Below are 141,676 nucleotides of genomic sequence, written 5' to 3'. Positions count from 1 at the left end.
TCAAATATCAAATACATGTAACTTGCTGGTTTAGTGGAGGAATAGTGCTCTGATAATTATGGATATTTTTACCTGGTCTTCAGTACTTGGATCCAGTACTTCTCTTTCTTCAAATGAGCAACGCTGGTAACGCTCAAGAATGCCTTCCATACTACAGAAAAAGCGTCACATAGCAATGTTATGCATCCAGGAAAAAACGATTTTCATGCATCCAGGAAAAAACGATTTTCATGCATCCAGGAGAAAACGATTTTCGTACTTGTTATTGTACTTAATATTTGGTGCAGTATTGAAATGCTAAGTGAAGTATTAGATGTCCCCTATGACAAAACTACGACAAAATCAGTGATTCAGACGTCCAGGCTTAATTTTCTCCTTATTAGAAGTGCAAAATACATTGTATTATTTTCTCCTGATTCCAAATTTGCAAAAAAAAAAAAAAACATAGCTTGAATAACATGTATAACAGGATGCAAACATGATTCTAATATTATCTGTCATCACATGCACAGTCTAACTTACAGAGAACTGGGGTACTCAATGCACTGAGGTTGCTTCACACGTGAATTCAGAAAGGGTGTTTTAGAATCAGGGCATGTCATGGGCATATGCTGATGTGATAATAAGTCTAAAATGCAGCTATAGCTACTTATTCCTTCTTAATTTGTACACTCAACAAAAATTTCCCCGTTACTTTGATAATAATCAGGTGGCACCAATCTTTAGTCATAGAGACTTAACATCAACCTTTTTTGTAGCAATAGAACAGTAATGTTTGTTACAATTGTTTGTTATCGTAACTTAGTAGTATGATAATGTATGGATTGCTACAAGCTAACGATGCAATTAATACAAATTCGGAACTGTAACAATTTAAATATATTATCATTATAGCATAGTTTTGTCTAACTGATAAAATATAAAGATGCCTCTAGCTTAAACCATATCATACCATTGCGATTAAAATTCATTTTAAAAAAAAGGACCCCGTAGTGCTTTCTCATTACCTCTGGTAACCAGAAACTCCAGAAAATTTTCATCCAAAAATTTTCAAAATAATTTTTTTGAAGAAAAGGAAAGGAAAATATGAAAAAGGTTGGCACGGTTCAAACCCCACAACCTCTTTCAGCCAAAGTTTGCATATTACCACCAGCTCACGTCACATATGTGCAAACGCTAAGGGTGTAAATTGGTTGTCCGTATGGACCATATATAAAAGCTGAGAGAAAGCAGGCTGAACAGAATTATATTTGTTGGGAAAAAAACTTAACCTTAAGGAAGAGACGTCCCGAAGGATTTTGCAACTAGGTCGAAAAAAGGCCCCAAAGGCCGGCCCGCCCAGAACCGCCCAGAAACACGCTGAAAGGGGTTTAACTTGACGAGAGACCTTTTTTTGTAAGAAACAGGGTTCGATTCCTAGCTGGCAGCCTTGCAACTGGAGGTCTTACCACCGCGCTATGAGCATGTTCTCATATTTATTGAAAAGAAAAGTATTTAGTTAGTTGTATCTATCTAAATAGATAGAGTTGTGTATCTATTTAGTTGATTGAATCTTAAGCCACATGAGCATATGCAAGTATTGATATTGTGATTGGTTGCTCGTATGAGGATGATTTTGTAGTACTAACAAATGGGCCTGTCTGCATGAGGGTGTGATCCGGGTTAGACTGAAGGCGTATATTTGTATCCGTTAGAACTATAACAATGGAGATAACCAAACACGCTTCTTTATAAGATTATACGTATCCGCCAGACCAGTATCTCCAAATACGAGCAACCAATCACACTCTATAGGTCTATTTCTTTTTTAACGTTCAAATTTTCTCCAGCAGTAGAGAGTACAGACAATACTGTCAGTAACGTTTTTCCTGAGTGGATCACTTATATATGAATATGGCATACAACAAGATATGTAAGAATAAAAGAATAAATAATACCAGTTCTCCTGATCTCTCTTCTACAGGATGACAGAACGTTATTACTATAGAATTTCAGATGTTTTGTTTGGGTTCACAGTTACCATGTGAAAATCGCAAACATGCATGTACCACATATACAAGGAACAACGAAGCAAAGAACGGCATCCTAACAGTGATAAACAATTCCCATTATGCATTTCAGAAGACAAAAAAACTGGCTACTTTCGCAGAAGACATGCTGAAATGCTCCTATTTGATACAGAAGAGTTTAATCATACGATGAAAATATAAACTAATCAGAGTGCTTTCACCGACCCATCTCAGCAAAATTTTGCACCTGGTCTTCTTTTTCCCAGTATTAATGAATCCAGTACTTCTGAATTCTTGCTCCAATATTTAGTTGAGCTTTCATACTAACCAATCACCTCAAGGCTCAAGACCTCCTTTGCATGTGCTAATCACCATTCACCACCACTACTACTACCACTCATACTTCACTATGCACCTGCAGCATCGTTCAATCATAATCCAGGTCAAGGGAATACAGAAATACTAATAGCAACTACCAGCAACCGATCACCAGCGGCTATACGTACGAAATAATCAGCAAGCGACTTCCACGAACAAAGCAAGCTAAGTGATCGCCGATCTAGCTCGGCTCGTTCATGCCACCAGAATCCACACAAAACTAGCACGAAATAACAACCACACATGCATGCATCCACAACTACCTCTCACAACGCAATCCCCATCCGAAGTACGACCAACGCAGCGGATTCCGTACGAAAATTAACATCCCAAATCAAGCGTCCAAGCGCACCCAACTCCCCAAACCCCAAGCGGGCGATCATAGCAACCAGCAGGAAGCCAGGAAGACGAGGGGATCGAGCCAGTGGGAGCAGCGGCTGCGCGCGTACGTACCTGGCATGGCTGGAGTACTCGTAGAGCTTTCCCTTGGTGGAGAAGACGATGAGAGCAACCTCAGCGTCGCAGAGCACGGAGATCTCGTTCGCCTTCTTCAGCAACCCGTTCCGGCGCTTGGAGAAGGTCACCTGCCGGTTGATCTTGTTCTCGATCCGCCGAAGCTGCACGGGCCCGCGCCCCATCTCCGCACCTCCGCCCTCCCGCTCGATCGCGGCGCAGCAATGGCTACGGCGACGGCGACGCCGTGTGTCGGTGTGGAGGAAGAGGAAGAAGGATCAGGTGGCTCTCGACTCGAGTGTGGTGCGCAGGAAACTAGGAGGGGAGGTGAGGGAGGGGTGGTTTTAGATGGGGCGAGGAGCGGTATGGCAAAACCAGGGTGGTTTTCTCCGTCGCGTTGTCGTGTTTTGATTGGACGGGGAGGCTTCGAGGCGACGTGGACGGATCGGAGCCGTTGGATGAGGAGAGGGATCGCTATTGCTGACCACGTGAGGTGGGCCCGTGGGACCGGCGAGCAAGTGCGCCCGTGTTCGTGCGCTCGTGGGAGCGCGCAGGGCAGTTATTGGTCGAGCGGTGCGTGGGGCCGAAAGGTGCGGCTTGGTAGCGTTGCTTCGCGGTGAGAAATGGTTTTCCTTTGCCCAGGGGTCGGGTCTGTGACTGTCGGGTACAAGGGAGCGAGGTGGCATGTGACACGTGGCGTAGCAGGTGGGGACCAACTGATGGGCCCACACGTCTGTGAGCGTCCTTATCCATTTTAGACTGCCCGATGGGAATGCATAATTTTTGCTCAAATACATATGAAATGGTTCGGTTTATGTAGGAATTAGGAAAATTTTGGCATATCAAATAGCTCTGAAGCTTGAACTGTTTGGTGCCAAAATGGGGTAAGTATGAACACTTGAATAGTTGAGAAAAGGGGATGTTGGTGATATGAGACGTGTGTCAAATGTCATGGAGAAGTATGAGGCCGGATGTAGAGAAAAAACATAATAATCCACAATGAAATAAATATTTATAACTTTACTCATATATACTTTACCAGCTGTGGTAGATTCGAATTGATCAGACAATCGCCGTGCAAAGTTGGATCACATTTTTTTTGCTTTTTTTTGCATTGCACACCATTTTCTTTATCATGTACACTTTATACCTTTCAAATATTGGCCGAGTATAAATTTCACCCATCAACTCCAAAACTGATCACTTTGCATACTCGAACTATCAAAACTGTGTAAATCACTTCCCAAACTTTTGTCTTCTATGCGTGTAAAATGATGAAAACGATGAATCACCTGTCTTTGGCAACCATATATGTGAATGAGAAAGAAAAACTAGCAAGTGTACCGTGCAATTCCAGATGTTAACGAAAATCTATCATGAGTGTGGAGGGTACCGAGGATTTTAAGTGTCTAGAGGGTTAAAAGTTCTTTCTCAAAAAAAATCTTTCTCAAATTTTCTTGCGGATGCCAAATCATCTGAAACTGAGGTGGCTTAGGGCGAGGAGGTGTGATTTGATAGTCGATGGGTGTAAAGTAGGCTTTAGAGCTAGCGCATGAAATTCATATTCGACCATATTCGTATTCGACCGTATTTGTAACCAGGGACGAAAAGGTTTAAAGATTCGAGCGTATACTTTAATATATTTAAGGTCTAGATGGTGTATACGAGATAAAATTGAATTATTAATAATTGAGATTTTTTTCTTGACACTAGTGCACTTGGGTGGGCTAAGGTAGCTTCGCCCATGAGTTCAACTGTGTAAGATGTAGTTAGGGTGTGTTTGGTTGCCTGTATAATATTTTGGTAGTATGAATCGTATATGTAGGTTGAGGAAAAAATACTGAGTGAAGTTATATTTGTTAAAAAAGAGAGTGTTTGATTAGTTGTATGTATTCAAATAGACTGAGCTAAGTTTTCGTTTGGTTGATCAAATCTTAGACCGCATGAGTGGATGTAAGAGTTGAGATTATGATTAGTACTCGCATGAAGATGATTTTATGACACTGACAAGTGGTTTTGCTCATATGAGCAGATTCAGAAGCCTGCATTTATCGGATCAGGCTACGAGTAAAACTAGAACAGTAAATACGGATAAATAAACATATTTCTCTCTGAAATTATACATATCTATCAAACTAGACAAACAAATTTGAGCAACTGAACACACTCTTGATTCTATGTTGTTGAACTAAGCAATCATGTATGTATTGTAGAGCATTGCAGAGGGAGTCGCGTCCTTGGTGACGTCAAGCTATGTCATGCAATGCTATACATTCATGCTTCCGCGGTTCCGCCTCTGGTTTTACAGTGTCGGTATGGGTTTGGCAAAAAAAAAAGGAAAGAAAGGAAAACAGTGTGAGTATGTCCCAGCAACGGAGACAGGGGGACGCCTGCACTGCACCTCAAATATTTGGTTGTTTGCTATATGGGTGTGGCCTCTTTGGATAAAGATTTTCTACCTCCGTGTGTCCTCCAATTCTGCTCTGCCCCATGCACTTCCAATCAGTCAGCCTAGCAAACATCAGCAGTTCCTCACTGAGGTGTCACGTTGTTGGGTTCCATCATTCTATGCATGCCCGCATCCCTAAGGGCCACACAGAAACTCAGAAAGGAAACGACCAATCCCGGGGCGCCGACAGCCTCCACCCTGGCCATCAGGTCGCGGCCGGCAGCCCGTCCCTGGGTCCCTGTCGCCACCATCCATGGCCGGACCAATCAATCACTCGTACGTCCTCTCCTGCAACCAGCCGCAGGTGCAGTGGAAGCAAGCACACTGCATGCCGTCCAGAGTCCAGCGACCCCCGGGAGTGTCTGTGCGAGTGACATAAAGCGCCCATGATGAGGACGACGACGACAGGAACAGTGACTGCAAGTAAGCTGCAGCTGGCGATGAGAGCTACTGCATACCGTGCCGAAAGCAAGGCGGCATAAGCTGAAAGCTGTGCCATTTTGGGGCCAAGAAACTCGAAAGGTCTACCTTCGATCGCTAGGCGTTTTTTCTCCATCGCTTTCTCGCTCTGCTTCTTTCTCAAAAAGATGTGCATATCGTCTGGTTCTGTGGCAGCTGAAGCTAGCTGCCAACGCGGGGGGGACCAAGGCTTGTCCCTGTAACCTGATGGCAGGATGTATTATCTTGCTCTTGTCATTCCAGTTCACGCATTTGTGTGCACGGAACAGAGACAACTCGTGGTTCTCGGCAACAATTATTCAGTGAAGAGCGCGAGATTTTCTGAGTTCAAGCCAGCGCGCAGCAAGAAGGCCGATGTCCAGCAAATTCAAGGATGAACAGGGTTTATCTGAACAGTACTGTAGCGCTGAATCTTGAACAGTTCCGGAGCAAAATCATGGATACTATTCACACCCTTGACTAAGTCAGAGAATCCGTTTTCGATTGGCTTGTACTTCACAGTGTCGGACCAATATACTTCGAAGTTTGAGTAGTAGTCCTTTTATCTAAAAAGATAAGGCCTGAAATACATGTGACCGTCCCATTGTACTCTGAGGGAAATTCCGGCGGCATTTCATATGGGCTCCGCTTCGTGATTAAACTACATACGAGCATGGAGATTTATCGGCCGTACTGCGAACAGTGTAAATGTTTTATAATACTTATCAAATTTTTGTTTAATACTGTCAATCAAGTCGTTGTAGTATAGTGGTGAGTATTCCCGCCTGTCACGCGGGTGACCCGGGTTCGATCCCCGGCAACGGCGTTTTTATTTTTTAAATTCTGACTCCTTTCCCCCCCTTTTTTTCGAGCTGCAGCGTCTCTGTCGCATCGCTTGCTTTTACAAATACAAATTACAGTAACGTCAAGGAGAGCTTGACCTTTTATATTATTAAACTTCCAAGTTTATCTTTTATTTTCTGTCTTGTTCGGAAGCAAAGGTATCCTACGACCACTAAAACGATAAGAAAAGGAAAAGGTGGGACACAAATTTAGTATGAAATCAGACATTGCGCATTCGTAGGCTCATAGCTGAAGATAACATTTGTTTTACAACCAACGTCGATCGTATTATTTGTGCTCTCAGGAAACGTAACTATACATTTTTTTAAAGTAGACTTCTCATCGAACCACTAGGCAAGGAACACAAGAATTTTATGCATTGTCAACTGTTATATACATACATATATATATATATATATACATACATATATATATATATATATATATATATATATATATTTGTGTAATATTCTCGGTCTATAAGAGATTTCTTATATATTATCACATATATATATTGGCTTAGGGTCTTAAAAAATATAAATTACTACTCCTAGCATCGTACTAGAGCTAGTTTTCTTTTAGTACGCTGTAACTCGTCCAATCTAGATCCAATCCACCTACACATTGGTTTCTATCCAACTCATTGGCTTCGTCGGCGGCGTTCTTCCCCCATCCGCCCCATCATTGTGTTGTCTCCACCGGTGGCTGCCTCGCCTCAGTGCGCTCTGCCTCACTCCTTCCGTCGCTTCCCGACGAGCGTGTCGCCTCCCAGTGCTCTCTCGTCCCGCTCTGCCGCTGGCTCCTCGCGTCGTGCGCTCTGCCACTTGGCCGGCGCCGCTCCTCCCACCTGGATAGAGCTCGCCCCGGACGGATCCGGCCTCCACAAGGAGACAGGCCTCAATTGGCTATCGTGTGTGCCAGATCCAGTCTATTGACCGCCTCACGGGTCGCCGCTCCTATTCGGTCCGACTCTGCTCAGTCATTCTGTTCAATAGCTGAGTCTCACTAGTAGATAAGAAAAAAGAAAAAAAATCATAGCAGCTCGTCGCTTTCTTTACGCTCTTGCCGTTGTTCGTTGCTGCTTACTATTGCTCGCCACTACCTTTGTGCTCTCACTGTCGACCGTCGCTTCTCCTTTGCGCTCTCGTCGTCGTTCGTCATCTCTTCAAGATATCGTCGAGCACCGTTTCAGTTCCTCGGTGCTCGGTGATCTTTGATGGTGCCAACTACCGGAACTTCGCGCAGCATATGCTTGTCCACATGCGCGGCCTTCGCTTTTGGGGTGTTCTCTATAGCGATTGTAACATCCCAAAATTTTAGAAAAAATTAAATTCAAAATCATTTTCCCTTTCCCTCCCTCATTGGGCTTATTCTGGTCTCTTGGCCCATTTTCCCTGGCCCACTCTCTCCTTCTCTGTTTCTTTTTCTTTCCCGCAGCCCAACTCTCCCCTTCGACCCACTCGCACAAGCCGGCTCATCCCCTCTCTCCTTCTTCCTCGAGCTCCCGCCGCTCGCGCTGAGCTCACCAGCCGCTGGACCCCACCGCCTAACCATGACAACGTCGCCCACCATCATCGCTACACCGTACCGCCAAAAAAGACGTCGTCCACACCGCCCCTTCTTCGCTGCTCCTCTCTCATGATCGTCGCGCACCACGTCCCACACCCTGGAACCTCGACGACACGAGAACGCACGAAGAAAAGGCGGCATTGCCTCAACTGTTGAGCCCGACCTTTCCTGCCTCGTGCTGCGTAAACTCTGCAGCGCTACACTACTGGCATTGTCATCCTTTGACAAATTTTCATGCCGTACCGCACATGAATGTCATCACCGGACCCCATCGCTGGCACTGCCGCTTTCCCGTCCATCTATAAAAACCAGCCACATGCTCCCTCGCATCTCACCGCCGCTCGCCGAGCTCGCTTAGGCAAGCTTCGCCCTCTCTCTCCCTCTCTCTCTCTCACTCCCACCATGTTCTCCTTCCGACGACCACCACCATCTATCCACCGTCTAGGGCCGACGTTGGCTGATTGGATCCCACGGCGAGCTCTAACTGGCCACCCTCCACCTCCCTCACCCCTCCGCTCAGCCCTTTTCCCTCTCCTCCGAGCTACCACCGAGCCGCCATGACCATCGGCCACCGTCTCCGTCACCGACCGCCGTTGACACCTCACTGGCCAAGCCGAGTGCTAAAAACATTTCCCCGCCCCCCCCCCCCCCAGCACGCTTCCAACGCCCAAAAACCTGACCCAAACCATATCTTCGTGTGTTTTCCCTGTCGACCACCGTCACTCTCGACTCCAGTGAGCGATTGGCTCTATTCCGACCGCCAACAAAATGCCTGCCACCATCTCTGTCATGCCGAGCCGATCACCCTGGACCCCATCACGGGCCAATCCGAGGTCAGGAGCCACCGGCGGTGAGTTCTCTGAGAAGCCCCTGCCTCGGAATCCTCAGCGTTGCCCTGGCCGCCAAATCACCACGTGCGGATGCTTGTCCCTTCACGTCAGCTGCCACCTCAGTGCCACATCAGCACCGACCTCACCTCGTAATCCAATCAGTCGCGATGTCACCCGGTCCACGTCCTCGGTCCACCATAGATCATAGGCTAAAGTTCCTTCGGTCCACAGGCCCATGGACCTAGTCTACAGAACAATAACCTTTTTCTATTATTTTGAAAATCCTTTTTCTAGAGAATATTCCAGGGAATATTGTCCTCTTTTCTTTTTCCTGAATTTATTTTGTCGGTCAACTTCCAAAGCTCATATCTCCCCCGTTTCAACTCCGATTTTGATGATTTTTTCACTGATATTCATCTAAATTCAAATTCTATCCATTCACATCAGTTTCATAAAATTTAGAATTTAATTAGTATTTTGTTTGTGTGCCGCGTTTTAGAGACCGGAGAATTCGAGGAGGAGAAGGAGCCGGGAACGCAAGACTTCGAGTATGACCCTTTCGACGACTTCAGAGTAGGAAAGTATCAATCCGTTTCCCTCGTTGATCGTATTGAACCTAATTTTGTCACCACAATCCGTAGCAGTCGTTTTTCACCAAACACTTGCATGAAGTATTAGTTATCAGCATAATTTGTATGGTTGAACTAGTTATGTCCTATTGTAAATTAACTAGCATAATTATTATCATTCATATATAACCTTGATAACCTTAGGATTTCTGTCGCGGCAATATCAAATACGCTAAGACGAATCCCTTGATACTTGTATTCTTAGAACGGTATACCTTACTGTTATTTCATGCTTAATCATAATTAGCTTTGTGAAATGTGTGAAACTCGATACTTTGGTGTTGATTGAGTTGTTGGGATGGGAAGACATACCAGATAATGATAATAGCTGAGGACCTGTTAGAGCTGAGGCAAATTAGGGTTCCCATCAGGAATGCCTTGGGAGTTTAAGTGCTACATGTGTGACAAGCTTAATACGGAGATGTTTTTCCTTGGCTCGATTAAGGACCGAGTTGATGTGACATCCTACCTAGTCTTCACAGTACAACCACTCGATCTTGTATGCGGTAGGACTTAGTCTAAACCCCATCAGCTAGTCTATTGGCCGTTCGAAGGCAGGAATGCAACAGGAGGCCATGGAGCAGGTGCAAGCAAGTGCGGGCTTGTCGATCCGGTTAGAGACCTAGTTGAAGGTCAGGAACCCCTGGTTATCTCCCGTAGGCGACTAGTGTGATGATGCTTGGGTTGGCAATAGCTTTGTTGAGTCACATTGTCAAGACGGTGGTTTGTTGCCTAACTCAGTTTGTGAGTAAAGTGCACCACTCTGCAGAGGTAAAACTATTCGAATAGTCATGTCCACAGTCACAGACGAACTATGGTTCGAGCACAACAACTAGCATGGGTTGCGTATATTTCCTTGGAGTGTGAGTGGGCAAGGTGTGCTCATTTTTGGGAAATAAGTCCAGCAGTTTACCGTGGAGTGTCCGACAACATTAAAACTTAGGCCCTGGTTACTTCCACCACCTCCAAAACTCTCCTTCATTTAATAATGATAATATGGTTTTTCACAAAACCCGCCTTATGAAAAGAAACCTTTGCAATGTGTAAACTTGACTTTTTCGCAAATGTTAAACATACATCCTTATCCTTGCCAATACTGTATGCATGTATTTATATCCCCTTGGTGTATGGTAAGGATTGGGACTTGCTGAATATGTTTGTATTCACCCTTGTTTATGATTTCAGAGGAAGATCCAGACTTCACTAATGCCGACGGTGAGGTTGACGAATAGTTTTGGTCGCATCCGCACTTGAGTTGATTGTGGAGTGGTGTGTCACCATGGTGTTTCTACTGTGCTCTCTGATAATGTGGATTCTATTGATCGCAAGAATCCTTTATGTATTATTAGGATGGTGAATTTATTTCACCACTCTCCTTGTTGTACTAGGAACTGGTATAATAAGATTTTAAGTACAAGGGATGATATGGGGCGCTTTAGCGACATTCCTTGTCTGTCTTCTCTTGAACTTCCAATGGAGCCCGTGCAGCCAATTATTAACACAGGAGATAAAATAGCTATTGACATTGCCACATGTGCTTATGAGAAGGTTGTCTCCTCCTATTAGGAAGCTTCATAACAGTATCATGATCGGTTGTCTAACTGTGCTTAGTGGATAGATAATGATGCTCGTGCAGCGTCTATTCTGATTGCTAGCATGGAGCATAGGTTTTCTTCTGAGATTGTTGGTTTCTCTACTGCCTTTCAGATGTAGATTCATCTTCGTCAGACCTATAAGCTATCTGGAGATGCTCTCTATCTGTCTGTTATTTATCAGGAGCAGTCTCTTCAGTAGGGTGATGCCACAGTTGATGCGTTCTATGCTTAGATGTTAGATGTGTGACGTCAGTTGGACTCTCTTTCTGTTGCTAGTTTCATGTCAGTGCTTCATGGATCTACATGCTGAACGTGACTTTCGACGCCTCTACGAGTTCTTGGCTCACCTTTGTCCAGAGTTCAAGTAGCGTAGGGTTAAGCTGCTTGCCTGACATCCTCGTGTCACGCTTGTGGGGGCTCTTACGGAACTGTGCTCAGAGGACAGTCGTCTGCATGGTTTTGGACTGCTGCCACTTCTTTCAGTGTTGGCTGCTCGTTCACCTGTTGCGCCTACGTCTTTGACTACACTATCATCCGCTCGTTGTGTGACTCCTTCACCACCTACGGCCTCTTCAGGTGGTGGTCCCCCTCGCTGTGCCTACTGCAGCAAGGAGGGCCATGTTGAGGCGAAGTACCACTGGAAGAAGAAGCATCTTCGATGTTCCTTTGGTGCTTCTACCTCAGTTACCTCCTCGATTACCTCTTTGACTGATACTCAACAGGAGATTGTGATGCTACTTCATCACTTGGTTGCTACCTCTAGCTTTACACCAACAGGTTCTGCTGGTTCTGCTGCTCCCTCTTCTGTCACTGAGAGACCACCTTACATGTAGTCATGTACTTGTCCTTGGATTCTTGATTCAGGAGCATCTTTTCATATGACTTCTGGTTCTTTCAGACTGTCTTCGCTTTATCCTCTTGCTTCTCCTATTTATGGCATTACCGCTAATGGTACTTCTCTTTCTGTTGCTGATCGGGACACTCTTAGCACTTCTTCTTTTAATGTTCCTTTTGTTGCTCATGTTTCACAACTCACCATGCAACTCATGTCAGCTGGTCAACTCACTGACCATGGTTTTCATGTTATCCTAGAATCTGGCTCTTGCTGTATTCAAGATCATCGCACGAGTGCTCTAATTAGTACCGGCCCCTGATACAATGATTCTCAGCATTTACGAGAGCTTGACTAGGTTCGTCTTCCTTCTGCTGCTGCCGCCGGTCTATCTGCTTCCTCAACTATTGGCTCCTTCCAGTAGTGGCACCATCATCTTGGCCATGTTTGTGGGTCGCGTCTGTCTTCTTTAGTTTGTCGTGGTCTTTTAGGGTCTGTTTCAGGAGGTACATCCTTAGATTGTCAAGGTTGTAAGCTTGGTAAACAGATTCAGCTTTTTTATCCTCATAGTGAGTCAGTGTCCCACCGTCCTTTTGATATTGTTCACTCAGATGCATAGGGTCCAGCTCCCTTCGTTTCAAAAAGGGTCGTAGATATTATATTATCTTTATAGATGATTTCTCTCGCCACACTTGGATTTATTTCATGTCTTCTTGTAGTGAGGTGTTATCTATATATAAGTGCTTTGCCATTATGATTCGCACTTAGTTTGATCTCCTATTCGTGTTTTTTCATATTGACTCTGCTGGCAAATTACTTTGTAGGTAGCTTTGTTCCTTTCTTGCTTTAACAGGGTATGTTGTCTCTGTTCTCTTGTCCTAGAGCTCATACTCAGAATGATGTTTCTAAGTGCAAGCATCGTCATCTCCTTGAAACCGCTCGTGCACTTATGATTGCCTCTTTTGTTCCACCTCATTTTTAGGCTGAGGCAGTCTCCATTGCCACTCACTTAGTCAATATTCAATCCTCTTCTACTCTCAATGATGGGATTCCTTTTGAGCGTCTATGTGGACGCCTTCTTGACTACACCTCTCTTCATATTTTTATGTGTGTTTGTTATGTTCTTCTCGCCTCCCGTGAACGTACCAAACTGACCGCTCAATTTGTTGAGTGTGTTTTTCTTGGTTACAATGCTAAGTATAAGGGATATAGGTGTTGGGACCCTACTTCTCACCGGATGCGCATTTATCAGGATGTTATTTTTGATGAGTCTCGTCCCTTCTACCCTTGTGCCACACCTTCCACTCTTTCAACATCCTTACTCAAGCCTTTGTCCTTTATCACTTTTCCCGCCACATATGTTTTTGTTTCTTCTTATCTTCCCCAGGCACCGTTGGCGCCCTCTCCTATTGTACCTGCTTTGGTGCCTTCCACGTCTTTGGCCTTCTCGTCTCATGCCCCTCCTCTTTCTGGTCTTGTTGAGCCTTTTACATTCTACTACACTCGTCGTTCCCGTGTTATTCTACATCCTGTTGAGCCGCTTTCTGATGAGCCATCTCATTTTGTTGATTCAGTTCCTTCTTCTCTTCGATATTCTCTTCCTGATCGCCGTTCGATTCGACCTCCTGTTCGTTTTGGCATTGCTGGTGCCGTTCCTATTGATCTGTCTTCTTACCATGATGTTGTTGTTCATCAGGAATGGCAGCATGCAATAGCTGAGGAGTTTGCTGCTCTTGAGCGCCCCGACATATGGGATCTTGTTCCTCTCCCCCCACATGTTCTTCATATCACGTGCAAGTGGGTTATGTAAGGTTAAGACCTAATCTGATGGTGCTCTTGAGTGTTATAAGACTCGTCTTGTCGCCCGTGGTTTCCAACAGGAGCATAGTCACGACTATGATGAGACTTTTGCTCTGGTAGCCTACATGATCACAGTGCGCACTCTTCTTACCGTTGCTTCTGTGCGTCAGCGGTCTATCTCCCAACTTGATATCAAGAATGCTTTTCTTAATGGTGAGTTGCGTGAGGAGGTCTACATGCACCCACCACAAGGGTATTCTGTTCCTGAGGGCATGGTTTGTCGTCTCCGTCGCTCTCTCTATGGCCTTAAGCAAACCTCTCGAGCCTAGTTTGAGTGTTTTTCTTCTGTGATCATTGTCGATGGTTTTTCTGCTAGTGCTCATGATCTTGTCCTCTTTGTTCACACTTCCTCTCGTTGTTGGACTCTTCTTCTCTTGTATGTTGATGACATGGTCATTACAGGAGATGATTCTGAGTATATTGCCTTTGTGAAGGCTTGTCTCAATGAGCACTTTATTATGTCCGATGTTGGTCATATTTGCTATTTTCTTGGGATTGAGATTTCTTCTACCTTTGATGGTTTCTTTCCGTCCCAAGAGAAGTATATTCAGAATCTTCTTCATTGTGCTTCTCTCACTGATGAGTGCACTGTTGAGACTCTCATGGAGCTTAATCCTCAATTTCGGTCCACTGATGGTGAACCTCTTGCTGATCCCACTCGCTACCGTCATCTAGTTGAAAGTCTTGTTTATCTTGGTGTCACTCGTCCTGACATTTCTCATGCAGTGCACATTATCAGTCAGTTCGTTTATGCTTCTACTCAGCTCCACTATAGTCATCTTCTGTGTGTTTTGCGCTATCTTCGTGGGACTATCTCTCGTCGTCTCTTTTTTCCACGCTCCAGCTCTTTACAACTTCGTGTTTATTCTTATGCTACTTGGGCTAGTGATCCTTTTGAACACCGGTCTATTTCTGTCTACTATGTTTTCTTTGGTAGTTCTCTCAGTGCTTGAAAGACTAAAAAACAGACTATGGTTTCTCGTTCTAGTGCAGATGCTGAATTGCGAGCTATGTCATTGTTGATAGTGGAGCTCAGTTGGTTACGGTGGTTACATGAGGATTTTGGTGTTTCTTCTCCTGCACATACTCCTCTTTACCCAAACAGTACATGTGCTATCAGTATTGCTTATGATCTAGTAAAGCATGAGCTCACCAAGCATATTGATGTTGATGCTTCTTACACACGAACACATGTATATGATAAAGGTGATTGCTCTTTAGTATGTTCCTTCTAAGCTTCAGTTAGCTGATTTCTTCACGAAAGCACAGATTACTACTCAGTATATGTTCTATCTATCTAAACTCAGTGTGATTGATCCCCCACGAGTTTGAGGAGGCGTTAGATATATATATCTCTATGTAATATCCCTACTCTATAAAGGGTTCCTTGCATACTAGTCTAAGACCTCTAAGAATACAAGTTGCTATTCCTAACACAAAAAGATTAAAAACAACATGATCAAATCAAGATAGAGCTTTTTGCAACTCCCAAGCAAAGATCGAGAACATAACCAGTAATTTTTATTCTAATTTGAAAGTAATACAAATCCAACATTACAACTGTTGCACCACGTGAAAAAATTATGACGCCCTAAAACCGCCAAGCCGGTTGTCCAGGGAAATCACAATTTTAAGTTACAACGAAGTGATCTCAGTCCATCAGTACTAACCAAAACAGCAATATTTTAGTATAGCAGTTCACATGAACAAAACAAGTTTATACTATATCGCCTCTCACTTGCTCTTGGGAGCGCCATTAGCGGTAGCAACTCCACCCTTCGGCGGGTTAAGGTCATCCCAGGCCTCGATCCATGTGACCATGGAGTCAGCAAGCTTGTTGAAGTAGCCATCCACCTTGCCAAGCTTCGCCCTTACCTGCTTGGCCAGCTCAAGGTAACACTTCTGGACAGTGGTGGCCTCCTTTGGAAGGGAAACTGACTGGAAGAAGGGGATCAGTTCCTCTTGCCAGAAGATGCCGTTGTATTCCTTCTTCAGGTTCACTAACGGGTTGCTTGCTTTGCTGTGCCAGATGTAGGGCAGACCAGTCTTCACACCCAAGCCCAAATGATCCGTAATCACCTGCATTCCAGCATAGAAGGCAAAGGCATGGTTTACTCAGTACAAATATACTGCACAATACAACTAATCACCAAGCGATGCACTGCATAGAACCAAATTGCGCATGGCCGTCAAATTGTTCATTTGCATTTGCAGACATAACAGCAATGCAATTCTGAAGGAAATAATAGAATATACCTTCGTGCACCATCCAGCCCACATATCATCGTAGCGACCAATAGGCTGGCCATCACCCATAAGACCGAAATACATCGCAGGACCAATGAGCTCACGGTCAAATGCAAGGTTCATTCCACACATTGGGAAGAGGGTGCCATTTGGGATTGTAAGAATAGCATCCACATACCTGATTGCAGGAAAGAAATATCACATTAGCAAAAGTAGATCGGAGATCGCCTAAGTGATGAAAGCTGCTGGAATGTAACATCTGTACCTGGTATTCCTCTCAAGGGGCTTAACAAGCTGAGTAGGGGCATCATAGTCCGGAATGTTGAGCCAAAGCCCATGCGAAACAGCAGTTGGAACACCCTCACGAAGGCTAAAGGGGTACCCACGAACAAAATCGGCGCCATCACGGTAAGGGTCATACAAAGTATTAAAGAAAAACGGAGTAGAAGGGCTCAGAAGGTTCTTGATGTGCTGCTCAAGTGCATTGATGTCCTTTCCTGATGGATCCTTAGCAACCTGCGAGTTTGCAAAAGGAATAGGTCAGTAAGAAGTCAATGACAAACAGTAGAGCAAAATGTGGCATGAATTAGCAGCCTAAATGTATTTAACAAGTACAGAGTAGACAACTAAAATAATGGCATCACATTCCAAGGCTCTAAATTTTATACTGCAAGGCATGTGCATGTGCTAGTGTCAGCTGCCAAGTAAAAATAGAAAACTATTCTGCAGGCCATCCTTTCATGCAAGTAATGCCATGAAAGCGAACATCAGTATACTGTTTTTTAAACAAATATCTATTTAAAAAAAGGCCAACTCTTAAAGTTAGAAGTTTTGCTTCTATATTAATGCTAAAAGAAGTTCGCTTCTGCAGGGAAGATCCCTACATCATAAGACCATCCTTAACTATATTTATTTCATTTCGTTTTTTTCTTGATTCTCTTTACGTTCTTATTCTATTTATTTTCTCCTATCTTCAACAATTTCTCTTTGAAGTATTTGTGAAGTAAAATGAGAGAATCTCGTCTAGGAGGGAATGATGTTAGAAATACTTTCGTAACGAGAACTATAAAAGAAAACCGTTAGAACGTTGAAGGAAAAGAAAAATCCTTTTGCGAAGAGATTCTCGCTTGGGAAGGTCTAAGCCAGCCCAATGATTCAATAAAAAAATAAATTATTTGGCAACCAGTTGGGACCCTGGAGTGAATGCACTAGGAAGTTGGAACATTGCACAGATTTTAGCCCTATAAGAATTTTCTTAATATCCCTATGTTAATCCCTACAGATTTTTTCCAATGTAACAGATTTCTTATGTTTCCTTTGTTTTTGACAAGGCATGCTATTCATCAGTTTTTATCCTTCAGCCTCCAGGAGCTCCAGTTTGTCGGAGTCCAAACAATGCAAGGACAAAACAAAAAGTGAAGTACAATGCAAGGCTTGATGATGACATGGTCCACTAGGTGGTGGTGATTTCAGGGCAGTGGTAGCTCCAACCTAGATTTACATTACATTTCTAGTGCAAAGGAATAATATATGGTCATAATAAACTCCTATGGAAATAAAAAAAACATAGGATGGTCCAAGGCGGATAAACTGTTCATTTCAAACACATTATATGTTTAGGCTTCGGAATAAACCATGCAAGGTGCAATCAAGATAACTCTCTATTGTTGTTTTCATATTGTTAAATAAGCATTTTTGTCCCCTAGTTACTCAGTCTACTGATCATGACCGTCAAGCATAAACAAATTAATGCGTATGCATCGACAAAACCGACAAAATATGGCGGCAAGGCGACATATACAAGTTACATTGTTGCATCGTCATATCTGAATCCAATAGCCATTGTGAATTACTGCACACCAAAGATCAAACGCATATTCCAGTTCACATCCCATCCAACTCGAAAAAATACACGGCCAAAGCAGTGAGGCTAGATCCAATGCTTGATACTTTTTAGCAGTGGAACAAGTCAAAAGTTCAGTCCAAGTAACATGATTAGATCTGACAGCTGCGACCATACGCATGACTCGGCTCCAAGTAATGGGGTGACGCTATCCAACTCGATAGATCAATCAATCATCTCAAACACGTGAAATTTGCAGTCTACCTACCCAGATCACAGTACAACGAACCAAGACAGACTTGACCATAACTAAGAGGAGTAACAGCAAAGACTCCAACTTTGCATCCAGTCCACCCGCGACAAATCAGACTAAAAACAGGAACAGAACCCAGATCACAAGGAAAGGAGCGAAGGAAGGACACTCACGAAGCAGTCGTCGTCGATGGTGTAGATATACTTCTTCTTGGAGACAATGTAGCCGAAGCAACGGCACGCCGAATCCTTGAAGGAGATGCAGGAGGCCTTAGGCCCGAGGATGCGGTTGATGTCGTTGCGGTTGTAGAGCTCGTAGTCGAAGCCCTCGGGGACGCGGATGGTCTTGGTGGGGTCGCCGTCCTGGACGATGATCAGGTGGTAGGGCTGGAAGAAGGGGCGCCACATCTCGAGGAAGTCGAGGTTGCGGATCGTCGGGATGACGATGTCCAGCTCGTCCTTGAGCAGCGGCGTCGGCGCGTGGGAGGCGGAAGCCATTGCGGGCGGCGAGTGTGGGGGGAGAAGCGAGGCAGGAGTGGGCTGGTGGAGCCGGTTGTCGTTTGCTTGTGTAGGAAGGGCACGGGGCGCTTGTCATGGTTATACACATTCAAACGTCCGGCCGTGACCGGGCCCGTCTGAAACTACAGGACCAGAAGTACGGGCCTAGGTCCGGCCCGGGCTGGCAAGGGAATAGGGCCGTGTTTGGTTGTGACCCCGAGAAGCCACGCCAAAATTTGGCATTGCCAAAAGCCGGGCATGGCCAAACCATGAGGGAAAAAAAGTGTTTGGATGGTGGCAAGTTAATTCATAGCCATTGCCAAAATCTGGAGATAAAACATGATGTTTGGATTGCTGTCAAGCTAAACCTTGCCAAAACTGAGAGTGTGATATGTGAGGTCCACATGCAATTATTTTTGTGTCAAAATATATTTAATATTGATCTTGTTTTATTGATAAAATCGTAAGGAATATAATGATGTGAACAAATTGTAAATCGGATACGCGTTTAAAAGATATTGTTGTTTGAAGTTTGTTAACAACAAAATGTTGGACTACGTGTAGCCAGTAGTGTATTGCCACCTCATCGCTTGAGTTAGTTGGCCCCAAAATCGGGGCGAGCAAAACGGTCGCCCGCACGCTGCGCTGGCTCGGCTGTTTACTGCAGCGGGCCACTACCAAATTTTCCTAGGCAAGCCAAACTTTGTCAGCAAACCAAGAGGATGCCAAATTAGTTGGGCGTGCCAAAAATTGGTCAGGCTTTCTGGGGCCTATGGGCCTGTTTGGTTTCTGGCTGAAGCGAGCCAGGAAAAAATTTAGCTACGGTCAAAATCAGGGCATAATCAAATTTTGGCCTTAAACATGGCGTTTGGATTGTAGTAACATGACAAATTTTGGTACGTCAAAGTTTGTGAGCATTACATGTGGGATCCACATGTTATTATTCTTTTCCTGATGAAACATACTCAAGTGAGATCTTGTTTTGTAGATTTAATTATAAGGAATCTAACTCAAGTGAGATCTTCATATTCAATGGGCAGGTGAATGTGCTCCCACTCGGATAGTGCTGGTGTCTCGTCCGCACACGCCGCGTGGGGTAACACGAGAGGGTTAATAGCGGCTGCGGCGGTAGTGTGGGCAATGAAGCGGCGACGATCAATGGTGGACGGTGTAGAGTCAGCTTGTGAATGGGAGTCGCGAGGGGGTGAGACCGCGACAAGAGGTGGGGAGAGGAGGTGGAGGGAGGCGGCGACGATGGAGTTAGTGGCCATGGGAATGAAGACATGGCTACGTCGAGGCGGGGTGGCCTCTTTGGCTCATGTTGCTGCTCTGCTTGTGGCTGGGCAAAGCCTGGAGGACCGATGCCCAGTGGGCAGCAAGGGCATGGCAGCGCGGGCTGGAGTGAATAGAGGGAAGCTTACAGTGACCCCTTGGATGGCCGCGGTTGGTAGCGTGGAGGATGTTGGCACGGTCCAGATTAGATGGAGGGGAGGCAATGGCATCACCTTGGATGGTCGCGACGCACAGGGCACCTAATGGTGGCGGCGAAGATCCCATTTACGGTGGCGAGGATGACGGTGTCGACGCTCAGGCTGGCTCCTCCCGCCCACTCGGAGGCGGCGCCCCTCTGGTCGGTGGCAGTGGATCTCATCGGTGCGACCAACGACGCATCTCTGGTGGAGAGATGAAGTGCGGCTGGCTTCTGGATTTGGATCGATTGTTGTGTTGGACTGTTGTTGGTCGAACGGTTGGCTGGGGCGGCATGCGTGTGCTGGGGCGGACCAGGCATTCTAACGAACGGCAGCGGTGTGATTGTCTAGCCAGGCCAATCTCCTGGTCGAGCGACAATCTCCTTCAGGTTGCGTGCCTCTGCCCACCGAATCCTAAGGGTGACGGTGATGCGGAGGAGGTCACCGGAAGAGTGGTGGAGGTGAACCTCAGCGGCGGTGGCAGTGGTGGCGTGGCAAGTCGAGGAGGAAATCGATGGGGCGGAGATGCGGTGGATCGAGTATGGGTCTATGCTGGCCTTCACGCTGCTACATAGCAGGAAGAATGCCCTTGTATATAGGCCTAGGCTCTAGTGGGTTGGATCGGCTCGCGAGCCAGCTCGAGCTCAGCTCGATTTGACGTCAAGCTGGGGAGGTGGCTTAGGCTCGGCTTGTTTGGCCTTCGAGCCGAGCTGAGCCTAGCCTTTTCAAGCCCAAGCTGGCTTGCGAGCCTCGAGCTTTATTTTCAACCTTATTCATCAGCAACTCCTCCCTGGAGGCTCACGAGTAGCGGGACCAGAAGTCCCTCGCCTCTGTCGCCCTCGTCCTCACCCTCCCACTCCTCCGCACCTCCTCTCTCACTCTGCAGCATCCACCAACGTGCTGGCGGATGTCCTCACCATGTTGCCCGCCACCTTCCAATCAGCCCACCTGCCACCCCACTCCCCCCCCCCCACATCCTCAGTTTGCTCGAGCCAATGTTTTCCGGAAGCGCATACCCACCGATGGGGACGAGATCCAAATCCCGAGCCCGCACTTCCCCGTTGCCCGAGCACGCGCGATACGCTCGCTCGGCGGTGGCCAACTCGGCGACGGAAGAGGCCGCCGCCCGCTCGTCGGAAGAGGACATAGGGCTTGTGCCACAATCACGCCGTGGGAGGGCGATCTCATGCTGCAACGTGGAGGAGCAACCACCATGGAGGCCAAGGCGTAGTGCGACGCAGCGCAGTGGACGCCGGGGCGCAGGAGCGAGGTGGTCTAGACCTGGCATGACGTGTGGCAGGTGACGTGAAGTCCATTTCCAGGCCAGGCGGCGCGTGATCAGCAGAGCGGGCACGGTCTGGCTGGCGTTCTCATCAATTAGCGCGCTGCCACTTGGTCACAGGCCAAGAACAAAAAGACGCAACCGATGAACACCACCGATCTATGCGTGTTGAGTGCAGGCGCGGTCACTTGAAGATCACAACAGGGAACGCGCCTTTCCGCGGTGCACGTCACTGCATGCCAATGCATGGAGAGGAACTCTCAAGGCAAGTTGTGGCACGGTACCAATTCTTGGACTACATTAATCACGTTGGCCGGTGATCTGATCATCTGTCACGTATATATATGTATCAACATGACTATTTTGATTTTTTTCTTCCCTTCGTTTTTTCTTTGCGAGGAAAGGGCTTCTCGCTTTTTGCTTCAAGTGAGCTCTACGCAACAAAATCGATCTGTGGTGCGTGCGTGCGTAGCACACTATTGACGCGTGCATAACGAATCAAATCAGGACATGGCTAAATTCATGCATGCTATAGTAATATAGCGCACACAATTTTTTTAGTAAAATATTGTTTGATAATCTCCACACATTCTATTTTTGTTAATTAGCTTTTCACCAGACCAGAGAAGGGAAGCAACACAGAGAAGCAAGGCAAGGAGCAAGACGTGCTCATGCGGATGGGAAGATCATCTGTTCTTTTCTTATTCACCTATATTAAATATGTAGTTAAATTAGACTAGATTGTGAAAGTAAAATAGAAAACATGTTAAGACAAATCGGATGCATCTATTCCTTGAACAAAAATTAGAGCAATTTGTATTGCTCCTTTCAACAAAATCGGTTTGTTTCTAGTTTTGGATGAGCAAATCAAGGTGGAATAGACACTCTATTGTGTAAAATCAAATTTGAGAGAAAAAATATCATAAGAAAATTAGTAATAATTAGAGACAAATATTTGCATATCCGCAAGCAAAATCATATAAAATTAAAAGCAACTTCCGCAAATCAACGTGGAATAGGCGCTCTGTTGTGTAAAATCAAATCTGAGAGAAAAAATATCACAAGTAAATTAGTAACAATTAGAGGCAAATATTTGTATATCCTCAAGCAAAATCATACAAACTTAAAAACAAATATTTGTATGATTTTGATGGGTCGCCTTAGGACTCTCCACGCGAGACTCTAACGCTGCGACGGGGGCGGAGCTGGCAGCACCCAAGCGGAGGCAAAGCATCGGTGGGTCAACCGACTGGAGGCCCGGGCTGCTCCTGCCGACAACCACCACTACCTTTGATCCCAACAGGGAGGTGCTTGGATCCGACGATGAGGAGCTAGATCCTACGACGGGTGCTCAGATCCATGAATCAGAGAGCCTTGTGGGAGGGGTGACAGGGAGAGAGATGTCTGGTGGGTGGTGGTGTGTGGTGAGAGAGTGCTGGTGGTGTGTATTACAAGTAATTGTAGAGAGACAAAGAAAGTGGAGAATAGAGAGTGAAAATCTTGTATTTATTGATGAGAATGTTTATATATTTATACATGTTGAATGCACATGATGAGAGGATGTCTATTGGGAAGACATCCATTCCCAATAGACACAACTCTTGTAGTTGACACCTAATTGATCACATGGTGTTTATTCTCAACACTCCCCCTTGATCAATTATTCCAATTGTAAATTTCTTGTTGAAAACTCCTCTAAAACCCTATAAGAAAATATGAGAAGAAAATAAAATGTTAATATGCCATTAAAACTCCTTTAAAACCCAATAAAAAAATGTAAGGAGAAAATGATATGACATATATTGATTATTGTCCATTGTACGCTCATATGAGAAGCTTAGGAAGGAAAAACTTAAGCTTAGAGAATAATAATTATGATCTATAGATCATATTAAAACTTCTGAAAATCTCTTGAAAAAATAAGAGAAATAAGGTAGATATTGCCGCATTAAAAATGTTATATGAGAAACCGTATAGGAGGAACTTATAAAAGAAAAGAGTGCAATATAATATGAATATGTTATTATTCATGGATCAACTCCCCTAGACCTTACAAATCTTGTAGTCGCCGTATACCAATTTCATTAATATATTTTAGAATGTGAAAGTTGATAAGGACTTAGTGAATAAATCAATGAGGTTATCACATGATTTAGTAAGTTATGAGTTGAATCAGTGAGAAATTCCTCTTTGTTTCCATCATGGGTTTTAATATGGAAACCATTCTGACAGACATCTCTATAATTTAGTAAGTTATGAGTTAAATCGGGATACAATAGAGCATCATTGATTATGACTTGAGTACCCATAGGGAGAGTAATTATGGCATGACTAGAGCTAACAATCACTGCATCGCGTCTAGCGATTATTAAAATATTTTCTTGTTTCTTAGTAAGAGTTTGAAGATATTTTGGTTCTCTGTAGTATAGAGTTTGTGGTACAACTGTCCACAAATATTTCCACGGATTGACTTCCGTAAAAATCTATGTATATAATTGAAGAATTTGATATGAAATTCTTTATCATATATATAGAATACATACAAATATTATTTAGTATCATAAGTACTGATACAATATTGTATTACAACACTTAATGAGATGTAGATAACATGATATTAAAGAATTAGGAGACTAGTTAAGATCTTCAAACATGTCGTGCGTAGCAAATTTGACAAACATGTTTTTCGTGCTCATTGAATCTTCTAGCTGTAGAAGAGTCTGGTTGTTATTGGTTCTTGTAGAACTTGTTGTGAACAACTAGCCTCCTTGGTGGAATTAGTTTGAAGATTGAAGTGTACTTCATATCTTTGTCCTTAAGCAGGTCGGTTACGTCCTACGGATTGTAAATATAGATTAACTAAATGTCTTGGGGTGCGGCATTTCTTAGTGCAGTGCTTGTAGCATTCATACTTGCGACGAACAATAGATTTGTCAAGTTTGGGTTAGAAATGCCTTTTTCATGATCTGGTATATAGGGCTTCTGCTTTTTGTTGCGTTTGCGCTTACCATTGAAGTTCTTTGGATGACATCTAAAAAGGGCCATTGAACTTGTTGTTATTCTAGACATTAACATGTACTTCGGGTAAAGGAGCAGAGACGATTTGATGCTGATGATGATTCCTTAGAAGGAGTCCATTATGCTTTTCGACCTGAAGTAATATGTGTATTAAGTCAGAATAAACTTGGTATTCTCTTGCACGGTATTGTTGTTGTAAGATTCTATATGCGAGAAGTATAGTAGATAAAGTGTTCTCTATCTTTTCCGCATATGTAGGTTCTTTTTCTCAAAAACGCAATTTTGAACATATTTTATAAACAATATGGTTGTAATCTCGGATGGATTTGAAATACTAGAGTCAGAGATGTGACCATTCATAACTTACATCAGGCATAATGACTATCTTATGCTGTTCATATCTTGTTTTGAGAGCTAGACATAAAGTGCTCGGATTATCTTCCATCAGATACTTAGATTTGAGATATGGATGGATATGATATCTTGTTATATATAATGCTCCATATTTAACTTGATCTAGTAGTGGTGTATCTACCTCTTGGGGAGGTTGATATGTCGCTACTATTCCGCGGGACATAAGACTGACCTTGACATACATTGCCCATGTTGGATAATTGTGACCATCAAGCGTGAGTTCATCAAACTCTTGACCGGTCATTGTATCATACATGAATTTGATCATAGATTTGGTTAATTTACTGTAGGTAAATTAAAAATTATCATGGTAACGTTATAATAATGATGTATTGTAAAATCAAGTTGAATCTTGAAGTACATAGTGTAGACCTCAAATTATGTAGTTAACACGTTGAATATAATCACCAAATGTGGTGTAGATCTCATAGTAGTAGGAGGTATAATCTGATATTTGTCAATAGATATTTGGAAGAACACGTTAAAGCTAATCATTAAGTCAATGTGACAAAATGTAGACCTCACAATAATAGTGGATAATATGTAAATATGCAGTAGATGTCATTATTCTATTACCTTGTGTTTCACAAATATTAAATAAAGGCAATCACTTAATTTGATTTTGTATTTTAATTCTACTTGAATTAAGCACTTTTGAGCATAAAAGCTCTTTGGGTTTAACTAAGATGAATTAATATGTAATTCTGCAAGAAAATAATCTAATCATAATAACATGTTATAGGGATTGCATGAAGCAAACACATTAAACATTACACAATATTCCAGAAAAAACGGTGTCTGGAATGTTAAATTACAATAGTAAATAGTACTGAATGTAATTACAGTAAACACTGAGGTCTAAACATGAAAAGTACTTAATATAAAGTACTTGTAGTTTAACCATCTTGTAATTTTTCGTAAACCTAGGGGTTTATCTGCAAAATAGCCTTAGGCATGGGTGATTGGCCTGTACAACTTGGGCTTGGGCCTTGTTGGCCTTTCGGCCGGTCCAGTTGGAGAGGAGGCGGGCACACATATATAAGGGGTGGGGAGGGGCGGTTCGGGCTCCCCACACCCCTGGTCCCTCCAACCGTCATCGCTATCGCCTGGAGGAAGCCGCGAGAGGGGACGAGGAGCCGATCGAGGGCCGCCTGTTTGGCAGGCCACCGTCGGTTGGTTTGTGCCGACTGGATCCAGGGTGAAGGAGTGACGCCGATTAGGCAGGCGTCGTCGGGCGGAGGAGCAGGCACCATTTGGGTGGCAGTAGCGGGAGGGTGGGCGGCAGTCGAGGGCTGTCGTCGCCTAAAGCCTTGCGGCTATCGCTCGGGGCGGTCCGCCATATGGGCGGAGTGTGGAGCGATGCCATGGGGACGAGTGCGTCGGCCAAGGGCCAACCGTGTGTTGCGCCATCAGGAGGATGGCGAGCGTCGACCGGTGTGTGTGCTGCTGGCCTTTGGCCACCACTGGATGACATGGCCTCTAGGTCAAATCGGGCCACAACCGTGATGGAGTACCGTCGAAGGACTGGTGGCGTTGTTGCAGCCACTGCCGGTGGGTCTCCAACCATGGGGTGATGGTCCCCCTCCCCCTCTTGCGCACTGTGGATGGCGATGGCACGCGCTGACGCGCATCATTTGTTGAAGTCGCGTGGTGCGGCTGTGCCTCGATCGCCACCATAGGGCGTTGAGCCGCTATCGGGCATCCTACGTCGAGTGTTGTCCTGGGAGGGAGCCGTCGGGCTTCTGCGCCGTTGGTGGCAGCACCGTGCGCCACTGTTGGTTGCCCCGCCTTGAGGGCGGGTGCCACCAGATCTAGCCGGTCTTTGGGTGCGCCGCCATGGAGTGGTGGTCGGTCGTTGTTGGTTGTTGCTGCCAAACGAAGGCCGTGCGGCTGGCTCGGGATGCTGCAAGATGCGGTCGGCCATGTCGCCACTGGTCGAAGGCCCGAGAGGAGCATGCCGGCCATGCGTCGAGCGCCGTCGACGCGGTGGGATCGACGGCCCACATGGTTCTGTGCTTACCGAGGTGGACGGCCTACGAGCGTAGCGTAGTCGTTGTCAGCCTTGTTGATGGCGTGGTCATTGTTGGAACCGTCAATTGCCTTTCGTTGATGTTCTAGCCGATTAGTGCCTTCTGTGTTGGAGGAACGTCATCGTGTAGAGCGAGATGCATCTGTGCTTCTCTGTTCTTTCTTGCTTGTTGCTCGAATGGAGATAATGTATTACAAGTAATTGTAGAGAGATAGAAAATAGAGAATAGAGAGTGAAAATATTTTATTCATTGATGAGAATGTTTACATATTTATACATATTGAATGTACATGATGAGAGGATATGTCTATTGGAGAGATACCCCTTCCCAATAGATACAACTATTGTAGGTGACATCTAACTGATCATATGTGTTTATTCTCAACAGTGTGTGTGGATAAGAACGGTGTGTGGGCATGGGTGCTGCTGGAGCAAGTTGTGCACGAGGGGAGTTAAAAACATGCACATTTAGAAATTAATCTTTACTATCAAATTACTAATAATTCAGGTAAAATCTAAAAATTACACGCGCATGCTTTAGTCTTATGACATGCACATATATTTTGCTTCTGAATATAAAAAAAAATTAGGAGTTCGAACCAATTTGTTTTTCTAAAATCTGCTTGTAGCAAAATTGTTCATAAATTGTTCTCTATTATTAAAAATATGTAACAATTAGATCTGATATTGCCTTTAAATTATTCTAATTTATTCATAAAATTTGTTGAACATCCAATCTAAATTGCTTTAGCTTGTTTCTTAAATTGCTTATAGATCTATTCTATTTTACTTACGATTTTTCACAAAACTGCTTACAGAACTGTAAAGAAGCAAACAAACAAATGAATTATTTATTAAATGCTTCCTTTTTTGCCACGCATGGAAGAGAGTCACGTATAAGTGTTGCAAGTTTAGATGTAAAAATATCCAAAAATAAAATAAATGCTCGTGTTCTGACATTTTTAAAAAAATATGTATATATATATGTTATAAGTCTAAAATATGCACGTTTAGTTTTTAGATGTGTCCGTTGGGGTAAATTGTGCTGGCTATTTGAGAAGTTGGGCATCCAGGTCGTCTGTATTCCCAAGGGCCATCGAATCCCTGCATGCCGCTTGTGGGCGTCGGATCCTCGGCTAAGCCATGGTACGGGCTCACGCTCGTGGCTCCGTCGAGCTGGGCGTCGTGGACGGGCGGCTCTAGGCATGGGGTGGCTTGGCTCCCGACCGCCACGCGGCTCCGTGTCGGGCTTCGTGTCAAGCCGCCGGGCACGACGTGTGACGTGTGGTGGTGGACGTGGCTCGGGACGTCCGACCCTACGTGGGCTCTAGCCTGCAGACGTGGCACCTCGTGGTTGGGTTGCGTGCATGTGCTCCGGGCGCACGGTGATTTCCCTGGATCGCAGCCAGCTGATGCTTGGAGCGGACATTTACGAGTGTACTCGCTACATACAACTACTACTATAACAATTCACTTATTTGACGCTAACAATTCACTCTCTCACCTATTATATAAACAACATAGGTGACTAGTCATATTTATAAAGAAAAAAGAAATTTGTGCACTTAGACACTAACAATTCTATCCGTTTCAGCATTCGTCGTAGAGCAAGTAAAGATACATAGTAAGCAGCTTAGCATGCTTGCAATTAAGGTCAGATTAACACCGCAATAGCAATATGAAGTGGCTAAAGTTATCTAAGAAAAAAGAGATTGAGCAATTTGTTAGATACCATCGTAAAAGTTGTAAAAGTTAAAAAATATCATTGGTATGAGGATGATATGTGGGTTCTGGCTCCATATATTATCCTCACAGCCGATGACATTTTCTAATATAAATATTTTTTGATAGTATCCACTTAATTTTGCCAAAAAAAAATTGATATCTTGATATCTGGCGATGATGCAATAATTAATCTAGGTTATAACTTGTAGATATGACCTCACAAGGGCGTGAGTTATTTCAAGATGTTGATGTCAAGATTTAGGAAAACAAAAAATTAAACCTACAGTGAGAAGTATCTACGACAATTTTAAAAGATGAAATATTTTGTACATGCATCCTTATAATCAAAGGTGGGCACAAGAAGGGGATTGGGTGTATATCTGTACATCCAAATTTTTGTGAAAAAATTTCATATATGTTATCTAGCCTAAGCAGTCTAACAATTCATAGTAAAATAGAGAAAAAAAAAGCTGGCCTGGACCAAAAAAAACAAGCCCACACCTTAAACTGCGGACTGACCATTTTGGAACCAAATCAATTATCCAAGCCGTCTAACTCATCCTAACGCAAGCAGCCAGCTAACAACACACGAGAGGAAATGGGGGAGGACGATGGTGCCAGGGCACGGCGGTGCGAGCCCTCAGGCGGGTGCAGGCGCGGTGCTGGCACGACGAGCCTAGGTGGCGCACCAGGCATCGGCACAGGTATCGCAGGCGCAAGCGAGGTTGAAGCACGGTATTATTCTCATTTGTTGTTGCCTCTATATGTTGTAGTGTTGCACATGTGCTATTGATTTGCTGTATCTTTCCTCATATGTGTGTGTCTATTTGTTTTCTTGCACTCCTACAATGAGTCTATAAGAACAGTATATGTATATTTATTTATTTATTTGCTCATTCTCTATCTACGTTGAGTGCCCCCTTCTTAGCTCCTCTCCGTTGTTCTCTCTGTGCTTTTTGTTTCAATTGTATCCGCATGGACTCAGTGAAATGAAAACTTTGAGGAGAAATACATATGAACCAGTTCAATTTGAACTATGTTTGTGATTCCATTCACGCTCAATATGATAATGGTGTTGGCCGTGCTTCGTCGTTCATTCCGTGTTCAGATTGCTGCTGCGGTGGTATTTATGAAGATAGAAAGTTTAGATAGATTTTGCTAGATCGGTGCACGAGCGTATAACGAGCAGCTACGGTGAGATTCTGAAGAAGAGAGAGAAAAATATTCATAAATACAGTGATGAAAATACGGTTCAACAGAAAAGAAAAGAGATCAGATCATGCAACAGCATAAAACTAAAAGATACTATCGATCCAGACTGCGACATAAGCGTAAGCGCGAGCGAGGTGGGGCGCGGCAGCGACGCGAGCAAGAGCTAGGTGGGGGCGTGATGGCGCTGATACGAGTGCGACGACGGAGATCTCACTAACCATACAAACATTAGACCTGCCACTTCTTATAATTCTGCATTTGCCACTGCCACAGACAGATCTCACTAACCATACAAACATGCACGTTGTCGCGCCCGCTGATCAAACATCCCGTTCAACATATCCGTGTCTTCGAACACTCACCCACCATCACTTTGGGTCTTGGATTCACATCTCTGCGAGCGAAACAATGGAGTGGCAAATCCTCGTACTGATCTCTGCAGTAAATTAAAAAGGACCTTGTAGAGTTGTAGTAATCGACGGCCAAGAAGTTGGCCCAGCAGTTGCCGGCGGCGGTGTGGCACATCGTCAGCCCGAGTGGGACCTTGTGGATGTAGTTCATGAGCACCAGCGACCTCGGGGTGTCGCTCCAATGGCAGCGTCGCACACCGCCAGTCCGAGTGGGACCGTGTGGAAGTAGTTCACGAACACCAGCGACCTCGTCGTGTCGCCGAGCGCTGCCGACTCGATCGGTTGCGGCACGCATCGAGGTCCATCCCTTCATCACCAGCTACAATTAGTACTAGCTCGTGATCAGCATAAAACGACCATGTTTCAGTGAGCACTACTTAGAACGAATTATTATAGACAGCTATTAATTTTATCAAAGACATTTGATTTTTATTCCTGTAAAATTATTTATGATATCAAATTTACCATAGATGGATAACATTTCGTCTATAACATATCTACATATATGATTTTTTGTTAATATTCGTTTGTATTTTATGATATATCTCAAATGATTTTTTTAATATCTGTTTGTATCTTCTGACACGTTACAGATTATTTTTTTTAATATCCGTTTATGATACTATTTTCAAAAAAATAGGATTTTGAACGTAGAAAAAATAAAAAATATGTTCGCACCTAATCATGTCATTACACAGTCACATAATTTTTCGTACGAAATACATATGAGTGTAGTTTATAGGTATCGAACCTACAATCTTCGTACTTGCGTGTAACTACCATCTCACTTATACATCATTGCCAATAGCAATAGAATATTTTTATCCTTTTGAACCTTACTGTCTGAAATTTTGGACAATTATTTATGTATATAAATGATTTCAAAAGAAAATATTATAAACTACAAAGTTGTAGACCTCGTCGAGAGCTACAGTTTTCATATAATTTTTTTCTTCATTTGAAGCCATTTGAAAATTCATAAAATATTTAACCTACAGATACATACGATTTTGCTTAATGTCTGACAGTTTTTATTAATGTCCGTATGTATCTTGAAAGGATCAGTGATGTCTTAAAAGGAGATGAATTAGGACACTTAAAATAATTTCAGTTCCAAAAATAATACAAGATAAACCTATATCAATTTCTATCTAAATATGTTCTAGGTTTATCTAGTGTGTCTACTCTACCGATCAAAGCGCTTGCAGTCTATCTAAGAAGGTAAATTGCAAGTAAGTAAATGCGGAAACGTAAATAAGGTAGAGAAAGCAAACTCGACACAAGAATTTTTTTTTCATGGTATCGATGGTATGAATGCCACCCCTAGTCCACGTTGGAGCTCCACAAAGGATATACTCCCGGTCGGCACCTAGTCACGACCTTTGAGCCACCAAGTCACAAAGACAAGGCCTTTACCCAGATGAGCCACTAAGGCAAGGTCTCACCACTAGCCTCTCTTTCAGTTTCTCGCCACCGTGATCACTTCGGAGCTTGAGCCACAAAGCTAAGGGTCTCCGCATCCCCGCACAATCATCTTGGCACCGTTCAACACCAAGTTGGAGGATCAACAAGCTTGCCGGCAAGTCACCAAGACTCCAAAGTACCGGCGTACCAAGTGGTACACTATTGGATCACTCCTTGATCCACTCTCTAGGCAGCAATCACCTAGCAATTCACTCTCTATGCCTATAAGCACTAATCACTCGCTAATCTTGTGCTTAATCGCCTTAGATGATCACTTTAAGCACTTTGGTGGCTTGGATGTCTTCTCAGGTGTATATAAACTTCTTTGGACTCCAGCACACACAAAAAACTGAGTGAAGGGGTATTTATAGCCCCAAACTCGCGCACTAGCCGTTAACCCAACAGCTCTAAAAAGTTGTTAACACCGGATGATCCGGTGAGAACATTAATACTAACACCGGATCATCCGGTGAGTACACTCTCACAAACTAGCCGTTGAAACCCCACTCAAATATCTGTGAACACCGTATACTCCGGTGTATACTACAACATCATCACCGGATATTTCGGTGAATATACCTTAACCATCTGAGCCAACTTCTTCTCTGTGTAAATTGCTCTGGTGTACTCCCAGTGCACATAACTTCATCACCGGACCATCCGGTGAGTTATCCTCGGCCAGCCGAGCCAATGGAACCCTTTCTGGAAAATATGCTCCGGTGTACACATCTTCAGAGCACCGGACCTTCCAGTGAGGTCACTGCATTCTCCCCTTTGTCAACAATACTCTGGTGTGTTCAAATCAATCACTGAACTATCCGGTGGGGTCTTCTGTTTCTTCTTCGTCTTTGCATTGTTCCTTGTCTGGTGTGTGCACTTCATTCACACCGGACTATCCGATGCCTTTAACTCCGGGCTTCCACGTCTGCAACCTCTCTGGTGGAATTACTCCGGTGTGCACAACACTGATCACCGGATTATCTGGTGAGGCAAACCTGCCTCTGTCTGTATGCACTGTGCATTGTCCGGTGTGTATAACACATTCATCACCAGACCATCCGGTGAGGCAAAACTCCCTATGACTTGTCCAATTCAACCAAATTTTATCTCGGCTTCGATGGTTTGTTCATGTTTTGCATCCATGAGACCTACTAACATATATTCTTGATCAACATATTAGTCCTATTGACTATGTTGTCATTAATCACTAAAATCACAATCATAGTCTAATAGGGCTATTTTCGCTACATATCTTCACATCACAGACAATTTTCTTAATGTCCATCAGTGTTTTACATCATAGACGGGTTTTTTTTAATATCTATCTGTATCTTATGACACAGCATAGTCGGTTTTTTTTAATGTTCATCGATGTCTTATGACACATCACAGATAATTTTTTTAATGTCCGTTTTATCACAGATAGTTTCTATCAAAAACCGTCTATGACTTCTGGCACATCGAGACGGCATGTCATATTACAGATATGTCTGTTTTAGCAACCGTCTTTGGATACTCTATCAGTGATAGATCTTAAGAAACCGTTTGTGACACTTCATCTTATTTCACTGTTTTTTAAGCAGCGGACATCCCTCTGGCCTTAGCTCTGAATCTTACACTAGTTCGCCATATAGTCCCACTGTTACGCTATTCATTCTGTTACCTGTTTCGACTAGGCGGCAGTTCCATGCGACATCCATGACACTGGGAACCAGTACTTTCAGGACCGACCTTGGAGGGGCCAAGCGGGGCGGTCACCCTAGGCCCTAAAATCTCAGGGCTCCACTCATATCATGTATCAGTGTATGGGCTTTAGTCTTTAGTCGGCCTAAAAGAAACATTTTTGTTGGATCGTGCATCAGTTCATGGCCTCTGGCTTTGCATTGTGAATGATATTGCCAAGACTTCACTGGCGATCTCGTCACAGGCCTCGGACACGACTACAGGAGAACCTCAGCTCCTCATCTCCTCAAGGTGGCAAGACTCCATTGCTCGCAAACTGCGTCGTCTCCAAGGCCGTGCTATCCTGCAGCAGCGAGGTTGTGCATCTCACCTCCGAGCACAGGGTAAAGCTTCTTCTTACTCCTGTAATTCATACGTTTATCCAAAGTCCAATGCATGTCACTTGTCCCAACAGGTTTCAGAATAGTTCAGAGGATAAGAGTTTTCTTAAGATGCAGAACATCAAAGTTGATTCCACTGCCCTTGTTGCGTTGAGGTCCAGGGTGCTTTGACTATTTTCTGAATACGACTCGCGCTTTTGGTATTCCAAGGACAAGAAGAGGAGTGCTAGAGTTGAACCGGTTCTGGTGGCCCATAGCTAGGGATGGAAACGGATTGAATACGCATGGAATCGAATTCGGATAGTACGATTTACCATATTTTAATCCGAATGCGAATACGGATCCGGATATCCTCGAATACGAATATGAATCAGATAGTTCGAATACGAATCCGCATTTGGATATCTACTCGATCTTCAAAATTCAGGTCGGAAATTTAAATTTTTGAAAAATTTTGACTGAAATTTGATAAAATTTGACTGAAATTTGTTCTAATTTGATTGGGCCGAAATTTTAGAAATTTTGTTCAAAATTTATGTTGGAAATTTAATTTTTTGATCAAATTTAACTGAAATTTGACTGAAATTTGTTCCAATTTGATTGGGTTGGAATTTCGTTCATATCTGAAATTTCTAAAACTTTAGCAAAATTTGGTTCCCTGGTTGGCGGATACGGATACGAATCGGATATATCTCGAATTCGGATATCCACATTTGAATCCGAATCTCGAAAACGAATTCGGATATATCCATTTCAGAAACGAATACGGATACGGATATCCATATTCGTATTTTAACGGATACGGAATCGGATAATTCAGATTTCCTGCCATCCATTTCCACCCCTACCCATAGCGCTGAGCTTCTTCTCCAGGTCGCGTTTCGCCGCGTAGAGGGCGGCGATCTCGTCTGTGTGTCGATCTAGTCGGTGACTCGTCATCTCGTGCAGTCCTACCTTAATCAGTAACTCAACGACTTGACGATCGATGTTCACCGTTTACAGTAAGGCATTAATTGACGGGTTAGAGATACAAATTTTTGCGAGTTCTACGTGACAATTGGTAAAAAAAAATTAAGTTGATTTGATGCTTTTACCGTTTTGCACCAGTTTTCAACCGCTAATGTATATTTTTATTTTTATTTTCAGCATGTTCTTGATATCATGTCTTCTAGAAATTGTTTAAGATAATTTCTAGAAAGTGTTTGAGGTCAGTGTTGTTTTTTTTATACTCTAAGTATTTATTAGAAAAAATAATATAATGAATATTATATTTATAATTTATATATTAATTAAACTTTTATGTTTCAATTCAATAGGTCATGTTTTTAGTTTGGGTTAATTAGATCGGTGCCATTATACTTTTGCCCGATTTGAAAAATACCATTATAATTCATAAAATCACTGCCATCACGATTTTGCGTCTATCCAAATCACGCCATTATGTACGCCTCCAATGGGTTTGGACCTACTGCCACGAGCCAGTATTTACATATTTCTCGTAATACCCCCACTGGTCTATATTGACGCTCGGTTTGATTCGGCCAGGTCACGCCCCATTCCCCACTCCTCATTCACGAGCAGCATGACGGCGGTGGAGGCGACAGGGCAAGGCGAGCTCTCACCGGTGATGGAGGCGGACCTCATCTGAGTTCCGTCGAGGCGAGATCCTTGGTGGTCTCTAACACAGTTTGCAGCGTAACCATGTCCCATTCTAGGGTTTAGGGTAGTCCGATGAAGGCGTCTTCAGGGTCTAGCGCAACCGGTAGCAACAGGAAGGAGCTCCCCCTTGTTCATTGCCCTGATTATGGGTTTCGTGTAATTAAGCTAAAGAGCAAGCAAACTGCGAGTTATGGGAGAGTGTTCTACAAGTGTGAGAACAATGTCCCAGTTAGTTGGATCGATTCGATGCAATTTGCTAATTTTGGCATTATATCCGAACAGTGTTCGTGTTTGATTTTGTTGCCCGTGGCAGGACGATACAATGACTTGCGGTTTTTACAAGTGGGAGAACGAGTAAAGGTCCTTTCTGCGCTGCAAGGGATTATTGGAAGAAGCTGGTGTGCCCTGCTATGTTAACAACAACCGCGCTTGTGAAATTGGAGGTGGGAATCAGCAAATTCTAGAGTTGAAGCATCATATTGGCCAGCTAATGAATGAAATCATGGAAATGAAGTAGCATATAGTGTCGTTGAGCACAATGGTGTGCGTGGGGAAAAAATGAGTTGTAGCAAAGAGTGTACGTGTTGTTACTGCTTGTTTTGGTTGTATGCTGGGAGTGCTCATTACAGTGTTGTGTGAATGATGTGTAGTGTATGTCATGTTGACTTTTGAATTGTGAAGTGTTGTGCAAGTGAACAATATTTCTGTCAAGTTTGATAGTGCGCAAGAGATAGTATATTGCTTTAGGTTTGTATCATTGCATAGAAGCATAGGTCTTGTTTCATGATGTACATTGGTTATCAGTATATTGCTTTAGGTTTGTATCACCACATAGAAGCATATGAGACAATTGGACATTAATGTAACTGGGAAGATCAAACTATGATGCTTCAGTGATCAGTACTAGTAGCAGTATTCATGCAAACTGAATTCTTCAAGCAAAATGCAAATTAGTTGCACAATAGATAAACATGATATTTCATAGTGTTGTGAATAACATAGCATCAGGTCCAGAACAACCATGATCAACTCCTAGCTATTACATGTCCAGAAGCACATAATTAGGCTCCATCTTATATATCCAGAAGAAGCACAAAATACACAGACCCAAGGCAAATGTTGGCATCATAGGCCTAGCCAGTCTGAGAGTTTTCTAACAACTATCACAGGTGTTACACTTGAGGTAGCCTGAGCCTTCTTCTTCTTTGGGGTCTTCTTCCTAGGGGTTTTCTTCTTCACGGGTGTCCACTTCTTCTGTGGTGTCTGCTCTCCACCAACATCAATGGTAGCTTGTCTCTTCTTGATTTAAAAATAATTTGGTCAAAATGACCTGTCAAGAAACAACAGGAACAAGAGTAGGCAAAGTTGAAAGTTTATTGTTACCTCTTCTTTGGTGTTGCTGTACTACCTGCATCCACCTCCTCATCAGGTGCCTTAGCAATCTTGCATGTCTTTTGAAAGTGACTGTCGGGGGATGATCCCTGACAATTAATCTAGGGTATACCGGATGATCGGTGCGTTGATCTACATTTCTTGTAGCTGTATATCGAACTGGACTTAAGAACACAAGAATTTATTTAGGTTCACGCCTCTCAGAGGATAATAGCCCTATGTACTGTGTATTGTTTTACGAATTGGGTAAACTTGTTACATAGTGTGTTCAGTATCTCTACAAGTTGGGTCTTCACCTCTTTATATACCAGGAAAAAAGATGTTCTAACGGGCTATGGCAAAACAGGTGACAGACTAACGCCTCACGAAGCCTAGCTATACCTAGCTCATCATGATGGCGGGTAAGCACGCCTACACTGCTCTAGTCGTCCTTCACGTCTTGTACCATCACTAAATGCCGTCACGCTCACCCGTCCAACCATCCCGCAATATTAAATGCTACAGGTTGGGTCACTACAACACCACGCCGCTCCATGACCATGCTTCACCGAAAGAGAGTTCCTGGGGAAGGAAAATACTCAAGTGTGCATCATTAAATGAGACTTGACTCATTAGGTGGGTACCTGCCCTGCGACCAGCAAGTGGTCACAGGATTTTGCTCTGCGACCAGGGGGCTGGTCGCGCGATGAGGCTGCGGTCTTGACATACCTACTGTCGGCTGACATTTGGAGGTGTGGGGCCCGCCTCGTGGGGGCACCCCCTTATCTATTACACTGACAGTGACCAAAACCTTTGCATCTCCTACACCTAAAAGTTCTTCTACCAGGTTCAAGAGCCCCCTTGATTCTATGAACTCTAGGTCTTCCTGGACCTCTTTTCTGCTTAGGTGGCCCCACTTCGAACCCAAGGCCCACCATAGGCCACTGAGACCTATCTGTCATCGGTGCAATCATGCTAGCATATGCTGCCCTGAACCTCTACACAGAGTAGTAATCATGCACAAAATCTTCTATCTCAACCTCTCTGTTTGCACAGACCCAAGCTAAGGCATGGTTGCATGGCTTTCCTATAATTTTCCACTGCCTACATGAGCATCTATGGTTCTGCAAGTTGACTGTGTGCCTTCTGGTCACATTATCACCATAAAACATGGTAACTTTTGCAAAATCATCATCACTCCTGGCAACCTTGACAACTCTTAGGCTATTGCTTGCTTTATGGAGCTCCTTCATCACATTTGGTAGGATTCCATGGACCATCTATGTCCCAACCTTCCTTCTTAGAGCTGACTTCTCCATGATCAACTCCCAAAGTCCATCAACTAGCTCGTGAAGAAGTAGACCCTTCAGTGCCTTGATCTGCCTATTGAAACTCTCAGAAACATTGTTTGTGAGGTAGGCACACTTGCTGGCTTCTGAGAACCCACATCTATACCAGATCCTTCCATAGTTTTTCTCAAGCCACTCTATATCATCAGGGTTTGATTGAAAAATCTACTGCATGTGCCACCTGAATCCGTCTTCTATATAACTCCTTGCAACTGGATACAGTTGTTGAGTAAAGATAGGTCCACGATATTTCTTCATGAAATTGGCATACAGATGCCTCATGCACTCTCTATGCTCAGCTTCAAAGAATACAACATTAACAATGGTTTCCAATCCTTTACAAGCATCAATTGAAATTACCAAATATGGAGGACTACCTATGGCTCTATGTAATTGCTGCATGAACCACACCCAGTTGTTTTCTATTTATAAATAAAAAATTGCATATGCTACATAGAATAACTAGTTATGACCATCTACTGAAGTGGCTGAAGCCAACTGTCCAGTGTATTTACCAGTAAGTACAGTGGAATCCACTCCTATGTAAGGTATACATCCTTCTAAAAATCCATCTATACAAGATTTCAATGCAACAAAGATTCTCTTGAAACACATTTTCTTACCTACTTTCTGTAGTTCAATTTCAATAAGTGGACCTGGTGACTTTTTCTCAATTTCTGCTAACAAGTTAAATAGCAATTGGAAGCTCTCCTCATACTTACCATGAATCTGATCAAGTGCCAGCCTCATCTCTGCCCAAGCCTTCGAGTACTTCAACTTAATCCCATACTGCTCTTCAATCTTCTCTTTTGCATCCTTTGCACCCTTCTGCGGGTTCTTCTTTAATCAATCCCCCAGCCTATCCGTAACCCACCCTTGAGTAGCCATCTTGCCTTCCTGCAACTTGGTTGTTGGATTATTGTGCTCAAATGGAAGAATATTTCTTTGCAGATGAAAACCATGATTGTTAAAAAAAAATAAAAAAACATTGACATGCTTAATTGCTAAATTATCTGGACTCACCTGTATTGTGCGGTTATCCTGTAGTCTTGAACCATGAATGCGCCAAGGACATCCCTTATGTGAACAACTGGCAATAAACCGTGTGGGATATGTCTTTAAGCCAGCAAATTCAAAACCTCTCTTAACTGCATAATGCCTAATTGCTTTTCTGAAAGTAATGATGTCAGGAAACAGTGCATCATTCCTAATAACTGGGTTCTCAGGATCATGCAGCACATGTCTGAGAGTCAGCATCATTTACTTCTACCTCAAAAGGCATAGCTCCTTCAGCAGCAGCAGGTTGTGCAGTGTCACCATTAGCAAGTTGAGCAGGCTGCTTTGGTTGTGCAGTGTCGGCAACAGCAAATTGAGCAGTCTGCTTTGCTTGTGCAGGTGGAGGACCATATATGTGTTCAACATCTATACCAACATACTCCTCACCACTGTCAAAGACATCAGGCTCAGCTTCATCTGCTTCTTCACCAACAGAATCTACTACTTTAGATGCAAATGTCGTGTGGCCTTTCTGAGAAGGAGGAGGGCGAGATTCACTAGGATTGCTAGTTGGTACTCCTGGTGACGCAACACACAAAGGCTGTAAAGCACTAGCCTCATATTGATCACATATCTCTTTCTCAAACACTGCTACCAGCAGCATGAAGTGCTTCCTGGTTTGTAGGTTTCAAGCACATCTACAATTTGAGTATCATAGACTAATTGAACATCCTCACCAATCCTTTTGTCAAAGAACCACTCCACAGGTTTCTAGTCATGCCCCCATTTGACCTCACCACTTAAGCTTCTCATAAGGAAATCCATTGAAAAACTATCAGAATCCACTACCCAATTCCGAGTGACACCTTTGGTATAGGATTTCTTACCATCTGACTCAACTGTGACAAAACCTTCAACCTTAATCTCTATTGTGCACCAGTGCCTAGTGAGAAAAGGGACAAAACCAAATCAAATCATGCTAATAAACAGAACATAAACTACGAATCTGTGTTATTTTCTAACGAGAACCAATGCATTGTGCCAGATTTAGAGGGATATGTGAGGTCTAGGATTACTCATGGTTTCAGAGATCCGGGCGCACTAGGACCCATGCAGTATATCTCCTCCATCCAATTTGTGGAACTGCTCGCCAAGGATCTAGCCTCGACAAAACTTAGATGAGCTCCGCCTCCATCGCTGGTGAGGCCTTGCCTTGCCCAGTCACCTTCACCGTCAGTAGGGTTTCACGAGGAGTGGGGAATGAAGGCGCGACCTGGTCGAGTCGAGCCGAGCGTCAGTATAGACCAACATGAAATATGCAAATACTGGGGCCTGGTAGTGGGTCCAAACTCGTTGGAGGCGTACATAATGGCGTGATTCCGATAGACGCAAAATCGCGATGGCAGCCACCAGATTTCATGAATTATAATGGCATTTTTCAAATTGGACAAAAGTATAATAGCACCAATCTAATTAACCCTTCTAGTTTTGTCTCGGACCACTAAAATCTCATGAGCGGTCATGAGTACTTTGTGCAGGCCGCGTCTCTGAACAGTGTTGACAGGCCACGGTCTGACTAGAGTACTGGACGTAGGTTCTCAGAAGTTAAAAGCTGAAATAAACATGCTGACATATTGCTGAATTTTGAAAAGCTAAAAAGCTGGTTTCTGATGAAATGAACTAACAACTGATAAGCTAGCTGAGAGTGATTTTTTTGATTTTTTGTGTATTGAGAACCTAAAAACTTCTCATAAAAATCAAAAACTATAAGTAGCTTTTAGCAAAACCAAATAAATTTTAATCGTACCAAATAGAACCGTAGTGCCACCAACATACCTGCATCACAAACTTCGACGGGCTCGACGACTACCGACAACGTCTGTGTTTTTGGCACTTTGACTTTGGTGGGTGGAGGAACAACAGGGGAAAGACCTATTCAAGGTCCTATCATCCTCGGGCGCCGTGAAGGTGGTGTTGTGGTGTTCACAGTCCCTATTCACTGTGACAGGACTCGCCTGCAGTAACTGCAGAGGGCAGTAGGGTCACTGCCGTCTGCCGCGACGGCAGTGACCCTACTGCCCTCTGCAGTTACTGCAGAGTTCCCATTCACTGAAGCCTTTAAGGCCAGTTATTCTCAATGTGATGTGACCGTGAGGCTCACGTTGGTGCATAGTTTGCAGACATTTTGTAGTTAGATGAATAACTTTGTTTACTAATTTGAAAATTCTTTTCCTTTTTTTTGACGTAGGGCAAGCATCCTTGTTCTTTTTTTCTCATAAAATTGTGCCTAAGCTTGTTATTACTCGAACGTGGAGTTATGTGAACACAAATTTTGACAGGCATGATGAACTTCACAGTCCCCATTATTTTGAAACGATTCAGGATCCGGCAGTAGAGGGGGACATGCGTGTTAGGGTAGAGGTGGTGGTGGGATAGATTCAGGGATAGAGTATGTATTCTCGGTCTGATTCAAGATGAACCTCGCCGCCGTTCGCCGGACAACGCCGGTCAGGTTCCCGCACGGAGGAGACGCAAGCCTAAACTACTTCGGAAGCCACTCTGGGCCATGAAACTTTGGATTGGGCTTGCGTAGGCGTACTTCCTTGGCCCAGTCTCGGTGGATTCGTCTTGAGGCCCAGCTTCACTTGAGTTCCCGCGCCCTTCTCCTCTTCCCGCGTTACTTCTCTTGTTCTTCATTACTTCAGATGGGGGAATATACCGATATGCTCGGCACAACGCATATAGCCCTTCGATCCAACCAATCAGAAATCCAAACGTACGCACGTACATCACGAACAGCATATCTAGTTCGATTTTATTCATTCGGCACACCACACCATGATTCCAGACACGTACGAACCGTAGCGTACATATTCACACGCGCGCGGCACGCGCACCGCCGAGAACGGACATGGTGTGCGCGTGGCCGGCCGCCGTCCGGTCACTTGCCGTTGCCGGACTCGGAGAAGAAGCGGTTGAGGGCCGGGAAGACCTCCGGGCGCTGCGTGCTGAGGAAGCGCCGGAACGCGTGCTGGCTGTACCGCTGGCCCTCCTCCGCGTTGTCCAGCACCGCGCTCTGCCGGTTGCTCTTGCTCACCCTCACGTCCGGGTTCATGAAGACGTTCCTGGTGAGCTGGAAGACGCACATCCCCGTCACGAACGACATGGCCGCGATCAGCGGGTAGACCTGCATGCACGTACGCGCAGAAAACACACGAGCGCCAAAAGTTAAACACACACGATGGAGAAGCTACGTTTCACTACGAACAACGGCACCAAGAGAAGTGATCAGATGCGTACATCTGGCTTCAACCAACGGCCCATATCGATCGAGTTGCTAGCTGCTGCCAAAGGTATCGTAGCCCTGTGTGTTTGGGGTCGCTAGCTGAATCTCTGAAAGTATCTGCCTGCGGCCCTGTGTGTTTGGGATCGCTAGCTGAATCTCTGGAAGTATCTGTCTGCTGCCCTATTTCCTCCCCTGTGCGCCGGCGTGCGTTTATATATATATATATACCCAGCGCTAGCTATAGATCTAGGAGCAAGCCAAGAACAGCAGATTGCTTGGCCATGTCGCGGTGTCGAGGCGAGCGATCGTTTCCTGTGGGCGAGCCGGGGTTTTCAGGCTGCTCGCCCTGCTCGTGCTCCTCGAGTCGAAACCACGGGCCGCCTGCTGTTTTTCGCGCGCGGCCTTGGCTAGCTTTGTCAAAGTCCCCGTGCATGCGTGCTCCTGGACCTGCTTCAGGTCAACCCGTTTCTCCCGACGCGACCGTTAAGCCCGGTCAACCCTTCGGCACCAAAGATGGTTCCAGGTCAGCCCGGGCGGTCCTGCCACGATCATATCTCGTGGACTCTGTCGACGTCGGTGTACGTGTGGGGCGCATTTGGATCATCACAACAGGACTGTTCTTTTCGGGCGTCGTCTGCGTTTTCTTTGGTTTTCTGAACCTGTGGGAGTGAACCTGGTTTTCTTCATCTTGTGACACGGCAACGTAGCCTGTCCAAGGATGGGAGCACGTACCGCGTACGTCGCAGCCAGCTTGCCACATCAGGACGATCCACTACGGCGCTGTCGATGCTTGAACGATATGCAATCTTCTACACGTTGGTCTGTCAGTGACAGCCTGAAAGGATAAAAATGGATGTGGATGAGTGAGTTTTTTTTAAAAAAATAATATTAATTGCAAAAATATTATGTATTTTTGGAAAATTGCAAAAATAATATACCGTCAGCAATTGATTTGCCGACTGATGGTGAGACTCATGTGAGGAGCATGTCGAGCATAAATCACTTATCGGCAAATCAATTTCTGATAGGTGACTGTCGGTAGGCCAATTGCTGACGTGTACTAATTGTGCAATTTTTTATTAAATTAATATTATTTAAAAAAATCTAGATGAATCATGGCAGGATGCCTCAAATAGCTCGGATTTCTTAATACCATGGGCATGCACTGTCGTTTTGATTTCTCCCTAGGAGTACGCAAGAGTGTCCCAGAAATCTCTTTCATACCGTTATGAATTTAAAGGTTTGCGAATACAGAACAAGAAATCTTTCGGGAAAAAATATAGAACAAGAAAATTAATGAGCCTCCTGACGGGCTGATGTAAAGAAGAAGAAGGATCCACAATGGGCTCTATTTGCTTGCGTACTGGGCTGGAATTCGCACTTTCATATTAGGCCTCTTGATGGGGTAAGAGCGTAAGATCATCCTGGAGCCCAGCATCTCGATGCAGTAATTAACCTCTTCCCGGCTCAAAATTCGAGGCTCCAGTGGGCCAAATTCCAGCGGGCTATTCGGACTTCCCGCGCACACCAAAGCACCGTACTTCCCCACGCCGGCCCACCGGCAACCCATGATGGCCGCCTCGCCGGCGCCGCCACAAATATCTCCACCGCCTGTCCGCCCATGAGACAGTCCCCACCCCTCTCTCTCTCTCAAAAAAAACGAGACAGTGCCGACGTCCACAACTTTAGGTCGGTAACCTCACGAGTTAACAGTAAGTGACACTGGACCCCACAACTTAGTGGGACCCACCTGCATCGAGAGAGGGCAGTAGTGCTAACCACTCTATCTCTACTTATATAAAACACAGTTGATTTCTATATTTATATATTTTCATATTCTCCTCGTATCTTCTCATACTCTCTACTATATGAGACCCGCTTTACTAATAAAAATAAATAAAAAAATTAAAAAAAAATTAGTAAATAATCTTCATCTCTTTCTTACCTCATTTAAAATCAAACTACGACATCGCTCCTCACGTATTCATTTCACATCTCATAATATATCTACATCTTCGTATCTTAACTTTATACTCAATATTATTACATTTAATATTTATATTTTCCTTACTAGCTACTAAGAGTAACTTTAATAAGCTCGGCTTCTTGCTCACTATTGTTAAATTTGACGACTCAAACAAAAACAACGGCTCCAATCGACTCCCTGAAGCACTCATCATGGCTATCTGCTCCGCCTCGCTCGTCACATCCAACAAGTGGGAGAGGCTCACCATCTCTCGTTCGCTACAAAGGAACGAGACGATGACATGTGAACCTATTATGAATAGTACTCGACTGCTCTAATTTTATTTTTTATCTTCTTTATTCAAAACAGTGTAGTCTTCTATTGCTCGAAAAATCCTAAAACTTTTTTACACATTTCATAATCCATGTGTAACATATTTTAATTAGATTCAGTCAAAAAGGTTGTGTAAAATTTAAACTAAAATTCTCTAAATAATGCTACTTTTGTAAATTCTAACAATTGGTCTTAAATAAATTTCTAAAAATCTGAAAAAAAATCACTAATATTTTTCTTATGTAATAAAATTATTTCCAGTCCTATTTATATGGTGAAAAAGTGAGTTTTTTTATAATAATCTATTATATATATATATTTCTTCTTTTAATTTAATTTGAATGCAAATAAAATTCAAACATTTATAAAATTTAGCAGTTATAAATATAATCATTACAAATATTTTTTATTTATAGGATACTAATAAAATATAAATAAATGAAATTTAAGAGTAAGATTTAAAGAGTGAGTTGTAACGTACAAAGAAATAGAAAGAATGTTTTAGAGAGATTTTTATATAAAGATATATAGAGAACGAAATTTAGGAGTCAGTTTGAGATGCTCGGTAACCAACCACATCGATGAGCTAAAGCAACCACGCACAAAGCGTTCACCCTTTGACGACGCTTCTCTTCTCCCCAGTTCTCACCTACTTCCTTTCCACGCCAGGGCCCGAGCTCCGAGCTAGGGTTTCCTCTCCCGCCGCCGCCGCCGCCGCCGCCGCCGGAGGGTGAGGAGCAGTAGGAGGAGGAGATGGGGACGCCGGAGACGTCGCGGGAGCCGTGCCCGGACCGCATCCTGGACGACGTGGGCGGCGCGTTCGGGATGGGCGCGGTGGGCGGCTCCGTCTTCCACTTCCTCAAGGGCACCTACAACTCCCCCAACGGGATGCGCCTGGCCGGCGGCGCCCAGGCCGTGCGCATGAACGCGCCGCGCGTAGGCGGGAGCTTCGCCGTCTGGGGCGGCCTCTTCTCCACCTTCGACTGCGCCATGGTCTACGCGCGCCAGAAGGAGGACCCCTGGAACTCCATCATCGCCGGCGCCGCCACGGGCGGGTTCCTCTCCATGCGACAGGGCGCCGGCGCGGCCGGACGCTCGGCGCTCATGGGCGGCATCCTCCTCGCACTCATCGAGGGCGCCGGGCTCATGCTCAACCGCGTCCTCGCCAACCCGCAGAACCTCCCACCGCTGCCCGCCGACGACCCCAGCCTGGCCGCCGCCGGCGGCTTCCCGGGCCTGCCTCAGGCGCCGGTGGTGGCTCCTCCGGAGGCCGTGAGCTCGAGTGGTGGGTGGTTTGGTGGTCTCTTCGGCAAGGAGGAGGAGGAGAAGCCCGCCGCGGGCGGGGGCAAATCGGAGATCTTGGAGAGCTTCGACACGCCCAGCACCCCGATACCGTCGTTCGAGTACAAGTGAGAAAAAGGTGCGATTTTTATTAGATTTACGTACTCTTCAACATGTGTCTATTTCGTTCGGACTTAGAAAAGGTGCGATCTTTAAATTCGATTCGGCCCCTGTTTCCTGTTTCGTCTGTTTTTGTTTGATGATGTGTCGAGGATCGGGACATAGTGTTCTTGCCGCACAAGTTAGAAAACACTTGGATTCGGCATCTGATTTTTTTCTTGGATTACATGTCGCGAAACTTCCGTCAGTAGTCCACACCGTATCCAACTGGGCGCTATTAGCTTCGTATTAGAGGACACGATTGGTCGCCTTATATATCTCTGCTCTGGTGATGCCTGGATCCGTAGCACCAAAACCAGAGATTTGGCGATCCTCTGCCGAGTTGTTCTATTGCTCCTTCCTCCACAACGAAGCATCAAAGCTTCAGATAGGGTCACTCAGCAACTACTATGAGGTCTCTTATGGAGAGGGAACCGTGCCCGGACCGCATCCTTGGTGCTGTGGGTGGGGCGTTCACCATGGGTGCCGTGGGAGGTTCTGCCTTCCACTTCATCAAGGGTCTCCGCAACTCACCCAATGGCGCACGGATTGCTGGTGGTCTGGAGGCTATGCGTTTGAATGTGCCACGTGTTGGTGGCAGCTTCGCTGTTTGGGGTGGGCTGTTCTCAGCCTGTGATTGTGCCCTGATGTATGTGCGTCAGAAGGAGGATCCCTGGAATTCCATCCTTTCTGGTGCAGCAGTTGGTGGCATCCTTTCTGCGCGTCAGGGCTTCCGATCAGTTGTTCGGTCATCCCTGCAGGGTGCGGTTCTCCTTGCCTTCATTAGTGGGGCAGGTATGATGGGGCAATGCTCTCCTCAACCTAATACTGTATCAATGCCAGTCGACGACCAAGTTATCATCCCTGTGGAAACATCCTCTTGGTGGTTTAGCGGATTATTTGGGAAAAGGAAGGTGGAAGAAGGAGTCACAAATAGCAGCAACAAGACTGATACTTTTGAGACTTATGATGTGCCCAGCGTGCCAACACCGTCGTTTGAGTATAAGTAGATTCATGGTGGATGGACATGGTAATTTCTCAGCTGATGGGGTTAATTGCTCTTTTGTTGATGTTTCTTTGTTAAAGTGTATCTGGACTTGTATCAGATTGTCTTTCTAATGACTTTTGCTAGTATCAAAATCAGGGACAGTGTTAGGGAAGGTAGAAGGAGAACGATTTCTTTTTATGTGGGTTGCAGTAGAGGTTTATTTGGTGATGTAAAGGAACAGAGGTCCAGCTTTCACATCTTTGTTAATTTTTCTAAGTTTCTGGGGTTGGAGTTGGACAAATTGTTTGATGATGTGTTTGGTGGGATGCTATTCTCAGCACCAGCTGCTTGTTAATTTATACTTCCTTTCGTGGTTTTTAAGGCGGCAAGGCGAGGCGCAGTTACCCACCCCCTTCTAGCCGCCTAGTTGCTTACGGCGTGCGGCGAGGCGACGCCATACACACATCCTAACCTACATTGGCTCTATTCTCTTCCCTTCTCTTTTCTTCTATTTTGACTAACAAAGCAAAGCAGAGCAGCGCACAACAGACTAGCATAGCGAAGCCAAAGGCATAGGACTAGAGCAGTGCAGAACACAACACTACAGCAGAGTAGGGAGAGGGAGGATTGGAGGATTACCTCCTCTCTTGTTCGGCCGCCGCCGAGCAGAGCACGAAGGGGATCCAACCACTAAGAAGAGATGGTATACCGCCGCCAAGCAGAGAAGAGAATGGATCCTGCCGCTGAGCACATCAGAGCAGGTATCCTACTGCCAAGCACATCAGAGCAGGGAACCCACTGTGGAGCACATCAGAGCAGGGAACCCACTGTGGAGCACATTAGAGAAGGGATCTCTCCACCTCCGAGCTGCCCCGTTCCCTCCCTCTCCCTGTTTCTGAAGGCACTCTGAGATCCCGCTGCTCCGCCGCCACTGTCAGTTTCAGGTTCTGCCGCTCGCCACCTCTTTCCCTTCCTCTCTTTGTTAACCTGTTTCTATTTCCCTCCCTCTATTTCCCTCCTTTCCGTGCGGCACTCCCCTCTTTTCCCGTGCGCGCCTCTTTTCATGCTCGCTTTCTAGCTCGTCTTCGTTGAATGACGTCCGCCTCAAGCCGTTGGGCGCCAAAACGACACCTTATCGTGCCTAGGCGACGCAACAACGCTCAAGGCGGACGCCATACGCCCCAGAGCCTAAGCTTGCTTGGACGCTTAGGCGATGCCTTAAAAAGCATGCTTCCTTTAGTTACATGTGTGTTGATGTCTTTAATTGTTAATGAGGTTAGGCTTCATGGCCTACAAAAGTTGCAACTTTTGATTGACTTTGCTTCTATTAGCCACAAACTAACTTCCATCAACTGTGTAAGCTAGAAAGATACCGTGTAGGTAAGGCATGTTTTGCTTATCAGTTTCTTCGTCCTACAAAAATTTGTGACCATTTACTTCTTTCTCACCTATCATGATTGTGAAATGAGTAGTTGTGATTTTATAAGAGCATGAATATGTTCAAAAACAGCTGACTTAGTATACAAAAGAGAAGAAAAGTTGGGTCAGCTTCTTACGAGTTATGACTCAAGTTAATATAGAACCATTTGACAGGCTGACTGAAGATATATGACTCCCAATAAATATTACAACGTGTTGAATCTGTACATCGCATTTGAAATATCCAACATTTTGGACTAACAATGGAAATTTGGTTTTTTTTGGTTTGCAAAGTTACATGTTAAGGTGTATGGACATGTCTTATTTCAAATTTCTTGTTCTTCAACTGTGTATTTAACTATGCTGCCTTGGAAACTCCTCCTGAAATAGCTTAAGCACATGGTGTCCAAGAAAGTATCAGGATTTTAAATTGTACTTTGTACTTGAATTTAGAGACTGGGGTTTTCTTAGATAGATCTGCTGACTGCCGCTGAGCCAATTCAGTCAATTGCTGTTGGATGATAATTAATGGTGGGCTGTTTTGCTAACTACGGATCAGAAGGTGTTCTATTGATGATCTTCTCATTGAATGGTTCTATATAACTTGTTGAATCATGACTTGTAATAAACGTTATATATGGAGGCTAGAATTCCAATGTATTGAACCACCTATTATTTGGTTGGATTCTCATTGAGATTTCGAAACTAGCAGAAGATTTGTAGTATTTTTGTTAGACAAGATCGAGCATATCGTTTGTTTCTGTGATGCCCCTTTGATTCGATGCGAAGTTTTATGTTTTGCTTGTGATGCTCATCAGGCTATGCATCACTGAAGATGTTTAGACGCTGTGACCTGTGCTCGCAAACAATAGGATAACAGACACTCTTATATTTTTATCAGATTATCTTGTTTTTTGTACTTGGATCTGTTAACCAACATGATCTAGAGTTCTTGGGTAGCTGGAGTTCATGAACAAGTGTGCTAATTCGTGTCTACTTGGCAGGTTGGCGGGTGGCACTGTCGCGGGTAGTCTGGAATTGCTGTAGCAAATCAGGAATACAATAACAGGCTGGACAAGAGATGGAAGACTTGTTCGATAAACTTATTCATGCGCCGCTCTTCCTTCACGGCTCATATCTATGCACCCCTCCTGTGTATGTATAAGCCTTTTTTGCGTGGGAAGTTAGCAACTTTTTGCAAAATGTTGTTGTACTAGCATTAGCAGCAGCAGTAGCGCTTGCGCTTCCTATAGTATTCGTGTTGTGCAATGTACTGCACTTGAGAAAGCCTTATGCTGTGCATCAGGCTGGCACAGCCTTCTGAATTGACAATTTTTTTGAGTCGAGTTGTTTCACTGCATCCTGTCTTCCCACAGATCCATTGTTTTGTCAGTAGCTCTTGCTTACGATTTGTCGTACTGTTTTGGTTCCGTCTTCTGTGGCGGCACGATGTACGCACCTGTGAGCCTGTGATGCACGGCATCGTGAACTACTATTAATGGCTGTTTGGAGCTGCAATTGGGTCGGTAAACTGCCGATGCGGGAGTACAGATTTCACATGGTCTGCACGATTGACTCCCCTAAAATGGCAGTTGATCTTGAGCAAACTGCACCTTCAGGATCTATTATCTTAGAAATTGGCCAAAAAGAACTCTTCACGTTTAATGTTAAGGGCTAAAAAATTCCATGTTAATTGTTGACGGTATGGTATGGCAGGTCAAAATTATAACATTTAAGATTGATTTACTACCGTGGATTATAAGCCAAGAAAATACATGATGCACGCGCCCGCAGCCCCCCTCCACCACATCACTGTGCGCGGCGTTCCTAGGGATGCATCACGAGAAGGAAAAATCGGGAAAAAGGAAAGGAAAAATTGGTTTGAGATGGACCGACGGCAACTAGCCATGGTTTTAAGTGTGCGTGCCGTGCACAAGGTGGGCTGGCATGTGAGCCGGCTACAGATGCGACACGTCCATTTGCTCGTGGACGGTGCGAGGGGAGTAGGGTAAGGTTCGAAAATTCGTTTGTTACCCGAAAACCGCCTCCTAGCAATTTTCCAATACTCGTGAAAATCAGAAAATTCAGCGAAAATTCAAACAAATTTATAAATCGAAGGCAAAATTCGGACGAACCGATCATTTGATAACCGCTTGAATTCCATCGGAAATCGTTCAAATACTATAAAAAACCGACCGTATTTCCCGCATTTCATTTGTGATCGAAAACACTCGAATTTCATCGAAAACCATTCGGTTGTATCAAATTTCAGTGAAGTTCAAGAAAAATAAAAAAAATAGCTCAACTTTATAAAATCCATAACTAATTCATCTGTGCTTCAAATCAAATAAAATAAATTTAGTTGATTTTCTTATAACATTATTTACATGATAAAAGTACTTATACTCATGAAAAAGTTGTTTATTTTTTGTGAGAAAATATATTTACTAAACCTAGTTAAATGCATAGTTAATAGTTAATTCTTTGCTAATCCAAAAGTTATGAAATCAAGTTTTTTAGTCTTCTTACGTGATCCTATGTCTTTTAAAAATACATGAACTCATGACATAGTTATTGTAACATGCAAGATTGTGTAAATATATTGTAACTAAAGTAATTCATAACTAACCCATCACACATACAAAATTAGTGAAACTAATTTTATTAGTTTACTTATACTTTATGTATGAAAAATAATGGTAGACATTAAAAAATTAATTACAGTATTATTTCTTAGCATGTGCATTTATGCTTGTGAACTTGTAAAAATCATGGAGAAATTAATAAAACTCTAAATGAAGTGAAACAAATTTTAAAGATCCTCTTAAGATATGCCCTACACAAGAAAAATATGTGTTTTCATGTTAAGCTTTTTCTTAACGTGATGGGCAAAATCATCATGTTTATTCGGCCCATTTTAATATTTTTCTTTTTTTTAAAACTTCCTCCATATAAAATATGATGCAAATGATATTATTTTTGGAAAAATAGAAGACCTTAGAATTGTCTCTAGTATTTTTAGATTTTTATGATTTTTTTAAAAATTATTTATTTGAATTTTTTGAATTCAAATTCGAAAACACGTCGAATTTAGACTCGATAAGAACAGAATTGACTGGTTTTCGCGAATATTGAGTGGTTTTCAAAGATTTTTCGAACCCTGAGTAGGGCTATCAAAAAAGTTTTAAGTAGCTCGTGATAGGCTAGATTCGAGCTCGGTTCGAGACTTAACCAGCAAAGCTCAAACCTAACTGCAAGCTCGCGAGCCTGTCGAGCTCAAGCTTGAATAGCTCGTCAAAAGTTTGACTAACTCCAACTATTTTCTATTGAAGTAAAGCCGGTATTCATTCACTTTAGCCAAGTTTATTTTTCTAACATCACCATCCAACCCAAAGTACAATTGCCGAACCTCAAAATACGTGACTACATACACATGTAGCTCATAGATAGGTTATAAAAAAATCTCGAGACTTATGAGCTACTCAAACTCGACTCGCTCTGGGCTTAATTCGAACTCAGCTTGAGATCTAAAAAACTAAGCTCAAGTCTGATTGTAGACTCGATCAGATCTTTAGCTCAGATCAAGCTTGATTTGAGTTTTTATCAAACTCAAGCTTAAGGTGACGGCTCACTCAAACTCAACTCGTTAACAACCCTAGGGAGGAGAATGGTAGCTTAGCCGCAGCTCTTGGCGATCACAGCGTGTGGGTCTCATATGATCCTCTGACGTACTACACGGCCGCTAACACGTAAACCCTAAATCCACATATCAACAGGTATACGGTAGTCATACAGTATCAGAAAGTCCCGTCCGTATGAGTCGGCATGATGACGGGGATGGCGTGGCAGCAGCAGGTCCACGCGGAGCGTAAGGCGAGGGCAGCTCGCATGCAGCGTCTGAAACGGTGGCGGCAGGCCAGCGTAGATGACGAAGGCAATACGCATGCGAGGGCTGCCAGTTCTAGTGCGGTGACATGCAGGCCGTCACATTAGTGCGGAGGAGCATCTCGACGACGCGGGAAAGTTGGGTTCGGCCATTGATTATGATGGCTTCTTGGGGAAGACATAGCGCGACGCAGTGGTAAACGGATTAGAAAGGCTATGCACAGAGCTCCGAGCTCTGTCGTTGCTGCGACAATGGCTCTAGGCCGATTTGCGCGTTAGCTTACCCAATCAAACAGGAAAAGGTTTTGAGAGGAGGAACGTGCCCATCTCATATTTCCATTAAAAAAGAAAGAAACAAAGCCATTGCCCATGAGCGAACGGCTTACTGGCAAGACACACAGGCTCGGTCTTGCCGGTTCGCAATTCGATCCTCAAACGTACACCCTTATTTAAGGTCTCCAATATAGATCCTAGGAAAGAATCCGACTGTAAAAAAAAAAGAGAGAAAGAAAACCATGATCAGAATCCGGTTTGCCGTGACTTGTGTTTGTCTTAGGTGAACTAAAAAAGTGTGCCGCGCAATTGTGCGACTAGCTATTACTTATGAACTGCTCATATATACTATAATATATTAGGATATACTCGTATTTCCCGTATTAGAGGTGTAAAAACTGCTATGAAGCTCCAAAATCTACCTATAGTAATTTGGATGTCCTGGTCCAGACTAAAACCAAATGAGAATAATGTTGTATGAGATTACTATTACCACACTTTTGTAGTTCATCAGTGTATCAGATTGATTCATTAGCGTGGCACACTGCATCAGCTATTTTATGTTTCTTTGATATAAAAAAGTTTTACTTGACAAAACGTAAATTAGTTTTCCGTAGCAATCCGGCTGATCCTGCCTTACTATTTCTACATATTAATATCCTCCACTCAAAAAATAAAATTGTACTATATCTACTTTGACCAACATCCGGGTGGTTTGGACAGAGGTGGTTGAGTAGGCTGGGCTGGGTTGGTTTTACAGTTTGAGTGGTTTGAAACCAGTTTGGCCTTACGCGGATTGCTGCGCTGCACTGAACGTTTTTTTTTTTAAAGCCGGTTCCTCGTATGGAACTGACTTAACAAGTCTTAGTGGGTTTATACTGAAACATGACTTTTAGTAGGACTCTTTCTCTGTATGACTATATATACTAGAGAAGAGGAAAGATTTATGTACAGATCTAAATACATTAAAAAAAAATAAGAAGATAAAGATTTTTTTATGCTATTTGCACAAAGAAGTTATTCTAACAAAAGATAACTTAGTTAAACGTAGATGTAATGACAGTGAATGATGTTGTAACACAATAAAACTATCCAACACTTGTTTTTTTAATATTAGTCTGTTAAATTTTATTTGAAGACTGGTTCAGATTGCATTCAATTTTGAAACACCTAGGACCATAGCACACTTGTTTGAAAGTTGGCTATTGAACTTAGACTCAACTGTACCACCTCAGGTTTTGGTTGAGGTGAGTACACTAAGTTGAGCAATATGGGTGAGCAGGAATTATGTTGTGTTTGATAAAGCAAAATCAAATTCTTATATGCATGTTATTTTCAAAGGAATCTATTGGATTTGTTTCTAATCCTTACTGCAAAAGAGGTAGCAAGTCAGAGAATGAAGTGAGCGTGCTGCGTCCTAGAGACAATTGTTATGGAGATATTTGTCAAGCATGAGGTGAATATTTACTAATAGGCTTTGTGCTTAAGTTTCTTTTACCATGTTTGCTTTATATGAATTGTGATGTGTTGTCATTTCTGTTTAGACCACATGGCTAAGCTTTGTAATAAGGAATGATTGAGTGTTTGCCTTATGCAAATGCCGGAATAAAGATATTCCTTTATTTAAAAAGTCAAACTTGTCCATCCAGAAATATGCACATGATAAAACATGAACACATCTTCAGCAACATTTGTACGGTGGCCGCTCATGTGTTGAGTCGAGGACAATGCCCCGCTGCTCCCATGTTTTGTCTGTCTTGCTGCCAAGCTGAGGGATTGCCACTTCTCGTTCAAGCTTTTTGTCGTTGATGGTCGGAGTTCCTAACATTTTGTACTAACCGTGGTTAGTCTCAACCGCGGGTAGCTTATGGTTCATCGTGCCGTTGCTTCATTCTTCATCTTCATTCTTCATATGATAGTGATTCACCGCAATATCTAGACCATCTTCGGCTCTGGCGTTGCTATGTTTGGCGGCAAAGCAGGTTCAAGAACACCAGACGAAAGCCTAGTTCGGCGTCCGACCGATGCTAGCGCCGCCGACATCCTTGGGCATCGTTCTCTTTTTGACGTCTGATGTTACGGATTGGTTGACAGCGGCATCTTTGGCATCATTCCCTTTTTGAAGGCGTCGTCTAGGAGAGACCCTCCTCGCGGGTTTGGCTTTCTTCTATAGACCATCTTAGGTCTAGTCTAGCTAGTTAGATGGTTAAGAGTTTGTGTCGTCTCTACGTTGTTTTAGACTTAGTTTAGCTAGGTAGTTTGCCCGCTGTATCTTATGATTTTTGCTCGATTTTCTCTCAATTAATCTAGCAATTCAGTCCGTCAGCTTTTTTCCTATTTAACACAACACGCAGCTCCTGCCGGTTCGGTTAAAAAAAACGTGAATACATGATCACCGCAACTTCCTTTTTTTTAAAAAAATTGAATACTTGCACACGTGCCGGCGATCACCACAAGATGATCTGCGACAGTGACCGCGCACCTGACACGGCCAAAGAAGCCTCAGGAGTTTAACCGTCGCGATCAGCGACCGTACCGTGGCCGTTGGGTCGGCCATTGCACCCTCCCCTTTAGCCTCCCTTTCTTCCCTCCTGCTCCCACTACTACTCTCCAAGCGATGATCACCAACCAACGTTGCTTCGGCAGGGAGAAACTAAACTGTAAGCAACCGGTAGAAAGACGCTCGCGCAGCAGCTGGAGCAGGCCACGTACGTCTCGTAGCGGTTCATCACTAGCTGCGCGCGCGCGTACGCGCCGTGCGTTGCAGCGGCCGCGCGGTCGATGAGTCACCGTGAAGGAACCAGCCCAACCAATGGTGCCAGAGCAGCGAGGTTGGTGGCGCTTTGCCATCGCGGCCGGCGCCGCCGTTGGCTGCCAAGCAAGCTTCCTGCCGAACCCATCACTGCGCCTCCTTCGCGTTAAAGACCCTCTCGCGCGCCACTCACCCGATGCACGTCCTGCTAGTCTAGTGTAGCCGTGGTGGTGTTCTTGCACGCCGTTCGTTGCGACTCGGCAGAAATGGAGCTGCGCTGCTCCGTGCTGGTCCTGTCCCTCGCCGCCGCGCTCTCCGTCGCTGGTCAGTTTCTGATCTCCTCTGTTCTCGTGCATTGCGTTCGTGTTGTTTGTTGAAACGAGCTCATCCGTGTAGCGTCAATCGGTTCTTTCCAGCGGCTTACGACCCGTTGGACCCGAGCGGGAACATTACCATCAAATGGGACATCATGTCGTGGACACCTGATGGCTATGTCGTGAGTAATCAATCACCTGCACGGTTAATCATCCTAAAATGGGACATGATTGATGGGTGAATTTCGTCACCAACGAGGTGGCGAGGCCGCGAGTTGCTGACTAAACTAACGAGCGTTGCATGGATCGACGATGCAGGCGGTGGTGACGATCAACAACTTCCAGATGTACCGGCACATCATGGCGCCGGGGTGGACGGTGGGGTGGACGTGGGCGAAGAAGGAGGTGATCTGGTCCATGGTCGGCGCGCAGGCGACGGAGCAGGGCGACTGCTCCCGCTTCAAGGGCAACATCCCGCACTGCTGCAAGCGGACCCCCGCCGTCGTCGACCTGCTTCCCGGCGTGCCCTACAACCAGCAGATCGCCAACTGCTGCCGGGGCGGCGTCATCGCCGCCTACGGCCAGGACCCCGCCGCCGCCGTCGCCGCGTTCCAGGTCAGCGTCGGCCAGGCCGGCACCACCAACCGTACCGTCAAGGTGCCCAAGAACTTCACGCTCCTCGGCCCCGGCCCCGGGTACACCTGCGGCCCCGCCAAGATCGTCCCGTCCACCGTCTTCCTCACCCCCGACCGCCGCCGCAAGACACAAGCTCTCAGTACGTTCGCGTTCCACACTCCTCGCTTCTCTCTCATCCACTGACATTACATGGCTTCGTGACGAACGTGCGATGCATTCGCGCAGTGACATGGAACGTGACGTGCACGTACTCGCAGCACCTGGCGTCCAAGTATCCGTCGTGCTGCGTCTCCTTCTCCTCCTTCTACAACGACACCATCGTGCCCTGCGCCAAGTGCGCGTGCGGCTGCGAGCACAAGAGCTGCGTCCAGTACGTCTCGCTCATCTCCTTCGGCGCAACCCGCCAGCAGGCGTGCGATCGAATTGACGATGTGCGTGTGCATGCAGGGGCGACTCGAAGCGGCTGTCGGTGACGGGGAAGCACGCGCACGCGCACGCGGCGGCGGCGCGTGGGCACAGGGACAGGGAGGCGCCGCTGCTGCAGTGCACGACGCACATGTGCCCCGTGCGCGTGCACTGGCACGTCAAGCTCAACTACAAGGAGTACTGGCGCGCCAAGATCGCCATCACCAACTTCAACTACCGCATGAACTACACCCAGTGGACGCTCGTCGCCCAGCACCCCAACCTCGACAACATCACCGAGGTCTTCAGCTTCGACTACAAGCCCGTCGTCGCCTACGGATCCATCAGTAATTCTTTCTTACCGCTCCATTCATCAGCTGCTAGCCAAGAACTGCGCTCGATCTGGATGTGAACTTGACGCGATTCTTGCGTGTGCAGATGACACGGCGATGTTCTACGGGCTCAAGTTCTTCAACGACCGGCTGATGGAGGCGGGGCCGTACGGGAACGTGCAGTCGGAGGTGCTGATGCGCAAGGACGCCAGCACCTTCACATTCAAGCAGGGGTGGGCGTTCCCGCGCAAGGTCTACTTCAACGGCGACGAGTGCCGGATGCCGCCGCCGGATGTGTACCCGTACCTGCCCAACTCAGCCCCGCCGGCCGCCGTGGCGTCGCTGGGCGCCGCGGTGGCAGCCGTCGTGGCGTTCTTGGTGCTGTTCATCATGGCATGAGCATGAGAACAGAACACAACAGATCAGTCTAGTGCTAGAACTTGCAGCAGGGAAAAAAAATGTTTTTTTTCTCTCGTGTAGATAGAATGCTTTGGGTTTCAAGATTGGTTTGGATGTTTTGAACACACTGAAAAACGCAAGTTTTTGTTTCTTTTCATCAAATGGAGGGGGCACGGGCATAATTTTGAAAGAGATATCTGTGCAGCACAATCAGGCATTTTGCATCTCATGTCAGATAACTGAAGTCATACAGCTCTCTTATTCAGTGTTGTCTTCAGTGATGTTGCATCTACGGTGAACCAATCTGATTTGAACTCAAGTCTTCCGATATATGAACAATTTTCCTATCGTCCATATCCAAGCTATATATGCAAACGCTGATACACAAACTGTTCGTGCGCATCCATAACTTTTGAAAGTTGACTTCAACTTTTCATTTCTGCCACTGCCAGTCGTGTTTGAGCACGAATTTTTGCAGGATGCTGCGGGAAACATTTTATTCCTATACTCAGTCAGTCTTTGCTAAAATTTACAACTATTGGGAATGTACAAGAATCGATAATGATTTAGGCTTGGTACGTAACTGCACATCTGAATCTTCTCCTCAATCAAGACACTATCCAAAACTTTGCAGAAACTCATCGATAAACAGGCAACAACGCCCAGCCAGGTCAAAACTTTCGTGAACCTGAACCATGTAGACAAATAGTGCTTCACTACGGATGAACCAGCAGGATTGCCACTGTTGCCCAAACGGCAACAAATGGGAGGAGAAGCGAAGCTGACAGCCGTGGGGAGGCGTTAGGCAGCCACGGGTACGCGTCCGGCGGCGGCATCACGCAGTTGTCGCCATTGAAGTACACTCGTCGAGGGAAGGCCCAGCCTTTCTGGAAGGTGAACGACGAGGGCTCCTTACGGAACAGAAGTTCAGACTGAACATTCCCATCTGGCCCCGCCGTCACGAGCAAATCGTTGTAGTACTTGATCCCCCATAACATCGCGGTGTCGTCTGCGGAAGAGGAACTGTCAATGGCAGAAAAAATTGGACTCATAGAGTATGAATGTGTTCAGGGGGTGAATTGAAGTGCAACTGCTCACTTATTACTCCATAGGGGTTTAGAGGTTTGTAGTTGAAGCTGAAAATGGTCGTCAGGTTGTCGAAATTGGGGTGTTGCGCAACGAGGTTCCATTGCGAGTAGTTCATCCGGTAGTTGAAGTTTGTCACCGTGATCTTGACCCTCCAGTACTCCCTGTAGTTGACTTTGACATGCCAATGCACTCTTATTGGGCACATATGGGAAGTGCACTGGACTAGAGGTGCCAAGCTGTTCTTATTAGGACCGTTCACAACAGAAGCCAGATATGGTGAATTGCCCCTGTTGAAGAACAACACATCCAACTTTCACATAACTGAACAAAAAGGAAACTGATTTGTTGATGTTGAGTTCTGTCGGTGTAACTTACTCTACACAGCTTCCTGGTGCAGTGCTGTTATTCTGGCAGCCACAAGAGCATGTTGGGCAGGTAACAATGGTGTCGTTGTAAAACGACGAGAGCGAAACACAGCAGGTTGGAGATCTTTGAGCGATAAACTGTGAGTATGTACACGTCACATTCCAAGTCACTGCACAAGGAAAACAAGTGCAACTATTACTAAAAACTAAAAAGTGCGCCCAACAAGAAGATCACAAGCTCAGTGGATCAACTGGATACTTATTCGTGAAATGTTTTGCGTGTCGAATAATTAGACCATAAAAAGAAAATCTTACTGTGGGCTTGAGTAGTTCTTCGTCCATCCTGCGACACAAACTTAGTAGGTTTCACGAGTTTGGCAGGTCCGCAGGTATATCCGGGACCAGGGGCCTTCAGAGTGAAATTTTTCGGCACTCGCACCGTCTTGTTGGTAGTTCCAGCCTGACCAACACTGACTTGGAACGATGCCACAGCATTCTCAGGGTCCTGTGCCCATGATGTGAGGACTCCTCCCTTGCAGCAGTTGGCAATCTGCATGTTGTAAGGAGTGCCAGGAAGCAAGTCCACAACCTCCGGGTCCTTCATGCAGCAATGGGGAATGTTGGTTTTGAATTTGGAGCAATCGCCTTGCTCAGTGGCTTGGCCACCAGTCATCGCCCAGATGATCTCCTTCTTTGCCCACACCCACCCGAGTTTCCAGCCGGGCGCCTGAATGTGGCGGTACTGCTGGTAATTGTATAGCGAAACAACAGCCTGGATAAAGAGGATTTCCCAGGATATTAGAAATTTTGACAAGCATTTGATAATGGTTTTTGAGTAGATTAATCAAATGCACCAATTCAGTACAGCTGTTAACAATATATATTTTATTATTTTCAAAGTACCACCCCTAAGTTTTTCTATGGTATCCTTCACCTGCAGCCCTGATGGCAAGATCGCTTCAGAATATTCAGTTGTGTCCATTGTAAGTTTATCAAGAAAAGTACTGCCAAAATGACAGGCAAAATCTAAATATTACCAAGGACATCATTTTCTGACTCAAAAAAATGACAGAGAAAGCAGCACTCTGCCAACAAAACTTGAGACTAATTTGCAGAAACTGGTGTCCCGTAAACGAAAGGTCTTGTGGAACAATTGTGTTTGCTTGTGGAAGATTTATGAAAAGTATATGTGAAATCCAGTAACAATAGCGACATGCATTGAATCTGTCAATAAGGGTAACAAGAATATAGCTTCAAACACACGGTAATTGTTTACTCACGACGTAGCCATCTGGAGTCCACTGTATTACATCCCATTTGATTGTTATGTTTCCATTTGGATCGAGAGGATCGTATGCGTCTACAGCAAACCAAGAAAAAAAAATCAGAAAACATGGTTGGTACCTCCAAATTGAAGAATGTTACGGTAACACATATTTAAGAAATCATGCAAGAACGTACAAACAATAGTCAACAGATTAAAGGAAATCTTTAAAAATGAAACCAAAACATGTAGGGGGTGAAGACCAAGATTTCGAACTAGTAGCAAGTTGCAACAAGCCATAAGCAACGAGAGTTCATGGCCAGGCTCATAGTTCAGGTGATTCAGATGATGAACTCGATATTGTTGATATTTGCTATGAATCGAACTGAAAGAACTCATCAGAGGTTCATGATCAGATAAGCGACCGAACAATAACTGTGTTCCTAGCATTAATTCGTTTACATTACAATAGAAGGTCACAGTTTTAGCATGATACTCTCCCTAAGGCTGATTTTTTGCTCTAGGTTGCAACAGAAAGTATATACCCACACACAATCCCAGAACAATTTGTTTATCCAGGAACTAAACGAAAACTATATGAGCTAAAAAACTAAAATAAACTATATGAACTAAAAAATATATATACTACGTTAAAAATGAAATATATCAAGGGACGCCAAATGTTCCGAGAGAGAGAGGGGGGGGGGGGGGGAGGATGATGAAAATTTAAACTTTTTGGGTACAGTAAAATGTCAACTGCGGACAGGACATGTTTCCGGTTGCAGTCAGGCTACGCGAGTATGCATGAGCTACATCCTGAAACAAATTATTCAGCAGTAAGTTTCCAAAAAAACAATTATTCCTTAGTTGCCAGATAGAAAAGGGTGATGACATTTTCGTCACGGCAAAAGATCAGGCTTTTGACTACTAGCTAGGCATCCACCACGAAACAGAGGTTTCATCTTGATCAATGTGATTCCAATATGGCAGCAAAGAGAAATTGAAATAATAAAGAAACAAAATCTCCGTCCATCCTACAAACATTACCATATATTCACACCCGAAAGGGGGCACAAATTTTGCTGAGGGACACGAACGATGAATCTAAGAATACCTTGTGCTTGTAAAAAAAGAAGGGAAAAAAAAAGATCACCTCCTGAGAAACCAAGAAACCCAAAACCAAAATCTGCAAGAACCAATCGATCAAAATGCGACGCCTGGTGCTCGTACTGACCTGACGGAGGCATTAGAGAGGAGAAGGCGACGAGCAGGGCAACGGAGGCGCCCAGGGGCAGGAACGCCGGCCGCGTTCTCGCCATGGCTGGGTCACCCAGAGCTCACGAACCAGCTGCTCCCTGATCACTTTCGTGTCTGTACTCTGTCCGGAGGAAGGCAACAGGTGCTCTCCTCGGTCAGAGAGAGAGAGAGAGAGAGAGAGAGAGAGAGAGAGAGAGAGAGGCGGATTGCTTTCTCGCGTGCTGTGTCTGCCCGGGGATGCAGACATGCAGGCAGGTTTGAGCTATTCTTGTGGGGAAGCTTTCCTGGTTTCCTTTTCTTTTCCTTCTAGGAGAGCGCAAACTGCAAAGTTAGCTCCCCCTGATTACCATCACTGCCATTGCCAGCTGCGCCCCTTTTTTTTGCGAATTTCCCTTGTAAATCTGACATGGGTTTTGGGAAAGCATATTTTAAGCAAAACACCACATTATCCTGATGATATCTGGGCTGGTACTATTTTTTTTGGCAGTATACTACCAATCAATAATGTTTGGACCTTTAGTTAACTCTGATCACTGAATCAAATTTTACAAGACATCTAATTCGGTCCCCGTGGCTCTCAAGACAAAAAATAGAAGCCACACCTGCGGTAGACTTTCCAGTGCATTCTGTACCGTCTGTGCAAGTATTCACTGCTATTTATCTTGATAGATTTAACAAAAGGACCCTTACATGATGCACCATCTCTATCGTTTTGGTGTGTCCTCACTAGTGCTCTCCTCACTCCAAATATGGATGACTTTCTATCGCGAAAGTCGCTTTTTCGTGAAGACTTAACAATGCCGGCCTTTAGAATTCTCGATGTGCGCAATCTTTTCCTGGTGATGGTCACAGGCACTCGATATCATCAACTCGCAACATTCTGCCGCGTTTTCTTTGCCTGGCCTATGCTTGCAATAGTGGGATAGTCTATCTGTAGATTTGAATTTGAATGATTGATTCTGTGATCGATTCGGTTGTAATCTTTCCTACATGCTTTGTTGTATAAATAGACCATATCCCCTAGAGGGTTCATTGAGGAAAATAGCTTCTCAAACTTTGTGGACAAAGACTTGCAATACGTAGACTTTCCAATAAATAAACCAGGATCAGAAATTAAGAATAATGTCGCGTTGATCTGTTCCTCTTTTTTTGAAAGAAAAGTGCTAATGTGATATATTACATTATTATTATTATTTGCGGAGAAAAAATAATCACCACGTTCGCTCTCAAAGTCACGAAATTAACATGTTAATCGGAGAAAAAAAATCTAAATCACTTATTGTTATGAACATCTAACGGTCTAGATTAAACCAAAGAGACCATATCAAATACGATTAATAAATAGTTAGATTTCGAAACCAAAGAGTTCATATCAAATACGATTAATAAATACATAAATTTGGAATTAAAAATTAAAAAAAATTAGCAGTTCGATTTCTATATGATTTGAGAAGCAAAATATCTAAACAAATAGTCCAAATAAAATAAAATTAATAATAATTAGAATTAGGTTATAATATATATAATTAATCAATAGTTAAAATTCATAATAAAAAATAATGTAATTTTTTAAAGATAGTTACTAAGATAATAGATCAAGGTAAATATATTCTGATTTTAGTTGAACTATCTATATCTGAAGTACTGAAGTATCTAGGCTCCTATTTTGTATTTTGATAATTAATAATAATAAAAAATTTATTGACTAATATGTTTATTTGAGTTATGAAAATGTTAGTCATAAAGGTATTGCGAAGCTAGAAGAAACGTGGGTGGAAAATATGAAAATAGCTAGTTCAAAGCAAAGGTATAATCGTAGGGCATTTTCTTTTGCTGATCAAAAGAGATTAGAGAAGAAAATTAACCAGATTGATAGGATAAGCGATGTACTATTAAAACGGGTTGATGTATGTTTACTTGAGACATCTAAAATACCACAATCGCTCAAACTTGCATTTCATATAGAGTGGAAAATTTAGTTTGAGAGAAACCAAAGAAAGACGACCTTTTTGTGTTTCTGAGTTGTGGCGATTTGACCGCCGGAACAGTCGGTCTGACCGCTGTATAGAAAAGGTTGTTCTGTTTAAATTCCAAGTGTCGCGGTCTGATCGAAGGACCTTTGCCGGTCTGACCACTGTATAACCATGTGTTGAGATGTATTCAAATCTTAGTCCCGGTCTGACCGTGGCGCGGATCGGTTTGACTACCAAGGAACAGGGGGGTTCAGACCCTCTGCTCTGGCTAGCGGTTTGACCGCCGGGTTTGGCCAATCTGACCGTCCGGGAACAGAGAGTTTTGACACTCTATTCCTTACTCACGGTCTGACTGAGAAGACTAGTGGTCTGACCGCCAGTCTATGTCAGAAGTAAGCATCACGTCTTTATAGCTGTTGAACGACTGGCAGTCTGACCGTTAGTTGACTTGCGATTTGATCGCCAGTGTTGTAAAAGTGTCAAATCAATCGAAATGGTTATAATTTGGAGTGTGACCTATATATAGTATATAGTTGCTTGGCTGATTCAAGGGGAAAGGCTAGCACTTTACTACAATTTATTTAAGATCTTGTTTTTCTCCTCTCCTTCTCTTGGCTTATTAGTTGCATTTTGAAAGTGTGAACATCTCGTGCATAACTTTGAAGAGTTTGAGCATTGATGCACTAGCGATCCTTCAAGTAAGCGTCACCAACTTGTTACTCTTGGAGGTTGCTACATCCTAGACGGTTTGGACGTTGTTGCACTGTTGAACTCTTCAAAGAAGATTGTGAATGAGCCACAACGGTGATTGTGAGAGGCTTTGAGCACGTCTTGCTAGAGAGGCAAAGTGCTACTCTAGTGGAATCGAGGTATTAAGTAATTCTTGTTCTATTCCGGTTTAAGATCAAGTTACTCGGTGTGAGTCATTTCTCATGTGAGAATTGGATACTTGATAGAGAAGCGGTTAGAAGCTTTAACTCATCTCAATATGAACTGGGGGTGATTGGTAAATCACCGATATCACGAGATAAATTTCGTCTATCATCCTTTGAGCTATTTACTTTTATGCAATTTATCTTCCTATAATATAAATTGTTGCATGCCACTCTAGGATTGCAAACTTTAACATAACTCTTAGTTATTTTGATATCGCTCTAGTGATTTTTAGTTTATTTCTGTAAATTTGATTGATCGCTTAACAATTAATTTTAAAACCTCATATTCACTCTCATCTAGTCGGTATCCTAGATACTACACGTACGATTTTAACAGTTGATCAAAACGTATACGAATCGAACCAATACATGTATATGATTTGAGTTATCTAGTAATAGTTTGGAGCATAAATAATTTTCTTTTTTATTAACATAATTTTTATTTCTTCTTCTAATTTTATACGTTTTGTAACTAAATGACACTAACCTTATAAAAAACTAAATAGAATAATTTTTAATCAAAGATTATCTAATAACATATTATAACGATACTAGTTACGCTATGAACGTGGGCTAACTTGATTCCAAATTAAACTGGGAACTCTCCAGACGACGATCTTATAAGTTTAGCTGGAAAATACGTAGTACTATGGATTTTCGCTAGGTCCGTGTGAATATACGTACATGCTCTGATGAGTTAATTGGAGTGCGTTTGGTTCGCGACAAGGTTTTGCAAGCTGTATCGTATAAACAGGCTACGAAGAAGCATACTGAGTAAAATTATATTTGTTGAAAAGAATAATATTTGGTTGGTTGTATGTGTAGATATGTTAAGTTGAGTTTTTATTTAGTTGATTGAATCTGACATCGTATGAGCAGATACAAGAGTTAAGATTTGATTGATTACTCACTTGAAAATAATTATATGTCACTGATAAGTAAGACTGCTTATATAAACCGATACAGAACATCAGAATAAGATGATACTATATATTTACATCTATCCGCCTATGTTATAATAATAAATATAAATAATCAAACGGGCTTTTTTAGACCGGCGGAAACTTCTGGACGAAACGCGCCGCCTCCTGAAGCGCACGCAGGTCTCATGAGACGAGGAGCGACAACTAAGATCCAGCGCACGGCCCATGAACGAGCCAGCGAAGCAAGCAGCCGCGCGGCGCGCGAAGGTGTGGCTTTCGAGGGACGGCGTCGGAGAGCGGATTGTGTCATTTGTGTGACCCGGAGCACAAAGGAAAGCGGGTGCCCGAGCATGCCGCATGCACAGCCCCGTGTGCCTCTGCCTCTCGTCGTTTAGCTTTCGATTGGCCGCAGGCCACAGGTTTCGCGCGCACCCGAGGCTTGCGCCGACGCACGACTGCTCGTAGCCCTCGGTCCTCCTAGTCACAGCTTCTCACCTGTCCCGGTCTCGGCCTCCCGGGGCTCACTCACATCACAGGCACAGCTGGAACCCAAGCCAGCCTCTTGCGCTGTGTTGTGTGTTGCAGCCGCGGTCAAAGATATTTAAATGGACTATATCTATTGTGTCGGTTCGAGTACAATACTATAGACACGAATCAGGTATGGTATAATCTGATAGGTTGAATTGGTACTGTATGAGGTCATGGATCGTGTTTGAGCGCGTGGTATGACATGCCAACACGGTACGGCCAGACACAATCCGACCCGGCACGGGTATGACACAGTCAGACACGATCTGATCTGACTATTTTCTATTATATATATATTAATTTTGTAGCTATTATTTTATGGATGTTCTACATATTTTTATCTATTTTTTTATATTTTTTAATTTTATAGCTATTTTTTATTTTATCGGGCTGGCTGTGTTGACGGACTGTCCATGTGCCATTAGACCGCCTGTTCCCATCGTACCTGTCGTGCCCATCAGGCCAACCATGCTGCCGAACCGTAATCATATCTGAACCGACCTGATACGACACGGTGACTGATGAATCATACCGTGGATCGAGGAGAGATACGCGGACCAACACGACACGATCTGTTACAGTAGTCGAACCGTTCGAATCGTGCCGTGACCAAACCATACTGAGTCAGAATCAGACCTGTACCAAACCTACTCGAGTGAACTATTTGATCATCTCTAACCGCGGCTTGGTTCAGCGGGCGGCAGTGCCTCTTCTCGGGGAGAGATACACGAACCGGGAGATCCAGCGGAGGCGGCAACTGGAGCAGGCCACAGACGTATCCTACGCGGTGAGGCGACCGGCCCACACGTTTCGCGCAAGTCAGCATCCGTCCGCTTCCGGAAAAGAGCTTGGCGTCCACACTTTCCAGCGAGTACTGTACAGCTAGCCTCAGCGGCCTATCCAAGCCTGCAAATCGTCAGTCTGGCTACGCATTTCCACGGCCCGGGACTCGTCGTTCGGCTCGGCGCCAGACCAGCAGCAGCGCACAGCCGCGGTACAGCTCGCTCACTTCACTCCTCTGCCGCGCGCGACGCGGAGCGGCGGAGGCGCGTGGTTTCTGGCTGGCTTTCGTTCCGCGCCTGTGTGCTGCACCGCAATCGCGTGACCGCGTGATACGGCGCCCGGCCGGAAAAGAAGAGATCTCGTCTCATGTATTTGCACAATGAACCTAATTTATAATATGATATATGATAATTTATTTTTTTTCTTGTTTTCTTATACACGATTTTCCCCAATTTTATTATAAATTTCATGATACTTTTTACTATATACCTTACTATAAATTTGATATAGACGCAAATACATAACACAACATAGGATTATTTTGCATGCGCGGCCTCCCATCCCACCTCCGCGCCAAGCTAGCGAGCAAGTGACGGTACCCGCTGTTAGGGCCAGCACGGGTGAAAACGGATGAGGATCCTCTGACGTCACACGCCGTTGCTAACATGCGTGATCAGATTCACGTGTTAATAACGAAGCACCGTGATGTCGACGTCAGAAAATCCAGATCCGGTGAAAACTGGGGACGTGGGCGGGCGGGCGGGTTTGGTAGCACCTCGACACGGCTGCACGCAGGGCAGGGCGAGAGGCGGCAGGGCTGCTTGCGATGGGCCGTCTGCCGAGTGCGAGACAGCTCGGGGCCTTGGGGCTGGGAGCCTGGAGTCCGCGAGAAACGAGCTTCGGCGCGGCCCTTGGCACGCACAGGAAGCTGGCCGCGGGCCGCACGGTGGGGAGCCGGGAGTTGGACCTTGGACGCTTGAGCCACCGTGGCCTGCAAGTTATTTTGGGGCCGGCACGCGTCTGTTTGGGCAGGATGGCTCTGACGAATCGGATTCTGTGTTAATCGGGAGTTCATCGGTATACCCAGTGGAGCATGAGTTAAGCTGCCTGATCGTCAATTCTCCGGTAGTCTAATGTCAACCAGAAGTTCATACCTCTACAGTGCAAAGAGATCAGCAATTGTAGTACTACCAATAAGCATTCAACAGCATGGAAAGAGCAGAATTCAGAAAACATCACACAACAACCAGATCGATGCGTCCAGACTCCAGAGCGAGCACAAGGAAAGAAGATGCAAGTCACACTGAATCATGCTACAGAGGGAAGAACTCCACATAATTCTGTTTCAGAAAAAAGGGAGAAGAACAACCTACCGACTGAATCCATGTCAGGCTGAAAACAACAGCAGAATTGGTCTCTTCAGGTTTAGGTAGGGGTTGAAGTATATGTAGAAGATTGCTATGCACAAGATGAATTACCAACAAATAAAGAATCTAACTTCAATTAGATAGAATGTAGCACACAATATCATACGACCACAGTTCAAATCTGGTGTTCTCATCTTTGACGACTCGACATTGCATACACATTGCGTCGCTCTAAATCACCTCTCGTTGCAAAAGGACCAAGGGCAGTTTTAATTTCCCAGAACTAAACCCTCAGACAAAATTAATGCCAAGACTACAAGTATATATTGAGCTAAAAGGGGGAAGCTCACATCTTCCATCACATCCCGCCACAACCTACTTACACACCTTCATTCACAGCAAAAGGACCTTGGATCTTCGGAGTTAGTACTCATGATGCTCATAGGAGTTGTCGTCGTTCTTGGCCTCGAGAGATGCAGCAGCTGCCTTGTCCAAAAACCACACCAGCTTCCCGTCCGTTGGCTGAACCATTCTAGCGGGCAGCGATCCGGGAGCATCAGGACCTTCAGTGCTGTCACAAACTGCTAAATGCATGGCCTTTGCTTTGTCGTCACCGGTGGCCACTATTGCTATGTTCGATGCTGAGTTTATTACCGGAAGAGTGAAGGTGATCCTCTCAGGTGGAGGCTGTGGAGAGTCAGTGATGTAGGTGACCCAGTCGTCTTTCAGCTCGAGGGCGAGACGGTTAGGGAACAGTGAGGCCACATGTCCATCAGAGCCCATGTTCAGGAGAATGAGATCAAACTTGGGACAGTCATTGCTCTCTGAGACTCCAATTGTGCGGACCTTGACCAGCTGCCTGATGACAAATTCGTAGTCTGTTGCAGCCTCCTCCACTGTGGCATTGTCGTTTATGGAATAGACATGGCCATTAAGAATAGGTACCTGTAAGACCGTTTAAATACATCAGACAGTTAACTTGGGATTAGAATGTGTTGCAAAGATGCTAACATATAATGTTTCGACATCATAATCAGCCACCATAAACACGACACTAACAGACACCTCCTATCAGTTATTTGCTGCTTGGTGCCAAAATAAACTAAACATGGGAATCAGTGTAACTGAAACAGTAAGAAGGGGATGGAATTCACAGATAAATAAAATCAAAGACTCAACAGCAGAACATGGTGTGCTTGAAATAATCTCATGCAACAATAACACTAGCAGAACAGGAAATGCTCCAGTTTTAATAAGGCTTTTAGAGGTGTTCCTCGCCCTCTAGAAAACTAGGTGGGCCCACAAACTAGCCAAAATAACGGGAATAAGCCCAATGGTGAAAACAAAGCCACAAAAGTTATTTGAATTTGTGTTAAGCTCCTTCAACTGAGTAAATGGAACCAAGAAAGCTCCGCATTCATGAGACTGGTGCAAGGCAGGTACCAGCTGGGAGGCAGTCATTCTGTTGCATTAAGAATCCATTTGGATAAGTTTTTAGTCTGACAATAGCGGCAATCATGGGAAGCTATAAAAAGGTGTGGTTGGTGCTGGGCGCTTCCGGAGTAGTTGAAACATGGAACTATTAAAGCAGTGGTTAGGAAGTTTTAATTTGTCCCCACACCCAAGTTAGCCAAGGATATTTCATGATCTAAGTCTGAAAATATCAGACTGAATGATAAGTCACACCAGAACAAGGCACATCAAAATGATAAATTAGCCTACCTCGTGTAGCACCCATCCAGACAAACAGTCAGTGTTTAAGGTGTAAAATCTACCTCAAAAGGTGTTATACTTTCAACTGGTATTAACATTTTTTACTTTAACAGGAAAGGAAAATGGATAAGGCCAAATGAGAACAAAGACAAGAGACTGAATGTTAGCAACACAGACTCTTGACCAAATGGATAAGGCGCATTATACCACAACTCTTGACCTGCTCTTTCTTTGAACAAATCATTGCTATAAAGAACAGGGAATTCTTCATTATCTACAACTCCCACTGGCTGGTCCTTTTGATAACTAAATTTTAGCCTTGTTGCTTTCAAGCCTGAAATGAGAAGTACCAAATATCCCTAGCATTTGGTTGAAACAAAGGAAAAAAAAGAGAGAAAACAGTAGAAAGCCACAGGTCAATCATACGAACCTAAATAATCTATTGAGCACCGTGTTCATAAAATTTAGAGCAAATTTATATGGTAGTATTTCACAACATGCAGTCCACGTCTCCAAAAATAACCAGAACATCTAGATCTTGCAGAGCTAGATAAACTAATTCAACTATTTTATCTGTTATCGGAACAACTATTTAGGTATGTTCAATCCTCAGTTCCTTGTAACTGAGGGTTGATTTAATACTCTAAAAAGTGGAGATGAAACAACAGTTTTAAAACTGGTAAATAATCACATCGATGACTATTTACACACTGGAGCATCAAAATATCACCCAAAAAAGGGAAGCAAAGAGCACACACAAACTAGCATCAATATTTCATCATCAAACACTGTGAAGGAAATAGCACAAAATCCCACCAGAGCATAGGCAGGTGGGCACCAAAAGGTCGGGCTTCCGACTCGCAAAACACATAAAATTTCAGGTTGCACAGGGCAAAACATACTTGATTAAGCTGTTCAACTTGTACACAAGAGTCTGTTAAGTGTTAACTCGCATCATTAGTTAGTGAATAAATTTTTCTTTGTTATGCTGAGGGGAAAATAATATTAGTGCAAGCAACAAGGAGAACCGTCAGTATGTAGGATATCTTGCAAGATACAACCACCGTCTGGTTGGTACAGAATAATAAATCTACAAAACAGAACTTAGGTGACAGATATCAACAAACTAAATATACAAAACAAGCAAATGTTAATAACCAAAAACATGGAATTTCTGTATAAGCTTATTTTAGGCTGCACTGCAGAGAAAAAAAAAAGAAAAAGAGAAAGAAAGGTTTGTTAAGTTCACATACCTTGGAGAGGAATCCTTCCTTTGTTAACTTATAGTTACTCTCTGCATGGTTCTTTGCTACAGCACGTTCATCGGACCAGAAGATGTACCATTTGGACCAATCTAGGGTCTTGTTGTATGGCGCTTCACAAAGTTTCCTTTTAGTAATTGAAAGAGCGAAAGTTCAGATATAGGAATTTGTACTGTATTGACAATTATTGTGCATAACCAAATATAATATACTCCCTCCATTCTCAAATAGATGTTGTTTAGGGATGCGTGCAGTCAAACTTTGAAAACTTTGACCATTAATATACACAAAAATATTGAGATTTGTCATATGAAAATGGTATTAATAGATTGGTTGTCAAAAATACTTTCAAATGATAATACTTTCAATGAAAATTGATAACAAATGCTTAGAGGAAGCAATGGTCAAAGACATGCATTGGAGACCGTGTCAATATCCTAACGACAAGTAAAAAAGAACGGATGTAGTATTAGTTAATGAAGACGAGGAAATAACATTACCCCAAAAAACCAACTAGGGGACCTCCAGATAGGGCAACAGCAAAGTATCCCCTTTCTTTGACAGAAATTTCTGAAACTTGTGAGATGTACTCAGCAAGATCTGTTGAAATCTCATCTGAATTCTCAAAAACCCTTATTTCACAATTCTTTTTTGGCTCATATGTGGCAGCTGTTTCTCTTTCCATCGCTTCTTTGGTCTAGAACTCTATATCAAGTTACTGTTGCACCAAAATTATCCTGCAAACAAAGTAGCAGTACATTAACAACAGGTAGATCTAGAAGAGCTAATCGAGTTCATGTATATAACATTAGAATATAAGAAAACTTGAAACATGGACTCTAGTGCTTTAGCTTCTACATCTGTAATGACTAAGTAAAAATGACGTCTTTGGTCAGAACATAAGACAACTTCAAACATAGATTTTAGTGCTCTAACTTCTACACAGATTTCAGTGCTCTAACTTCTACATATCTAATGCCCATGATGAAAATAACTTTTTTTTTTCTTGTTTCTGGCCAACAAGGCACCAAAACGTTGGAAAAAGGAGGATAATCTATCATATACCATTGCATTATCTCAACTTATCCAACCCAATACCCTAAGAGTGATTGCCCCTTTGACCGTGGTACCACTATTGAAGCATTACATAGTCACCGCCAGCCAATCTAAGAGAAACGGTGGCAACAAGGGGCTTTTGCTTATCTTCTTCTTAATTGACTAAACACTCCAAAACATTACGCATTAACAACAAAATTATGAAGTTGCCCTGCAATAGAATATTACAATAGGGTGTTTCTTTCTAGAATGCAGGAGTGACAATCGAAAAAACTGAAAAGGTAACATGCATGCATCTAGAAACTGGTATGCTGACTCTTTTCGTTACATTCTTTTATATGTCATCCTTTTACAACTGTTTGCACTTCTATATATTTCCAGCATAAGCAAATAAAAACGTCAACTTGCTACTGGTAAATAATTAAAAAGCTAATCCTACATTTTGCAGAACTTTACCAAAGGCCCAAAAGGAATAAGTTTTCAAGGAAAGATTTTGCACGCTACATTAAAGTACATAAAAAACTGAACATGCATGATTACATCACGTTAATTTATGGGATCATAAATTTGCTGCGTAATATGATTGTGACAGAAATCTAGCTGGATTTGCTAACCCACAAGAAAGAAGACAGAACTTGGGGGGGGGGGGGACCTATTACTTCCTTAATTAATTATAGCTTTGACATTCCAGTATGAATTTTAGGAGAAGGGAAGTATCCTATAGCTGGATATGGAAGTCTTGCTGGCTGCCTGTTGCACGTTAATAGCTGAAACCCAATCCTAGTCATGGTTAGACGAGTGAAACAGACTATTGCATAAATCAGCTCAAGAACATCTCGGTAGAACGACATATCCAACATTCAGCTGCAAATGATCTCTTATGAACCAAGGTTCCAAAGCCAATTACATAACTCAAACTGAGACAGTAAAACTACATAAAACATCAGATTACAGGATTAATCACAATACCTCCAAAAATATAATACTAGATATAAAGGCAAAATTGCATAGCAGAAGAGGAATCTCAGCATTACACACAGGAATCGCATACAAGCAGTAACACCAACTCAAAGAAAATAAAATTGCAAATAAAAGAAGAGAAGCTGTCTCTCTTGTTTTGCCGAAGGAATGGAAAAAAGATGAACAGCTCTGGACCAGAACTGAGCGAGGAGCAATAAGGAAGAGGGCAGTTGCAACTGAAAGCTCTAGCAGCCATCATTTGAGTTGAGACCAGTTCAAAGATTCCAACCTTTTTTTTAGAATCCCAACAAAAGCACTCAAATACTATTTTACTGCTAATAAAAAGTTAAAGAAGCAGAAGCAATGCAGGGGGACAATCCAGTGCAGATGCTGAAGCCAGAAAAGCTGCTTCCTTTGGCCCATTGCTCGCGTACTTTTGCCCGAGGAAAAGAAACCAAAAAAACTCGGATAAGGACATGGCGGCCGCACCATTGCTCCCCAGAGGAAACCACGCGCAATTCCTCCCCAAAAATCCAATCTTTGATCAACTAAAACGCGCAACCGCATTACCTAAAACCCCTCCCAGCAACAAAACTACACTCCACGAATCAGCAAACAATTCGACAGCATTTCCCTACCAATGTTCTGTCAGGTAGTGCCAAGAAAATAAGATCCGTCAAGAGCAGCAGCAGGAGGAAGAATCGGAGTTCATGGCGGCTGCGGGACGAATGAATCGCCTCCGCCCGGGAGTACAACCGAAATCAAGAACCAACCCAGGATCACAGGCGCGGAGCCAAATCAAGAAGAGCCGGGGACCGGGTTCCAAGAACTCACCGGAGCTGAGCATTCGCTCGCCCTCTCCTCCTTCCCACGCCGCAAGCGAACAAAGGAGGGGAATAAAAAGAAGCCAGGGGAAGCACGCATACATATACATACGCAAACATGTGTACGATCTATTCACTCAACGTATTTCGTATAGAATTGCTGGCAAATATAAAACTGAAAAGGAAATCAAGGAGAGGGTGGACGTCAACATCAGGCGAAGGAAGAAGGGAACACCTTTGTTTTGATCTGAATTCTCTGCTGCTGTGGATTGTGTGCTCTTCTTCGTTTACTCCTTTTTTTTTATTCCCTTCTCCTTTCCCTTTTCCTTTGGCTCTGTGAACTCTCCACTCTACAGATGGCTTTATCCTTCGGTTCCTGGGGATTGCGTCCGTCTGTCGAGCTGCCGCGCACGTGCGGCTGCCCTCATCCTTATCGCAACTCCAGCTTCCCTACCTGCCTGTCTCATCAGTTCTTCTCCTGCTGATAGATTTGGACCAATCAACTCTTATTCTTCCCTCAAAGATCCATTAATATTTCTGCAGACGACCGATAGTTTGCAAATTTAGTGATGTGTAGTAAATTTATGCTTTCTTGTTACGTACATGACATCTGTGTTGGCATATATAGTTTTGTCGTCGTCGTCTTCTTTTCACTGTGAGGGCATCTACCGGAGGATAAAGCAGAGCCTGTCTCGCTGAAAACAAGTTGCGGGGCGCCCGCGGCACTCATCATCTTTTTGGAGAAAACGATTGAGCTCCTGTCTGCATCTGCAACTTACGGACATGCCGAGCTATCGATCGTAGCATGGACATGGAGGAGGGTCCATGCTTTTGCTGCCCGAAAATCTTTACAGAACCACCAGTGACCACTTTGGTTCTTAATCTCAAGTGCAATGTGAACTTGTTCATGCATGCCAGACCTACCCTGCCTCAATTTTGCTTCAAGATAAAAGGAAAAAAAGCGAGGAAGTTATCAGTTGCAAAAAAAAAAAGACTTGTTTTCGAGCGAGATTGAGTGATAGGCATGCGTTGCATGAGGATGAAGGTGTCGCCTCTTGTAAAACACATTTGTAGAGTAGGTACTGAAGGGTCCCAATTGAGGATGATTTGCATGCCAAGAATGATTTGCAACGCATGCCTCATGGTCAGGTTGATCTTCATCCTCGAATTGTGATCCTGTAATATGTAGTACCATGTTGAGGTACATGTTAAGATAAAGAACCCCAATTTGACATCATGCGTTTGGTAGTTCGTTTCCCTTTGTTTGTGTTCCATCTCGTCCGATTGATGTCGACCTATTTCAATTTTCAACTCTATGATCGGTAAGGCTCCGGAAGTTTCAAGTTCCGCGGAATAGAGCGGAGCATCTATACTTCATCATGCGAAGAATCTAACCACACAATATTGTCTCCTCAAGAGAAAACCGTGCAACACCCTCTTTCTGAACCAACACCACGAAATTGTGCATCATGTAAAAAAAATGAAGTAGACGACTATTAGGGGAAGCTAAGCGCCAAGTAGGCCCTGAGTTCCTGACTCAACTATCCAAGCTTGCAGACGATGATGACATGGACAGACGTGTCATTCTCAAGCCTACGTGCCTCTAACGCTTAATTTGTTCGGGCAATGCAGCTTTTCTTGGAGCCATTGGCTGCCTTACTGGCAGTGGCAAGATCACAATTTTCCATGGCCTGACATCATGCAAATGCCCTCCAATTCTGGAAGCTCAGCAACCAAGCACTGATCACACCACCCAACAGAAACAAGACACGGGAGAATTGAACCTGTTTCTGATAAGAGAGATAGCGTTGGAGGGATATGATGTGACCCCCAATAATTCTGGGAAAATCCAAAATTAGACAATATACGCGACCGTATTTACCGAAATAGACAACATGTTAGCGTATTTACAATTTTAGCATCCGTATTCGGCACACCGTGTGTCGAATATGGCACTGTAGCTCATATTCGGCACACGGTGTGCCGAAAATGACACTGTAGCTCATATTCGGCACACGGTGTGCCGAAAATGACACTGTAGCACAATTTTCGGCACACCGTGTGCCGAAAATAGACTGTAGCACAGTATTTCGGCACACAGTGTGCCGAATATGGTGTAGCACCGTATTTCGGCACACCGTATGCCGAAATACGGTGCTACAGTCCATATTCGGCACACCACACTCCGAAAATGAACAGTACCGCGCGTGAACAGTAACAGCAGTGCGTTTGAATTTTGCTTTTCCTCTTTTTCAAAACGGTGGTCTTCTGTTACTCCAAAAATGTTAAAACGTTTTTTACATATTCCATAATCCATGTGCAACCTATTTTAGTTGGATTCACCGAAAAATCCTTTGTATATTTAAAACTAAAATTCTTCAAAAAAGACTACTTTTATAACTTGTAATAATTTTTAGTGTCTCAAATAAATTCCCAAAAATTTAGAAAAATTCACTAATATTCTTATTATGTGATGGACTAATTTCAAAAATTATTTTTAGCCCTATTTTATATGATGAAAAAGTGAGTTCTTTTGTAATGCTTCATTTATATGTATTTTTATCATTTCATGTAAATGAAGCATTACAAAGTAACTCATTTTTTCATCATATAAACTAGAGCTGAAAATAATTTTAGAAATTAGTTCATCACATAATAAGAATATTAGTGAATTTTTCTAGATTTTTGGGAGTTTATTTGAGACACTAAAAATTATTACAAGTTATAAAAGTAGTCTTTTTTGAATAATTTTAGTTTTAAATATACAAAGGATTTTTCGGTGAATCCAATTAAAATGGGTTGCACATGGATTATGGAATATGTAAAAAATGTTTTAACATTTTTGGAGTAACAGAAGACCACCGTTTTGAAAAAGAGTAAAAACGAAATTCAAACGCACTGCTGTTACTGTTCACGCGCGGTACTGTTCATTTTCGGAGTGTGGTGTGCCCAAAATGGACTGTAGCACCGTATTTCGGCACACCGTGTGCCGAAATACTGTGCTACAGTCCATATTCGGCACACCGCGTGCCAAAATACTGTGCTACAGTCCATTTTCGGCACACGGTGTGCCGAAAATTGTGCTACAGTGTCATTTTCGGCACACCGTGTGCCGAATATGAGCTACAGTGCTATATTCGACACACGGTGTGTCGAATACGGATGCTAAAATTGTAAATACGCTAACATGTTGTCTATTTCGGTAAATACGGTCATGTATATTGTCTAATTTTGGATTTTTGCCCATATCCATCCCTATCAACGTACTGTTGTCCATTTATTCACATGAAACGGCTGGTTTTGGGATAGGGAAAGTGCTCCAGCAAACAATGGGGGTAATGGGCAGGGTCCAAGGTTGGTGTCCGACATTCAACAAATTTGGGCAAAACAGGAACTCATTATTGATTCACGTAGATTTGCATAAGCCACATAATTCTTCACTGCAGTATCTTCCATTTCTCAGTTGACCCCAATGCCCTCTGAGGATGGATTTTTACCATATTGCACAACGGTGAAAAGAAATCACAACCGGTAAACAACAGCAGTGTTCTGAACTCGATAATGTTAAGCACAAAATTACCCTTGCAAGTTGTCATTTCAGATCAAACCCTTTTTTGATTTGCTTGTCTTGTGCACACATCTCTTTTGGTTGCCACTCATTGAAGCACCTCTTGGGTGCATCAAACCATGCCAACAGAGACAAGGGGCCAAGGGGCCCAGGAGCCCATAGTTTTTGTTATCTCCAAGTGAATCCCTTTTATAATGGTGTGGATGATACCAGCTTGATCCAAGATTGCTCTATGAGATTGAGCACTCACAAAAAGAGGAACCAGTGCACGCAAGCAAGTGTACAAAGTCGAATAGAAAAAGAGAGCCTTACCTCATGGAAATCTGAGAAAGGAACAAGTCTGCATGAGTGCACCGTGATGTGCGATCTCTCCAGCTGTTTCTGCCCATCCCGGCAAAACCCAATTGCCGAGACCTAAATTCTGACGTGACGCAAAGCAATCAAGCAGGTATGTATAATATATATCAATGTTCAGTGATTGAAAATCGTTGATGTTCATATAGAAGTTCATGCACTCGAGCTTATTGGAAAACACAATTCACCCAGAGAGAGAGAGAGAGAGAGAGAGAGAGAGAGAGAGAGAGAGTAAACATTCTTTGGCGAGAGGTGGCCTGGTTAGTTTTGGCCATATAGTTGTTCAGTGTTCCAATGCTTTCCATGAAAAATTAGGGTGTACATAACCCAGAAGCTTCCTCTCTGACAATGCGGTAAATTAAAATAAGTAAAATGGTATATTATTTATGCTAATGTAATGCAGGGCATTGCACTAAACATCGCCGGAGTTACGAGTCCATCAACCAAAAAATTAAAACCATACGAAGGCCTTGGGTTGGAAAAATGTTGTCGGAGAGCCACTCCAGCTAGTGCTCCATACGAAGGACAACAACTTTCTGATCTTCTAATTATAACTGGACTCTTGATGATGTTTCCCTTTTTCTCCACTCCAACCGAACTGGTACATAATTAGAAACAATTAGTAATATAGTTGCAGAGCAGAACAAGGCAGTTTCGGAAAAAAAAAGCACAAACTTTTAAATCATTAATTTCCCTGTGCAACGCTTCAAATTTCTGCTGTGGACAATAAAATCAGTTCAGACTAGAATAAAAAAGATGAGATGATAGGGCAGCAAGCATGCAAAAAGCAGAATTCAATATAGGCTTGGCAAATCCCTAGATAATGGTCTTGGCCTCTAGGAAGAGAGCATGTACACATACTGAGAGAACTATTGCATAAAGGTTGAAACAATAAGTCATGAGCAATTTTTTGTTATCTTACACACATACAGGAACACGATCTGAGAAAATTTCCCTGTTGATTATAGTATCGTTCCTACTAAATAGTATAATTAGGTACCAAAAGGGGTAAGATGGGCGTAAAGGCTCAATAGTATCTAAGACAAACAACACAAATCATAGGCACAACTGTATTCTCAGAGCCTGTTTGGATTCGTATGTGTCAAGTTTGAACTAAATCCTCCTCGCAAAAAAAAAGTTTGAACTAAATCCTACAAATTCCACAAATTCCTAGAGCAATCTCCCTCGTCCAATTATCCTCTGTAACGTCCTCGGAAAAACACATTGGGAACTGCCGTACAGTACAACTCTCATTTAGCTTGTTATATGCCACCTATTTATCTTGTTACTTCAGCTACTAGTGAGCCTATAGTAGTGCTGCCTCGATTAAACACAGTCACACACATATGTGTTGAGCACTTGCAACTTCATAAACATGGTAAATATGCTCAACACTAAAGATTTCCCCACAAAGAGTATGTAAAATTAAGGGCAAGGAAGATGTTGCATAACCAGAGAATATTCCATACGTTCAACACTAAAGATTTCCCTCATCCAAATATGATGGTTCAACGAGTGAGAAGCACTAGCTTGGATGTTGAGAAGCCAGGTTTGTAAGGTCAAGCTCATGATATGATACAATATGTAAAATTGGAGCCTACATGTAGTGGTGGGGCTAAGTACATTCTAAATTGTAAAATATGTCGGTACCTGTCACTGCTGTGCTGAAGGGGAGCTTAAAAATCTGGAAACAGACCAGAACTTCTACAATATGGAATATGCTCTAGTCATGCGGATATGCATCAGAAAATCAGCATTATAGTACTAGATTGCTAGTATAAGTGCCAGTGCAACCTTCGCAACACATAACGAGAGAGCAATTTCAGAATACATATTTCGCAGTATGGAGCATGGACCTGAGCAACAACAGTAATAACAAAGCCTTTAGTCACAAGCAAGTTGTTTCTCTGCATCCTGGCTCCTTTGGGAAACAAGATTTCATTACGGTTCAATAATTCAAGTGCAATGAAGTAAGAACAGGTTAAAATAACTAACATAGAACGACAGACTGGTCTCCAGCAAAATCATCATCCACATGGCAAATGCTGAAGCAATGATAGTATTACGCAAAGAGTGATAAAACCAGCATTAACATGAAAATTACCCAAAAGTCTGCCTAAGCTCGGAGCATTCGACGCCTGGGCTTCTTGACAAAGCTCATTCTGAGCTTGTACAACATCTTGCTCTTCAATCTCATCTTCTCTGGCAAAGTCAGCCTCTTCTTCACCTTCTTCTCCTTCTTCGCTTTCACATACCTCTTGTCAATCTTATACACCCCTGGTGCCACAGTTACACCACGTGCAACTGCCTCCCTGAACAAAGCATTTGCACGATCCCCAAAATTGTGCCTGGCAAGCTTCTCGAGCAGCAAGCTATAGGACTTTACTCCAGGAGCATGCCCATATCCTTTCATCATACGGAATACTTTGACAGCATGCTCAACCCTCTCAATCCCACATAAAATCTTGATGAACCCATAATACGCCTTCCTATCAAGTTTATCTCCAAATCCTGCAGACCGCATCCACGTCATCATCTCATCCCCCTCTAAAATCCGGGCAGCTTGGTACAAGCTCCTGATGAGCACCAAGTATGTGTCAGCATCCGGTGAGCATCCCCACTCACCCATTCGCCGGAACAGATTCATGGCATCCTCTGTCTTGCGAATCTTACATAGATTTGTGATCAGCACCCGGAATGTCCCTGCATCCCGGGGAATACCATTGGCTTCCATGTCAACTAAGAACTTCTCTGCTTCCACAGTCATCCTCAGTGGGTCCTTCTTGCGACAGAGACGGCAGACACAGTCAAGAACCGCATTGTACGCATCCAATCCTGGCTGAAACCCACCACGGCGTGTCTCACCAATCAACCTTAGCGCATGGTCAAGCTTCCCAGCATTGGCATAACCAGATACCAGCAAAGTGCAGATATTGTCATCCGGGAAGATCTCGTTGGCGACCTTCTTGACAGCACGTTCTGCGTGCGAGGGGAATCCCTCAGTGGCAAGCGAGGAGATCAGAGAAGTGAGCGCCTCGCGGGTACGGAGCTGCTCGGGCAATTCGTCGAACACCTTGACGGCGTCCGTGGGGCGGCCGGCGCTGGCGAGGTGGAGAAGGTAGGCGTCGAGCGTGGCGGGCCCGAGAGCGGTGGGGAACTCCTGGATGAGTGCGCGCACGGCGGGGAAGTCGCGGCGGCGGGCGAGGTGGCGGACAAGGACCGCGAGCGCGCCGTCGGAGGGGTGGAGCGAACGGTGGCGGACGAGGAAGCGGAAGAGGTCGGCGGCGGCGCGGGAGGTGGCGGGTGGGGAGAGCGAGAGCGCCTCGGCGAGGAGGGCATTGGTGGGGCGCACGTCGGAGAAATGGAGGGAGAAGTAGGCGTCCGGGGAGGTGGCGGGCGGGGGGGTCGTGGAGAGCGTGGCGAGCGCCGACGCGAGAGAGGAGGCGAGGGAGGAGGCCGGAGTCGGAGTGGTGGCGGTGGATAGGTGCCGGAGGAAGGGCAAAGGGGAGGCGGCGGCGGTGGCCGGAGATGGGAGGAGGCGGCGGAGGAGGTGGCGGCGCCACATCTTGGAGCGGGGAAGATCGGCGGAGTGGGTGAGGGTTTTGGGAGGCTTCCACTCTGCAGTCTGGTGGATCCAGGTCTAAACGCGCCAAGGGCAACGCCAAGCGCCGATCTGAGATCGGACGGTCAGAATGGGGCCATGGAGAACTATGGTTAGTGATGAAGTTTTGCTGCTCAACCAGTAAACCTTGTTCTCTCTCTGTATTAATGTTGTTTTGTAAAAATTTGTACGGCTATAAAAAAATATTTACTGTCAACTTATTCGTATAAATGGGCAAAAAGCTCATAATCTTGTTTAGTAAAAATGTCACTACAATCACAAGATTGATTATTGGTGATTTTTTTTTTCAAACGAGGGGAGACCCCATCCCCTTTTAATTTACAAAAATGGATCCTATATGCCTGCCAAAATTATGTTAACATCAATTTTTTTTCACCAGCAATCCAGCATCGCATATAACTGAACTAAACCCTCCAGCAAATGTACAGAAAACGAATAGCCATTAGAAATGCAGTATCTATCTTTCTCGTTACATATAACCATCCTTCTGCGATCAACAAGAATATATTTTTGGAGATAAGATCCTTCAGTCGTCTAACATAGAGAATAATAAAAAGATTCCGTATGTTACACTTGGTGATTTCACAAGTAATATTAGCTGATAATAACTTTCTTTAATTTGTATTTACTAGAAAAGTAGAGATAGAAGACAAAATTTGCCACTGAGAGAGCTGTAAGACACCAGTAGTAGTAGTCAAGGTGCCCTTTGTTCAGATCATCTGGAATCCATCCAGGGCTATCCCAAACGCTGGTCACCCCTGCAACAAGGGTGATGATAGCTGAGCTCAGGTAATTGCCAAGAGCAGTGGTGAGCAATGCAAATGCCGTCAACATGCTCTTCATGGAGTCTGGCGCCTGACCGTGGAAGAACTCCAGCTGAGTAATAATGGCAAAGCACTCAGCCCCAGCAATGACGATGTACTGCGGGAGCTGCCATACAATGCTTAATGGTTCCCCCTCCCGAACACTCTCTAGCCTCTTCATTTCTAAAAGTGCAGCAATTGCCATGGCAAAAATCATCAGGAAACGACCGATCCCAATCCTCTGCAACTGTGTGAGCTCTGCTCCATTTGCGAAGTATGTTCGGGTCGCTGGCACAATTACTTTGTTCACAACAAGAACCCAAAGCGTGACGCATATCACTTCAAATGAATACAAGGATGCCGGTGGAACGGACAGTGAGCCAATCTTAGTGTTCATCACAGTTCCCTGTTGAATGAAAGTGGTGTGCATTTGAGATATTGCTGCACCAAAGAATATTCCAGTCACCCATATTGGGAGTAAGCGGATTAGTATTTTCAATTCCTCAACTTCAGTAACCGTACAAAGCCTCCATGAACTTTGACAGCTTCCATTGGCCAAGCTCAGATCAGAAATAATGGCTGCCTTGTCTAAGAAACTGGAACAAAATGATGGGAAGATGATTAAATAAGTGCAGGATAGCAAGAGAACAATAACTAGTATATCTTATATCCTGCAGAAATAATTCCCATGGGTTTTCATGTTCCAGGACCACCTATTTTGACTACATATTTTGTTATTTCTACATTCACATCATAATATGCACAATATACCATTTTGTGGATTGAACATCCTTGATTTCGTATATGATACTTATTTTTCCAGAATGTTAAGTGATTAAGAGCTGACCAGCATGGACAGATTACTTCAATAGGTTTAAAAACATCATGATAAACAAGAATTGTACCACATATACAAGTACCACAGAATAATTAACCAAAAAAATAGAGTACCTAAAATCATCAGAGTGAGCTAGTTTTGGTCTCTTTTGTGTGTAGTTGCTCCTGACCTCATACAGAAGAGACCTATCAACCGGAAGTTCCAAGCACATGTTCCTAAAAGAGGCGACAATAACCTGGAAAATACTTCTCACTGGGGAACCACAAGGCTCATGTTGTCGGAATATCGGTGTTCCCACCAGAAATCCTATCAAAGCAAGACCTATGCATGCTGTGGCAATTCCATATCCTATAGCCCAACTCACATTTTCCTGAACCCACACTATAATGGTCCCGGAAGTAATCACACCAAAGATGACACATATATAGAACAAACTGAAGAAGTTCCTTCTCTTTTGTATATCTAAACTGTTTTTGTTGTCGAATTGGTCTGCACCAAATGGAAGCAGTGCAGATCTTACCCCTCCACATCCAATAGCAGTGAGATACAAACCAGAGAAAAGCAGAGTCTGAGTTTCATTTGACGACAGGCATGAACTCACATCGCACAAGACTGGAGTATAAGGCATAAATGTTGCAAGTGTAATTAGTACCATGCCCTGCAATGAGCGTTGGAATTTTTTGTTACAATTTTTACATGAAACCTTGCATCAGTTGAATGGTTAGGTTATATAAAATATTTTACAAAAATAAAAATGAAGATTGAACTATGAATTAGATGAGCAGCAGAGCAGGAGAGAGTGATCTTACGACTTACAAGTAGGTACATGATAAGGGAGATCAAGACAGTCTTGTAATTGCCCAAGTAAGTATCTGCTATGCCGGCTCCAAGTATTGGCACAAAGAAGCTCGTTCCATACCAAAGAGAAACGGTTGATGCACTGGAAGCAATACCATCATGGAGAACTGAGCGGAGATACACAACTAGGTTTGTGCCGATGCCATTGAAAGCCATGCTTTCCAAGCATTCAAGTCCTGCAGGATTATAGCTGATTAACACCCTCCTAACAGATAGAAATGCAATTTAATTGTTAGACAACATTTGTTCATTAAATGGCTCTCTTGCTTATCTTTTTAGCCACAAAACAATAGATAAAATATCACCTAGGAATTAATCCGATAGCCAGGATAGACTAATTGTACGAAATGTGCCAAGAAGGCCAAGAATAGCTCTTTTTATACAGGAGCCAGAAAACACAAAGCAATCAAACATCTCTGACAACATCATGGTAAATAATGTAAAAGAGTGGTAGGTGTTCCACATGAGAGCTAGGTATCAGGCAGCTTCAATGAAGAAGATTCTGATATTACATAGAAAAGGCCACACTTAATACACTTGGTACAGCATGACTCACCCAGAATTAGTGTCGGTGCTCTCCAAGCAGAACGTTTACTTTTAAGCTGTGGCCCTTGGTGTGCTTCCAATAGCCTCTGTGATTCTTCGCCTTGACATGACGTGCCATTCTGATAGAAGGCCAGGTAAGTATTAACATGAGACCATAATGTCGCTCATAGGTAAATCTAAATCTTCAACAATTTATCCAATAAGTTTTTGACACAAAGTCCGATCATGTTATTCACCAACACGGAGGCCCCCACGTCGCTCTGGAGGGGTGCCTCGGGCGGCACCGAAGACCTAGCGCCGCCGCCCCCCTCCAACCTCTCCTCCCACCTTGCCGCCATCCTAGCGCACCGAAGACCTTGCGGCCACACGGCGGCGGGCCTTTCCCCCCGCGGTTAGCCTCCCTCCGGTGCAGATGCAGACGCGACGGTAGACGCGGCGCGGACGCCGGATCCACGGCGCAGACGCAACGCGGCAGTCGAATCTGCGCCCCCGGTGGTTCGACGTGGCGGCTCGTCAGCGCGCCGGTCAGATCCGCGCCCTCGGTGGCTCGGCGTGGCGGCTCGTCGATGCGCTGGCCGGATCCGTGCACCGGGTGACGCAGCGTGGTGGTTCGGCGGTGTGTTGGCTGGTTCCTCCTGCTGGTCGGCGATTCTGCTCGTTGGTGTCCGCAGTATTACGGTTCGCTTCCCGGAGGTGGGTCCTACGCTCGCCGGCGTTGGTGTGGATGGGCTGTGCTGCTCATGCCGTCGTGAGCGTTTCTTGTAGGTGGTCTTCTTGCCGGCGTACGCGTGTTCACGGCGGACTCGCCTTGTGCAAGTTCTATCCACGGTGTTCTCGTCGCGTGATGAACTAGGGTCGCGCTCGGTCCCGTAGGAGACGGTGGGCGACGGCGAGGCGATGAGCATGGCGCTGCCACAAGGCGCACAGCGACGTCGGGGCCACGGCGTGCGCCCACGACGGCGACGATGGAGGGCGTTGGTGATGGGCGACGGCTGCGCGGGGTGCCGTAGCTGTGCGGCTGCGTGGGGGCTCGCCGCCGCCGTGGCGCGGTAGGGGGTGGGAAGGCTACGGGCGAGAGCCTAGCCCGGCTTTTCGCCGGTGAAGACAACGACAACGCTCTCAGGCACCGCTCTCCCCCCTTGGGGGCGCTGTCGTGGTGCCTCTCCCACTCTTCCTTCGGTTCTCTCCGGGTGAAAACCCTATCCATTTTCTGGACGGGCGATGGTGACGTCTTTGATGTCGCTTCCTTCTTGAAGGCGTCACCTTGGAGATCCCGCGTTGCTTGTTGGTTGCTCTGTCGTAAGGCTGGGTTGTTCGGTGTGGCCTTTTCTCCCTCGAGGTTGCCTCATGCTTCAGAGTGGTCATCTGCCATGGGTGAGAGGAGTATGTTGTATGAAGTCGGAGCTGCTACGTCGTGGGGTGTATCGTAGCTTGGCAACGATGACATGCAGCAGGCTCCTTCTCGCGTGTGTCTAGATGGTTAATGTGTCTAGGTGTGTGGTGGTGAGTCGCCTTAGGCGGTCGACCCGGTCGCTTTCTGTCATCGTCAGGGTTTTGCCAGTTTTTTCTTCTAATAAACCGTACGGTTGTATGGTTTTTGGGCCCGGTTTACCTCATAAACTGGGTCAACTCCATTATTCTTTGGTGAATTGAAGGAACTTTGTGCCCTTTTCGAAGGTTCTTCGAAAAAAAAGGTCCAATCATCTAAATTCTACAGCCAATGCTAGCAGGAAAGAAATAAACACTGAACATTGTGATGATTTCTCCCAGTTTTCAGATCGCTAACAATATAAGAAACGTCTCTCTTGTTTATCCCTTGGCAAGTAATTTTATGCATGCAATGAACATAGCACTAAGTACACGTCTGATTATATCCCATATCTACAGAATCCAACATTTTCACCCGATGACAGACTAAAGAGTAACATGGCATTGTCAATGCCTATCAGCATGTTCACTTCTCAGCACACTTTACACCATTTTGTCTCCCAGTTCTGGCCCCTTGCGGTACTCAAAATGAAATTTCGATATCTAAAGGGTTAAATCCCCACTCTTTTAAATATAAGGTCTCAGTTCTGGCACCGCATTTTGCCCTGGGACGATCCCCAGTCCCAACCCAGCACACATTCAGTCTGACGCCGATGCGGTGCTAGTGCTACAGGACAGGAGAACGTTGCCGGTCAGTGGCGGTGGCAGCCATGAAATCTGCTCCCGTACAACCCCAATCGCAACCCGGAAATAAAACCTTTCTTCCGCGATAAGGAAGGAAAAAAGAAAGCTAGCTCGGACTCGAAAGAGGGGATTCGACACCAGGTTCGCCGTACCTTGATCAGAAGGCTCGCGTGGTCGCCTCCCTCCTCCATGGCCGGCCTGCCTCCGCCCTCCGCTGATCTGAGTCCCCCAAAAGGCTTTCGTCCAAGGCCGGGGAACTTGTAGTAGCGAAAGAGGACGGGGGTTGGTGAGGCCAACCAATCATGGGAACTGGTAGGTCGCGAACCAACCACACCGGGGCGCCAGCCGCACCGTGGGCGGCGAAAGGGACGAGCGGGAGGGGTGAGCGCTTGCTTCCTCAACAGGTAGCTCCGGAATGGGATCACCTGTGACGTGACTTCAAATCGCTGCGCACCGTTTGATTGCGAACGGACGGATCAGATTTTAATGATACAATATAGTGTAAACAGTACAAATTAACTGGTTGCTATAGCAGTTGCGCTACAGTATTTTGACTCAACGTATTGTTCACCTCTCATATTTTACTGTTTACCCATGACTTCCAACTCTAAGTCAGGGCATCCGGCTCCGGAATAGGATCACTGGGTGAAGTTAGGTGACATCAAATTGCTGTGCATTGTTGGATTGCAAACGTCCCACTGGCACAGATCAGATCAGGCGAACACAACATGAGGTGAGATGTCGAACCTCACTTTTGGGTTTAACCTTGCATCATGTATCAATCCTAGCATCAATAGTTTACACGTATATTTCCAATAAATTTATCAATCATCGTCATATTTTAATTATAATATTTAAATTAAATTTTTATAATAATATAATACAATATAGAGTCAAACATAGTTTTTTCAACTTAATAGATAGAGTTTATAGAATAAAATAGAAGCATAACGGGTAGATCTAAACCCTACTGACAACTTAGATGTGAACAAAATATAATTCTCTTATTCTTCATCGCCAACATCGGCCAGCGTAGTTGTTTTTTAGATTTTTGACTAAATCTAATAAAGCAAGAATGGGTACATAATGTATTCAAGAAGTTCTGTATTAATGGATATATATAGATGTATAAGGGGGTAGAACCAGAATAAGAGTATAGATATTTAGTTTTTGGCAGAAAACCATATTTTAATATGGAGGTTTAGTTTGCAAAGTCTACTTCAAAGTATTTGAGAAAAGCATAGTTAAGTTAAGATTATGGAGTTGTTTGGCCTGTCACTTCTCAATTTTTTTTAAACTTCGATGTATGATTTTGATGTAGTTTTCAAGCTTCCAATCTCTATCCAGTTTTCACAGGATATGCATGTGGAGCACTATGCTGGTTCGTGACAAGTGACAACCCAGTGCCTGGGCTGGGCTGCAGAATCTCACGAACTGACTCGGATTCGACTCGGCCGCCTTAGGCGCATTCGACTTGGAGTGGGCCTTAGGCCTTCGGTACCGCCGTCAAAAAAGGCCCAAGCATCGATGCGTGCAGATTTTTTATTTTTATATTTTAAAATTTCAAACTTAGCAATTTTAGACGTCTGTTTAAAAAAATAACACGAATAGTCATATGTAACCCTTCTAACAGGTTAAAAAATAAAAATACATCATTATATTATTCTCAAAATTCAAAATACTACGTAAATAATCATAAAAAAAACTAAAAATATATGGTGTAAAGGGTGCTACCATTTAGCTCTTACAAAAAATTCAGATCAAAAAATTACTTATATAATAAGAAACAAAAAGATAAATTTTAGAGATTCTGAAATTCTTTTTTCTTCTTATTTCCCAAGTAACTTTTTAAATTGAAAATTTTGTAAGAGATAGATGATAGTATCCTCTACACCATATTTTTTCTAAAAAATTTGTGAGAACTAGATGATAACATCATCTACACCATATCTGTTTAAACCTGTTGCTCCTTAGAATATAAAATTACTAAATTTGAAAAATAAAAATAAAAAAACGATGCATGCACAATGCAAAGCCCACCTGCCTCGTCCCATCCTTACGACGCACACGCGCCCCGTGCAGGGAACCGCCACCGCCCGTTGCATCGTCGTCTTCTCCAGCTCACTCCGTGCTCCACCGCATACACACGTGCCCTCGTGCATCCTGGGACGGGACAAGTCGCAAGCTGCAACCACCGTGCATCCCGGCCCACCTGCCAGTCTCGTTCTGCCCACCATGCACGCGTGAGGATGAGTAGATCACACCGCACTGGTTCCTCCTGGGCAAAAATTTAAAATTAGGCAACATACATGAGCGTATTTACCGAAATAGACAATATGTTATCGTATTTACAAATTTAGCATCCGTATTCGGCGTATCATTTACCGAAAATAGATTTTCGATACATCGTACGTCGAAAAACCCATATTCGACATACCGTGTGCCGAATATGGGCTACAATGCTATATTCGACACACCGTATACCAAATATCAACCGTATTCGGTACACGGTGTGCTGAATATGACCGAGCCCGCGGTTTTTCGACGTACGGTGTACCGAAATTACATTTTTGGTAAATAATGTGCCGAATACGAATGTTAAAATTGTAAATATCTATTTTAATAAATAGGCTCATATATATTGTCTAATTTTAGATTTTTGTATGTGACTGATGAACTGAGCATGTGCCGGACAGATCACTGGCAGCTCGCAGCAGCAGCTTTCTTTCGGATTAGACTAGCCGAGACGAACGTGATCAACGCTGGTATGATTCGTCGAGATCTCTGCTACCATGGCTCTCAGTCTTGCCTACACCTGAAGATTGCGCCGCTGATCGGCTGACGAGATGATGGCTCTTTTTCATTTTTATTGTTTCCACTTGAACGGAGGCAGTTTCTAACTTTGGAAGCACAGAGACCGATCCTTACCTTAACCAGTTGTCTGAATTTGTTTGCCAATTGCCACCTCGTTAGCACGCGCGCGCGCTCAAACTAGTTGCTCCCGGAGGGTGGCCACAACCCAGCTTGGTAACTTGGTACGCGTGTAGGACGGTAGGAGGAATAAAGACTGCTGCGTAGGCAAATATCTGAGAAACATATATTGCATAAAAAAACTCAGGTTTTTGCAAGGCAGTTTCTTCAGAACCTAGCTAGCTACCTTCCCACACCAAAGTAATGGGAAAAGCGCAGCGCACTGCACCGTACAACCACCACATGCATTGTAGGATGTACAGCCGGTTGCGCCTGCAACGAACTTCGGTGATGAGGCGGCGCTAACGGTCCCAGATCCGTAAGATGTCGTCCTCGATCAGCATCTTGGATCCACCCTCGTCCAGCTGACCCACGCAGATGATGCTATTCTTTAGCCGTGGGATGAAGTAGACGCTGTAAAGTGCCTTGTACTCTCCATTCTTTCTAGCAAATACGATGGTGCCACAACCGCGGATGTCGACCATTGAGCCATCTTCGATATGGACGGAACCCACCACACCTCGATCGAGCTTCGTGAAGTCATCGTGGTGACCCGCCATATGGTTGGTGGCACCAGTATCGAAGTACCAGCCCTCCAGGTGATCGCCGTCGTCGCTGTCACCAAGGTGGACTTGTGCACGTGGCTCGTCGAGGTGGACGTGGTTAGCTGGTGGCTCCTACGCATCGCTGAGAACGCACACCTGCGACATCAGGAGCGCAGGCTTGTCTTCTTCCTCCTCATCCTGGGCCAAATAAGCTTGTTCCTTCTTGGACGATTGGCAGTCCTTCGCCTAGCGGCCATAGCGCCCGCAGTTGCGGCACTTATCGTGGGAGAGATCGCGCGTGGCCTCCTTGCCATCAGAGCCGCCGCCTCCCTCTTTCTTCCGCGATGTGCGCGCACGGCGACGAGCATCTTCGCTGCCCGAGGACCCTTCGCCCTGCTTTGGCTCCTTCATACGCGCAATTCATGACTCCTCGGTGAGGAGGACTTTCTGCCGACGGCAGGGGATTCTTCCGGATTGAGGCGATCCTCCACCGCCTTTAGCCTCCCAGTCACTTCCTCCAGCGTGAGAGTCTAGAGATCAAAAATAGTCTCAACAGACAGAGCAATCTACGAAAATCTCTTGGGACTACTCACAGATATTTTTTCTACCATATTTTGTTCTTCCATCATTTCTTTGAGCGTGGCGAGGTTGGTGACGAGGCCGGAGAGATGCATCGCGCAATCGTCGATTGTCTCTTTGTCACGAAATGAAATTGCCTTGAATTCCATCTGCAATTGTTGCGTCGAGACCTTGTGGACACAATTGTCGCCGACGCACATCAATTTGATGGTGTCCTGGGCCTGCTTGGAGCTCGTTTTGACAATGAGCGTGCCAATCATCTCCTGGGACACAGTGCGGAGGATGGTTTCCAGCGCCATGCGATCTTCCTTGAAATCCGTATCACCAAACTCCACTGCGTCCCAGAGGCCGTGAGCCTGCAGCATGACCTTCATCAGTAGGCTCCAGTCGGCCTAGTTGCTTCGTGTGAGGATCAAGTACGACGCGGCAATGGAGGTGATCACAGTGCTGGTCGACAAGGGAGATGTCAGACGAAAGAACAAGAAGGCCGGGGCCAGGATTACGCCCGCTTTGCAAGAAGGAAGCCAAAACGCCTTGCCATGATCAACATCGACCGCCTGTTAGCCGTCCCCAGCAGTTGTCTTTTTCTTGTTTGCAACATGTTGTATCTTAGCGTTATGCTGCCGTTGCACATGAATGTCTGTAAGCTAAGGAGTCCTGCCTTGAAGCCCCAGACCCACTCAAACAGCGGGTCAGTAGGTATCAATGTAGAGGGACAGCTGAGTTCAGTTACCGAGCTACCTCAAACAGCCATTCTGTGTAATGTTGTCACCCAGAAGCATCTATCCCCTTCAGCTAGGCATCAGTTACCGAGCTACCTCTTCCAAGTGTGTTGGAGAGGATCTAGCGCCGGGTCTGTGTATCAGAAATCTGCTCCTGCTCTAGTCTTAATCCCAGTGGACTATTTTTTATACTATGGCACAACATAATGTTTCTATGCTTTGCTGGAATGTCAGAGGCCTGAACTCCCCAGCAAAAAGAGCGAGCATCAGAAACATGGTAATGTCGTCAAAAGCTACAATCATTTGCTTCCAAGAAACAAAAATTCAAATTTGGTCTGACACGCTGATCTGTGAGACTCTTGGACCAAATTTTGTCGGAAATTACACTGCGATTAATGAAATTGGTGCCAGTGGTGGAGTCCTGTTAGCTTGTGACGAATAGTTTTTCACATTGTCTGACCCTTCGGCCACTGACCACACCTTGTCTGCAACCATCACGATGCTAGCTGATAACAGAACCTGGTCTCTAACCACAGTATATGGCCCGCAAAGTGACAAAGATAAATTGCTCTTCTTGGATGAGTTGGTCTCCTTACGGCCCCTCATGAAGTCGGAATGGTTACTAAATGGTGATTTCAACCTCATTTTCCAAGCCCAAGACAAAAGTAATGATCGACTCAACTTGCGCATGCTGAGAAAATTCAGGAAGGCAATTGATGATCTGGGCCTAAAACAACTCAAACTCAATGGTCGTAAATTTACTTGGAGCAATGACCAAGCAAATCCCACCATGACTAGGATTGATCATTTCTTCTACTCCCCTGACTGGGACTCCCTCTTCTCAACAGCCTACCTCTCCACTCTGTCTTCCAGTGATTCGGATCATTGCCCGTTGCACCTCACCGGCGAGATTCTTCATCACAAGTTTGCGGGCTTTAGATTTGAATCCTTCTGGATTGGCCTTCCAAGCTTCAAAGAAACGGTAACAGAGGCATGGCAACAACCTGTTTTGGTCTCCGACGCCATTCTCCGCATACACATCAAGCTGAACAGAACTGCAAAGGCCCTTAAGCTCTGGAAAAAACAGAACATTGGTGACATAAAACTTCGCCTGAACATAGCTAGAGAGGTCATCCACAGACTAGATGTGGCGCAAGAAACACGCCTACTGTCGGAGGAAGAAAGAAATTTCAGAAAATGGCTCAAAGGGAACTATCTGGACTCGCCGCTATCAATAAAGCTCGTGCCAGACAACACTCCCGGATGACAACGATCAAAATGGCAGATGCTAACACAAGGTTCTTCCACATCAAAGCCAACAGCAAGAGAAGAAAGAAGTTTATCCCGATCTTAGCTTCGGGGAATGAGGTTGCAACAACCCATGATCAAAAAGAAGCTTTGCTGTATAAACATTATGCTCAGTTCTTGGGCACAAACAAGCAAAGAGAATTAGCCATACATTGAGAAGCCCTCAATTATCAATCACATGACTTGTCGGAGTTAGAAACCCCGTTTGATGAAGAGGAGCTACATTACACTATAAATGACATGCATTCGGAAAAGGCCCCGGGACCAGATGGGTATATCGGTTTGTTTTTCAAAAGCTGCTGGGAAATCATCAAAGAGGACCTCATGGAGGCGATTAACACTTTCTATTGCTTGGGTTCAGACAAAGTAAACCTTGTTAATGATGCGAATATTGTGCTACTGCCCAAGAAAGATGGAGCTCTCTCGGTGGGCGATTTTAGGCCGATCAGTTTGATCAACAGTATGTCCAAAATCATCACCAAGGTCCTAGCCAACAGATTGGCACCTCGCCTCAATGCCTTCTGCCAACAAATCAAACCACATTCATTAAAAAGAGATGCATACATGATAATTTCCTCTATGTACAAAATGTGATCAAGGCTTTATTCAGAGCGAAACAACAAGCTCTTTTCATCAAACTTGACATATCCAAGGCATTTGATTCGGTTAACTGGTCGTACCTGATTGAGATGCTAAAGGCGATGGGTTTTGGACAGCGTTGGAGAGATTGGATTTCTACCTTGCTTCAGACCTCCACCTCCCGAATCATTTTAAATGGGATTCTAGGCCCTCAGTTCAAGCACGCAAGAGGGCTGCGGCAAGGCGATCCATTATCGCCCATGCTGTTCATCTTGGCTATTGAACCCTTCCAAAAGATCATTGCGGAAGCGGCGCGTAGAAACATTCTCAAACCAATTTTGCCCAGAGCAGCGAACCTCCGATGCTCTCTCTACGCGGATGACGCGGCCATTTTCGCCTACCCAGACAGAAATGACCTGAATGCCTTAAGATTGATTTTGGAAGCCTTCGGTAAATGCTCGGGGTTGGTCACAAATTTGCAAAAAACAAAAATTTACCCTATTTGTTGTAATGATTAGGACCTCAATGCCGCATTGATGGGTTTCCAAGGAAAGGTGGGTCAATTCCCATGCAAATACCTCGGCTTACCACTCCATACTCGACGATTAAAGCGGGTAGATGTTCAACCTCTCATAGACAAAATTGCAAACAAGCTACCAGGATGGCAAGGCAAGCATTTCTCATTGGCAGGTTGCAAGATCTTGGTAAAGACCGTTCTCTGCTCGCTGGTCTCTTTCCACCTTATTGTCCTACCGTTACAAAAATGGATGCAAAAGAAAATCGACCGTATTCGTCGAAGCTTCCTCTGGCGAGGGGAGGAGCCGGACAAGGTCTCTGGAGGACACTGCCTCGCAAATTGGCAGAGTGTTACAAAACCAAAAGAGAAGGGAGGCCTGGGCATTGTTGACTTGGAGAAATTTGCGCGTGCTTTGCGTGTCCGCTGGTTATGGCTAGATTGGCAACAACAAGATTGGCCATGGAAAGGACTTCCCTTACCGTGTGACCAAACAGATCGTGCGTTGTTTCATGCGTCGACAGAGATAACGATTGGAAATGGGAGGAAAGCGGATTTCTGGCACTCAAGCTGGGTGCAGGGGCAAGCGCTGAAGAACATTGCGCCACTGATTTTTCCAAAATCCTGCAGAAAAAACTTCAACGTGAGAAGAGGGCTGCAAGATCACCAATGGATATCCTACATCGGTGATATATCTACAGATGAAGAGCTAACTCAAATCACATCTCTGTGGATGTTGATAAACCAGCTGCATCTTTCTGACGAAATAGCGGACCAAATCAAGTGGCGGTGGACTGCAAACGGAGAATACACAGCAAGCAGCGCGTATAAGATTCAGTTCCAAGGGATAATGACAAAATACAATATGAAGGCGGTCTGGGAAGCGAAGGTTAAACCAAAATGCAAAACTTTTGCATGGTTAATGTTACAAAAAAAGATCTTAACGGCCGATAAGCTTGCAAAGAGAGGATGGCCTCATGAACAAGCATGCAGGTTATGTGATCAGGAAATGGAAACCGCAACTCATCTATGCAAGGACTGTGTCTACGCTCGCGAGGTTTGGTACCATATCTCAGCCTGGTTACAGTTAAACAATCTACCAAGCTTCTTGCTGTTTCGCACCCCTCGTGGTTGGTGGTGTGCGGCAATGAAGACTTTTGATAAACAATTCCGAGTTTTTTTCAATGGATTGGTACTCCTGTTTTGGTGGAATTTATGGACAGAGAGAAATGCAAGAATCTTCAGAAAATCCAGCCAAACAGCCCAACAGTTAGCGCACAAGATCAAGGATGATTTCGGCGAGATCTCTATGGCCTTGTCCCGGGAGCCAACAACGAGTAGTTTTTTGCTCTCTGTTGTATAGTTGATCTCTTGATCAAACAGAGTGGATGTTCCTTCTCCCACTCTCCTTCTAGGCGCCTCGTAGTTGTGCTTTGCGCCCCCTACTTGTTTCTCTTTTTTTCCCCTTTCAATGGGTCTTTTGTACCTCTTTTACTCCTAGTCTAATAAAATCGGCAATCCTCGTTGCCGTCTTTTCTATAAAAAAACTCCAAGTTTCGCAGCAATAGATTCCCAGGCACCAACGTGCACACTCATCACTCGTCACAGTTCATGCTACCGCCTAACACAATATCAAGTACTGTCAGTGTATTAAGTAAAAGGGTATTCTGACTAAATGAGCCCCACATGGTGTCTAACAACTAGAGCCGCGTACTCCTCAAGATATGGTCGATCATACGATCATAACAATCAGTCTAAACGTCCACCCGATAAGTCTCCCTATACCACCACTTACACTCGCAACCAGACCTACTGGTCGCAAGACCAGATTTGACGCAACATGTCCAGAGTACCGTCGCTAATATCCACTCAAGTATTTTTTCTTTCCTCATGCACCATCACCAAATGACGAAGTCATGAACGACGCAGTTGGACACAGTCTCATCCCGTAGTATTAAATATGGCGGCACACGGCAGATGGAACGTTGTCAGTAGCCCAACCAGGCAAATGAACAGGGTCAGCGCTGAAGGATCCTGTCCCATCCCGTAGCATTAAATACTGTAGGATAGAACTTTGCAGACCGGCACGACGACGCACGACGGATGAGACGTTGTCAGCAACTCGACCAGGCAAGTGGACAGGGTCGGCACCAAAGTGGCATGTCCCATCCCGTAGCATTGACATAGCGACGCACGTCGGATGGAACGTCACCAGCAGCCCGACCAAGCAAGTGGATGAAATCGACACAGAAGGACCTTCTCCCGTCCCGTGGCATTAGACGCACGACAACTAAACATATGGTGCCCTCAAAACAAGTGGGCACACCTGATCCTCCATAATGATAGTCTGGATTAGATATTAAGATGAGTAGAGACTTCTTTGTTCAGATCCACATGTAAATACTCCTCCTAAAGAGATGAGGGTCTCGTTCCAAAGGCAGATGCAAGAAACTAGAACAAAAGCATCATCTGTAACCCACTAAGATCCTTCATAACATACACAGGACGTAGGGTTATTATCCCTCCGAGAAACCCGAACTTGTATAACTCCTTGTTTCACTTAGTCCACCGAACACACACCCGTTTGCTGAAACACCATTCATGCGTCCAATGTCCAGCGTATCTCGAAATCACTATCAAAGATTCACCCTCGACAAGTACTAAATACTACAAAGAGTAGGACCATGCGATTGGAGCACCAGTAACAGCACATCAAATGGCAGTATGGCACAGCAGTGGGCAAACAAAGAACTGAAAACAACGAATTCTGCTATTAACATAATTTGCCTTGGAAGCAACATGATTTAGGCAAGCTGACATCCAAGCAGGTTCCCCTAACACAGAACCATATAGTACATCAATAAAGGGGTGATTTGCCGAGCTTAAATGACTTAAAAGTTTTTCCCACACTGGTAACATAGATAGTGATCATTCGGTCCTGCATTAAGCGCCACGCTTAAGATCACTTTCCACCAAACAAGTAGCCCAGGGACGAGCCGCCACCAGGAGCAGCATGAACCTTGGTTGAAGGACGGTCCTGCAATGGTCAACAGAGTTAAATCACAAATTAAACTCCCAGTCGCAAGGCAGTAAAAACATGGAGACAGAAAGTGCCCATGTCTGGTTTCGTTTGACAAAACAATATGCAAGATAGCAGAGAAATCAGGTCAGAAATCCTGTTTGAATATCATAAAATAGTAATGCCAGGAACTCATGACTCTAGGCAGACCCTAGCGACCACAAGTATTTGCCGGGTAGATACTTGTCTAGATTATCTGTTTAGTTAATTTGTATGCCGGGAACGTGATGATAGAGCGTTGGTAGAGCGCCCAGGTGCGGCGCCGCTGACCCGGGCTCGAACCCGGGTACCCACGAAAAAAATCCCCATTGCTGTGCTGGTTGCGCGTGGTCCCTCGTGCGATAGCGCGGTTGCACCAGCGTTCGGGGGTTTCTCGATCTTAGTTAAAAGCCCTCGGGACGTCTCTCCCACGGGGTCGAGTTTTTTTTATTTTGGTGGGTCGAGTTTTTTTAATTTGTTTGCCACCAAAAGAAGCGGTAATTGTTCCATTTATATATGCTAAGTGGATATGCTATAATGTGCTCTAACAGAGAACAACAGGAAACAGTGAGAAGGGTAACGATAGCTACTTTTTGTTGATGATTAACATGGCACGGATACCATTGTAAGTAGTTCTAACTTTGCAACCTCACAATGAACAACATATTCATGGTAGCTACTTTGTGAAAATCAGTGTGTAGTGGACCAAAACGATACATTGGTACTAGCAAAAACTTGAACCAAACAGCATCTAAAAATGACTGAACTGCAAGCAACAAAAAACTTCTGATAGACATAGACAGGATCTTTGACCGACAGACTCATAGTACAAACAGCTCCATGACACTTTATTACAAGAAGCAACCGCCTCAAATTCAGACTCATTACAGTGAAAAAGAGGCATACCGTAAGGAAGTTGCCAGTGTTCTGGCCATCTACTCTGTGATAGTTGTTAGCTTGGCTACCCTGAATGCCAGCTGGAATTTGCTTGGTTACCTCAGCAGCTGCGGGTGCTAATTTCTCAGCAGGTGAAGCCTTTGCAGTTGGCGCTGCAGCAGGTTTTGGGGGCTCACTATCTCCAAACAGGTAACCCAGGGAACTTTGACCACCACCAGCACTCCCACCACGACTCATCTTGATTGTGTAAACTGTAACGAATTATCGAGTAAGTTCAGCATGATTATGATCTGTTCTATATAGTCAACACAGATGAGATAAATTTGTTATCAGCTTGTCTATTCTTGTGGAAGAAGTTAAGAAAAAAAAAACAGAAAATGAAGTAGCCTTTTAATAAGATTGACACCTCATATAAAGAGCTTCATATAGAGCTTACTAGTGTGTGTCAATAGATGGATCGAGAGCCACATTATATAAAGAACATCTGTTCATCATCATAACAACACATAAGCTAAGATCTAAATGTATGTAGACTTAAAGCTTCCATCCTTTCCAATAAGTTTCAGATGTCTCAGATACAAAACTAAACTAGCTAAGCTGATCGGAAATCATGCATCCACATTGGTTCAACCACGACAACAGCAATGGATCTCACTGAATCTGGAAGCTTCAGGTGAGTTATGCTTGCATAGATCATGGTCATGGATCAAGGTGTACCAGTCAATCCATGGTCATCAATCATTGAGAAACAGTAGACATCAGCAATGGTATCATAGAAAAAAAAACATATTGACATCAAAGATTATGCAAAACCCAGAGTTAACAAAAAACAGCTGAAAGAACCAAAGTTTTTCAGTCATGTAACCTACAATAGTATATCATGCAAACATTTATTTACAAGTCACAGGACTATGCTATTGGTAACAGGAGGGAAGACAACATTATCAATAATTCCTTTTCATCGAAGAAACCACTCCCATCAAGATTCACCAGTACCTTTAGGTTGACATGGCAAAAAAAAAAAAAAAGCTCCTAGATGAATATATAAATGACCAAAGGATGCTTTGACATTGTTGAATATAATTAGGCTTTTCGGAAAATACCAGTTCGAGTTCCTCATACAAGCATATCACAAAAGGGACTGCCAACGAATTATCATTAAAACCACCAAATTTTTTTTAAGGCAGCCCAAATGCAAGTTCCCTACACCATACCAGGTGATGGACCAATCCGAACATGCCTGATGCCACCTATGCAGCTACAGATGACTCCTTTGCGATTCTGCTAGTCTTTGCAGACATGTTACACCTGAATTGGGCCTGCATCTGACACGTTGTAGAGAAGCATGCATACCGTCCGCTTTCTAAATTTCGCAAAGCATTTCAGAACAGCTGTACCTCCTTTCATCACAAAAACACAGAACAACTCTAAAACCGCAAACCTTGCCACGATCCACCATCACTTCTCTAGTTTGTATTACAGCTACCACGATTCTACCTTACTTTCACAACAACAACAAAAAGAGATCCCCACCACAACCAAAAGTCAATTCCCACGCTGGTGAACATGAAACTGCAGTGACATTGCATATGATGACGTACCACATCCCCGGAGTCTTCATCAGTATACAAACAAAATGAACAACATTACCACAAATCTTCCGCTAAAACAACCACCGACGCAAAATTTTGTCGCAATCCTGATACCCAAGCGTCCTAGATCAAGAATCCGAAACTCTACCAGCACAAACAGGATCCACAGACCAAGAGCAGACGTACCACCTCAACCGAGGGTTTGAGACAAGATCCGGACCTAAAGATGCACCCAATGAACACGAGAACACGGCGGATCCGACGCGCGGACCGCTGGAACGACACCGAGAGACCCACACGAACTAGACCGGATCGTGAAAGGTATCCGAGGAGAGCGAGGAGGAGGCGACTCGGGTACCTGAGATCGATCGGGCGCCGACGAGGGGAGACCGGGAGAGGAGGAGGCATCGCTCGAGTCGGGCGAGTGGTGGTGGGGGGATAGGGTGGTGTGCTCTTGGAGTCTTGGATTACTACTTATAGAATGGAACGTTTGGAAGGACTTTTGCAATGTAGTACCTCATAAATTCTCAGGTTAGCAATGAATGGGGTGAATGCCTGAATGGAATATTTCGGTTAGGGATTTAAGTGGATATTTAATAGGTAGTTTTGTATCATTATTTAGTTTATTTTTTCTTAATTTAATGAGTATATTTAAAAAAACTATAACTATTTTGACATTTGTTGTAAAAAATTATAATTTCTAGTGTTCATTAAAAACATACAACTATTTTAACACATGTTACAAAAAACTACAATTTTATTACCGTGGATCCATCTGTCAACAGGTGTGCCTACGATTAATCCTCCTATTATATGCCATATAGGATAACAGGTAGGTCCACAGTGAGAAAACTATAGTTTTTATAACATGTATCAAAATAGTAATAAGTTTTTGAAATAGATATCAGAAATTGTAATTTTCTACAACATATATCAAAATAGTTATAAATTTTTAAAATTTACTCTAACTTAACTAGGTGGGGGTAAATCTTTAGTTTATTTGTTTGAGTTTTGGATGGATCCAATAACCCCAAAAAGTTTAAAACCTGTATCGCTAATTTCGGTGCTATAATGTGCTATGGAAGTTGATGAACTATTGATTTTGTGAGTTGCTACTATATAGTATGTTATCACAAATTGTTGAAGTAGATCTTACAGAATGTTGAACATTTTATAAAAAATTGTTGAAGCAGGTCTTACAAATCGTTGAGTGTGGCTTAAAAAAATGTTTCCAACCGGCCGTTTCTGCCGCCTTGGCAGCGTGAGAAACCAGAAGTATGCAAGGGTAGTGCTATTTATCCAGTCCATACGATGAAGATTATTCTTAATCCAATTCATATTTTTCCATGTGTGAAAGAAAAAGCAACTCTTTCTTTTCATTTTGATCCTTTAAGCTGTACTAGAATTACGCGTGCCTTAATAGTAAAGGCCCTATTTGAAATGTGAGATTTCACATCAGTACAACTCTTGTGAAATTCCACCGTTCCAGACCTGTTCTAAACAGGCATCAGTAGTGATAGTGACCCAATATGGAAGGATGCCAGTGCACTAATGGATGGATGCCATCGTCGAGATCATGGCGAAATCCCACATCCTGTATAGCGATTTCCAAAACCATACCATCCTCAGCATGTACAGCAGCCATGCATGCAGGCTCACCGGCTGGCAAGATGCCGAAACCATAAGGAAAAAAGACTTGCTGTCACGACGCCTGGACCGGCGGCATGGCGGCGACCTCCACCAGGACTTTGTGCAGCGCCTGCGGCTTGGAGAAGAAGGGCGCGTGGTCCGCCCCCTTCAGCCGCAGCACCTTCTCCGGCGGGTTGGCGCCGCACATGCTCTGCTGCAGGGCGAGCGGGATCGCGTTGTCCTCCGTGGTCTCCACGTAGAACCGCCGCACAGAGCCGTAGTTCTCGGCGGCTAACACGAGCCTCTCCAGAACCGGGGCGAAGGGGATGGGCCTCATGGACACCGAGGCCAGCGACACGTCCTTCAGGAGCGCAAGGAAGGGGATGTGAGAGCTTCAGAATTAAGATTCAGTGATGCGACTGGAAATGATTGTGTGTGGCTGTAACATAGTACCTTGGAAGGGCTTTGGTTGAACAGCAAGTCTCTCAGCAAGGCCTTGTCGATTTTGATAGCGGTCGGAGGCCGGTCCTTGCCATTGGAGTAGACGAATTCCTGCGCCTTCTGGAGTGTGCCATTTGTGTCCATCTGAGGCGTAAGAACGACATCAGGGCATGATCATCCAAAGATATGCTAATTTGTATGCAAGGGGACGCAACATTCAGTGTTTTTGTCTGTTTGATGTTTGTCAATGTTGTGCCAGGAGATCAACCTGCTGTTGGAACATATCAAGGGCACTATGCCCGTTTGTCAGCATTGCTGCGCAGAGGAAAACAGCCTTGGCGATTTTGGATGGGAACATCTCCATTGCATAGGATATACAAGCGCCACCGAAGTCATGTCCGACCAAAATCACCTGCATAACAATAAAGGTGTCGAATTGTTATATTTCTTGCAAGAATGAAAGAGGTTATGTGTAAAAAGAACAAAATAAAACAGGGTGATGTGAATTTGAGAACACAACAGTAGATAATCTCCTGAAAAGGTCCTATGATGCTCTGAAATATCAGTATCAGCGCCGACGAAAATATTTCCAAAAATTCTGAGATAATACTAAGCCAATATATTGGAGAGTAAACAAAATATTCCGGCATTCAATTTAAAGAAATAAAAATCAACTTGAGTGGCACCCAGCTACTTTATTTAACTCATTGGAGTACATAATAGTAAAGTCATTCTCAAGCATCAAATCATTAGGTGGTGCGCAGGCTCTGAATCATGACCATGGGACCAATTCTATCTGACATTTTGAGTGTTACTTAGGATGGTTCCTGTTATGATTGTGATCCCCAGAAACATAAGTCTAAAGACTTTATCCCGTACAAAATTGATCCCACATAACACTGAAACATATAGTATCTTTGTTCAATTGTTCATATGATCGCTCTTGGTACAATATTGCGCTATTGGGTGGTTAAGTGTAATCTAACACTACTAGTTTCTACCTATAACATCTTACACCCCAGAAGAGTAGTCTCGGCCATGTCCATTAGACACTTGGATCAACACTTTACTCGCAGTTTGCCAGCTGCTTCACTAGCATTCTTGACCTAACGCGCATGAAGTGAAGAAGAACATTGGTACATGCCTACAAGGTGCTACAGAGCTCTATACTTAACTCTAGCACGCTTACAAATAAATGTAGAATATGAGCTTCTGCGTAAACAAATACTAGTTTACCAATATATAACTCTCGACTTACAACAAATTAGTCAATATGATCCTAGTTTGCAGATTAGATAATGCAAACAGTAGACCTTCCCAGCAACTATGTTGCAGACAACAATTCTTTTTTCCGGGAGTGTTATGGACTATAGCCAGGTCACTATTATAAGTTACCAAACATCATGCAGAACACATCAGCATGAATTATAGGCTACTAAGACATTCCAAATGGAATTTTACTTGTAAAATATTAAAAGCGTACTATGATTGATCTATAGAAAGAGAGCAAACCTTTTCAGCATCACCTAGGCCTTTAAGGTAAGATGTAAGCGGTTCAGCATACTCTGAAAGACTGCTAATCTTGTTCGTGTCATAAGAATGAATCCCAGAGCCTGTTAAGTCGATGGCATTAACTTTGAACCCACTGTCTTCAAGAAGTGATATAGTCTTGTACCAACACCAAGCACCAAAACCACCTCCATGAACAAGAACAATGATGTTGGTTTCCAAATCCTTAGTATTCAAATCCTGTTTGAGAAATGGACCATTAGTCAAAGTAATCGTGTTTATATAAATGTCTTCATGTACAGCAAGTTCAAAAAATTTGTAGTACACCAGGAATAGCGAGAATCATTCAGCAGAGTGGAGGAAACTAAACAAAATATCCGAGGTTCTGACGGCTATGACATACAACTGTGGAAATGATTGCTTGCTGATAAGCACTAAACAACAGAAACAACCATAAAGTCAAATAGCATGCTAATTTTGTTGGACTTTTCTCTGCTTTGAACAAATTTAGCATACCATCGTATGCATTCGGCAACTGACCAGTGACTTTGAAAATGTCAAACACAAACCTCCCAATCCCAATCAACCTGGGTTTCCTTCCTGGCCGGTATCCTCCTACTAGTCAACACCACTGTTGGTAGCCAGTAATGCCGGTATACAAGTCGATACAAATTAGTAGCCACGCCGGCTGCCCATCCAAGTAATGGTCAGGGCAAACCTGGCTACAACAGATCTCGACAACACGTATGCGTCAGTACCGAAACAATTCAAGTAAACGATCTCAGGATCCCCCACCATTGTACAACATGGGATCTCCTCGGCTCCTCCTTTGTCCTTTCTTCAGAAGAACGAACACACATGCCAATATGATCGCACTAGATCTAGAAGCAGCAATCAATCAATTTCAACTGCCCCCTGTACATGAAGAGTTTCTGAACAAGACAATGCATATCACCAACCACTATCCGTCAACAACCGAAGTTTCCCACTTCATGTAATCTTTTACCAAATCAGTGCTCGGTCGTTGTCCTACACCAAGTTGTTCACATTTCTCAAGACAATTTCATAAGGTCCAAATGACAAAATCAAGGTCATAGTCTATGTCGAATATCAGGAATACACGTGGACCATTTGTGTTTTGGTTTCTGTTTCTGTCGTAAGCTCCGAAATTAGAAGCACAAACAAACGGATTTATTAAAAAATATTTTTTAAAGAAGCTAAAGGCCTATTTTTGAGAAAATAAAATAGAAGCAGAAAAGTTAACTGAGAATACTTTTCTGAGAAATAATGTGCAGAGAAATAAAAAAATTGTAAAAACCATCAACTAAAATCCAAAAGTAACTTTTCGGCAAAACAAAAACATAAATTTTCAGAAAAAACAAAAACAGAAGCTCTAACGGAGAATCAACGAATTAAACTGCAAATCAAACAAACCGGCACTTAGTTCTTACACAAGCCAATGGCAAGAGATAAATTAGAGGAATTCGTCCACGGAGAATCAACGAATTAAACTGCAAATTAGCCGGGACATGTCTATACAGAAAATCAGACAAATGCGAAGACAAGAACAATCACCAAAGGTCGCACCGTTCTACAACCGAGCCCAAACAAATTGAGCAAACCATGAAAGGAATCTAAATTTTAGAGAAGAAGAAAATAGAACCGCACGAACGAGAGAACCGAGAAGTAAGAAAAATCTCAAAGCTTCAAACTTCCTTACACGCGACGCGAAGCAAACCGATCCCAGCGAAAACCCGATGAAAAAGGGTGCAGGTCAAACCAAAACGGCGTTAGAATTCAACGCAGCGCACGCGGCGGCACGCGCACCAACCAAGCAATGGGACCGAGAGCCGAGATGGGCAAGCGAGGGAGCGAGGCCTCGGGTTTTTACCTTGGTGAGGAGCTGCTGCGGCTGGAGCTCGGGGTCGGCGAGCGACCGCGGGCGCGTGCTGCAGCTCCTGGGCAGAGGCGGACCCTGGCTCTGCCGCTTCGCGGCGTACCGCACCGACGCCGACCGCTCGAACGCCCCCACGCCGCCGGCGCCCCGCTGCCCCAGCACGAGCGCCGCCGCCGCGGCCAGCGCCTCCTCGTCGACGGCCACGGCCTTGGCGGCGTCCCTCCCGCCTCCGCCGCCGCTCCGGCCGCGGGAGGAGGTGGAGGAGCGCCGCTTCGCCGGCGGTGGCGGTGGGGACGCCGAGGGGCAGGGGTCGGAGAGGCAGGAGATCAGCGAGCCCATCGGGACGAGCCGGGCCGATTCGGGAGAGGAAAAATCCTTGCTTTTGCTGCTCCGATTCTGGAGAATGGTTTTGGAGGAGAGGAAAGAAGCACAGGCAGCAGGAAGCAGGGGGCGCGGCAGAAATGGCAGGAAAAGCATACGAAAATTTATACTTCTTCCGGTACTGCCATTTTTGCAGATAAGGGCTCCTGGTTCAGAGAATTTTGTTTCGGACTAGTTTTGAGGGATCACAGATCATTAGGAGTGAAAACATAATAACTTGATTTCTTTGATACGCATACCTTCTAGTCTTAACAACCGTTTTAAAAAATATATATCAGCAGATAAGGAAAGGAATACCCGATGGGATACACTGACTGTAGGTCCCAAGGTGACTAGAGTTTTTTTTTTAACACCAGTTCAACTCGTAGACTTACTCATATACTTATACCAATATAAGTAAACATTCACAAATTGATACAGGTGGTGAAAATCCGGGATGGTGTAAATTTGCAGTGTCATGTGAGGATGTGAATGTGCAGAATCTTGAAGCCAAAAGAAAATTCTTAAAATCACAAAAAGAAAAACAAATATTAAAGCATGAACGGTAGGTCCCAATTAAAACGACTCAATGTTCTACTACCACAGCACTTTTTTTTCCTAAAGTTTATGCCGTTTACATGGCGAGACAACGCAGAAGGAGCTACTCAAACTCCGTGGCGTCAAAATGCAGCGTGTTTGGTAAACAACACCACTCAAAAGCCCCGAAACAGAAAGGAAAAGAGGGCAGAGACAACTGCAGTTCTTTATTTCATTCTTTCCAAATTCTGATCTCTGAAACGTGGCATCTCCAAAACGAGCAGCATGCACGTACTCCACGTCTATGTCACCTACCATCCACCCAATTTATCCAAGGATACCTCAAAAAAAAAAAATTATCGAAGGAGACATGGACAGGCTCCCATGCCCTGTCGTGGCCCTTTTTCTTTTCCTGAACCCTCCACAGTGCAGATCTCCGGCGGCAGGACGTGCCGTGGTACAAGTGTACCGTGCACTGCTTTTTAGAGTCTTAGGGCATTCATTCCCGGTGTTGTGAAATAACCGTCTTCTTCATATGTTTATATCAATTTATCAATTACTCAGAGTTTGTTTTTAATATGTATGTCTTTTTATCATATCTATTCAACATATATAAATATGTAAATACTCTATGAATCAATAACAAGAGTTTTCATTTTTTCTATTTTTTATCTCTCTACAATTACTTGTAATACATTATTAAGTCACTTTCACTCTTCATCACTAATCGGACACACCACTGAAGAAAACACACAGTGGGGAAGAACAAAAGGCGATAGCACAAGGTATCACCCATAGCCAAGTACAGATGCATCTTGCTCTCCATTCTGAGACGACGGCCAAGCACAGAAAAGGAATCACCGTCGAACTGGAAAAACAAGAAGGCAAGTACAGGATCCTCTCCGCCTTCTACCTGATGACTTGGCTGACGACGCGTTTTTGCCCTTCATCTAACACAGGTCGAAGAACACAAGCGGCATCACTTACCACCGATCTAGCCTTTTTCTTCGTCATACAAAATGATCCGACTACCAGTACTGTGTATTAGTACTTTTCATGTTTAGATTTTTGGTATTTACAGTAATTGTATATTGTATTGTTTACTGTTGTAACTTTATATTCCAGACTATGTATTATTTGGAAAATCTTTAATGTTAAATGTGTTTGTTTTATGTAATTCCTATAATATACAGTTGTGTTAAATAACCGTGTTAATTGTGCAATTAAGATTATTTTCTTGTACAATTATATATTAATTTCACTTAATTAAGGCTAAAATACTTTTATGTCCAACAATGCTTAATTCAAGCAGAATTAAAATGCAAAATTAAATTAAGTGATTGCCTCAATTTAATATTTGTGAAACACAAAGTAATGGAACTATGGCATCTACTACATATTTGCAGATTATCTATAATTACTGTGAGGTCTATATTTTGTTATCTTGACTTAATAACTACCTTCAATGTATTCTTCTAAATATTCTACTTAGCATAACACAAGTTAATAGGAATATATGCATCTACTGACAAATGTTAGATTATCTCTCGTACTACTGCGAGATCTACACCATTTTTAGTGATTATCTTCGACGTGTTAACTTTACAATATGAGTTCTGCACTATGTACTTCAAGTCTCAACTTGACATTACAAATTTTGCATCATTATTACAATATCACCATGATTCTTCAATTTACCCAAAGTGTAAATTCATTCAATCATTTGTCATTTTTGTAGAACAAAATATCCAACGTCGAATTCGACAAACTCGAGTTAGATGGCCACAACTATCTAACTTAGGTAATGGATATGAAAATAAGTCTATCATCCCGTGCACTAATAACGGCGATCAATCCTTCTCAAGAATGAGATCTGCCACTTCTAGATCAAATCAAGTATGAGCTTTATATTTCATAAGTCACCATCTTTAGCCAGATTTAAAATCTGAACATTTGATGGATGAAAATCCATATGATCTATGGAACCTCGCTCAAAGAGCATTATGAATAGCAAAAGGCAGCCATTCTTCCTTAAGTACAACGCTAGTGGTCCAACATTCGCCTCCAGGACTTTAAGTCCATTAGAGAATACAAACATGTTGTTCACAAAATCTACTCTAAGTTGCTATTTTGTGATAAAGCTTCCACATATGCGGAGAAAATTGAAAAAACTTTATCTACAATGCTTCTTTCCCATTGGGTATTACAACAACAATACCGTGCTAAGAATTATCAACACTATCATGATTTAATTCACACTTTACTTAAGACTAAAAAGCATTATGAATTTCTTTTGAAGAATCATCACCAACGCTACATGTACTACTCATTTACCTGAAGTTAATTCTAATATTCAGAATATCACAAAGTTTAACGATATCAAACACCGCCCCAAGAACTTCAAAGGCAATAAGAAACAGAAATTCCATGGACTCAACAAGGGGAAGGGTATTTCCAATAACAATAAACACAAATATGAAATTTGTTATAAATGTGGTTGTTACAGCCACACAACTAAGAAATATCGTATCCCTAGACACTTGATTGATCTCCATCTCAAGTCCGTTAGACGAAGTCGACCAGCTCAAGGCAAAAGATATGAAGCACATTTCAATCTTCAACCTGACACAACCAGGAAGGCAATTGTCCCCAAAGCGTTTCTCCAGAACCGAATAATGACATCCCTCAGCAACAAGAGGACTTTGAGAGCACCGACAACATGATCGTGGAATTTACTTCTAATGACTTGTTTGGAGATCCCAATTAGTCTCCCAATTAATTAGATATTATCATATCTATATCCTACATAGTGTTGTAATATAATATGTTGTCATCACTTTATTGTATATCACAATAATGTATAAGCACATTTGATATGCAATAAAGTTTGTATGTATTCTATATATCTGATAAAGAATTTCATATTAAATTCTTTATTTTTATATGTAGATTTATACAGAAGTCAATCCGATGGAGGAAGAAATATGCCTTGTGGACAATTGCACCATAAATTCTATACTTAGGAAAACAAAATATTTTCAAACTCTTACTAAGAGACAAGGAAATATTTTGACAATTGCTGGACACGATGCAGTGATAGTTGACTCTGATCGTGTCATAATTACTCTCCCTATGGATACTCAAATCATAATCGATGATGATCTATTGTATCCTAATTCAACCTGTACCTTACTAAGTTATAGAGATGTCCGTCAGAATGTTTTCTATATTGAAATCTATGATGACAACATAGAGGAATTTCTCCTCTTAATCAAAATAACGGATATGCAAGCTTCTCTATATACCATCTGAATTGTACTACACATACATCAAACACGTACCACATATTGCGTACAAAATAGTTTTTCTATCTTGATCAAATCAAGATTTGACATGATTACCTTGGTCATTCTACCTTAGAGATAATGAGAAAAGTTATTAACAATTCTATTGGTCATAATATCAATTCCTAAAATCTTCAGATTTGTGTGCACCGCATGTGCCACAGAGAATTTAATTTTAAGATCCTCTTACCTTAAAATTCATAATATGTCACCAATTTTTTTTAACACATTCAAGAACATACACGTGGCTCTATTCAACAATTTTATGGATCATCTAGGTATTTACAAAATAGTCCCATATATGTCCCTTATACATATGTCACCACACATATACCAAACTCATTGCTTAAATTATTAAAATTACAAGAAATTATCCTGGATGCGGGATCAAATCTATTCACATGGATAATGCCATTTCTTAACGTGCATTCAATTATTGTTTGGTTTTGGGCACTACTGCATTAAGTATCCTATGTGCATATTTATAATAGTCTAGCTGAATCTATCATCAAGAGAATCAAATCATTTGCATGACCAACCATAGAATTACAGTTTATCAACATCTTGTTGGTAACATGTGGCTTTACACACTGCATCATTAAACAAAATTCATCCAACTACAATCATACGGCTCCCTCCATTGCAATTAATACCTGAAAATTTGACCTTTGCCAAGTATTTCCCATCCGCGAATCGGTTACGTTCTGCACGTACCGATATTACCACCGTACAATATACATCAAAGGGCATTAAGGATCCATGTGAGATATAATTATCCGTCAATCATATAATACCTCGAGTCTCATAGGGGACATATTCATTGTCAGTATACTTATAATATTTTTAGGACAATTCTTAGCATTAGAGGGAGATTAATACCACAAAGAATACCAGGAATTATAAGAAAATATCACATACATTCACATTTAGTCCTTATATCCATGTACCAGAAATTTGAGCCCTTATTCAGAGCATCTTATATTTGTAGCATATTGCAAATAATCTGTCAGATGCGCTTACTCGTCATAAATATGTCATCAAATTTGATTCCCATTATTAATGTGCTAGAAAGAGTGGAGCTACCTAACAAAACCATTTAACTCTCAAACCAAAATAAGATGGGGAGAAGTATGGTCACAAGGGATACAACTTCTTGTAAGTATTCTCGGAAACAACGGGAGAACATCCTCCAAGACAATCAAGTTGGTAGACACCTTATGGATATTCACTATCCAAACGCCTATAAATATTCAGCATCCAAATACCCAGCACAAATGTGTACATAAATTCAGATGCTGGGTCATTGGAACATCCTAACTCCGTTGTTTTGGAAAATACAGGGGGTTAAATAGGATAATATTTTCACAAACTATATTGATTCCATTGAATCACTTAATACAAAGACTACAAATTATCGACATATATTTCTCTTCAAAATTGTCGTACGCCTTCAATTGGATCTAGACCAAAAGTCCTAGGCAGAGTGACTTCAAGCAATTAAGTTGATTGCGGTATAACTGACTAAATGAGTTCCTTTCACAGAAGGGTTACTCCAACCACGACGATTGCATATGTGTGTTCATAATGAAATCCTAGTTAGATTTTATATCATCTCCAAACCACACATGACGAAGTATGTAATCATCTTAAGATGGAATTTGAGATGAATGATTTGAGTAAATCAAAATTTCGCTTAAATCTACAACTTAAGCATATTTCTCAGGAATACTTATCCATCACTCCACCAATATCCAAATGATGTTAGACAATCATATCCATCAAAACACTTATGGTCATTCCATCCCTAAATATGAATCAAGACCAATTCATACATTGGGTTGATGATGAAAAAGATATTGAACTTAAATTTCTATATCTTAGTGCCATCAAAACGCTCATATATCTTGCAAACCGCAACATGTCTGATATTGCATTTGCAGATAACTTGCTATCTCAAACAGTGCAGCTTCAATAATGCCATTAGGCAGGAGTCAAAGAGGATATCCACAGATATTTTTATGACACCAAAAATCTAGATTTATTCTATCAGAAAATAAAGATACGACTAGATTGGGATATCCAAATTCTAGCTATAGAACTGATCCCCATAATACCAGATCAGAGATTAATTTCATAGTGATATAGCCTTCTCATAAGAGTCATAAAACAGATTCCAGTGGCTACTTCCACCTATCATTCTAAAACATCACATACATGTGTATGTATGAGATCATATGATGAAAAATTGGTTTGAATAATTAAATTGGCAGAGCAAAGTGATTTAGCATAATGACATTAGGATAATAATCATGAGTTGCTAAGATGTTGCTTATATATGCTTATATGCTGGTGTTAGCATAGAGATGATGCAATATACTCGTGTGAGTAGTGTTGTGTGAACTGATCTTGAGTAAAGTTGGGAAGGACTTGTGCTTGTACTCGTTTGATTCATGTGCAGGTGTTGCTTGAAGGCAAACGTGGTCAATGACGAATCGATGAACTAAGTTCAGGGTAGAACTGAGGTTCGGTGACTAGGTTCAGGAGGAACTAAGGTCGTGGTGATCGAGGATGTCATGCGGGATGTTCGAGCTGAGAGAACAATGCATATGGAGACAAGGTTTTGTGATGGACGCAGGAGACGATCTGATCGTGAGAGGACATGAAGAGTACTTCGTGTTCGAGTTGTAGCAGACACGAGGGAGTTGTGTGGTGGCTAGAATTGAGACAAGAGTTAGTGTCAGAGACGGACTCTAAGTTAGTTATGTATATGCATGTATGCATGTGAGATGTTGCATGTTTGATTACGTGAGAGTTGTTGGCTAATTAGCGGAAGTTGTTTATCCTCTTGTGATTAGAGGATAGAGATGAGGTTGAATACGACTTGGAGTTGTAGTTGATTCAGTCACATTTGTGTGTATGGCTACCCAATAAATAGACAGGTCCATTGTATTGGGTAGACAACGCAACAGAGAGAAAAATAGAGAAACCCTAGAGAGGGCTGTTTTGGGATTTTGTGAAAATTGTTGTTGAATATTTTAGAGAGGTATCTTGTAAACTCATCTATGCAATGAAAATCAAGTTTTGTGAGTTGGTGAGTTGCTGATTCGGAATTTTCTCTCTGTTCTATATTATGCGTGCTTGGTTTTGGTTTTTTATTAAATTTGTGTTTTTAGCGAGTTTCATCTTGGTTTAATCCATCCAAAACCTTGCTAGAATATCTAGTGTTTGATCTAAGAAAATTTCAAGTGTCTTTGGTTTGATCTCGAGTAGCTTTTTGTCAACTCGATTAGGTTTTGATCTACTCGATTCTGGTTGATACAGTCTGCTTCAACTAGGCATAATTATTCATCCACATATCCGATTGACTCGATTCTTATTGGAATAGTTTCGTATTTGAATATTGTTTCTCCTGTACAAATTTGAGGGTAATCGGACCAACGGATATTTCTCTCATCATTGTTACGAGAGCATGTACAATATGTTTCGAGTGGAATACCGAGTTTAAATCAATTTTCGATTTAGGGGCGATAATCTTTGAATTTGGTTTCCTCAATCATTCACCCCCTCTGATTGGGTATTTTGCACATATTCGATCCTATAGTACGGCTTCGCAGAATGATCAACCACATAAAAAGTCATGTGGTATTAATTTCATTGAATCATTAACCATTATTTACAAAGATAATGCTGCTTGTGTTGCATAAATGCAAACATATTTCATAAAGAGCAATATCACTAAACATATTGCCTCTAAATTATTTTGTCCTCATGAGTTACAACAAAATAGAGAGATAAATATCTTGCAAACTAAATTTTGCGATAACTTCGTAAATTTATTCACAAAGTCCTTACCAATATTGACATTCCAAAAATATGTTCATGGTATTGATATACGACGACTTCGAGATTTTCAAGAATCAGGGGGAGTCTCCTCCTGAATCTTAACCTGCTCATATATCATATTGTATTCTTTTTCCTATATGAGTTTTACTCACGAGGTTTCTCATAAAAGGTTTTAATGTGGTAATATCTATACAAGAATATATATCATATTTCCTATTTTTCCTACCAGGTTTTTTAAGTGAGCTATCAAAGACATATTGATCAACATGTCATACCTATTATTCTCTAAACTCGCTTATGTGTTTTTTCTTTCAAGATTTTCTCATATGAGTTTGTAATGAGACAATAATCAATATATGTTGTATCATTTTATCCTTATTTTTTTCACTGAGTTTTTAAGGAGTTTTAATGGCAATTCACCATATTATTTTTGCTCCTCATGTTTTTCTCACAGGGTTTTTGGAAGAGTTTTTACGTGATGTATATGGATGACCAAATTGATCAAGGGGGAGTGTTATGAAATAACTACCTCTAGCAAAGAGACACGCTTTAGGTGTTTAACCATGTGATCAATTTATCAACTACCAAGAGTTGTGTCTATTGGGAAGGGGTGCCTTCCTAATAGACATGTCCTTTCATCACGTCCATTCAACATATATAAATATGTAAACACTCCATGAATCAATAATAAGAGTTTTTATTCCCTCTACTTTTTTATCGCTCTACAATTACTTGTAATACCCCGGTCTCATCGCAACAACAATGGACCATATAATAGCGTGACAGTACAGTTAGCTCAGAGCGCCCAACATAATATCTCATACATATACAGGAAAAGAAATTGCAAGGGAAAACTAAAGCTTGTATGAATCAGAACTCTATCTTACTGCTAAAGCGCTAAAACAAGCTGCAAACTAAGACATCAGCATCATTCCAGCTTGAATTGTGCATATTCCATTATCGCACTTGTTCAACTTCTTGCCCCAGGACTTTGGCATTTCTTCTATCTTCACCATCATTTCAGTATGATGGTTTGCTTCATATGTGTAGGACCGAGAAAGGCGACTAGAGAGGGTGAATAGGAGCCTCACCAAATTCTTGGATGACCTATCCTAATCTTTTCACTCAACGCACCTCAAATCAACACGCGGAAGCAACAAAACCGACAAAAATAAAACACAACAAAAATCTCTGAAGAAAGCATGGCTCTCATGGATGAATATGGACTCTAGGTTCCATAGAAATCAATTCCAAGAGTCATAGCTACAAAAAGCTCGCAACTTGATTCATGTAGATTTGAAGAAATAGACACCAGGTGAAGAAAGTTTCCAAATTGATGATCTAGAGTCAAGGGATGGTTTAAGATCAACTCATAGATGATTCTTATCCCTCTAGCAACAAGAAGAACAACTCCAATGTGATGGAAAAATTCAGCTGTTCAACAAAAACGAAAATCACAACCGAAAACTGAATGACCTGCAAACTTGCAAGGGAAGCCAATAGAGAGAAACTAGAAGGAGATGAACACAAGCACAAGAGGAAACATAAACTTCATTTCTTGTAGAGGAACGCCCTATTTTCGGCAAAATACAAAGTATTTTTGCTTATAAAAAGCTCCCACCTAACACAAAGGCTAAGCTCTCTTCTTTCTCTCTTATAAAACCCTAGCACACAATCTCAAATGACTGGCTCAAAAGTGCTCAACCAGCCCTCCACCTCTATTTATAGCCTAGGTTTCTTTGACCCCTAAGTTTCCTAGATTGTTCAAAAAATACTCATCTCTTCCAATACACTCCTATCTACTACAGAGGACATTTTCGTCCATCTTTTTCCTTGTCCATCGAATAACCATGGCGCCTTCATGACTTAGCTTCGTCTCGATGCAAGCTTCGCGAAGATGCCACATGCACTTCACACTTTCCCACGGTTTTGAGGCCAAACCACAAGACCACCTTGTATGCTTCTCAAAGCATGACTCACCATCACTTACTTACACCTTAAGCAAGCCACTCGATGTCGACGCATATACTCTGACTTGTGATCTCGACCGCGAGCAAGTCTCTCCCACTCCCAATCCCTCGGCCTGCCTTGTCATTTACACCGGCATCCCTTTCACTTGACTTTGTCAAAACACCGTCTTCATCCACCATCTCATACCTTGCTTGCCCTCCACGTGTACAACTAGGATCACCCTTTACTCCTCCTGGCCTCCTTGGTCGTTCGGCACCAAGCACCCCTCTTAGTCCCGATCATCTCGCCGTTGACCATTAAGTTCCATCCATCACCTACACATGACAAGACAAGCACACACATTTCTCCAATTCCATCTCTAATTAGTCATAATCATAATCATGCATTGTAATACATAGACATGCTCATGCAAACCAAACTCAACTCAACATAAACATTATCAATGACTCATCACAAGTAAACCAATGCACATTTTCACTTGGTTTCTCAATCTCCCTCTTGATGAGTCCATTGACAACATTCATGAAAACCAAAGAAAGAGTTGAAGCACAAAAACCATTTGACATATCTAAGTGATCAAAAGCCAAATACAAGCAATAACAAGATCACTTAGCATAAGAAAGATTTGCAAAAGCCCGAAGCCAAAGCCAAACTAACCGAAGCCAAATAAAGAAAAGGATAACTCTTCTCTCCCCCCTTGGTGACAATAGTCATCAACCATTGGAAAGACACACACACATACACATACATACATACATACATACATACATACATACATACATACATACATACATACATACATACATATACATATATATATATATATATAACGAGCATTATAAATCATCCACATATGAAGCAACAACTCGACCAAGCTATGCTATCAAAAATAATTGCACCATCCCGTCTACACATGTAAGAATGTAGTGTGAGCATGACTCATCAAGTGTACTTAACAATTTATTTGCAAGGTATGGTCTCCCAAACTTAACTACTTCAATCTTTGAAAACATACACTGTGCTTGAAGAAATTGATTCAATGCTTGAAAACATATAGGAAATAGTTCATTTGCAAGAAATTATATGCACCATTACCCTCACTTTTCAACCATGCCAAGCTCAATGGTTTCGGTCATACACAACTTCTTTAATTTCATATCAAAGTGCAATGATAAGCTGTATTGTAAAGAAGAAGTGCGATAATACATATTTCCTTGATCTTTTTCCTATCAACTATTTTTCAGTATTTAGCATATAACTTTGATAAACCACTTTTAGCTCATTTTAGAAAAGATCAAAGCAATCAAGTAAGTTTGACCATGACAAGGTTTAATTCAATTTTTCATTCCAATCAAGAAGTCATGGCTCAAACTACACAACTAAATGTATAGATATGAAAGTGCCAAAACCTCATAGCATAAACATGCTTCAAATGTCATACATGTTTAAAGTACAATGCTCGTTACATTTTTTATTAGTTTATATTATTAGAAAGCAAGAACTCTCCCTCACACAGTGCCATAAGGATGACACACCCCAAAATATCCCCTTACAAAAGCAAACCGTGTTGCATCTAGGGGTTTGGTAAAGATAACTGCAAGCCGGTGTTGGGTATCTATCGTAAGTCAGTGGTCTCCCTTCTCATTGTGGTCTCGCAAGAAATGAAATCTCACATCTTTGTGTTTGGTTCTGGAATACTGGACTGAGTTATTGGCTAAGCTTATGATACTAGTGTTGTCACACAAAAGTAGCATACTCTTGAAATCTAACCCAAAATTTGTCATAGTGGCAATCATCCACAAAATCTGAGAACATCAGCTAGTGGCAGCAACATATTCAGCTTCGGTAATTGACTGGACAATACTAGATTGTTTGTGAGAAGACCAACAAACAAGAGAGGTACCTAAGAAATGATAAGTACCCGAGGTACTCTTTCTATCAATCCTACACCTAGCAAAGTTTGTGTCCAAAAAAACTTTGAAGAGAAAGAGAAGAAGATACAGAAAACCAATGACCATATTCAAGGGTGGGCTTGAAATATCTCGAGATGTGCTTCACCACTTAGCGATGAGATGTCCTTGGTGATGCTTGGAAGCGAGCACACAGGCAGTCAACAAAGTGGATATCGGGTCTTGTTGCCGTCAGGTACAAGAGCGAGCTAATCATGCTCCTGTACTCTCGCTAGTCTACCGCCTCACCATCTTCATCCGAATCAAGTGAAGTCGAGGTAGCCATCGGTGTCGACAAAGGCTTTGCATCGCTCATATCAAACTTTTCAGCAAATCCTTTGTGTACTTCGTCTGATGGACGAAAGTATCTTGCTTGCATTGCTTGATTTGGAGCCCAAGGAAGAAGTTGAGTTCACCTATCATCGGCATCTTGAATTCTCTACTCATAGTTTCTGCAAATTTAGCCACAAGAGCATAAGAGGAGCCATAAAAAATGATATCATCCATGTAAATCTGAATAAGTAGGAGATCATTGCCATGCTTGAAGGTGAACAAGGTTTTATCCATAGACCCCATCACATACCGATGCTCTAACAAGAAAGACTTATGTCTATCATACCAAGCTATAGGCGTCTGCTTAAGCCCATACAAAACCTTCTGAAGCTTGTACACTCTATTTATAGCCTAGTTTCTTTGACCCCTAAGTTTCCTAGATTATTCCCAAAATGCCCCTCTCTTCCAATATACTCCTATCTACCGTCGAGGGTATTTTTGTCCATCTTTTTCCTCTTCTATCGAACGGCCGTGACGCCTTCATAACTTAGATTCGTCTCGGCGCAAGCTTCACGATGATGTCACGTGCACTTCACATTTTTCCACTATTTTGAGGCCAAACCGCGAAACCGCCTCGCACGTTTCTCAAATCATGACTCACCGCCACTTGCTTACACCTTAAGCAAGTTACCCGATGTCGACGCGTGTTCTTCGTCTTGCGATCTCGACTACCAACAAATCTCTCCCACTCCCGATCTCTTTGGCCGCCTTGTCACTTGCACCGGTATCCCTTTCGCTTGACTTTGTCAATACGCCGTCTTCATCCACTATCTCATACCTTGCTTTTCCACCACATGTACAGCTAGGATCACCCTTGACTCCGCCCGACATCTTTGATTGTTCAGCACCAAGCACCTCGCTTAGCCCCGATCATCCCACCGTCGACCGTCAAGTTGCATCCATCACCTACACATGACAAGACAAGCACACACGTTTCTCAAATTCCATATCTAATTAGTCATAATCATAATCATACATTGTAATACATATACATGCTCATGAAAATCAAACTCAACTCAACATAAATATTATCAAAGACTCATCACAAGTAAACTAAGATATATTTCCCCTTAGTTTCTCCATATGCTTCTTCAATTTGCAAGAAGACCATTCATCTTGGTCCACGTTTGATGCCTCGAGCAAAATCGATGTTCCAATTGTGTAGCATCCCAGCCAACAAACCCCGAACCTGATGTAAACCCAACCACTGAAATTTCTTAAAACATAAGGAGTTTCTTAGTTTCCAGATACTCCACATGGTGGTTGCTGAACTAATAATGTTTAGATATGCATATTTCCTACTGCTAAGCCAAAATCCAGCTACATTTTCATATGAATCTCTAACATTAACACCTATTAAGCTGGAAACGTCTCTCCAAACCTGTTTAGCAACTACACACACAAAGAACAAATGCGAACTGATTTTGGTCACAAATCAAACAACTCTTGTCTTTAACAACTTGCCTTTTACTAAGATTATCCCTGGTCAGAGTTTTTGTCTTTAGAAAGGAGCCATAGAAAAATACGGACTCTAGGGTCTCGTTTGGATTTTAGGATATGAGAGGTGGGAAAGAGAAATAAGCACTTAAAATTCAATCTTAGCCATCCATTCATTTCCCTTACCCTGTTCCACACCTCTTTTCCCAGTTGCCAAATGAGGCCTAGGAGGAGCATGGATATTCTATAAACTAGGCAGTTAAACTGGTGTGATACCTCGAAAATTAACTATTTTATAGAGCGACGGAGCTATACACTCCATTGGAGTTAAATTGCCATACTAAACAGATAGTTTGTGCTACTTGGCAGGCCTCATGCCACATATTCATTAACCTTTGATCAACACATCTACGAAAAGTGCACTTCAAGTTAGTGCCATACCAAATATCAGCAAAGCAACACTAGAAGTTTTTTCATTAACTATAATATACAGATCCCAAAACAAAATAGCTAAACTTTTTTAAAACGAACCAACAGGAGAGCTGCCAATTATATTAATAAGAAGAAGAGCTCGACGGGCTAACAACACTCAGTTAATTCAGGAGAACCGAGTAAAAACCACAACACAAAATCTAAGTCACCGTAACATCTGAACATTTACCTAGTTGCACCAGGCCTCAGAAGGTCAGCCTCGCCGCCGAGAAGCCCAAGGAGGGACCCAAGATGGCCGAACCCAAAAACACAAGGAAGGACAACTCTGAACGACGCCTTCAAGGAGGTAATGACGTTAAGGACGCCGCCATCTCCAATCCGAAACAACCGGAAAGGGTTTTCACATGAGGAGCTTCCCAGAGAAGGCAGGAAACACCACAACACCGCCTCCAACAAGGGAAACGACACCCATGGGCATCACCGGCGCCGACATCAACAAACGACCAAGATAGGGCTTTTGCCAGGTATTCCTGCCCCTAATCATGAAGAGAGTAGCAAGCTCGGTCGAACCACAGGCGCAAGGTAACCCGTCAAGCACATGCAGTCCACGTGCCCGTGCCACACTGCAGAAAGTAGCTAAACTAGTTGAGCCTACCCATTTGTCCTCCCAAAACTTGATTTTCCTACCATTGCCAACCCTCCAGATATAGCCTACTTTAGCAGCTTTACTTGCCCACAAAATCCCTCTCCAAAACTGAGAGGTATTAGCCACATGATAAGATAAAAATATTAGGATCACAGTTATTATATTTACGATCAATCAATTATCTTCACAGCTTATCACTTGACTATGTTAAGTAGAAAACCCTACGCTTAATTCAATTTAGTACATGTGGATTCGATAATTTTAAAATACTCTGGGTGAAAAGCTACTAACATCCATGCACTTGTAGTTTTAATATCGTGCGTATAGTTGTTGCCAACACAGCCACAAGCCCACAATTACAGACTTGCATATTTCTTCCCTCTTTCTTTTCTCATCTTTGCTGACAAGCATCAGAACAGAAAGATCAAAGGTGGATTTCATCTGATTGTCACACAGATCAATTCAGCTTAAGCTCTGATCTCCAATGGCTTTCTCACATGTTTCCCACCGAAAGCTGAACAGGAAGTTTTTTCAGAGCCACCCATTTTTAGGAGAAAAGCTCCCAGAGAAGGGACATGACAAGCATCATTATTCCCAGGACACTTCCTGTACTGTTATAACCTTCTCTATCCTTTTTCTTTCCTTAATCACAAAAGAAACAGTGATATGGTACTCATCCGAACACTGTGAGGGTGCTGCGAGCCATCATTTCCTCGTGAGCTTGGAGTGCAGACTAAGGCTCTTAGAGATTCTGCTGCAAGCATGCAAGCATATCATGGGTGCGTTCATCCGGGGTTAAGAGACAATAGATTGTAACATTTCACAATCGAAGTGCTACTAAAAACGACCACATGACTGCTAAACTATAACAAAAAATTTCAACGACATCTTCTCTGTAACTAGAGATATAATTGACCTATCATTATATGACGAGAAAAATAAATCATCACACTAACAGAAATAAATATCCTAGCAAATAAAAAATAAGCATCAATCATACGTCCATGCCACAATGAGACATACATACAACACAACAACTAAAAGACATCAAATTGATATTACAACCAAAAAGATAACAAATGGAGATGATTTATGCAAAAGTCGTGTTGCTACCCATCCCGCATGCTTGACATCACCTCTAAGCACACCTGAAAAGTAGCAAGGGTGAGATTCGAAAATCTCAGCAAGTGAATTTCTTTAACAAGCTATTTGACAATAATTGATTAAACATTCATCTTTAACAAAAGTAATATATCGAACAGGCTAACAATATCTAAAAAACATAATTAAGCATGACAATAACATCAACCATATGCTATCCTCTACTAGCTATGATCCACCATCACAATACCATCCAAAACAGTAGTAGCGACTTCCTTGAAATATAAAGAGACAACATCGATACAATTAAAGTAAACATATCAACATGAATGCATAAGTATGCTCATAGCATGCTCTTCATCACCCTCACCTCTCATCGGATAACGTAAGGGTGTGTACCGTATCCCTTCTCAGGTAACATACGGTGTTATACCGGTACGACCGCGGCCATAAGACGGTGACATAACTTCTAATGCATGAGATGCATATGTATGACATGCTTCATACGTAGTCAACCACGTAACTTCCACTATATGCATAATACTTCCAAAATTATATATTATAGTAAATGAACAACTTCAAAGCGACAAATCTCACTTACTTCACTTCTTAATTTAAGAATTCCAGTAAACTTAAGAAAAGTAAATATTAAAACAATAAGATCATGCATAATTGAAAGACAACTTCTAATATAGACATACACTTTATGCTTCACATATAGTGAACATGAACAACTACAAGGAAAAATATATATCTCACTTTACCTCATAAACCAGGGAAAATATCCAATCTTTAGAAGGCGGAAAGTAACTAACATGTTCACATTTTAATTTGATAAATCATTAGTAAGTGCGGCGATTAAAAGATGAAGGTATCCGAATAACAAGTTAAAACATGGTCATCTGTTATATTCACTTGCCTTCATCGACGATGAATGTGGAAACAAGCTATGTCTCGAAGAGGCACCACCTGAACAAGTGCACGCTTAGCACATCCACAACACATAAAAACATACTTCCTACTCCCAAGACCCCACGAACACGACATCTGAAGTTTATGAGAGACCAACTACCTCTATGCTTAAAAAGACACCGAGAGAGAACTCCCGCTAAAATGAAGACCAAAGGGCAAAGACATGACATGACTAACCCCCGGCGGATGACAACATTGTTTTAATTGATTACTCATAATCCGCTCAACTGAAAAGAACAAGATCGACGCCATTGAAAAGAGAACCGAAGAGACCTACAACTTTTGCTTTAACCAAAATATCAAAATTGACACCTATTAAACCTCAAATCCAATTAATCGTTGCACGCTAAACGAATCATCAAAACACTAATCTCATAACGGAAACTATCATCCACACACATCGGCAAGCTTCTAAGAACTAAATAGAAATCACCTTTATGGCGAGGAAATTGAATCGATGATGGATTCGGTGATTCCCGCGAAAACTCCTCCTCTTTCTTTCTTCTTCTCTCTTCCTCTTTCCTCTTCTTTTTTTCTTTCTTTCTTCTTTCTTTCTTTCCTTTCTTCTTTCTTCTTTCTTTCTTTCCTTTCTTCCTTCTTCTTTTCTTTTCTCTTCTCACTGCTGGCTAGCTCCTTTGCTCCCCCACCCTCCTACTCTCCCCCTCTGCTACACGCACCTAGAATCCCCCCTCTCTTGCCCTTGCCGGCTGGCGACGCTCTGGCGCAGAGGCGGCCGGGCGCCGCGAGCGGCTAGGCGCAAGTGGCTAGCGCGGCGATGGGGGTGGCGCAGCAAGGTGGCCTGCGGGGTGGCGCCCCAGGCGACGACATCTAGGTCTGGGGCGAGCAGGCAAATGGGGGCGGTCAGGTGGGGATCGACCGATCTCCCACCTTATCTTTTTTATCCAACGATCTATCTTCATTGGACTCGCCACAGACTCACCAGTCCCCAAATAGGACGTTAGATAGCAAAACGGAATCGTCTCGATGAGATCTACGCATCCACGGTCTCCGATCGTCTATCCGAGCATCGGTTCAAAATGTCAAATTTGTACTCCTCGCCGGTCCCACAGTCAACAATTGAATTTCGCATTTTCGGGTATTACATTCTTCGCTCCTTAAAAGGATTCAACCCCGAATCTACCCACTCAAATCTTACGCAAAGAGAGGACAACAAAGCAAGGATACGACGATAAACCACAACTAACACTCCCTCATCTCGAAGATCTCAATTACTTCTTTTGCATCTGATCCTCACGTACCCACATTGTCTCACACTTAGACTGATTCGACCGAAAGAGCTACACATACTTGATGGTCCTCCTAACTCACTCAAAAGGATCTAAGATGTGCACCGGATGGCATTCCACGGCTAGATCCTGCTCCACAGTGACGGACTCCAGATCGATTTTTATACTCAGGGTCGCGAAGATACTTTCATAGCATAGAGACACGAAACACATTGTGCACCCCTCTCATTGAGTTTGACAGCTACATACGATATGCCACACTGCCAACATGGGCCACAATAGGAAACGGGCTAATGTATCGCAGACTGAACTTCCCAGTGGTACCAAAAAGAATGATGCTCTTAGTCGGTGACACCCTGAGAAGCACATGATCTGCAACAACAAACTCTAGGTCACGCGGCCTAACATCTGCATAACAGGTCAGAACGCAAGTAAGATTGGAAGTTGGTAGCTGAACTGTCTGAAGAATTTTATTCCATGCATGACTTCCAGTAGTGTTGCACTCATCAGAAAATATCTGACCATGACATGTTCAAAGTTCAAACAGGAGTCACTAGGCTAGCTCTCTGAAACTGAAAGCACTAGTTGATTGAAGTATGTCATAAAGAAGAACCTTAAGATATGCTAGTTATATATAAAGCACATAAACAATGAAGGACATCCGGGACTAGCGAGTCATCATCAACTGAACTCTGAAGCAGAAGCAAACCTGCGAACTCTTATGTGAGTTGGTGTACGTCCTTCGGTGCATAGAGGCATCTGGCCGGCACTGCGAATTGAAGCCAGCTCTGATTGAAGAACATGTGGTGGTTCAACTGCCAATCTATGGTATAGACCTATGCATATGCCTGCACCTTCAAGTTAGTTCCAAGTAATCGATTGCAGATACCGTTTCTGACCTTTATTTTATTTTTCTTTTGAAAATTGGCGAGAAGGTCGATCTCGCGTTCGAGCACCCGAGTCGGCCATAAAACTTGGACACAAGTGTTAAGGGTAGGTTAAACAACATATATGTGTGCATCTTACTTCACATGCTGTGCCAATTGCAAGGTAAAGATAGGTGATTTGTGATTAACACTATAAACCATTCCCTGATGCTCCCAACCAGTATAGGTTTAGTACAACCACTTGAACGAGCATGCAGCGTTGTAGACTTGTGGTCCAGAAATATATGCGTGTGTGCAACGCTTGTATGAGCTGCATGCGCGCGTGCGTGCACTACCGTGTATTCATCCATGCATGCATATGCGCAGAAAAGGCGCCGAGTGATCAAGCGATCGGGAAAGCTTTGCAATTTGCATTGTAAAATGCTTCTGGTTGCCGATAGATGATCCGTGTCAGGTTTTACAGGTGGACCGCATGCATTCACGTGACAAAGTGATCACGATTATTAGTTTCATGCACCGACTAGTTTATTTAAATAGGTTTAAGCTGTCTGATGAAAGTGAGCGACAACTAATTAGGACCTTTTTTAATGAATAGGCATGACGACGCACGAGATTACCACGTCTATTTCGTTAATAAAGGGCAGGGTTTACTTACGCGTAACCCTGGAAAGGCTACATGCATGTATGAGAACAAAGAAAGATTACAAAAGGTTTACTCTCTCCTGGAAAGCTGCGCTAAACGCCTTGTTCCTGCAAGATGAGCGAGGGGGCAGAAAGCTCCTTATGTTGGGAAAAATTATTGCATTTCTCTCTTTCCAGACCTCTCAAGTTTGGCCCGTTGGCTCGGCCCAAATATGGTCCGGCTCAAAAAATCAACTGTTAGAGTTTGCCATCTTAGTTGAGTGCGAGTTTTGGTCTTGGACTAGTGACTAAAAACGGACTAAAATCATCTCCAACAGCTACCTTAAATTTTCATCCTCAAAAATACTATTACAGTATCATCTATCACTATTACAGCATCCCTTATTTTTTCATCTCCAACAGTTACCCAATTTCCTATCTTCTACTCCTCTTTTTCTCTCTCTGGACCCGTCCGTCAGCCTCTGTGAACAGTATTGCTACAGTACCCGACGCGTTTTTCTGCCTCTGGGCCCACTGTCAGTCCCTGCGAGCAGTATTGCTACAGTGATACGCGCTGCTACGGTAGCCCGCAAAAATACAGACCCCCGCCCTCCCTCCACAACACTGTAGTGTCACTGTTTTGGCACTGTAGAACTGGATGAGGTACCTGCGGGAGTGCAGTTTCCAGTGCTACAGTACTTTGCGGAGTACTGTAGCACTGGATACTGACTTGGCTGGAGTTGGCCTTAAGTACCTAAACATGTTAATGGGCACCGATTCCCCCCCCCCCCCCCCACCACTCATTCTTTCCCAACCTGTGGGCTTATTAGGGAATTTGATGGGCCTATAAAATCAAAAGGAAGGAAAACCTTCAATTCATTCTTCACTCAACCTAAGTCAACATTGACTATTTTGGTAGTGATTATCTAACTTAACAATCTATAAAGAGAGAGAACGGAGCATCACTCGTTGGTTAGGATCAACCTTCAATTCATTCTTCACTCAACCAGGTCAACATTCACCATTTTGGTAGTGATTATCTAACTCAACAATCTATAAAGAGAGAGAACAGATCATCGCTTGGTTAGGATCTTGGTGGCGGATCCTCTCCGTCCCAGACTCAGGATGAGTGCTCATCTTTCCTTTGAAATTAAATTCCGGATAGAAATAGTATATACACATATAGATACGTTTAGTAATCAAAACGTGTGACCATGCTACGTGAGACTAGGCCTCCAATCTAGTTTAGATATGTACTAAGAACGTACCCACATGATGTGTGTGGGCGTACGTGTGGTGCATGTGTGTGAGTGCAATCAGACTTGTACTAGAAAACAATTAAAACAATCTATAAACAGAAGAAGCAAACTTGTTCCTATTTATTTCAGCCGAACTGGCCTTTTTCCCATTAGTCTGCTATGCTCGCATTGAGTTTTCTAGTCTACGCCCTTTCTCTATAAAGAAAACAGTAGCCCTTTCTCTGTCTTTTCGACTGCAACTTCAGATCCTTTTCCTAATAACAATTAACTTGTCAAGCTGAATATAAACTCTGCATGCTTCACTGAACCTAACTAAGCACCCAACACCACATGCCCCATCCTCAAAAGTCAGAGCTTATTAAATTCCCAATCTTTTTTTTTGCATGGAAAAAGGAATATATTAATGGATGTCACATACCAAAAATTTGTACTGCATGTGTTATGAATCCATAAGAATCATGTGCACCATTTATGAATTTCTGAGTGTTTTTGCATTCCATTTGAATTTAATTCAAATTCCATTGAAACATGCTTGAATTATGGCTTTGTGAAGGGACTTGCTAAATTTCTGTAAAACATAGGTTTTATCATAATTTTAGAAATTTTATAATGTGATTAAATAATTTTGGTGATTTTTACCAGATTTTTGGAAATGATCTTAGGTGCTTAAAAATTCAAATAATGTTCAAAAACAGCTATCTTTAATGAATTTTAATTCACATTTTGCTTGGAACCAGCTTATGCATGTTATTAAAATAAAATACTTGTGAATTATAGTGTCTATATATGAATTCAGTATGAATTTTGGAAACTCTAAAAAAAAATTAGAAACGTGCCACAAATTCAGGTGGTTTAAATTCAAATTTAAACTCATTTCAGCCTGAGCATTTAGGGGTTTTGCAATTGCCACCATTTGAATCCTGTGCCACCTGTGATCTTGAAAATGTATCAAATGGGTTCTTCACACCATGTTTAGCACCTATATGGATTTTGGTGGGAATTAACTTTTTTTTAGTTAAGGTTGCAAAGTGCTTAAACACTCAGTTTGCCCCAGCATTTGGGCAGAAATTGACAGCTGCTCCTTCCTGTGTTCTGGACGCACGGGCCGACCGTGGTCAGAGTTCGGCCGCCACGCGCCCCTGGACGTGGAGGACACCCTCTGCACGTTCCCACCACCTCCCTTAACTCCTCCTCCACCCCTGGCCAAGCTCCCCTTCCTCCTCCCTGTTCTCTCCCTGCTCTCTCTCCCTTACAGAACCGAAGTAGCTGCAGCTGAGCACGACCACCATCTGCTGGCGAAATTCGAGCTCCACGGTGAAGCTGAACCTCCCAACCTTCTCCTCAAGCTTCACCGCCCTCCCGAGCTTCCATTTGACCCCTTCTTGCTGCAGCTCATCCGCCGACCTCGCCAGATTTGAGGCCGCGCCGCCGCTGCCTCCATTGCCGCCTCCACCGCCACGTTGAACCGCCACAGCGCTGCTCCACCGACCAAATCCCCACCACGGTGAGCTTCTACGAGGTCCCAGGGTGCTTTGGCGCGCGCCGGTTTCGTTCCGTCCCGCCGCCGGCCCGCCGTGCATCGGGAGCCTCTCCACCGCCTCTCCGCCGAGCCGTCGCCACCCGGGTCGCCGTCGCGCTCTCCGGCAGGCAAGCACCTGGAAGGGTTCTCCGTGGTGAGCTACGGCTCCTGCTCCCCTTGACCCATTGGTTTCCGCTGCGGTGGCCTGGTTCGCCGTCGGCCGGGCTACGCCACCGCGGCTGCGCGCTTGCGCCGGCGAGCCCAACTATGGTCAAGCCCCTTTGACCAGGACGTTGGGCCCGGCCCCACCGTCAGTGGCCGTGGATAGCAGAGGCTGGGTACAAAAAGGTTCGGCCAGGTTAATTAATCATTTAAATAAAAAACTGAAAATGAATTATCGTTCTATTGTTTAATCGGCTGAAATCTTGTTAATTGCATAATAAATGAAATATTGATCTAAAAATGTTAAACCAGTTTTGTTAGATTCGTATGGTTGTTTTATACCACATAAAAATTATTACAATCTAACAAAGATGTTTAAATTCCTATATTTAATTAAATGCATTTATTCTTATTTAATTCACCTTTAATGATTGGTTGATCTCAAAATAGTGAATCCAATTCTAATAATCTGGTTAAATGGAGCACTTATTATTAAAAATAGTGGTCAGCATGTTAGAGGTGTTTGGCTCCATGTTTTAGTTGTTGGTTGATCTCACTTTATTAGCTTCTAAAAAATTGTGTAGAAAATAATAAAAATAATCTAGGGGCAAGACCACTTTTGAAAATCCTTGTTAGTGTACCCCTACGCATGAAAAATATCAAATGACATATTTGGTGTTTTCTTATCGTAAGCTTGTTTTAACGTGGTTCTTTTAATTAAATCATCGCTTGGACTGCACCTCGCTCTTCTTCTTTTTTACAATGAGTTTCGATATAGCACTTCACATGACTCTTGTTCTAATGTGTTTCTTACATGTTGTACTACATTCATGTGTATTTTAATCACATTCGGATCTCATCTCATGTTGATTTTATTTATTACACGCGCTCTTTGTTTAGAGAACGAAGAACTGGAGAGCGACGTGGGCGTGATCGAGGTCGATCCAGACTTTGTGGCTGTTAATTGTGAAGCTGAGTAGCAAGACAAGTATCTAAGCATCTTTATCCTATTACTTTGGATCATATATTATGTCAATTGATAAGTTATGTTTTATATATGTTTGTATGTCAATGAGTCTTATGTCGGGTTTTGTGTTAAATTCGATTTGCTGTATTACCTTTCTTTGATGTTGTTTATCGATTGATCCTTTGTAACTTAGGTTGTTCATGTCACACAATGGTCTAATTTAAAAATAATGCGTTATGCTTAGCATGGCATATGTCCTCAGTAGAAGTCGAGCGATTGTTCGGCTATCGTTCGCAAGCTTAGAGCTTATCTTATATCATAAAAATAATGATGATAGGGGATGGTGTAAGTTAGTGAGGATGAGTCGAGATTCAGACGGGCAATAGGGATGGCTCGAGAAGGGAGTCTCGGATGCTATAGGCCCGCTTGAATCGATTAAGTACTGTCCGTTGTTGCAGTTGGTTTTAGCACTTATCCGTACTTACCACTTATCCATACTTACCACATATCTGTATATGGGACGGATGAGCCGAATACCTTATGTAGCTGTGATCTTTTGGCGTGCTAGTCTCAGGTATTATCGGCATAATAGGTTTGGAAGGGGTATCTAGTTTGCTCTGGGAGTAGTTCTAGATGGTCCCCGCATGCCGAGGCACATGTTCAAACAGTTGGAGCTTATTTGGGAAAACTTGACATGAGTACCCCTTGTGTGGACATGTGTGGTCACGCAAGCCGTATGATCCTCAAGTCGTGTGGGTAATAAGGTACCCCTGCATGGTGTAAAATAATTCGAATTACTGCGCTCTCGGTTATGAGCACGCTTTTGTCCATTTGCATCAATCGTAGAGTTCCGATTATAGTTGTGATGGTATGTTGGGAAATGTATGGTGATATTGTTGAAGTTTTGATACGGTTCAAGTTATAATTATGGTATGGTAATAATCTCAGGATAGAAGATTGTTTATGGTTAGGTGTAGATATTTACACTTAGTCGAAATTGCTCTTGCATATGAAATTCATTTAACCTTGTGGTCGAGTCCTTGCTAATTATCCAAATTGTATTCTCTTTGGAGTAAGGCTATTTATAAGTATCCATTATGGATTAAGTTTTGCGAGTACTTTTGTACTCACATGCTTTGTTTGCTTTTCAGGTGAGGAAGGTTTAGTATTTGGCTACTTTACGCCCGCCGATGTTGACGACGGGCATGAGTAGTGCCATCTACTTGGTTGATGTTATTTTGGAGTAGCGCCTTAGGGCAAATGACGCTACTCATCTTTTGTTGTCATGTATTTTATTCCGTTGCGTAGTTACTCTAACAATGTTCGGTTTATGCTTTTGTTGTAAACTTAATTTACTCAAAGACTTATAACTTAATTTAATTAATTGCTCTTTATTATATCATGTGATGATGTGTTTGTTGTAAAGGCGTGTGTTCTGATCTTGGGTACAAAACACATGCTGGGACTACCGGGGTGATATTCTGGTTAATCATTGTAGTCGTAATTACATAAATGATTTGAATAGTGTAATAGTGGCATACATGAAGTGACGATTCCCTTGCCATGGCTATCCCTCAGTACCATGCCAATACACGCCCCCATCTTGTAAGGCGAAAGATTCATCGATGTTTAGTTTGTGCCAGTTAGGAGGGGGATGTGGCCAATGTTTGGGCATGGTGGGTATCAACGTAGTGTCATGCTGCTATTTCCGAATCTCCTCCAATGAAACCTGATGATTTGCTTGCCTTTCACCACATCCAGATTGGAACGTTGCTTGATCAATAACAAGGATTGGACATAGCTTTCCAGGAAGCACTGAGGGGTCACCACCGGTGGCGCCAGTTTATGGTGCACCACTCATTCCGTATATGCCAAACACACCATAACTACATAAGAAACATCATACGATCTGTACGAGGGATGTTATCTAATAAAATTAACAACAATTACGTACCTATAACATGCAGCTCCTCAGCCGACGGCAAGCGCCATACTAGGCGCATAGCATTCTAAAGGGCTTGGGCATTTGGGCAGCGGCACAATGCATGGTAAACACCTTCTTTTTCCCTTCCACAAACATGGGTCATCTAGTTTGAGGTGACGACATCATTTATTATCCTGAGTAGCCAAACTGTTGGTAACGGTTTTCTAAGCAAATATGCGTACCATTTGTGGGATATGACACTTCCAAATATGACCCCATAAAGGATTGTAGCCATCTGGGTGTGAGCTAGCAACCTTGCACCCAGCTTCACGCCTCTGAAGATCCACGTCCTGCTTGTATGCGCTTTGCACTATGAAAATACCATTTTTCTCTGGGTGCCACGCCAAAAAGTCATCACCATACCGCACTAAGGTTTTGATTTTTACAATGTCTTTCACATCTATCGGCAAAAAAGTATGATTTAATTTTTGCATATCCTAAGCACCATTCGCATCCAAAAGAGTCGATACACGTTTAATCCTGCAGTTGCCCTGTAAGCTGATGAACCTACGTGAGGTGTCTCTCGGGATTCAAGGGTCCCTCCATATTTTAATCATATTTCAATTTCCCACACGCCAAATCAACCCTTGTTTTAGGAGTTCTAGGCCATGTTCAATAGAGCGCCATGTAGGAGAGGCACTTCCTGTGAACACAGTATCACCCAGGAAACCATTTGGATAGTAACGTGCCTTTAGCACCCTTGCACAAAGACTGTCTGGCTTTTGGATAAGCCTCCACGCTTGGTGCACTAGCAGTGATTGATTGAATAACTTCATATCTCTAAATCCCATACCTCCTCTATTCTTCGAATAAGTTAGCTTGTTCCAAGCAATCCAATGAGTTTTCCATCTCCCGTTCTCCATGCCCCACTAGAAATTCTGGGTTAGCTTGGTGAGGTCTTCTATTACCGACTCGGGAAGTTTGAACACCCCCACGACATATACCGGAATTGCATGTGGCACCGCCTTAATCATAATTTCCTTACCCCACTGGATAAATGATTATCAACCCATTGAATAAACCTTTTGCTTAACTGTGCTTAAAGGCTTTGAAATTTCCTTTTGCCATGCGACCCTCAGGTGTTAGCAACCCTAGATAGCTTCAAACCAATCTTGCTCAATTCCAAGAATTGACTTGATTGATTCCAAGTTGGTACCTGGGCAAGCATCACTAAACATAATGGAACATTTGGCTAGATTGATTAATTATCCTGTTCCACTCGTGTAATTGCTCAACATCCTTTTGATGTTGAACCTTGATAATCATTCGCTTTGAGGAACAACAGTGTATCGTCGGCAAACAGGAGATAAGACACCCCCGGCGCATTGCGGCATACACGGACAGGAGATATACTACCATTGTCCACCTCAGCCTTGATCAAAGACGACAAACCATCAGCCACAAAAAAGAATAGAAACGGGGATAGAGGATTACCTTGTTGGAGGCCACGAGTCACAAATGCATCCAATAGAGTTGCATTGCATTTTATGGAGGATCTCACTGAGATCACACAAGTCATAATCTACTTGACCCATCGGTAAGTGAAGCTTATTTTAAGCATCGCTTGTTCCAAAAAAGACTAGTTCACCTGATCATAAGCCTTTGACAAATTCAACTTGTAAGCGTGGAAAGATTTTTCTGGTTTCTTTGTGTTCTCTATATGATGAATGCACTCAAATGCGACCAAGGTATTATCTATGATCATGTGGCCCTGCACAAACACACTCTGATTTGGCGAGATAATATTGTTAAACAAAGGCCTCAACCTGTTGACCAAACACTTAAAGAAATAATTTTATATAGAACATTGCATAAACTAATAGACCAAAAATTGTTGAGATCAATTGGATTTTCAACTTTTGGGATAAAAACGATGGACATGTTATTAACTCCCTCTAGCGTTACCCCTGTCTCAAAAAAATCAAAGCATGGCTTCTACGATTTCTTGCTTCACTGTTCCCCAGTTTCTTTGGTAAAATCTCGCAAGAAAGTTGTTCAGTCCTGGTGCCTTGATCGGCCCTATCTAAAATAGAGTGTTAGCTATCTCTTCCTCTATAAACTCCCTGCACAGCGACACATTCATGTCCTCTGTTACTTGCGCATCAATCAACTAGACAATCACATTAGGGGCAAGCGAGGGATCTTTAGTATACAATTCTTTAAATTAAGAAGTAGCCATTCTTTCCATCACAGTGGGGCTATTTGGATATTCCCATCGTTATCACGCACGAGTGCATGCATGTCGGCCCATTGAGGGGACATGGTATGGCCGTGGTACCAAGAGAAGATCATGTATTTGTCTATCGTATACGCGGTAAGTTGCCGAGGGCGTCAACCCTGAAGGGGGAAGAATGTAATACCCTTGTCCATTAGTGTTTTTGATCTCGGTTAGTTTGTCCCAAGTGTTCCAGTGTGGTGGGTTTAGTACCACTTGGTAGTTAAATAGGTTGGGGCTAACTTATAAGACTTTGTGCTCCAAATATAGCACATTCAGGTTAACCCTTTTACACATTCAGTTTTGATCGGCATGCTCTGGATCTGTTAGAGAAGATGTTGCATTTAGATCCATCACAGGTATGCTACATTTAAACATTGTGAATTTTGACAAAAGATGTGAATTTCTTTTATTTTGTGCGTGTTCATTTCTTTTTGCTTTCTAGGTCATGTTTTATCTGGTAAACAATATTATCTTGTGCAAATTTTAGGCTCTCAATCTACTTGGTTGTTGTGTCTTATTTTTACGAGAGTTGTTTGTTCGCTGCGGTATGAATTCCAAAAATGCGGTATGGTTCAATTGGATGGTCAGTGGATGTATTGCTTGGCTACACTCAGGGGGCGAAAGATAAGTGTGTGATTGTCTCCATTGATGTAAGCAATAGTTTTTGCGCATGCTTGATATCATCTTGTGCAATTTTTGTTTCTGTTGTAACACACGGGCAATCAACTAGTATATATAAAAGTCTTCCTTAAATTTGAGTTGTGTCTCCCCTGTCTACTTTTGTTCATATAGAAAGTATGATCTCTGTAGTGTGGTAGCCTGCACCATGACAGTTACGATCTACTCCTGGTGTCAATAGTGGCCGTTGAGTTTGCTTTCCTTTTCCTTTTGAATTGAACTGGACAGCACCTAGGCATCTAGCCAAAGTCAGGGTTTTGCCCGTGTGAACAGACAATTCTGGTCTGATGAAAACAAGGAGAAGAAGCTTTACATTGTGCTCATCAGGTCTGATACAGTTTCCAAACCGGTCCCAAAACCTGTAGACCGCGTTCGGTCCACTCTAGGAGATATTACAAATGCAAGCTCACAGCGATCCAATTTGAAGCAAGGTACATCCCTTGTTCTTTATCTGAGGTTAATGTTTCTACATCTACCACTGATTAAGTGATATGTCTGAATGTTTACCCATTGCTCATTTGGAGCAACATCTTTGCCTTCTGAACCTCTTTGGCACACTTCATGAGATATTACAAATGTATGGTCGGCTGGTCGCATTCTAATTTGTGGCATGGTACAATCCATCAGACTTTTCAATTAATATGTTTGTTTTGGATAAATTAGCAATTGTAAGCTGCCGTTACATTTGTATGCATTGTACGCAGCATCTGATTCAGCTAGGGGTATTGGCCATTCCGCACGTCCTACTGCCGGGGGTGGGGTCTCTCTTTTCAATACCACTGATGTATGGTAGTAGACACATGTTCTTACAACTCTGCCGTCGAACCTTAAACAAGGTACATTCAGCATATGTAAATGTCTGAATATAAAAATACATGTGATTCAGTAATTTTAAGAACATATAACTCCTTTCTGCATACCTGGATTCAAGAATATCAAGGTTTGCTCCCCCCCCCCCCCCCCCCGCGCCCTACATTCGAGCTGAGAAATAAGGTAGCATTTGTAGCAGCTGCTGGGATGAGTAGACACCATTTCCCTGCCAAGGGAAGAGCAGAGATGATGTGTGTGTTTTTCGTCTTGTTTCTTTGATCTTGTCCAAACTATTCGTCCGGTAAGCAATCTTTCTCTTGTATGCTCCATTCTCCTTTTCTTTTCATATTGCTTCTGTGTCTTATCTGATTTTATTTAGTCTGTCTCAATCAAATTAGTTTCCTTGCTGGTTAGGAAGGAGAGAATCAAAGAAATGAGGCAGCATCTGTAGCAGCTGCTACCACGATGAAGAGAGACACCGTTTCCCTGCGAAGGAAGAGAAGAGATATGGTGGTTTTTAATTGTAGCTTCAGCTAGAATTTGAATTTTTATAATGAGATTATGTTGATCTATAAAAATACAAATACATTTTTTTAATCATACGTCATTCGTGATAGAGTTGAACTTGCTGCTGATTTGTTGTGTCTTGCGGCACTCAATCAATACCTCATGAAAATTTTTAGCTTTCGTTGCAACGCACGAGTAAATAACTAGTGTATATATATAAAGTTATTCACCGATAATTTCCAACTAAAAAAGAAAACTCCAACTTACGCTTCTCCATCTTTTCCATCTCATACCATTCTCTACCTTTTGATCTTCTCCATTCCATCACAATCCTGCACCTTCATCAGAACCACCCCTGCAGAGAACAACTTGTTAAGAACACGAATATTCAGAACCTCTTCATGTATGCTTCATTGTATCTAACTAAGCACGCCCAGCACCATATGCTCCCATCCTCGAAAGTCATTGCTAATCTGCATACTCCTCTACAATAATGCGCATGATTATCAAGCTATCTAGCTTAACTAACACACATGATTTGACAATCTGAGGCCCTGGCTAAGCTAGCTTCAGCTTGCGCTTGCTCGCACACATGCATGGCTGCCCTAGCTACATGCTAGGCAAGTATACGCTCCTAGCTAGCTTGATCGATCAGTACAAATAGTGATCGGAAAGCAGATTAGATGGTTGGTTCGTGACCACTATTTTATGGTATATATCGATCTCAATCTGAATCTATCCAGTGAGATCTCTACATATATTCTACCTAGAACTGTATATTCAAACTCTTTAACGGTTCTGCGTATTAATTCCCTTGTGAATGGTAGCTAGATATATGGACACGCGTTTGAACCGAAAATGGCGTCCCTAAGCATTTGTCAGTCAACCATTGTAGAGATCCGAAGGTCAACTTTCATTGATCATGGCAGGAGGCCGGCTTGGGTTGTCTAGGCACCTTGGTTTCTTTTCTTTTCTTTTCTATTTTTAGAGAGAGAAAGAGAGAGAGAGCTGCAGATGCACACACTAAACACGTACTGCTACCCATAAACACATACGACTACCACGCCCGCAACACTAACCATGGTTGTCAGATAGAGTTTGATTATTGATAACTATTCAAGACGGGCTATTTCCATCATTTTCCCCACTACAGTGTCCACGACTTCTGGTCATACAACTTGTGTGCTCGAGTCCTAAGAGCACACTGATATTTCTATTCCCACTTATATATATTCTGAAGAACTCCATCATGGCAAAAAGGTTAGTCAGTTAGCTAGCCGCAGTTGCATGTGAGTGACACGTACGTTAACAATATGCCAGCTTGTCCGCGTGTTTTTACCTCTGTATAGAAAACTTGGAACCTTTCTGAAGTAGACCGGAAGAATCATGTTGATCTTGACTTTGAAGTAAGTTGCTTAACTCCAAAGTTTTGGATCGTACACAGCTCCAAATCTACGACCGAAGCTTCCCATTTGACGTACACTTGTTTAGAGAAAAGAATTACACCCTCCATGGACACTTCGAGTGCTAGTGATCATGCATGCTTTTGGCTTGGACTACTGGTCATCATTTGAACTAATCCAAATGGCTCTAGTGTACAACATATTTTAACGTAACCGTGGTGGTCTAAATACTGATACTGAGAGATCAAAAGACAAACTAGCCAATGTAATGTAGTGTTGAGGTTGCAAAATGTTTTGTGAGTGTGCGGTTTTTCTGCCACTATAGTTCAGTTAAATTGGAACAGTTGATCCAGAAGGAAAACATCATCATGAACCCATGATCACTGCTCCCCACTGTTGCTGGGCACGAAGGAATAAGCAGCTCTCAATAATCTCCCACAGCTGTGCTTAGCTAGGCTTGCCGGTTTAGGCCACTGATTGTCATGTACTCATGGCATGTGGGCTCACCACCCTTCATCCTCTTCCTCGCTTCTGTCAGCTGTGAACGGGCCCCTGCCTGCGCGTACCCACTCCAGGGACAGTGAAAGGTCTAGATGTACTAGCATGGCAGCAGGATGTTTTTGGCCTCAACTTTCGTGTCCAATCTTGACGTGATACATGTTCCAATCATGCTTTCCCCTGCCCCAGCCAAACGTGCCGTGTTTGCAGGTCGGTACGATCTGTTGCAAACTGCTCCGATGTTTTTATCAGGCTAGAGGGCTCAGTAGAGTAAACGGAGAAGTTTCACGAGGATAAGATGTAACTTCTACTTTTTTTTCCTGTAAATTCCTTCCAAACTCTTGACTTGCGGATGGCCCCTGAATTCTTGAGTATGCAAAAGGGGGTAAAACTAAGGCAGTCTTGACAACTCTGACCATACATCCACATTCAGCAGTTCAGCAAAGCCTGACACGCCAACGTGTATAAATAAAACAAGCGATCGATCTCCATCAGAACAAGTGAACAATCAGCCAGGGCCATGACAACACACTTGCCGTGCTAACTGCCCATGCAGTTGCCACAGAAAATTGAAGGGAACTCCCATTGCACAACTAGCCATATGCATTGGCATGTACGCTTGCATCCATCAGTCTACTGCACGAAGTACACACCCAGTCCCCTGCACCATCGATCGAACCTCACATGGCTAAACCACAGCCTTGATGTTTGGGCCCGCTCACTCTACTTAAACACAGCATGCATGCGGGCAGGAATTAAAACTTCTTCCAATTTTTGTAAAATTTTGCCAATTTCTGAAATTTCAGAGTAAAACAAAATATCTAATTTTGAGATTTTCTATCAATGACAGATTGGACCCACATAACAGAGGACGAAAAAATACCGAAATTTCACAGTAAATAAAAAAAATTATAAAACGAAATTGAAATCCCTGCGTGTAGGTGTAGCACAGCGTCGACGTTGCCCGTCAGATGAGATGGCATCGCGCGCGCGAGCGAGCATGCAACCCATGCACGCGAATCATTGAGCCGTCGTGTGGTCGGCCCCCGCATCGATCAGGCTGAGCTCGCGAGGCCTATCAAACGTAACGTGAAGCATGTCATGTGCCACTCCGAATCGTGCAGGCAAGAGGGACCTTTGCTGCGTTTATCGTTTTTGCATGGATCAGCGCTGCACATATCATGGAGTTAGTTACGTTTCGGATACTAGGTTTTCTGGTAGTCGATCATGTATTATCACAAGTTGGTGCCTGAATAATGCTCGCACAAAGCGGAATCATGCGGCGAGACGAGAGCTCCGGCGAGTATGGTAAAAAGAAAAATGCACACTGTCGTACACAGTCACTGCGATAACTCGTGCGAATGAAGTTCACACGTTCTGAACAATCATCGCGCCCGTTATGCCTAGTGCGCACTGTACTACACTAGCTAGTCTCTGCTATATATAACACGCGGTAGTTCACGTATGTCACCTCTCATACTATTTCTCTCCTATCTAATAAAACTTTTAAAATTTAAATAATTTATTTATTTTTATTATCTATTATATTTCTCTAGTCTCATCGTCTCTTACCGACTACAGATATAGAACATGTTTTATTAATAAAAATAAATAAATAAATTAGGGAAAAAAATTAGTAGACAATCCTCGCTTAATTTTCCAGATCTCATTTAAAATCAATTAAACTATAGTATCGCACTTGATGCATTCGTTTAGTAACGTTTCAGTGACGTATTAAATATTTATATTTTTATTATAATACACGGATACCGGGAAAAGATGCCGTGCGCCTGACGCGCCAAGCGGCGAGCTCGTGCAGCGAATCCAGTAGGCTCCGTGCACGGAGAAGAGAATCGCCAACGGAAAGAGGCGTCCAAGTAGATAGGGATTCCGCCTGCCAGCCTGCCGCGGCGCGGCTGGCCATGGTGGCGCACACGGCACACACCATGTGGCACGCACGCCACGCCGTCCGGCCGGCCAGCCGGCCTCCGCCCTCCGCTCCGCACACGTGGGGCTGCTTCCGCTTGCCGGTGCCCTGCTGTGCACGATGCTGTGTCGCCTCCTCCTCCTTATCCACCACCCAGCCTCTTGGCTTCGTCTCACCGGCCGGTTGGGCGCCTGTACCTGTGTAGGCCATGCTGCCGTGGCTAAGTGCACAGACGGGCATCCATGCATGGCTATCTACCCGTCAAGTTGCTGGATTGCTGCCATGATTCATTTGTTTGGGTTGATTCCAGATTTCCAGCCATATAACGGGCTATCTAGCCTGATTTCCAGCCGTATAACGAGCTATCTAGCGTGAGGCCTCCTGCGTAGAAGTCCAACTCAAGATTTTTTTATCAGTAAATAAAATTTACTGAAAGTCACCAATAAACATGATTCATCAGATATATCATACAAAATTTAAATAAAATGTAAATAAAATACCAGAAAATATGATACACTATTTCATCAGGATCCACCAGTAGACCCAGTAAACCGGATATACCGGATCAAATTTGTTGTCTAGTCCAGCGTACGATTTTCCATTGACCCTGCACTTGCGTGTTGTATAAACATGACCCTTTATATTCGGAGTCATATCGGCTCTATATTCACCAAAATGTGTGGCTCTGCGACTAATCTTGATATTAACCTCTTTTAATTGTATACATAATAATGTTGGATTTTGTGTAATTTCAAATGAAGCATGAGCTTTAGGCTTGGAAAATACACAACCGTGTGTTTTGTAAAGTAAAATCAGCAATAGTGATTTTTTTTTGTCATCAAAATGATTCAGTTATATTGCAAGCACAAGGGATGCACGGTGTTTTGCCTCATCAAATTAGTCATTTATGCTCGGCTCATCCTCGAGATGCACGGTGTACTTTCTTGTCCCATTTAATCATTTTAACTCCTAATATTCCGAATCTTGTATAATGGAATAATTGCACGTATGCTCGGCTTTAGTTTGGGACCTTTGGATTGTCTCAAAGCTAGGAGCCAAGCTAGAGCTGTAAAGATCCGAGAACACATTTCAATATATCTGAATTTGTATATGTTTGAGATTAAATGGTTCATAAAAAGTGAAATTAAATTACTAATAATTGAGATTTTAGTTTTTTTTGCCTGGAGCCCAGTGCACTCGAATGGGGATAATGTAGCCTCTCTCCGTGCTCCCGGCTACTTATGGTCAATAATACAATATAATACGTACAAGGAGAGTATGTTTGTACAGCCATTAACCGAAACGAAAATGCATCAACTAACTGAATATTCTTTCATGATCATTCAGAGTATTTTCTTCAGGTACGTGCAGTGCATGTGCTGCCAATTATTATTATTCTCATTTCCAGCCTCCCCAGGAAATTATATATGGTTGTACCAAGCTAGCATCGCATGAACTATTATTCGCAATTTGTTTCTGCTAATTTATCATTGAAATGCACACGGAGGAACATGATGGATATATTGTCATCGATCCAAAAGGTACAGCCCAGCAATGTGTCATCGACATGACAGATCTTGACTTCACTTACGAGAATAATAGCAACAATAATGCCTGGATAAACTAAGGTTTTCTTTTATAAGTTAACTTTTCCAGGTGTTGAGAGAACTATGACAAGATTCTCTCCTTTTAAAATATAAAAAAGAAAAAGAAAGTGTCGTACTTCCCTAAGATCTTGCAACTAGTGTTGTGCAAATGGGTCTGTTGGATTGGCTCTCGGTAAGGTTAATGTTCGTGACTTGTCGACTCACGTACTGTGTTCTCAGGCATGGCATAATCTATCAGTCACTATATCGTGCTGGGTCAACTCAGGTACGGCTGTGGCATGGCAGGCACGACCGGCTCGGCGGCCCAGCGGGCATGGTGGAGCACGGCGTACGGCTGGCTCGGCGGCACGGCGAAGCCCGGCACTCCAAAAATAGAAAACAAAATAAGTATAAAATTCAAAAAATAAAAAATAGATAAAAATAAATTTTATTGATTGGTTGCCTCGTTAAAAAATATTTCTATTAGAAAGAAAAACGTACAACATATGCTCTGAAAATTATATGGTTTTATTATAAACTCTAGATTTTTTTTCTTACAATATGTAATATGCTTACTCAAGTGCTCAGTTCCACTTATCTTATATTTACTAATTAGAGGTTCCTTTTGGTGCTCCACGTTAATTCTAAGAAAATTCTAAAAATTTCTATAAAAAAGCAAAATATCCAACCGTCGAATTAATTGATTGATTAACTGTAACCATAGATCAACAACCAGACGAAACAATATAAAAAAAATAAAAAACAAATCATAGAGTTCAGCCCCCAGACTACTTCTTGCCTTGCCTTTCCTTCCCTTTTTTGTTGTAGATATTATTTGTTCAACAATGTTACATTAACAAACTCCAACTTAGTTACGTTAGCAATCAACACACTTTTCCAAATCAATTATAATCGAACATTACAAAATTAAAACAATATAATGCAAACATATTATGGATTATCACACAAAAATAATATCAAATAATTTATAATGTATTTTCAAAAAAAATAATATGAGATACGGTGATGACATTAAAATAATAATAATTTCAAAAAATCAAGAAACAAATAAAAATCAATTTGCATAACACATAAAATGAAAATTATAAATTAGATCTATTCATAAATAATAAACATGATTCCAATATTATGAACAAAAATTATATTTATATTTTACATTCTAATATTTAAATATAAATAATTGATGTATCTTAGCATACATCTATTATTAACACAAATATCTACAATTTAGCCGTAAGCTAAATTTCTAGCATGTGCAGTCACACAGATTGATGCGCTAGTAGACGTAACACATAATTCATGGATGCATATATTACACTTAGCAAATCTTACATGTTCCCAATTTTATTTCTCTAAAGATTTGTTCAAAATATTATCACAGTGATGACTATGCACGCGAATCCTCGCTGTCTTGATTCATGAATGTAAATATGAAATTGATTTGTAGCCTAGTAACTAGAAAAAGAGATATGGATGGCTGATTGGATCACTAGGAGTTTGGGATGGTGGCTATTTGTAGGCTAAGATGAGAAGTGGTTATTGG

The 141,676-nt window shown here is 43.1% G+C and overlaps 13 protein-coding genes and 1 non-coding gene across 20 annotated transcripts in view; 4 read left to right on the top strand and 10 right to left on the bottom strand.

Annotated features, from left to right (window-relative positions):
* Positions 1 to 3,168, bottom strand: part of LOC133890784 (MADS-box transcription factor 18-like) — a 5,516-nt gene extending 2,348 nt beyond the window's left edge. The window contains exons 1-2 of the mRNA XM_062331338.1: positions 2,841 to 3,168; positions 73 to 151 (exon numbers count right to left, since the gene is read on the bottom strand). Coding sequence (XP_062187322.1) covers positions 73 to 151; positions 2,841 to 3,025 — 264 coding nt within the window. The 5' untranslated portion in view covers positions 3,026 to 3,168. The remainder of the gene's footprint in view (positions 1 to 72; positions 152 to 2,840) is intronic.
* Positions 3,169 to 6,481: 3,313 nt separating this feature from the next.
* On the top strand, positions 6,482 to 6,553 carry TRNAD-GUC (transfer RNA aspartic acid (anticodon GUC)). The gene has a single exon. It is a non-coding gene; the product is annotated as a tRNA-Asp (tRNA).
* An 8,847-nt stretch (positions 6,554 to 15,400) lies between these two features.
* Positions 15,401 to 18,784, bottom strand: LOC133891134 (UDP-arabinopyranose mutase 3). The gene is made up of 4 exons (XM_062331857.1): positions 18,402 to 18,784; positions 16,398 to 16,648; positions 16,142 to 16,310; positions 15,401 to 15,964 (listed from the first exon to the last, which is right to left on the bottom strand). Exons 1-4 carry the CDS (start codon positions 18,723 to 18,725, stop codon positions 15,620 to 15,622), a joined length of 1,089 nt encoding a protein of 362 aa, XP_062187841.1. The 5' UTR covers positions 18,726 to 18,784; the 3' UTR covers positions 15,401 to 15,619.
* Positions 18,785 to 41,975: 23,191 nt separating this feature from the next.
* LOC133891046 (uncharacterized) lies at positions 41,976 to 42,692 on the bottom strand. Its single transcript, XM_062331739.1, has 2 exons — positions 42,487 to 42,692; positions 41,976 to 42,373 (listed from the first exon to the last, which is right to left on the bottom strand). Exons 1-2 carry the CDS (start codon positions 42,508 to 42,510, stop codon positions 42,128 to 42,130), a joined length of 270 nt encoding a protein of 89 aa, XP_062187723.1. The 5' UTR covers positions 42,511 to 42,692; the 3' UTR covers positions 41,976 to 42,127.
* A 2,662-nt stretch (positions 42,693 to 45,354) lies between these two features.
* Positions 45,355 to 49,978, top strand: LOC133890721 (mitochondrial import inner membrane translocase subunit TIM17-2-like). The gene is made up of 2 exons (XM_062331231.1): positions 45,355 to 46,191; positions 49,623 to 49,978. Exon 1 carries the CDS (start codon positions 45,525 to 45,527, stop codon positions 46,182 to 46,184), a length of 660 nt encoding a protein of 219 aa, XP_062187215.1. The 5' UTR covers positions 45,355 to 45,524; the 3' UTR covers positions 46,185 to 46,191; positions 49,623 to 49,978.
* On the top strand, positions 46,198 to 49,616 carry LOC133890722 (mitochondrial import inner membrane translocase subunit TIM17-1-like). Its single transcript, XM_062331232.1, has one exon. The coding sequence runs from the start codon at positions 46,622 to 46,624 to the stop codon at positions 47,219 to 47,221; it is 600 nt and encodes a 199-aa protein (XP_062187216.1). The 5' UTR covers positions 46,198 to 46,621; the 3' UTR covers positions 47,222 to 49,616.
* A 5,417-nt stretch (positions 49,979 to 55,395) lies between the features above and the next one.
* LOC133890683 (COBRA-like protein 6) lies at positions 55,396 to 57,900 on the top strand. Its single transcript, XM_062331178.1, has 6 exons — positions 55,396 to 55,852; positions 55,945 to 56,024; positions 56,161 to 56,617; positions 56,704 to 56,848; positions 56,926 to 57,230; positions 57,322 to 57,900. The coding sequence occupies exons 1-6, from the start codon at positions 55,795 to 55,797 to the stop codon at positions 57,612 to 57,614; spliced, it is 1,338 nt and encodes a 445-aa protein (XP_062187162.1). The 5' UTR covers positions 55,396 to 55,794; the 3' UTR covers positions 57,615 to 57,900.
* Positions 57,901 to 58,071: 171 nt separating this feature from the next.
* LOC133890682 (COBRA-like protein 1) lies at positions 58,072 to 61,856 on the bottom strand. Its single transcript, XM_062331177.1, has 6 exons — positions 61,567 to 61,856; positions 60,349 to 60,428; positions 59,384 to 59,840; positions 59,079 to 59,238; positions 58,713 to 58,990; positions 58,072 to 58,623 (listed from the first exon to the last, which is right to left on the bottom strand). The coding sequence occupies exons 1-6, from the start codon at positions 61,649 to 61,651 to the stop codon at positions 58,331 to 58,333; spliced, it is 1,353 nt and encodes a 450-aa protein (XP_062187161.1). The 5' UTR covers positions 61,652 to 61,856; the 3' UTR covers positions 58,072 to 58,330.
* A 6,360-nt stretch (positions 61,857 to 68,216) lies between these two features.
* LOC133890953 (probable 6-phosphogluconolactonase 2) lies at positions 68,217 to 74,311 on the bottom strand. 4 transcript variants are annotated; one of them, XM_062331614.1, is made up of 4 exons: positions 74,149 to 74,311; positions 71,574 to 71,810; positions 71,065 to 71,200; positions 68,217 to 69,043 (listed from the first exon to the last, which is right to left on the bottom strand). In XM_062331614.1, exons 2-4 carry the CDS (start codon positions 71,756 to 71,758, stop codon positions 68,522 to 68,524), a joined length of 843 nt encoding a protein of 280 aa, XP_062187598.1. In that variant the 5' UTR covers positions 71,759 to 71,810; positions 74,149 to 74,311; the 3' UTR covers positions 68,217 to 68,521. The 4 variants fall into 4 exon arrangements, with proteins under 4 accessions (XP_062187598.1, XP_062187599.1, XP_062187597.1 ...); XM_062331615.1 differs by lacking the exon at positions 74,149 to 74,311 and adding an exon at positions 73,728 to 74,095; XM_062331613.1 differs by lacking the exon at positions 74,149 to 74,311 and adding an exon at positions 73,924 to 74,092.
* A 3,746-nt stretch (positions 74,312 to 78,057) lies between these two features.
* On the bottom strand, positions 78,058 to 81,495 carry LOC133890543 (small ribosomal subunit protein mL104 (rPPR9)-like). Its single transcript, XM_062330950.1, has 2 exons — positions 79,940 to 81,495; positions 78,058 to 78,433 (listed from the first exon to the last, which is right to left on the bottom strand). The coding sequence occupies exon 1, from the start codon at positions 81,398 to 81,400 to the stop codon at positions 79,952 to 79,954; it is 1,449 nt and encodes a 482-aa protein (XP_062186934.1). The 5' UTR covers positions 81,401 to 81,495; the 3' UTR covers positions 78,058 to 78,433; positions 79,940 to 79,951.
* Positions 81,496 to 81,878: 383 nt separating this feature from the next.
* Positions 81,879 to 87,038, bottom strand: LOC133890542 (protein NRT1/ PTR FAMILY 8.3-like). 4 transcript variants are annotated; one of them, XM_062330945.1, is made up of 5 exons: positions 86,827 to 87,036; positions 84,513 to 84,621; positions 83,915 to 84,132; positions 83,212 to 83,756; positions 81,879 to 82,856 (listed from the first exon to the last, which is right to left on the bottom strand). In XM_062330945.1, exons 1-5 carry the CDS (start codon positions 86,863 to 86,865, stop codon positions 82,052 to 82,054), a joined length of 1,716 nt encoding a protein of 571 aa, XP_062186929.1. In that variant the 5' UTR covers positions 86,866 to 87,036; the 3' UTR covers positions 81,879 to 82,051. The 4 variants fall into 4 exon arrangements, with proteins under 4 accessions (XP_062186929.1, XP_062186932.1, XP_062186930.1 ...); XM_062330948.1 differs by lacking the exon at positions 84,513 to 84,621 and having other exon boundaries at positions 83,915 to 84,161; positions 86,827 to 87,038; XM_062330946.1 differs by lacking the exon at positions 84,513 to 84,621 and having other exon boundaries at positions 86,827 to 87,038.
* Positions 87,039 to 89,946: 2,908 nt separating this feature from the next.
* LOC133890371 (uncharacterized) lies at positions 89,947 to 91,142 on the bottom strand. Its single transcript, XM_062330763.1, has 3 exons — positions 90,798 to 91,142; positions 90,603 to 90,719; positions 89,947 to 90,321 (listed from the first exon to the last, which is right to left on the bottom strand). Exons 1-3 carry the CDS (start codon positions 91,140 to 91,142, stop codon positions 89,947 to 89,949), a joined length of 837 nt encoding a protein of 278 aa, XP_062186747.1.
* Positions 91,143 to 96,627: 5,485 nt separating this feature from the next.
* Positions 96,628 to 99,932, bottom strand: LOC133889982 (protein SPIRAL1-like 1). The gene is made up of 3 exons (XM_062330411.1): positions 99,797 to 99,932; positions 97,856 to 98,097; positions 96,628 to 96,928 (listed from the first exon to the last, which is right to left on the bottom strand). Exons 2-3 carry the CDS (start codon positions 98,081 to 98,083, stop codon positions 96,854 to 96,856), a joined length of 303 nt encoding a protein of 100 aa, XP_062186395.1. The 5' UTR covers positions 98,084 to 98,097; positions 99,797 to 99,932; the 3' UTR covers positions 96,628 to 96,853.
* Positions 99,933 to 100,499: 567 nt separating this feature from the next.
* On the bottom strand, positions 100,500 to 105,365 carry LOC133891676 (putative methylesterase 11, chloroplastic). Its single transcript, XM_062332411.1, has 5 exons — positions 104,909 to 105,365; positions 103,021 to 103,257; positions 101,777 to 101,920; positions 101,521 to 101,652; positions 100,500 to 101,428 (listed from the first exon to the last, which is right to left on the bottom strand). The coding sequence occupies exons 1-5, from the start codon at positions 105,251 to 105,253 to the stop codon at positions 101,141 to 101,143; spliced, it is 1,146 nt and encodes a 381-aa protein (XP_062188395.1). The 5' UTR covers positions 105,254 to 105,365; the 3' UTR covers positions 100,500 to 101,140.
* Positions 105,366 to 141,676: the final 36,311 nt, after the last annotated feature.

The sequence above is a fragment of the Phragmites australis genome, chromosome 14 (assembly GCF_958298935.1).
Source record: "Phragmites australis chromosome 14, lpPhrAust1.1, whole genome shotgun sequence".
In the NCBI taxonomy this organism is placed as follows: Eukaryota; Viridiplantae; Streptophyta; class Magnoliopsida; order Poales; family Poaceae; genus Phragmites; species Phragmites australis.
The sequence above is the reverse complement of the archived record's forward strand: the minus strand, read 5'-3'. Positions and strand labels throughout refer to the sequence as shown.

Coding starts and splice junctions, on each gene's coding strand:
- LOC133891134 (XM_062331857.1), bottom strand. CDS start 18,725: ATGGCTTCCGCCTCCCACGCGCCGACGCCGCTGCTCAAGGACGAGCTG. Junction 16,649..18,401: donor CCATCGACGACGACTGCTTC/GTGAGTGTCCTT, acceptor GCAAACTCGCAG/GTTGCTAAGGATCCATCAGG. Junction 16,311..16,397: donor CCCCTTGAGAGGAATACCAG/GTACAGATGTTA, acceptor TCCTGCAATCAG/GTATGTGGATGCTATTCTTA.
- LOC133891046 (XM_062331739.1), bottom strand. CDS start 42,510: ATGGGCCGTTGGTTGAAGCCAGAT. Junction 42,374..42,486: donor GCCGTTGGTTGAAGCCAGAT/GTACGCATCTGA, acceptor ACGTGCATGCAG/GTCTACCCGCTGATCGCGGC.
- LOC133890721 (XM_062331231.1), top strand. CDS start 45,525: ATGGGGACGCCGGAGACGTCGCGGGAGCCGTGCCCGGACCGCATCCTG.
- LOC133890722 (XM_062331232.1), top strand. CDS start 46,622: ATGAGGTCTCTTATGGAGAGGGAACCGTGCCCGGACCGCATCCTTGGT.
- LOC133890683 (XM_062331178.1), top strand. CDS start 55,795: ATGGAGCTGCGCTGCTCCGTGCTGGTCCTGTCCCTCGCCGCCGCGCTC. Junction 56,618..56,703: donor CCGCAAGACACAAGCTCTCA/GTACGTTCGCGT, acceptor GCATTCGCGCAG/TGACATGGAACGTGACGTGC. Junction 57,231..57,321: donor CGTCGCCTACGGATCCATCA/GTAATTCTTTCT, acceptor TTGCGTGTGCAG/ATGACACGGCGATGTTCTAC.
- LOC133890682 (XM_062331177.1), bottom strand. CDS start 61,651: ATGGCGAGAACGCGGCCGGCGTTCCTGCCCCTGGGCGCCTCCGTTGCC. Junction 60,429..61,566: donor CTCTCTAATGCCTCCGTCAG/GTCAGTACGAGC, acceptor GGTTTGCTGTAG/ACGCATACGATCCTCTCGAT. Junction 58,991..59,078: donor GCACCAGGAAGCTGTGTAGA/GTAAGTTACACC, acceptor GTTCTTCAACAG/GGGCAATTCACCATATCTGG.
- LOC133890953 (XM_062331614.1), bottom strand. CDS start 71,758: ATGGAAAGAGAAACAGCTGCCACATATGAGCCAAAAAAGAATTGTGAA. Junction 71,201..71,573: donor CCCCTAGTTGGTTTTTTGGG/GTAATGTTATTT, acceptor AATTACTAAAAG/GAAACTTTGTGAAGCGCCAT. Junction 69,044..71,064: donor AGGAAGGATTCCTCTCCAAG/GTATGTGAACTT, acceptor ACGGTCTTACAG/GTACCTATTCTTAATGGCCA.
- LOC133890543 (XM_062330950.1), bottom strand. CDS start 81,400: ATGTGGCGCCGCCACCTCCTCCGCCGCCTCCTCCCATCTCCGGCCACC.
- LOC133890542 (XM_062330945.1), bottom strand. CDS start 86,865: ATGGAGGAGGGAGGCGACCACGCGAGCCTTCTGATCAAG. Junction 84,622..86,826: donor ACGCGAGCCTTCTGATCAAG/GTACGGCGAACC, acceptor GCCTTCTATCAG/AATGGCACGTCATGTCAAGG. Junction 83,757..83,914: donor CCCTTATCATGTACCTACTT/GTAAGTCGTAAG, acceptor CGCTCATTGCAG/GGCATGGTACTAATTACACT.
- LOC133890371 (XM_062330763.1), bottom strand. CDS start 91,142: ATGAAGGTCATGCTGCAGGCTCACGGCCTCTGGGACGCAGTGGAGTTT. Junction 90,720..90,797: donor TGATGGAAGAACAAAATATG/GTAGAAAAAATA, acceptor TTTGATCTCTAG/ACTCTCACGCTGGAGGAAGT. Junction 90,322..90,602: donor CGAGGAGTCATGAATTGCGC/GTATGAAGGAGC, acceptor AGCGATGCGTAG/GAGCCACCAGCTAACCACGT.
- LOC133889982 (XM_062330411.1), bottom strand. CDS start 98,083: ATGAGTCGTGGTGGGAGTGCTGGTGGTGGTCAAAGTTCCCTGGGTTAC. Junction 96,929..97,855: donor ACACTGGCAACTTCCTTACG/GTATGCCTCTTT, acceptor TGACCATTGCAG/GACCGTCCTTCAACCAAGGT.
- LOC133891676 (XM_062332411.1), bottom strand. CDS start 105,253: ATGGGCTCGCTGATCTCCTGCCTCTCCGACCCCTGCCCCTCGGCGTCC. Junction 101,921..103,020: donor GCCTAGGTGATGCTGAAAAG/GTTTGCTCTCTT, acceptor ATTGTTATGCAG/GTGATTTTGGTCGGACATGA. Junction 101,429..101,520: donor TCAACCAAAGCCCTTCCAAG/GTACTATGTTAC, acceptor GCGCTCCTGAAG/GACGTGTCGCTGGCCTCGGT.